Source organism: Sphaerodactylus townsendi, linkage group LG02 (assembly GCF_021028975.2).
Source record: "Sphaerodactylus townsendi isolate TG3544 linkage group LG02, MPM_Stown_v2.3, whole genome shotgun sequence".
NCBI lineage: Eukaryota > Metazoa > Chordata > Lepidosauria > Squamata > Sphaerodactylidae > Sphaerodactylus > Sphaerodactylus townsendi.
Genome location: NC_059426.1, coordinates 67930798 through 68074976, shown reverse-complemented (window position 1 = coordinate 68074976; position 144179 = coordinate 67930798). Strand labels below are relative to the sequence as shown.

Below are 144179 nucleotides of genomic sequence, written 5' to 3'. Positions count from 1 at the left end.
AATCCATCTCATGTTGAGACTTCCTCTTTTCTTTCTGCCTTTGATTTTTCATAGCATTATTGTCTTTTTCAGTGATTCTTGTGTTTTCATAACGTGACAAAAGTATGATAGTCTCAGTTTAGCTCTGTCATCTTTTACATTTGTTTCTATTCTATCTTTAGTAATTTTCCTCATGGACTTTTCATTTCTTTTGGCTACAGGAATAGTCTTTATGCACTCTTCCTTGATAATAAGTCTGGTTTCAACCCACAGTTCTTCAGGTTCACATTCACTTGAATCAGCAATGTAATTCACAGGGGGGAGGCGAATGGAGTCTTGGAAGCAGAGCAAAGGTGCACCAATGCAGGAGGCCACTTTGCAGGCATAAGGGGCAGACTGCTGGCAGCCTGGGGGCATTCCTGGGGGTGAGGTCAACTTTAGTTGGTTACCCCAAGGCTCTGGCTCGGGAACAAACCCTACACTGCTCAGCAACTTATGCCATGTTTTACCTCTGAGACTGATGCTCACCATTTTATTAAACGTATTAACATTCAACATCCTTGTGTAAAACTATCAGGCGATATTAGTAATCAAACTGTGACTTTTTAAGATCTTCAAATATACGCAGCTGAGAATAATTAATATATTATTTTGATGACCAGTCTATTATCTCGTTAATTACACTTTGTGGGTGGTTTGCGCAGCAGAAAGAGGATCCTCTCATGCAAGCAAATGTATTGTCCTTCTCCGTATCAGAAACTAAAGTAGCATTTTTGTTAGCAAATACTGATGAAGCTTATGAAACTGTGTATAGCTGGCTTTCTGTTTGTTTGTCTATATATAATATATGTAAGGCTGATGTGTGCCAGTTGACTATATAGTTTGTGACTGATACCATATTTTTGCTCATATAAGCACCATAGACTGTTTGTTGTGTTGTCCATTCTTTTTGAAAGCACAGTTTGCTGATGAAAACAATTTTGACACTACAGAATATATTCATGCTGAGGCAAGTATAAGTACTCACGTACATGGACTTTTGGTAATGTAATAGATATTTAGTCTCAACACAGGCTTTTGTTATTAATCCTAGCCCAAACCTGCCAACAATATTTGTTTTGTTTTCAACTTTTGTGTTCCAGTCACCTATGAATACCAGCACACTTTCTTTAGGTGAGTGATCAGTTTCTTCCTGGACACTTTCCCAATAGCTTTCAATTTCTTCCTCATCGGCATTTATAAGGCAAATTATTTCTTTTTTGTTCAAAGAGCAGAGGGTGGTGGCCTGCGTGGTGTGTGTCACTCATTTCACAACAACTCCGTGAGACAGACAAGGTTGCACTTCATGCAACAGCTTATGTACATTCAGCTGTAGAACACGGCATGTTAAACTTCCTGTCCAAGTTTAAACCTGAATTGCACTCCAAGCCCCACAAAGGCACAGCGATTTGGATGTGCCCTCCCCTTATAGCACCAGCCGAACGACGATTTCTGGGGCCAGTCCTGGCCTGTCCATCCCTCCCCCCCCCACCTCCCCCCCTTTAACACTGACCCAAGACAAGCCCTCCCTTGCGCTGGACTTTCCGTCTGAAATCCAAAGCGGGATTTTGACGAAGACGCCTCTTTGAAACAGGATTGGTCGAGGCAGGGAGGAGGGCGGGGTCGGGCGGGTGACGGTCCACTGAGGGGGCGGAGCCGCACGGGGTGACACGTCGGACGGCGCCGGAGGCTGCACTTCAAGAGGAGTCGGAGTGACGACTTTCTCCTCCCCCCTTCCGCGAGAGCCAGACCGAGCCCCCCTCCCCCCGGGGTTGGACGCCAGGACCGGATCAGGAGGCTCCGCAACTACTCTTGAATCGGGCCAAGCACGCCCCTTCCGTTGCCTGGCAGCCGCCGCCCCTCCCCCTTTCCCGGCCCCGAAGCCGGTTCCAGGTTCGCTCCTTTCCCCCGCACCGGTGGGGCTGCCTTGATAGCATCCCCCCTATCTGCTGTCCTCTCCTCCTCCGGTGGCCTCTGTCCTCCTCGAGTAGGGTCCTCGCAGAGGCTCCAGGGTCCCCGGCTTCCTTTCCCGGAATCCCCCACAGGTGTTCCCTCCCTCCCTCCTTCCCCGTATCTTGCAATCCTGCTTCGGTGGCCTTCTGCTGCCTGCCTTGCTTTCGTTCCTTCCCCGTTTGCACGGTGGTGCCTTTTCTCTTGTTAACACAAAAGGTCCCCGTTTGCGCCCGGCTTCCCCCCTCCCTCGCCCGCCAGAGCTCACCGGTGCCATGCGCTTCTCCTTGGTCGTGTCGCTTCTGCGCCCTGTGGGGCCTGTAGTTGTTGGGGTGTCTCTTGGTTTCACACTCAGCCTCCTCAGTGTGACCTGGGTAGAGGAGCCATGTGGGCCCAGCCAGGGTAGCCTACGCGATGGGGGCATGGAGCAACAGCAGCAAGGCGGCCAGGGCAATGCTGCCCGCAAGCCTAATTCTGTGCCTGGGGGTGTGGGCGTGGAGTCTGAACAGAATTGGGAGCCCCGCGTCCTGCCCTACAAGCCTCCAAACCCAGGCAAGGCGGCCAAGAAAACTATCAGGTAACTGGGAGAAAGCCTGGAGTGGGTGAATAGATACAGGTGGGGAGGGGGCATAGGGTAGGGGTAATAGTAAGCCCTGAAATATGTCTTTCGATTCCTTTATAGTGCCCCAGTGTAATTTATGCCACCTTGAGCTGCTTTGATACACTGCTTAATGTATTCAGGTGCCCAGAACTGTGGAAGCCAGCTTTGATTGTCTTGTTATGCTGCTGTTGTTCAGTGACTGAATGTATGACATCACATTGTGTATTTATAAGTCCATATAAGGGCCACATGCAGAAATAATCCCTTCAGCCTTCTGAATGAGATTAGTGCTGTGTGCTATTTTTATTGTGCTCACTCTCACAGCAGCCCTGTGAGGTAGTTGACTAGAAAACTAAGAGTGTTTGGCAGTTACTTAGCCAAGAAGACCATCCAGTGAATCCCTGGTATAGGATGGACTTGGGAGTTTTGTGCCTCCTAGATATTAAGTCAAACATCTCCCTGCCTGTGCATGATCAACAATTCTGTCAGTGTAGCCTTAGCATAGAAGTACACAAATTCTTTGGCTGTAGATTTTCCAGTGATTGCTTTATTCATTCATTTATCTACTTCATTTATACCTAGCCTTTGTCGCCAGTGAGGACCCTAAGCAACGTATATTGTTTGTCTGTCCTCCATTTTATCCTCACCACGACCCTGTGAAGTAGGTTAGGCTGAGAGTGCATGACTGACCCAAAGTGATCCAGCAAACTTTCGTGGTATAGTAAGAATTTGAACCTGGGTCTCCCAGATCCTATTTGGTTACTTCGACCTGTACACCACCCTGGAGGCTGTGGTTTTAAGAGAATTCTGAATCCCTTTTAAAGGCTGATGATACCTTTTTTGTAGAGTAGGAATGCATCTAGTTATACCCAGGTAGCTTTGGCTGAAAAAAAAGCTTTTTGGTGCTAAAATGCAGATGAGTTGTTCCCTGACAAAGGGCAAGTGAACATTATGGAATCTCCAAATCCCCTTCCCTTTGCCCCATTTATTTCTCCTTGTATGAACTCCCTCCGAAAAGCTCAGGGCTTTTGCTGTACAACTGGTTTTCTTTTCAAGGAGGAGGGCTGGATTTGCAGATGTGATAGTGGCTGTTAGTACCATTCACCAAGGATGTCTGTGATAGTTCCCTTGGAGTGGTCTGAGTGGATAACTTGTCTACTAGGGCTGACTCACACAGCTTCTTCTTTGCCTCTTCAGAGTTTTTCCAGACCATTTTTAAATAATGATTATATCGTCATGGAATGGCAGTGGGGTTGAGGTGTCTGGAGAATACCTCTGTCACAGGTGTTCAGTATGGGTTTTTCCCATTTGTAAAAAGTTTCTTTCCCTCCACCTAGCACTCTTAATTCAGGCGGCGAGTGCTTTGTGGAGTGTTTTATGTTTAAGATAGGTAACATTTCTTTGAGGGCTGGGTATTCAAGTATACAGGACTGCTCATATAATTTGTTAAAAAGGAAGAAATCTTTTCTCTGTGCTCAACTATTTCTTGCCAACCCTTGCAATTTTTTAATATTTGGAAACTTTTTTCCAAAACTAGAATGGGTATCTTCTCCTGTATCAAAAACAATTTTCTTCACTGCAACAATGCCACCCTCTTCTGCTATGTCTAGCTCCCCTGTCAGCATGGCCAATTGGCCATGCTGGCAGGGGCTGATGGGAATTGTAGTTCCTGAACATCTGGAGAGCCGCAGGTTCCCTACCCCTGGTCTAGCTTATTCCTTGTCATAGTCCGCTTCCAAAAATATCCTGTAAAGATTAAAATACATTTGAAGTACACTTTTGCTTTTCAGTCTGTTGCCTTTTTGCCAGCCCAGGGACTTACATTGTGTGTTCCCCTTTGCTGCTTAGCCAAAAAGGCTAAGAAAATCAGTCTACAATAATAACACTTTCAAATCACAACAAATTTTAAAAACCCACCAATAAAGTGGATGTGCACGTATCAGCATCAGGAAAACTAGCATTTTCAATGTTATAAACAGATTTAGTTAAACAAATGATAGTCAAATTAAAATTTTCTAAGCAGCGAGAAAACGTTTGGAAAGAGTGTTATAATTAGGCCGAGGGCACAAATTATGAACAGCCAGTGGAGAAGGAGAAACTCCTACCATCCTGAGAACAAAAGAATTTGCCTAGCGGTTGGTACGGATATGTGGATGTGGTCAGGTACTTGGCAAATCAAAATGGGATGGTGGGGCATCACACCATCACTGGAGGCCACTCACCTCATCTCAGAAATCAGGGGCACATGCTTCAGGGCCAGATCTTAACTGATATGCAGAACTTTTGAATATGTTACTCTGGGGCTGTTGTATGGGTTTTATAAGTAGTATGCTGTAGACTGAGCCCAGAAGCAAATTGGCAGCCATTGTAAATCCTTCAAAATTGGTATGATATATTTCATGGATGTTACTCTAATGAGCACCCTTGCCATTTCACTTTAACTAAAGCTTCAGAACGATCTTTGAAGGCAGCCCCATGTACATTGCTCTGAAATCATCTAGTTTGAGCGTAAGTGATAAGTACATGTTACTGAGTTATCTTCTCCAGGAAGGGCTGCAGCTGGCAAATAAACATTGGCCAGACGCATACCTCTATCTTTAAACTTGGATCTGAAAGCACAATCCGACTGTAAACCCACTCTTTCAGCAGAAGTCCCATCTACAATAGTGCATTCCATTTCTGGTGAAATAGGAATGAATGCATGGTGGTGGAGTCATCTGCGTTCTTTACCATACCCTTGCATCCCGATTTATCTTGCCCTCACAATGCTTCATTGAAAGATGTGCGGAAAGGATGGATGTGTTTGAAAGGCTTTGGCTTGTTGAGTGGGTAGCTCTTCCCACCATACATGTAAGTATGTTCTAAAAGGGGCTAACAACGTCCTTTCCAGAAACATGCATAAGACAGTTGAACTGCTGAAAAGTAGATCCGTGGCTCTTTTTGCAAGTGCATCTGCAGCTGGGAGGGGTAGACAGATCTGCAAATCCATAATGCAAGAGAATCCTGGTGGTGCAGAACATTTGCATTGGTATATATCTATTCAGTCTGAACCAGCAATAATAGTCGCTGTGCAAACTGGGAACTGGCCTTTGAGGCAAATTGAGAATGATTGTTCAGACATTTGGCATAGTGATTAATCACGCCAAGTCCTACAAACCATGAGAGGTCTCTGCTGGTTTCTGGTTGTCCAAAATGCAGGCAGGGAATTAGTGACTAAATGTGTTTGGCACTAGTGAAATGGGGAATTACTATACAGCTTCGTATGTCTTCTGCGAGGTACAAACATTCCTATGTTTCCAGTTCAGCACCAAAATATACAACCAGCAGCAGAGAGAGTTGGAACCTGATTGCACTCTGGCCACAATCTAAACTAACTTCTATAAGCTTTCTAATTTGCCACTCACTTGGGTGAGTACTTGTTGCCCCAGCTGACCAGTTCAGCAGCAGGTAATGTGGGCTGTGTTACTTCTTGGAAGGAAAAGCCAGACCATATATACAGTCAGTAATGGTCCATACTAAACACCCGTGAATGTAGGGAATGAGGAAAGTGAGTTGGAACGTGCGCATACTAGATTGATTTATCTTTGCTGTGGAAGGCAGCACAAAGAACTGTATGCATGGATTGATGTGGTGTGGCAAGATGGCTTTCTTCTCTAGGCTTTAAGGTCTAAGGCTGGTGTGTTCCCACACATCTTCACACTGTTGATTTCCCTGTATACACATACACATTCCTACCTCCCAGGCCAAGGAGGATGTGATAGCAGTGACATGAAGTGTGAAACAGAAGGAAGAGAGGCTGGCCCCTGTCCTTCAGTAATCGTTTGAGAATGACTGAAATCCAGGCAGAGGACTTTTTGAGCATGTGTGTTTAATAAAAAGGTTCTGATCTCTAAGAAAGATGTACTATGTTGTTTTCTCTAAAGGGTACATTTGGATTTGGTGAATTTTATCTCTAGGCACAGCTTGTTCACATCACTGGACAGTCTACAGCTTATCTGCACTTACATTTTGAGATCGTTCTAAAATCATTCTGCTTGGTCAGTGATTAACCATGTTCAGGAACATCCATTATGTCGCTTTCCATGTCCTTAATTTAACAGTGTAATTTACAAATCAGAATGTGGAAAGTACTCTAGGGAAGGGATTCCCCGCCCCCCACTCCTGTGCTTACTGTAGAAAACTGGTCAGGAAACTTTTTGGCTCCAAAGGCCAAGGCGAACACAGAGCCTTCACAGGGGAAGGGAACAGAGTGTCTGGATGAGCTGTGTCCTCCTCAGAGATACGAATGAACCTATGAGAGAGAGGCCCAGCTTAGGAGACTTACTTCTCTCATTTGCACACGTTCCTTTTACCAGCTGCCCAAGTCACTGCTGCCTTTCATTAAGAATGCTCAGTTAGTTTGACTGCTTATGGAGGCATCTGTTTGTCTGCCCATCCCAGAGTCCTGGGATTGCTAGTGTGTAACCCTGCCCTCTGGCATTCTGAAAGTTATCTTGGCCTTGCATTTATCACTAGTTGTGTCTCTTTCTGAGGAATTGTCCTGCCTCCTACAAGGCTTTGCTTTATCAAGCCCTTATCTTTTCCAACTTTGTTCCACACTGTATACTTAGTGTTTACGCCCCACCCCATTTCTTATCTTCCTAGCAATGTTGCTATTCAGAGGGCTCTAGTCTTGTGTCTGTTCCTCCAGTTCTTCCCAGTTCTTATATGAAGGAAAGGCCAACTTAATGTTCCCTTTATCTTATGATCCTATCTTCAGGCTTCATTATTTTTAGCCTGTGCCCAGCAGTCAACATCTGCCAGCTGGCTGAAAACCAAAGTTAGGAAGTTGGGGCCCAGGGATGAGGGACTGAATGAGCGGTGTTGTCCCACGGAGGGAGTGAGGGAGTGGGATGGGCAGGAAGTAGAGGGGCTGAATGAGCCTAGTGTGTGAGTGAGGTTAGAGATGGGGGGTGGGAGGAGTGGTTTCCTACTGTATTTGAATAATTAAAACCTGAAACTAATTGCAAGTGACAGACCAGCTGCCTCCCCATTCCCACTGTAATATCACTGTGAGCTACATAAATCTCCTTTCCCTAATGTGGGCGGTGCAGCTCCTATCCTACCCCTCTGACTTCGACTATTTTAATACCCAATTTTAGGGAGATATAATTATGTTTGCACTTGCATCAGCACCTATTGGGTGTTCTGTTCTGCTTAGACTCTGAAATTATGGTCTCCACTCCTCTCATGAGAGGCACATGATTGCTACTCTCTGTTTACTCATTGAGAGATTATGATTACCTCTTTAGGGGGCTTGTAGTATTAGAGGATTCATAGCTGGCGTGAAAGGATTCAGTCCAGGGCAGGTCTGCTTATCTTCTGTGGCTGCCTTCTGATATCTGTCAGTTTTTTAAAGCTGAGTTTTAGCGTAACTATAACATGTAACATTTTGGACTAAATCTTTTAAAATACAAAATGAACCTCCGACTGACAAGCCATTCTGCCTATCTTGGCGATTGTATTGGGCCATTATAGCGGAATGGACATCATAGGTGATAATCGTGGCCTTCATGAGAATTGCTGTTGGAGCTTGGGAATATGTTCAGATCATCTATGTCTGCAGTGGTGTTTTCAGTACTTGGGGTTGGGTTTGGAATACCGGTAATTGCACCATCTTTACTCATTTGTTTCACAAGTCTAGACATTTCCCCTCATGCTTCAGTTATTTCCCCATATAACGTCTCTCTACACATGATTCTTCTTAGTATTTTGGTATGATGTTCCCTCTGGCTACTAGGTGGATCTACTGGCTAGCCTTGCCTACAGCTACATATGAAATTCTGGAATCCTTTCATAACTAAGCAGTTTCTTGGTAACTGCCAGATTTTTCTGTTGTTGATGAGGGTTGAAGGCTTTTATTTTGATCATAATTATTAGTTAAGAAACGGGTATCAACCAATTTGTAGCCATGACTTGTGATTGCTTTTGGTGGTATTTCCCCTGCCCGATTTGGCTATACACAGGATTCACAAATGAGTTCTTCCAATAAGGGAGAAATTGCACCCACTTTTATTTATCAACTCACTTTAAACTCTTCCGCCTTTGAAACTTCCAGGAGCTTAAATATAAGGGGTATTTTAATGGGTTTTATTTTCCCCTCTCACTTGGCTCCATTTATATACGTATTTCTTCTGAGAGAGGACAGCCTTTTAATCGTGCCTTGGCACACAACTATAATTCATAATTGCAAATGTGGCAATGTATTTCCTGTACCACTTTAATGTGATGCTCACTGAAATGAGTGTGGGCTGAGCATTTTGTAAATGCCCAGCATGCCAGAGCACTTCTAGCATATTTGAAGAACATATATAAGGCAGCTAGTATTTAGGCAGTATGGTAAGTGGTAGTAGTATACCTTCAGGGTAGCATGAGGGGGAAAAACGAGATCCTTGTCCACAAGAGCCTACAGTCTGAAATACAACAATGAGAAGAGACAGCGCAGGGAAGAGAGAAACAGGATGCAGTAAAGGTGAGCATGTACCTGTTCAGAACTTAGTTGTGGCTCAGTTCTTTCTTTCACACATCCACACAACTGCTTTCCTATGGTTGTGAATTATCATAACTGGCTGGATCTATCTTATCCAGCTATCATTCCCATTTGACTAGGTAGGTGGTGATTAATACATACTACAGGAAGGTAGTCCCTGTGCCAGCATCAGGTCTGTGTGAGCAGGTCCCAAGGTTCTCTGTCAGCAGCGGTGCTTATTCGTCAGAGATTTAGAAGAGTTTTGGGGACTAGCATTCAAATGTAAGGTAAATGTATTATATTTTCTCTATTTGAAGGGTATATACTTGGTGAAGGAGAAAGGATTTTCTTTCCACTGATTAGTTGTTTCACCTTTCTCTCTCTCTCTGTCTGCTCTTTCCATTCCTGAAGGACTCGCTATATCAGCACAGAACTTGGCATGCGCCAGCGCCTCTTTGTTGGTGTGTTGACCTCAAAGAATACATTGCACTCTCTGGCTGTGGCAGTGAATCGCACGCTGGGTCACCGGTTGGAGCGTCTAGTCTACTTCACAGGCACCCGGGGGCGCAAGGTACCACATGGCATGATGGTAGTGACGCATGGTGATGAGAGGCCCATCTGGAACATGTACCAAACAGTCAAGTATGTGCTGGACCATTACGTGGCTGACTTCGACTGGGTTTTCCTCGTGCAGGACGACACCTACACGGAGTCACATCGTATCAACCTCTTGGTCTCTCATCTCAGCATTGACACTCTTCTCTACATGGGCCGGCCTGAGGAGTTCATTGGTGGGGACACTCAAGGACGGTACTGCTATGGGGGCTTTGGCTACCTGCTCTCCCGGGCCCTTCTTCTGCGCTTGCAGCCTCATTTGGAAAGCTGCCGAAATGACATCCTGAGTGCTCGTCCTGATGAGTGGCTGGGGCGCTGCATCATTGACTACACAGGAGTTGACTGTGTGGCAGAGCATGAGGTGAGGCTCCCTTACTCCTCTCCTGATGAAGACTTCTTCACTTGTGGTTTTTCCTTCATGGAGATAACCTCTGGATAAGCAGGAAGATAAGTGGGGGGAAGTGTGCACCTGCGTACAGCTTCATATGGAAACTGTGTTTGTTTTGCAGTGACTAAATTTATTCCATGTAGGGGAAAGTGTCATGTGTTGTCACAAGCAGCTTTACTGACTGCATGGAAATCACTCTGTCCTGTTTGAGATCTTACCACAACTGCTGACAACCTTGATTTTTCCAGAGCCCAAGTGGCTGTGGGTCACTTCACTCAGTCTTCTGGGTCACTTCACTCAGTCTTATGAGTGATGGGGGTGATAGTGCTACTTTTCCAAAGTCTATCAGCTGGTTTCAGCAACGTTCATTATTTATATTTTGGTGTCTTTGAAGCATGGTAGACTTTTTAAAACATGTTTGAACAAAAAATTTGGTGGGCAGTGGTTTGAATCTTATGATGGCATCTCCCTTCTCCTTCCCTCAGCCAATGTAAAGGCTATGGTTTTTGCTTCCTGTGTTGCTAGCACTTCTGCATGCATGAGGGCTCCTTGAAAAGTTTTATCCGGCACCATATGGAAGTGCTAGCAGCAGAGGAAGTGAGCACCACATTGCAAGAAGGCCTCCATACCAACTGGAGAGAAGTGTGAGGAGAAAAATGTCATAGGAGCCGTGTGACAACAAGAGGGCATCTGGTATACAGCATCCCCCCCTCCCAGAGGCATAGCTAGGGAAAATGGAGCCTGGTGCAAAATCTGAATTGGGGGGGGGGGATGTTTGTGTTTTTTGTATTTTTTAGTGTTTTTTCAGTTTTTGGCCTGCAAGGGGCACAGTGTTTAGGTTAGGAGCACCAAAATTTCAGGGTATCTTTAGGAGACTCTCCCGATGATACCACCCAGGTTTGGTAAAGTTTGGTTCAGGGGGTACAAAGTTACGGACCCTCAAAGGTGTAGCCCCCATCTCTTATTAGTTCCCAATGGAAACAATGGGTGATGGGGGCACCCCCTTTGGAAGTCCATAACTTTGGACCCCTGAACCAAACCTCACCAAACCTGGGTGGTATCATCAGGAGAGTCTCTTAAACGTATCCTGAAGAAATTCTCTTTAGTGCTAAGTGCAACTAAACTAAGCCTGCGCCCTGGCAGGAACCATAAACTGAAAAAACACAAAAACGCAAACCTGAATTTTTGTGCGCCCCCAGGCACACACCCGGTGCAACGCGCACCCCTGGCCCCCTTGTAGCTTCGTCTCTGCCCCCTCCTTCTCACTCTCCTTGACAAATCTGTAACAACTACCCAGGCAAGGCAAGGGAGTTCTGCTTAATACATGATTCAATGTGACAATGTTTTAACAGTGAATGGTTTGGAGAAGGGGCAGAGCAATTTGGGAAGATGGTATGTTAGGAGCCCTAATTTCATCTAGGCTTTTTATTTACTTAACATATTGAGTCAAAACTATCTCCTAGGTAGAATACTTTCAGCAGACAAGGATCTCAACCAAACAGCCACAACAACAGGGTAAGCATCACAATAAGCAACACAACCCTCCTGAAACTTACTTTGATTGAACCATTAAAGGCACAGTTTTGATCCTTCTGCAAAGAGAGGAGAGACTGTTCCTGCCAGCCCCCATGTAGAAGAAACTGCAGAGGTCTCATAAGACCATGCAAAACACTATGTTGCAAAATGAATTCTTGATATTCAGGCTCTCCAGATTTAAACGGAGCCTCCATTCAGACTTTTAATCTTAGTAGGCTTTATTTTAATGATAATTAGAGGATACCAAATAGTCCATCAGTGTACGTGCCAGCATGAATGGCCTCGATTGGCCTGATTCCCTGTCTTCATTCCCCTCCCAGGGCCATCGTTACCAGTATTTTGAACTCGGAAAGAACACAGATCCTGAGAAGGAGAGTGACCCACAGTTCGATTCTGCATTCACAGTACACCCTGTGTTGGACCCTGTGCAGATATACCGGCTACACAGACATTTTGCACATGTGGAGCTGGAACGCACTTACCAGGAAATACAGCAACTTCAGGTAAGGCATCATGCAGAATGAATGTGATCCAAACGTGTCACTGATTGAGCTGAGGGGATTATTCTAATACTCCTAATACATCCCAGGCTATGTTAAGGACCAAACAGAACAAAACACTTTGAACTCTGCAAGGAAAATTCCCAGTATATTTTTTAAAATGCAGTTAAATCCTCCTGTCTCTCATGGTCCTGATCAGAATTGGACTCCCAAATGTTTGATATTTGCATTTAAAAACAGCAGCAACACTGGGAACTCTGATCTTCCTACTACTAGAACCCATCACCCATTGTGACTTGCAGGGAAATTGAAGCACTTCTTGTCCACAGTCTGCCCTTCTAAATTACAAAGCCACAGAGTCCGTGTAGTGGTTAGACTGGGACAAGAGAGACTTGGGTTTAAATCCACACTCAGCCACAAGATTTATACCAGCCAGTATTTGGGCCTCTGTGTCTCCTCCCAGAGTTAGGTGACCTTTTTAACCCAAGTGCCTCCCAAAATGAAACATCAGGTTGTTGGTGTTGCACCAAACAAAAGTAATTGTGGGGAAAGTGGAGAGTTGTACTTGGACAAACTCACTGGGAGCAAGTTGAGCTGCACTAGTGCTGCCATTTAAGGGCTCACCTCCAACCCAAATGGCTGCTGTACAGGTCTGGGAGATGACAACTGGTCTCAGCCTTGCTCCTTGCCTTCTCCCATGCTGCCAACACTTTGGTGCCTTAGTTGCTTGGGTAGAGAACCACCCTGAGTGTTTGGCTTTACCCTCTTCAGCATGCAAGGCAGGGAATGACCTACACCTGACTTCACTTTATTTCTCAGAATAGCTAGAATAACATGTGAGAACCAGGAGCCATAGATTCAGTCCCTGAGCAACTTGGGGGAAGAGCAGGATGAAAATGTAATACGTAACTGAGTATCCACCCAGTTTCCCTCCCTCAGCATTCCATGCTCATTAAGTGGAAAAAGGGAGGGAGGACTTTGATTACGGTAGGCTGTGTCTGGAGGTCAGTTGACACACTTGGCAACAAATGCTAGACGGGGAGCTCTGGCTGCTGTTTTGCTACTGCAGGTTGGCTAGAGAGGGGTGTGTGTGATGCTGTATTTGAAAGAGAAAACTGGTCAGAAGCGGGTGAGGGTGCTGCTTAAGCTTTCCACTACTCACTGCTCCTCTCTTGGCATTCCCCCACTTCTCAACTGCAATTCTAGCCACATGTTTGTTTTAGGAGGAGTTATGGTTGGAGAACAGTTCACAACCTCATCCCAACCCCTCACAGATCACCACTTCTTCCTGGTCAGCACTGAAAGTGCTCATTTAGGGCATCGCTAACTACCATTTTTACTGGTAAAAGAGCATATTAGTGAAACAAAATATCCAGACAGACAGGCAGGGTATCTGTGCTCTGATCTCCCTCACTTGTCTTTTTTTTTTTATTAGAGCTGTACAAGCCCTTATTCAATTTGGAGCTGTATAAAGAATGGAGAAAGTACTTAACTCTTTTAGTCTCCAGTTTTGCTAATCAAAACCAATGTCCCCTTCCTCCCTTACTGTTGTTAGTCCTTAATAAAAAAAATGGTGAGCATACTCACTGTGCTTTTGAGGGGCTAAATGACCCCCGCCCCCTGCACAGCCATCATTCATACTGGAGGCTTGCAAAATCACATATATGTTTTTAAGGTGTCTGGAGAGCTATGATCTACTTTGACTCCACAATTTTTTTTTATTTTGATGAACTGTTTTCCTGTTACAGAGGACTTCCATTGGTGCCTTGTTCTTAATTTCAGTGACTATCCTGAGAATGATAACAAAAGTCCTATGTTGGAAACTAAACTATGGCCAATTACGCACTTTCCACTCTCTCTGCGGCAAGCAAATCTTTATAGCACGATTTTAATTTTGCCTCGCTTACAGAGCAGGACACATTTGCCAGTAGACACAGCTTTGCCCTGCACTTCTTCCCTCCGCCCACAGCCAGCCCTCCTAGTCTTACTTCCCCCTCACTCCCTTGCGCTGCTTTGCTCACTTGCCCTATTGCCAACTCTTTCCGCCTTCCTGTCCTGCTGTATCATTTCTGTTGCCTGTGGCCTCCCCACTCCAGCATATCTTTAGATGTCTAGATTTTTTAAAAATTAAAGAACCGTATTGATAGATCAATAAATCGATACTAATACTGTGGTGTTTTGTGTTGTTGCCAGGCTGTATGGCCGTGTTCTAGTAGCATTTTCTTCTGATGTTTTGCCTGCATCTGTGGCTGGCATCTTCAGAGGTCCTGATGGTAGTAAAGCAAGTGGAGTGTGTGCGTGCGTGCATGGAATGTCCAGGGTGGGAGAAAGAACCATTTGCCTGTTAATAAGTGTAAAGGGTGCAATTAGCAAGCTTGATTTGCATGCGTTTGGGTGGGATTCATCCATTTAGCATGTGAGTAACCATAAAGATAGCATAATCAATTAGTGCCCAGACACGAATCAAAGAACATGAAAGACACTGCAGACTAATTCAGCCAGAAAAATCAGCAATAGCAGAACACCTGATAAAACAAGCTGAGCACAGAATATTGTTTGAAGACACAGAAATTCTGGACCACTGTGACAACCACTGTGTCCGACTACACAGAGAACCCATTGAAATCCACAAGCACATGGACAATTTCAACAGAAAGGAAGAAACTGTGAAAATGAACAAAATTTGGCTACCAGTACTGAAAAACACTAGAATCAAGACAGTGATTAATGAACACTACCGAGACAAAGGCAGTAAGCAGTCAAAGGGCTAGTGAACACCACCCAGAACACCACCCACCACTCTAGGCAGTAAGCAATCAAAGGGATCAAAAGGTCAGGCTACTGCAATGCAGATGCCCTCTTCAGCCTCGTAGTTTTATACATAAGCCATCAGTGATTCCAGACCACACTGGGAAAAGCCCGTCAGTCTTGACACTTGGGTTTACAGCACATCAAGAGATGGACGATTGTGAACCTGGGGAGCTTAACAAACGGCAGTTCATGTTGTCCTTTTGCAGTTTGCACGCTGCCTTTACTCGCTTCCCGACATAAAAGGCAATTAGTGTTCTGGCAATGTGTACACATGCTGTATTCAAGACTTTTCTTTAATAGTTTGCCTTTTTAATATCAATATATCAGTCTATCAATAGATACATATATCGATCTATTGATAAGATCAAACATAAAAACTAAAGCACGCATGTGCAATAGAGAAACCGCAAAACATTGCCCCTCCCCCGTACGCAAGCAAAAAGCCAGCTGATGGGTAATGCCTGCCCTGCTGCGGACTCTGAACATGCCCCGAAATGAAGACTCCCCAGCCAGTTCTCTTTGAAGTTGTGGAAGCCTCACTGTGCATAATGGGCTAGTGTTTGCATGTATGTGCAGTAAACCAAAAAGGGGCATTCAGCAGCACAGGGTTGCTTTTACTGGAAGGCCAGCAGAGCCTGGGCAATAATCTCCCTCTTGATTGCATAGCTTCAATATTGGCTACCAAAATTGATCCTGGCTCGTAGCCTGCAACTCTGCATGCAATGCAGTGAAAATTGTGCACCATTGTGGTTGTTTTCTCTTTACTGTAATATTCAACTTTTGGTTTATGGAAGAGCTACAGAATATAAAAATACAACAGAATGTCTTTGAAAACCAGTAAAATGCTGAACTTTATTATGTACAGGCATTCAATAGCAGTGTTAAATTCCATGGATTAGCATTACACATTTAATTTTCTTTTCTTTGTGCTGCTGTAAACTAATATTGGAGTCTAGTGCTTTGGGTTATAATAAGTTTTTAAATGAGTTATACAGTGCCCCTGCTGGTTGGCACTGGGGGTGCTTTATATAAAAATGACATAGAATGACATATGTAATGGAAGTGAAAATCCATTTGAAACTAATTAAAAATGAAAATCAATATTAAAATAGTATTTAAGAAATGGGAAGAAGAGAAAAACATTGGGTGTACCCAGTACTTCTGCAAAAGTATGAGTTTATGGAAGTGGCTTTCTGTTTCTTTTCTACAGCAGCTCCCCCTGTGCTCCCCAGGAGTCTGCTCAGGATCAGGAGACCCTCTGTTTACCAGCATGCCATGTGGCACTAAGGGGTGCATTAAATAGAGTGAATCAGCTGGAATTTCCCTGCCTCCCTTCACTGGCAGAGCTAGTGAGAGAGAATGATTCTTGCTGATTTCCATACATGTTGCATTTGTCCCCTCTCCTGCAGGATTGCATTCTGTTCTAGCAGCTTCCTAGGGAGAAAGTGCTAAAATATTTTCCATTAGTTTGGTCTATGTACAAAGTCATTGGATGCAGATTGTACACTTTGGGAAACTTGAAGCTGACACCCCCCCAAAGCTGGAGCCTGGGGAACTGGCAAAGTCTTCCAGTTTAAATTAGAGAAAGAGCTAGCACACAGTGATTGGAGGAGAACTCTGTGGAGACTTTGAAGAGTAATGAGTTTGCTCAAGGAAAGAGATACTTGCTGAAATGCTCTGTGGCTCACAAGAATAAGGTGTGATCTGAACATAAACGCTAGGGGAAAATTGATTCAAGTAACTGCTGTTCAGCTATGCTAACTTTATGTAATCCATTGTTCTCTGCTATAAATTAATGGAATTGTTTTTTAATAACGGCTGTACTGTATATTCATCTGAGCTATGAAGACATTTTAAAAGATTAGAAACCTTTTTCTCTGGGCTGGAGGAAAGATCTTTTTAAAGATCATAAAGTGTGCAATTGTATGAGGTGACATTTGTGCTAAAGCCTTAATTTTCCAAGCAAATTTACTGAGAAAAGGTCAACTCCAGATTAACCACTGCACCTCACTTATTCATGTGGTCTGGTTGCTGTTGAATACTAGCAGGCCATCAGTCCTGGGTGCGTCACGCAAGCTGTGTGTCAGCAAGCCATCCTGTCGTTGTCAGACCTGGCATTGATGAGTTCAAAGGCTAAAACGGCCCTGCAAAGAGCCCTGTCCCCTTTGCCTTTTTCTGGGAGAAACCAAGGCTCAGAGACTAGCAATACTGTTGTGCTTGTCTAGCAACCTCTATAACTACCACTAAAAGTGCATTTATTTCTTAAAGCTATAGGTGCTGCTTCTAATGTTGGGGGGATTAGCCCCAATGTATGTATTTTTGTATTTCAGATTTTTCTGTAAATCTAAGGCTTTCTCAAGTTTCCAGAAGGATCTGTCTTGTCTATTCATGGCTCCAGTCTCTGGATTTAAGTATCTTTAGATTTGGCTATGTTGAGAATTCAGGAGGAAGACGAGGAGGAGGAGGATGCAAGTGCATATCTAATTGAATTTTTGTTTCTTATATTGCACGCATGATACTTGCACCTTTAGAACTGTCTTTCTGAATCTTAGATGTGCAAAGCAGCTGCAGGAGAGGGTCTGAAATGACCTGGAAATGAGACACATGAATTTGGTCTTGGTTGCAGGGGAAGCTGCAGGTCCATCTTGTGTGGCTGGCACTTAGTTTTTCTTACTTAGGAACTGGAGGCATTATTCAGTAGATGACTGAAAGGATCCTTTGTGCTGAGTTAAGTTTTATGATCAAGCCAAAAGATAAAAGCGCATTTCCTGTAACTTTTGAGGGAATAAATACTCTTGTTTTGTTGTCTGGCCTGTGACTTTCCAAGGAACAGGTAATTCCTGACTAATCTGGAGTAGTTCCTCTTCATATACAACAAACCCAGGTTGATGGCAATATATTTGGTACTGCTGCAGTAATCAGTCTATAGTGTGCTACAAGGCACTCACTTTGTTCTTGCTGTTATAGCTACCTATCTGGCATTTAATTTCTTTTCATATAACTGTCTGCTATATGAAACATGGAATCTAATTTGTTCTTGAGGGTATTGGCTGTCAGAATTTGACATATGAATAGAGTACTCGGGGAGTAATGATTGCGTAGCCTACCTGGAGCTAAGAAGTTCTTGATGGGATTTGATGAAAGAGGGCTATTTCATTTTCATGGCTGGACCCTTCTCTCCTAAAAGGGTTGGCCATAGGCTTTGCCGCATAAAAATGGCACAATCTTCTGCTAGCTCTGAGGGACTAGGGTTGTAGGCAAATGGCCATGTGCAGTGATGCATATTTTGGATATTATTGTCACAAATCTGGTTAATTTCACTGATCATACAGACACCTGACCTGTTGCTTATTGTAGGTTCAGCCTTTTGGGAGGGGGTCAAGTTCTCTGCCACTGACAGAACACCCTTCCTTATCTTGCAGTTCACCACTTCAACACACTGAAAGGCTGTATCATATACAACTTACTGTTTTGAAAATAACATCTGCACAATCAACAGAGAGACATGCTTAATTTATTTATTGCTCATGGAAGTACCTTTCTAAGAATTTAGAATATTTTTGAGGATAATGTTGTCATTTTAGACATACAGGGCTAAACATTGAGACTAGGAACGAAAGCATAAAAATTCTGAGCGTGTTGGATCCAGCAAGGGATCCTGTGTTAAAAAATAAACAGCTTGGAAAATAAACAGCTGTGGCTTGGCAGTAACTTTGGGAGTTCGAGGTACCTGGACAGGGTAAAGACTGGACAGCAGCCTCAAGAAGCACTTTCTAGGCTTCACGTTTCTGCCATGATTTGGTAAAGCCACTCTGCGAAATTGTAAACTTCTAGTTAGCCAAATAATCTCTGTAAATGCTGGTTGGTTCATTTCAAACATCTGCGCACAATTTCAGATGAATATATGGCTCCCCTCTTAGTATGAGAATGTCTGCTTTGTGGTGTAAATTGATGCACGGGTACAAGATCCTAGGATCATGCTTTGTGGTCATGCTGCCACCAGATGGTGAGACAGTGTAACCCCACCTATGCTGCTGCCCTCTGACTTTCCTGTCCGTCCTTCTGCTGATATGCTGTAGTTGGGCTGGGTAGAAGTTCCTGCCATGCCTTTATAGGAGTTTGCAGCTTGTACTGGTTGATAGCTTGGAGTGATATGCTCCTATTGCGTAGTTTGGTACTTCCTGCTGGACAGTGAGCTTTCCGTAGTCTCAAGCACGTTTACTTTGGAGTAGTTTTGATAGTAGAGATGCTAGTGCAATAAATCTTAGTGCCAGTCATGGATGTAATGGCCTTAGTCTATTTAGAAACTATTGTCAGGATGCCAGTTTTAACTTAGGCACCCATGAACATTTAAGCATGCATTCATATCGATATCCTAAATTGAGGTGCATGAGCATGTGTGCAGATCTTGAGGGGGGGGCACAAGAGGGTGTGTCATATGGGGGATGCATTTTGGCCGGCTGTTTCCCCCCTACCCTCAGCAGGCCAGGAAGGCGGGTTAAGCACCCTGGGAGGTGGACAGGGCAGAATGGGGGTGTGGGCAGCTCCTTCAAGGCTCACGGGTGGGGTGTTGCTGGCTGGGTTCTATCCATTGGGCCCAGCGTGGGGGAGCCAAGCAGACCTGCCTGTTGTGGGAGCTGGGGGGAGTGCTGACGCCCCGCCTCTGCTCTTCCAGGCATATGGGCCCTCCAGCTCTCCTTTCGCTGCAGAGGGTGTCTGGTTGTTTCTTTGTTCTGTGCAGGGCTGTTTGCCCCATCCAGTGGAAAGAAAGGTCCAGCCTTGCATCCAAGGGCGTGGTGCCAGGCATTGCAATTGGCAAGAGACTCACGCCCCATGAAGCCTGCCGCCTGCATTGGTTACACGCAGCCAAAACTGGCATCCCTCCTTCTATGCATTCAGCTTCTGCACTGTTGCTTGCTGTGTCAGCTGAAGCCTTGTAGGAGCCCTGTTTGGCCAGACAGGCTCCTGGGGGAAGGTATGCGGGTGGAAGAATCGACTCAGTGGGCCGAGCATCACCAGGATATGAGCCACACATGAGGGAAGGGGGCCATGGGGTGGGGTGAAGGACTCTAGGCTTAAGACGCTGGGGCTAGCACTTTCTCCCTCCCGTGTCTCCTCACCCTGCAGATTTGTTACCAGGTGTTCTGAGAAGGGTTCAAAACGGCAGTTCTCTTGGTTAATGAGATGGACTGGGCATAGTGCCAGAATGTTGGCATTTTCTTCCGTCAGCATTTCTTCCTGTTGCAAATCAGTGGTGCATTTTGCAGAGGTTTTGAACACGCGGCGCCATTCTCTATGGCGTATTGATCGAGGCATAGTGGGACTTCTGTGAGAAAGAAGGGAACTAGCCAAGGGCGCTGGAGGCAGAAATGCAGAGGGGAGCAGGCAATGAGGCTCAGATCAGCTGAACTTAGATTAGATTCAAGTGAAGCGCACAGAGGCAGGAATATCGAAAGTGAAGAGGCAGCGACATTGGGAGCAGATTGCTCTAGGGAGGGCTCACTCATGAGCGGAGGAGGAGGAGGAGGAGGTTGGTCAGCCGCCCTTGCAGCAGAGTCAGCGGGGGAGTTTGAATGAGGCAAGGAAGCTTAAGTGAAACAGGAAGAGGATTGCAGGCGTCCCGGTTTAGTGGGATAGAGAAAATTCCGGGGAGTTGAAATTGTAGGTGAAGGATCGAAAGGAGGGAGATCCATGGCAGAGAAAACCATGGACCCGCAGGCTGATGGTGACATAACATTGCCTCCATCGTCAGTAGCAGCTTATACATCGAGTGCGCATGAGGCTCTCTGTGCAGAGTGCGCCCGATGTTTTCCCAGTCCTTAAGATTCAATGTCCCCCTCTCTGCGGGGTACCATGGACATTGCCTATCAGTATCTCCCCAACCAATTCGCGCCTGCGAGATCCCTTTTCTTTACTGAGACTCTGGCGCCATTGGTCCAGCGTTTTCAGTTCGCCAACGTGCTTGTCATAAGCCATGCTTTGCAAGCTCCCATACTTACCGGTGGTTCGTCAGGACGAGAGCAAGTGTCCTAGAACGCTGAGTCCGAGGATTCACCGATCCAGCCGGACGGATCTGCAAATGAGGGACGTGGGTTTGAGATCGCGCCCGATCCAGCCGGACTGGTCGGTATCCTCGAGGTCTTTCCCAGTGCTACAGTGAATGGGCGGAGGTTGGAGATTCCCCGGTTTCGGCACCAGCTTGAAGTCATGCCCGCAGGGTTACGCAGGGAAGAGGCGTAGACGCGGTAATATCATCCGGGTGGAGAGAGCCAGCAGCAGGAAGCTGCTGAGATTCCGTGAACCTGGCAACTCTCCCGTGTGCTCGGCCCTGGCACCTTTTATTAGGGTTTACAATAGGGGCGGCAATGGGGGCGTACCGGGAGGCTGGAGAGCGGGAGAGTATCATATGATACATGACATCATGGAGTTGCCTACGTGCGGGAGGAAGCGTCCGTGTCTGGGTCTAATCCACACCTGGGGGCAAGAGCCCCTTTGTCCCTTTGTCTGGGACACCTGGTGACCGTGAGTCAGGCATCTCATGACCTGTGACTCACGGGGGAACGGGGGGTGGGGGAGCGTGTGCGCCCAGAAGGCCGCAGCTGGCACCGGCATTCCAAGCGCTCTATCTGCGGTTCTGCTGGGTCCACGGGCCCATCCCTACAGTGGGGAGGACATAATTTCACTGCTTGCCCTTAGCACTATTTACTGTAGATACGCCTTTGTGTGTATGCATGTGCATGGCTGCTGGAAAACTTAAGGAGCTGGATTAAAGATGTAAAATTTTCAAAAAATTTGAGCCCGTGAAAAAAAAAATTCGCTGGGGGGAAAATGTAAAAATATAAGTGCCTCAGAATATCAGAGGCACAGGGACAAACTGATGCGGGATTTTGTAGTAAACAGATGGATGTGTGTTTGGATAGAAGTGGTCTCATATGGTTATATTAAGGCTAATAGCATGTTTGGATTGTGAGTTAAACTTTATAACACTGAAAAATTCAGTGGGGTATTATGCACGTAATATATTCATTGTGGAAAATTGTTCACATTTAAATAGTAAGAATATACTTGAAAATGTTGTATGTGGTGACAGTATATGCAAAAATTATAATTCTCTCATGCTGTTGATTGTCTTACATTGAAAATCTTTGTACCACACATTTTGAGTGAGTAAAACATTGTCTTAAAAAGCATTTAATTCATTCCAAATGAAATATTTCATATGGGTTTTTTATTTCTCCCCAAAATTCCCATTTTTTTTGTTGAAGGGGGACAAGGAAACCCTGGGGTTTCATGTCTACAGACTAATTAGGAACTGGTGTAGTTTAGTTGGACAGAGGACCAACCTCAGACATCTGCATTGAAGAGCTGCCGTTGTTGTGGAGTGTGCATGCATCTAATAGAGGGTGGGATCCTTACCTCTAATGGTGTATCTTCCATATTTGTAAAATTTCGGGCAGGTCAACATATAAGGCAGGTCAGCACTGGGGTTTTCTCTACTTTTCACTGAAATCATGGTTTGCTCAAATGCTGGCTTCATTTCCTTCTTTGTTGCTTTGGAGAGTGCCACCAGAGACCATCTGCATTCAAACATGCGAGCCTCAGTGAAAACTTATTGTAAACTGATTTCAGATCGCTGTTTGTCAGGTCCTAACTAAACATAATTAGTGGAATAACATACGTTCCAACAGCCTTAATTAAACCCCTTTTGGGGCAATATCTGAACTAAGCCTGTTTGTAGGAATTTCTCTTTACCATGAAGGCAATGCACAGCCTCACTGTCTCTTTACTTTGTCTATTTGCATCCTTCTGAGTTCTGCTAAAAAGTTTGGCCAAACCTACTTTTGACTTTGTTATGCTTTCTATCATTACAGCTGGAGATCCGAAATACCAGCAGTCTGTCTGCAGACGGTGAGCTGAGTGCCATATGGCCCATTGGCATCGCACCCCCTTTCCAACCAAAGACTCGTTTTGAGGTGTTGCGCTGGGATTACTTTACTGAAGAGGCAGCCTTTGCCTGTGTGGATGGGGCTCCAAAGTGTGAGCTCCGAGGGGCAGATGCAGCGGACGTGGCAGATGTGGTTGCCGCAGCTGTAGAAGAGCTGAACCACCGATACCAGCCCGTGCTCCACGTACACAAGCAACAGTTGCTGAATGGGTACCGTCGCTTTGACCCTACACGAGGCATGGAGTACACGCTGGACCTGCAGCTGGAGATGGTGACTCAAAAGGGGTACAGCCGTTCACTGGCCAAGAGGGTGCATCTGCTGCGCCCACTCAGTGAGGTTGAGATCATTCCTATGCCCTACGTCACTGAGGCTAGCCGAGTAAATGTCATCCTTCCACTGACTGCCCCAGAGCGGGACTATGCGGCACGTTTTCTAGAGGTCTATGCGGCAGCAGCTTTTGAGAATGCTGAGAATGCTGTGCTCACTTTCCTTTTCATCTACGACCCCTTTGAGGCTCAACAGGTGTCTCAGAATGATGTCTTTGGGGCAGTGAAAGCACGAATTGCAGAATACGAGCGACGGTATACTCAAGTGAAGATCCCCTGGATCAGCGTCAAGACAGATGCACCTTCCCAAATCAAGGTTATGGACATCATCTCCAAGAAGCACCCTGTGGACACGCTCTTCTTTGTGGCTGGTGTGAGCACGGAGGTTACCACTGAATTCCTCAACCGCTGCCGCATGAACACCATCAACAGCTGGCAGGTCTTCTTTCCCATCCACTTTCAGGGCTACAATCCCACCATTGTTTTTCACCGCCAACCCTCGTCTCTTTCTAGCTTGGATCTGGTGCGTGATGCTGGCCACTTTGACCGTGATGCTTTCAACGAAGCTTGCTTCTACAACGCAGACTACATGGCAGCCCGCACACGCATGGCATCCGATGCGCAGGACAACGAGGATATCTTGGAGACCATGGACATCTATGATCTATTTGTCAAATATTCTAACCTGCATGTCTTCCGTGCGGTAGAACCTGCCCTCCTTCAGCAGTACAGGCCACACAGTTGCAACCCTCGACTGAGCGAGGAGCAATATCACCGTTGTGTGCAGAGCAGTTTGGAGGGCCTGGGCTCCCGTGCCCAGCTGGCCATGGTGCTGTTTGAGCAAGAGCAAGGCAATAGCACGTGAGCACTGGGACTGAGGCCAAGGCCAGCCTGCTTCAGCCTCCCCCTGCATTTGCTTTCTGTAGTAGCAGAGGGGATCTGAAAATGACTCTTCAGGCTCGGATCACGGGTGTAGTTCTGACTGGCCTAATGGGCTGCATTGTGGACAGTAGATGTAAATGGGAATCAGTGCGTTGGTTCTAGTCCCATTTTCTGTCTTGCTCTGTTCCCTTAGCCTGGACCCAGGTCCTTCCTCCCCCATTGCAGCAGGATTAGCAACTGCAAGCCCCAAATAAGGACAGGCAGGACCTGCCCTGAGACTTGCTTCTTTGAACTGCTCATTGCTGCACGTCCTGCCTTTGGGGTTCCTGGGCTCTTGGAGGGGCCTTCTGGGTGAGCAGCAGGAAGGGTTGGTGGGGGGCGGGGAGAGTAAAGGGGGATCTTGGGAGCTGGACTGTGGGACAGGGAAAGGGAATGAGAGAATTCCTTGCCTGTGAGGAGCTTTGCTCATTCCTCTGGCTGCAGTTTTGGTGCTAACTTAATGAACACTCCAGATATGAGTGGGATGGGATGACAGAGGGTTTCCTGTTGTTCTTGGTTTCCTCTGAGGCACTCCCTTTGGAAACCATGACCCTGGCTGCTTTGGCCTCAGATTAGTATTAGTAAGGGATAAGAGGACGGCACAGAACAGACAAGAGCTTTCTGTAGGAGAGTCAAACTGCCCCCGTTTCCAGGCTGGACCTGGCATTATGGGAAAAATCGTATTTCTGATGCTGCCTCCCATGAATGCTGCCTGCAGGGCTGAAGTTCTGTGTGGTCTCCTAGAAGTCTTCAGCAGAATGTATTGTATTGTTCAGCCTGGTGCTGTGACCATGGAGCAGGCAAAGCCCAGAATTGTGTGTGTGTGTGTGTGTGTGTGTGTAGGGGGTAAATATGGAGCATGGCTCTCCAGTGGGTTTATATTTAACATGGGATTGGGCGACTAAATTTTGTTTTACACTTTAATAAACAGAAGTGAAGCACAATGTGTTTGGCTTTGATTTCTCTATGTACAGACATGACGTGGGGAAAGTAGTAGGAGCTACTATCAGAAATTGGGGAAAGCTGGTATGGTATCCTAAGAGTGAACAGCTGTAGAAACCTGTCGAATAAACCTCTTAGTTATACAACCATATGCTAGGAAATGTTAGAACAAATCTTGGATCTGTAATGGATTACAAACTGAAATACTAGCTATGCAACTTTGATGTTAACAAATATTCACACACTGTTTTAATTCCAAATGAAGGAAGAGTCAGTCGTAGAAATTTAGTAGTACATCTGCTGTACAGGAAGTTGATGGTGGCAGCTTGGTGGCAGTGGTGATCATTACAAACAGGGGTCGGCAACCTTTACCACCCAAAGAGCCATTTGGACCTGTTTTCCACGGCCCTGAAGATCTACCGAGCCATAGAGCGGAGCCGGGAAACCCCTTCTGTCTGATGGAGCAGGCAGCCGCCTGCTCTGTGGGGCAGAGGGGGGTGGCAGCTGCAGGGATGGCAGAGGGGGGATGGCGGCTGCTCTGGAGGGACACACCCACGCTACCCTCCAACCTCCAGGGGTCAGTTCAGCAAGAGAGTTGGTGTGCTGAAGATCTTGAAAAGATAGTCAGAGAGCTAAGGACTTGGATCGCATGGAAAATTTGTGGTAACAGAAGAGGGTGTTGCTCTGATTCTTTCCTTCCACTGCAGACCACCAACTTTCCCTCACGCTGTTCCTGTTTGAACAACAGCATTCCCAGTCATGAGTGAGTGAAGGCAAGATCAGTGGTACTGTGTCCCTAGTCTGCATTTATTGGCCTTGTACAAGTATGTCCTGTGCTTTACCGGGCTATAGTAACCACTCCTTATTGTTCACCTGGGAACTTGTGGCCTGCTGCTTTTCAAAAGCGGAAGGCAGGGAACTGTGTGAGAAGATCATATTGTTTTACAAAGTAGCTAGACGTTAATAGTTCCCATATATGCTTTCCCAGCCTAAATGAATATGATCCTATTCTGGTTTTAGCAAATTGAACCTCATGAGAAAGGGATCAGCGTATGTTTTAATATAATTTTCAGTTTTTGTATATTGGATTCTTCTCCTCTCTCCCACCCACCCACACTGTGATCTGTGCTATGGGATTTTAATGGCTGAGGCACTGATTATTTTTCAAGACATACCAAGTTCTTGTGCACACGCATTAACAAGTCTGTCCGAGCGTCACGTATTGTGGTGTATACATCTGCTTTCAGTGATTTCATCAAGCACTATTATTCCAGCGTTGCTAATCAAGTATTCATACTTACTGAGCAATGAACAAGAGAAGAGTTGCGCCTGAAATCAAGGCAGTCATGCTGGCTTTGCCATGTGACCCTCCTTTTTTAAAGAAAAGCCAAAAAGCCCGTTTTCCCCTCTGCAACTCTGCCCACATCCTTTCAGTTACTAATGTAAACTTCTCTGCCTGGTCTTCTGGGAAAGCCAGCTGTGGGCCTGTGCAAGCAAGAAATCTAATTACCTATCAATCAAGAATTTTCCTGTACCTGTTTGAATTTTGACAGGGAATATTCCTTGGTTGAGTGGTACAAATTCTGAAAATGTCATACCAGTTGGATGGAAAACAAGATGCAAAAATAAATGAAAATCTGAAAACAAAAAACACAAGAGCACGCACGAACCTGTTCTTGGGTGTGTTCTAGGATCCACACTCAAGGCAAAACTGCATATTTTATGAAGACTTAAGTTCTCTGCTTTTCCTAGAAGAAATGCTTCGGTTGGAAGAAGATTTGAAGTAGGTAAACTGGGATGGGGTGGGAATGCTTATCCTTTCCCCTACTGCTTCTCCAGCGTGGTGTAGTGGTTAAGAGCAGGTGCACTGTAATCTTGAGAACCGGGTTTGATTCCCCGCTCTGCCACTTGAGCTGTGGAGGCTTATCTGGTGAACCAGATTAGCCTGTGCTCTCCAACACATGCCAGCTGGGTGACCTTGGGCTAGTCACAGTTCTTCTGAGCTCTCTCAGCCCCACCTACCTCACAGGGTGTTTGTTGTGACGGGGGAAGGGAAAGGAATTTGTAAGCCCCTTTGAATCTCCTTAGAGGAGAGAAAGGGGAGATATAAATCCAACTCCTTCCATTCCAAGTTTCGCTCTGAAGTACTTTCCTGCACTTTGCCAGAAGTACACATTCAATCATTCCTGTGAGCTATGGGAGGGGTACTCCTTGAAGAGAAACTGAATGAAGTGAAGAATTGATTAATCTAACTCAGAAAAATTATTTCCTACATGCTATTTACCACTAATCATTTTTTCCTGCCCTAGGCCCTGTAATAGATAAAGGAAGCATGAGGGTTTGTATAGCTCGTGCAGAACAGGGTGAGGGAGAAATTGTACTAGTTTGGAAATGTGATGGAGAACATTTAAAGGAAAGGATCAAAAGTAGCGGTGGAAAGACTTAAGTAGAGAGAGAATGGTATGATAGCTGTTCTAGATGAAAAGAAAGAGTAGTAAGATGTTCTAAAACAAGTGATATGGTACAAAAGTCTAGCAAGATGAAAGTTACAGTGGTCCAACTGAATTCAGAAATGGTTTAATAGTGGATACCAGAAGGAAAAGGTAGATGCTAGAGATGTTGAGAAGGAATGGGGTGTGGGGCAGGAGACAACAGTGTGAGAGGAGGCAGCTTTGGGTGGAAAATTGTATGCTTAGCCTTTGTCATAGAGATGTTAGTGGGTAGAATATTCAGGACCAAATAGATTAGAGTTACGGAAGGTTGACGGCTAAAAAGGGTATTTCACTTAGCTTATAACTGAAGACATAAAATACTCCTGCTTCACAGATGGGTAACTGCAACTAACCTTTTGTCAATGTAGCAAGAATGGAAAATGGGCAGGGACAGACTTTTGTACATAAGTACCTTGCTCTTTGGCCAAAGCAAGAATATCTACCCTTTTACTCCACTCTGTGGTTTATGGTAAATGGAAACTTGTACTCAATACTGTGGGCATTCAGAAAGATTTTCTCAAGGGGAATGTTTTCTGAACAGGGTTTTGTCATATGATCTCTGCAGCCAATATAAACAGTGTGTTCTCCTCATAGGCAACATCAGCAGTTTTCAAGAAGCGAACTGCTGTATGGATCAATATATCATGCCAGGACTCTCTTTCAAGGTAGTGTGGAGACTTCCTGAGCAGTTCACCCAAGTTATCATTGGTCTTTTCCACATGAGTTGTTTACAATGTACCTTGCTGCCGAATGCTACATTTTTCCTTTTAATTCCATACTTTTTTCCTCCATTAGATTTCATAAATGTTTTCCCTTCATTTTTCCTTCATTGTTTTCCCAAGCAGTTTTCCCATGATTTTTAGTCTGTTTCTGAGCCAGTTTCTCTTGAGCATGCAATCATGTTGAAATAGTCTTCATTTCACCACCCTACTAAAACCTGTCCCCGTGTAGTCACCCAACCCCCCTTCACTCATTTTCTCCCCCTTATCTTCCATTGTTGAAATGAATTTTAAAATATTTTTTCTCTTTGTCATATCACATTAGCAATGTAACATCAGGGCGCAGACACAATCCAAGTCAATTGTATCAGCTTTTCAATTTCATTTTGAATTAGAGATGTAACAATAAGGTGGTGATATGTTTTTCTCAGGTAGGCATGAGTGAAATTGACAAGAGAAGTTGCTTTTGCAGGAGGAAACTAACAAGGGATTGCTGCGATTGTGTGTTACTGCAGATCAAATTTGGCTGGAAAATGTGTGTGTTTGTGTGGTGGGATGGGTTATGCGTTTCTGTTCATTCAGGTAATGGCACCTGCTCCAGGAGTTCGTTGGGACTATCCATTTGGGATAGTAGTCCTCAGCAGTAGAAATGGAGGCCAAGACATTTTTAATTGCTGCTTCTAAATGTAATTGCACAATAACACTAGATAGCCTGCACAAAAGAAAAAAAAAGGATGACAGCCCACCCCGGTTAGGAATAATATGTTTTCAGCAGTAGCATGTGGAATAAATGCAAAGAGAGAAGGGGAGAAAAAACCCAGATGATGGTGGGGGGAGGGAAGGCGTGTGGAATTATTTCACAGAAAATGTTTCTTAAAACATAACATTTGACTACTGGGAAGGTCTGTGACAACTTATGTATGTGAAAAAGGCAATTCTCTGGGTAAACATGCATAGGAATCTGTTTCTTCCAGATCCTATTTAAATATTACCTCTTTGGGTAACACTACAACTTCTCTTACTATTTAAGCCTCTCATATCATGCACTCTTGCTTTGTGCAAAAGTCCTACTCATGGGCCTTTCCACTGCACAATGACTGCTATTGTTAAGCAGCTTTTGACATCCACTTTTAATGTTCTGCAACTTCTAGGACTGAGGCAAGGTGGCAGACAAGTGACTGAGTGGCGTGAAGGGCTCGGCCTCAGCTGTGAACAAGCCAGCTCAGCCCTGCAGCAGACAGAAGGCCCACATATGCACTGCAAAGCATCTCCCTTCGTGTCTTATCTTTTTAAGTTGCAGATTAACACAAACCTGTACAGTGTGTTTGTACACTTACATTTCTAGCATATATAAGGTCTATAATAATAAAGAAACCAACTTGGCTAGAACTTTGTTGTCCCCCAAGGATCCGTTTTGGGACCAGTGCTCTTTAACCTATTCATAAATGACCTGGAAGTAGGGGTGGGTAGCGTGGTGGCCAAGTTTGCAGATGATACCAAATTATGTAGGGTGGTGAGAACCACAAAGGATTGCGAAGAGCTCCAAGCGGACCTTGATAAATTAGGTGAGTGGGCTCAAAAATGGCAAATGCAGTTCAATGTAGCAAAATGTAAAGTGATGCACATAGGGGCAAAAAATCCAAACTTCACATACACGCTACTCACTGACCAGGGAAAGGGATTTTAGGGCGCTCTTAGTTGATAGTCCCAAGGGAATGTCAACTCAATGCATGGCAGCTGTAAAAAAAGGCAAACTCTATGCTGGGGATCATTAGAAAAAAGGAACTGATAATAAAACTGCAAAGATTGTCATGCCCTTTATATAAAGAAAACAGTGGTGCTGCCAACCGCACCGACTTGGAGTACTGTGTCCAGTTCTGGTGCGCCCCATCTCAAAAAAAAAAGGATATTGAGGAGATAGAAAAAGTGCAGAGAGAAGGGGCAACAAGGATGATTGAGGGACTGGAGCACCTTCCCTATGAGGAGAGGCTACAGCGTTTGGGACTCTTTAGTTTGGAGAGGAGGCAGCTGAGGGGGGATATGATTGAAGTCTACAAAATTATGCATGGGGTAGAAAATGTTGACAGAGAGAAATTTTTCTCTCTCACAATACTAGAACCAGGGGGCATTCATTGAAAAGGCTGGGGGGAAGAATTAGGACTAATAAAAGGAAACACTTCTTCACACAACGTGTGATTGGTGTTTGGAATATGCTGCCACAGGAGGTGGTGATGGCCACTAACCTGGATAGCTTTAAAAGGGGCTTGGACAGCTTTATGGAGGAGAAGTCGATTTATGGCTACCAATCTTGATCCTCCTTGATCTGAGATTGCAAATGCCTTAACAGACCAGGTGATGGGGAGCAACAGCCGCAGAAGTCCATTGCGTTCACATCCTACATGTGAGCTCCCAAAGGCACCTGGTGGGCCACTGCGAGTAGCAGAGAGCTGGACTAGATGGACTTTGGTCTGATCCAGCTGGCTTGTTCTTATGTTCTTATGTTTGTTTGGGTTTGCAACTGACCAATTAGATTACATGATGCGTTATGGGTCCTCATCACTCACTACATGAATGTCATGCATCTAGTCTTTCAATCTAAAACTCTTCCTGTCTTTCACTGGAGGTTCATATCTCCTGCCTTGTCTTCCAATATACTTTCCTTGCTTTGTTTAACACAGGTTTATCTGCTGCCAGCCAGTGGTGTACCACCTGTGGGGACATGTGGGGTCACATGTCCCCAGGTAGAGGCCATTTAATCAAGTGGGGGCAGAATATTGCCCCCCTCCCACAGCCACACAACTGTGGTGGCTGCAGGGCTGTTGCTGGGCCACCTTTGCCTGGGTAACCCTCCTCTTTGACCCAAAAGGGGGGGAGGGTATGTGCAGAGTGCTGGGGTACCTGGTGCGGTAGGTGGGCAGTGTGCCCATGAATGGCAGCTAGGGGTCAGGGCAGGCTCGGGGTGCCTGCAGTCAAGATGGAAGCGTGCCAGCGGGCTCCAAGGGGGTGGCCCTGCACTCAACATCAGGCAGCAGCTGGTGAATTGCTCAGCGGGCTGCTGAAGCCGGTGCTGCGAACTGCCCAGCGGGCAATGCCGCTGCATGCTCACCAGCCCACCCAGTGAGGAACCCCACCCAGTGCCCACTGGCTATGGCTGTGTCTCCAGCCAGTACCAGGGAGAGGGTGGGTGCAGAGAGTGGGAGGAGGGATTCTGGAAAGGGGGACTCAGCATACCCCTCTTAGCCACCTGGGGTCCGCAGCCGGGCGAAGCGGGCCTGAGAAAGAGCCAGGGTGGAGGCAGCGGAGACCAACAGTGGAAGGGCTTGGCAGGCACATTGTGTGCATAGACACTCCCCCTGCCCCCATGCAACCCCCCATTCTTTAGTCATGGGGGAGAGGTCGGCTCCCCATGAGGTATGTGTGGAAAACTCAGGTTTTGCCCTGGGCTATATTTTCCCTAGATACACCTCTGCTGCCAGCCAATAATTTATCCTCCCTCTTTGCCTTAGACCAGGCTGCTTGTATATACTGTTCTCTGACTTCCCAGGTTGCTTCCTTTAAATTGCTCCTTGAGACCCACATCGTCAATGCAGTCTTTCTTGAACTGCCTTAGACTTACCATATTTGTTTCTTGTTGCTGATTTGCAGTTCCTGCCAATGATTCAGAATGTATCTGCTGCACTCCACTTTCTCCCCCATAGTTCCATTAATAGTCTAGTTGTCAGATCTCAGCTGTTTCTTGGTGTCACTGCCTGCATCACTGAGCTTCTTCCATTCTTGCCTAAAGTTTTTCCCTGAAATGGTATTCCTTCCTTGCTGTTCCCATCACACTGTCTCAATTCTGCACAAGCCCATCTGCTCTCAAGCTTTCTTCTCTCTGTTTTCTTGTACCTTCTGATGTGTTCTGTGCTAGGAATAACATTCTTCCTTCTCCAGTCCCTCTTCTTTAAATCCCTCCTCAAAAACAGCTTTATTAGCAAAGTCTTTTTTAAACTCTCAACCATCCACTGTTAACTAGGCTGCCCCATAAGTAATTTCTGTTCGGTTCTCCATAAAACAAAACAAAAAGAAAAGCAGAACAAAACAAATTGTTTCCTCAATTCTGGGCACTTGCTGCAGGTGTACCTTGTGAAGGTGTCAGGATCCAGTTCGCCTGATGGAGTCTGACTGTCCCCTTCTTGTACAGGCTCTAACTATGTCTTATCAGGATTTCCTTTTTATTGGCTTTTGCACAGAGTTCCTTCACTATTACCCACCTGCTTTATTTCTCAGCCAATAAAGTGCAGCGTTAATAATTCAGATTGTTGGTTGGACTAGCACAGGGGTAGGGAACCTGCGGCTCTCCAGATGTTCAGGAACTACAATTCCCATCAGCCCCTACCAGCATGGCCAATTGGCCATGCTGACAGAGGCTGATGGGAATTGTAGTTCCTGAACATCTGGAGAGCCGCAGGTTCCCTACCCCTGGACTAGCAGGTGCAGAGTGGGGAGCGTCGCATATGCGTCTCTGTGAGTCAGACCTAATTACAACTGAAGACAACATTGATATGGAAGCAGCCTTAGGACAGTGGATTTTGCAGAGCTGAAAGGGGTGCAAAAGAGTCATTGTTGCCTGGTGTATACAGATATCTTCAATCCTGCTGTGGCCTCTGGGGACAGATGGATTTTGAAAAAATAGATACGTGAAAGGAAAATCAGACTGGGAATTTTCACATCAAGGCTTGGCTCTTCCTCTCTCCCCAACCTGTCGTTTTCCCCATAAGATTTCCCAGAATGATTTTCCTTTCACATATCTGAAGTCATCAGCTCTGACTCATGAAAGCTCATGTTGAAACAGATGTGGTTAGAGGCTTTAAGGTTCCACTGGATTTCTGTTTTATTTTCCATTATGTTCTGGCAGGGCTGAGAAAATTGTTCTGTCTGCATTTCTGTGGACACCGTGGTAGTCCTGGTACACTGCCCCCAAGCAAAGAAAAGGTAAAACCACACAGAAACTAAAATGCTTTTTTATCTGAAAGACAAATCTTATATATTCCTAACGGAGAAAGGAAGGAGTTCAGAACAAACATATTCTGGAGGAAATACAGTAAATGGGAACATTGTATTTTCCTTACATTTGTTTTGAAAACTGTTTTTAACAACCAATTCTATTGGCAGATTAAAGGCACTGTTATGGAGTCAGTTATGGCTCCAGAGACTGCCAGTATGAATAAGAGACACACAGAAGACAAATTTATATTGCTTGTTGTGGGTTTTCCGGGCTGTCTGGCCATGATCTGGTGGATCTTGTTCCTAACATTTCGCCTGCATTTGTGGCTGGCATCTTCAGAGGTGTATCACAGATAGAAGTCTGTGTCCAGACTTATCTCTGTGATACACCTCTGAAGATGCCAGCCACAGATGCAGGCGAAATGTTAGGAACAAGATCCACCAGACCACGGCCACACAGCCCAGAAGACCCACAACAACCAGTTGAATCCAACTGTGAAAGCCTTCAACAATACACAAATTTATATATTTTTCCAAAAATCCTTTTTAAAAATCATGTAGCCAAATGGTGGCAGTATATAAAGATGTCTTTTTGCTGTGGGATGGTGATGTTTGGATTCCATAACTAGATTGATCTATAAGATTAAAACATTAAATTTGTATTACTTATAATGGAGGATCTGTTTCTTGGGTGTGATGGTGAGCAAGAGGAATGGTAAGCTCTACATGGGTCTATATAAACTATCTGCAGATAAAAATTATCTCCTGAAATATGACAGCAACTATCAGAAACACGTTGAAGAACAATTTGCCTTACAGTCAGATGATCAGACTCAGGAGAAACTGTGCCAGACTGGATGATTTTCCAAAAAGAGGCATCAATTGTAATTGACAATTCATCAGCCAGTGAATATCCATAAATGAGTTTTGTAGTTAGCCTATTCCAACGCTTTTTCATCCAACAGAACAAATTTGCTATTTAGTTAGAAAAAAGTTCACCTTATGGGACTTCCTTGCAGTCTGACTTTAAACCATGTCACTGTCAGTCTTAATAAAAGCATATTTGGGAACCAGAACGGTTTGGAAGGCATTCCTTGGTGTGACAAAAGACTAGTTCACTCTTAAGAGAACATTTATTTTGAGAGATCCATTGGCACAAGGTAACATCTCTCCTTCTGCCGGTACACAGATTTTAACAGGAACTAGTCTTCCCCGGGGGGGATTTTCCTTGTGGGAATACCGTGTTTTGTAAGTACTTTTTCAGAAAGAATTTTTAAACAAACCCTATAGAAAATAAAAGCATGTACTCCAAAACTTCACTTCATGCAGCTCCAGTTGAGTAATTTATGTCATCCTGTGTCCTTGTCATAATTTGTACATTGGGAAACCACTGAGGAATCTAAAAACACAGATTGCAAAACATTAAAAAGTAACATCTGGCTTAGGTAGACCCCTAGTTAATTGCTTTGTAGAGCATAATCATCATCACATGGGCCTGAGGTTTTGCACCTTTCAGAGACTAGTTTGTCCAAATAATATATTGTGATTCCAAAGTGAAGCCGAGTGGATTTTGTGAGCAAAGGTCACATGAGGACCTGGCTCTTTTGCAGTTAGCATAGATAAGAGACTGGTTGCATTCTGTTTTCTTTTTCTCTGTGAAATCAACAGCTTGGAATAAGCACTGGAGATAAACATATTTAGAAGTCAGTTGTATTTTATATTTTGCAAATCTATTAGTGGATGTATTATAACATGATACTTTATGCCTGGGGCAAATGGTCTCAGCTATGTGTTTTATTGAACAAAGTTCTATAGTGCTTTGCTAAGGTGTATATGTTTTATTGTCTGAAATTTTATATTTATAGTCCCCAGGATTCTTCCATTTATGCTGCGTTATCACTCAACGACCAATCATTTATTTTTCTTTTAAATGTGTTTTTAATATCTTGCATTTTGATTATTTTAATATGGTTTTATTAATTCTCCTTTATATATCATGTTTCTGATCCCCTGGGGAACCTGTGTACGAAACACATAGGGGATTTTTTTAGTATCCTGATAATAAATTTTCACTTTCCAACAGCACCACTGTAGTTTGTTCTTGCCTTTGTTGATCTTGTAAATTGTTGGCTGTGTATGTGTGCAGTCAAGTCATTTTGGATTCATGGAAACCCTTGGAATCAATGACCTCCAAACATCTTATTGTCCTAATGTTAATAGCCTTTCTCAGGTCTTGCTAACTGAGGGCTGCAGCTTCCTTTATAGAGTCAATTCATGTCATATTGGATCTTCCTCTTTTCCTGCTACTTCCAACCCTTCCTACCATTACTATCTTTTCCAGCAACTTTTATTTTCTCCTAATTTGTTAAAATACAAAATTACTACCGTTTTTGCTGAATAAATTGATTTTAGCACTATTATTAATAGCTTTGTAGGCAATGCTAATCACATCTGTCTTCCTTGATCAATTCATTCTGAAAACAGAAGAGAACCCACTTCCAGAATCCTTCAACTTTTTGAAAGAGTATTAGGGCTTTATATAGCTTTCTGACAAACATGCATAGGCTGAGGAAAGTGTTTTGGTTTCTTGGTGATTATAGCATATCTCTTTTCTACAAACCCCATATTTGTTCCTATGCTTGTGACCCAGGGTGTTCTGGGATACATGGTTTAAGTCTAGTGCAAGGCCTGGGGGCTTATGAGGCTGGTGATCCTGCTACGGGCTCACCAGATGAGGCATCCCCCTCCCCACACAGTGCCAACCACCTTTCCTAAGGCTCACCAGTTGAGGTAGCCACTCCTCCAGTGCCAATCTGGGCTGATGAACCTGCTATGGGTTTGCCAGCTGAAGCAGCCACCTCTTCCCGCCCCTGTACTAATCTAGGCTGGCGAGCCTGCTGTGAGGTCGCCAGCTGAGGCAGTCATGCCCCGCACAGGGGCCAACCACGTCCCCTAGTGGTGTTCTGGTTGGGTGAGCCCACTTGAGCCCATCAGCCAAGGTAGCCACCCTCCCAGCTGAGACGGCCACCCCATCCCAAATGCAGACTCTTCAGCTGAAGCATCTGTCATCCCCCGCTCAGTGATGGTTCATGTTGGAAGTGAAGGACTTTACACTGTCTCCTGCCTCAGTGACAGAGGTGGACTTATCAGTGAGTCAGATAGCTAGGGTGGGTCAAGACACTGGGCGCCTTTCCTCTACTGTTCTGACACCATCCCTTTGATGTGCAGATTGATACCATCTGGGAACGTCCTTCCTTCCTGCTTCTCCTCCACTCTCCACCATTCTTGCACATGCTCTCCTTCGGGCACCATGTATGCAGAGAGATGCAGCAGCATTCCTCACCACCCAGCTAGATAGATTAGAACAGAGAACCTCAGGGGCATATCTACAGAAAATGGAGCCTGGGATAAGCTCTCCAATTGCATCCCCCTCCATCTGACACCTGTCTTTCACATAACTCTACCGTAATATCAGCTGCACCTTCTTTGCACCTTAGAACTGCACCTTTCAGATTAAATGCATCATAATAACATCTGCCTGGGCAATGTCCTAATCAGTATAAAACCATTAACCAAAAGACCCTACTTCTTAAAAGCTCATTTTAAAAACATATTACAAAATTAAAATCTTTTTTACATTAAAAAGCACAGTCTGGCAAACTACAAAGTATAAAACAGGAACGGAAGCCTTTTTTGCAAAAGGAGCTGATAATTTATAATTTATATCCCCTGCAGGGATAGGGCGGGATATTAATTTGATAAATAAATAATAGATTAATGAATGTGGAGATACACACATTCCCCCCCCCCCCCTTTAAGGGTGAGTGCATCATGACCTGATCGAAGGTAGGGGCGTCCATTCACCCAGTCAAGGAAGCCTTCACTGTCTCCAGGACCAACCCCCACCCTCCATCCCCGCTCCCAGCATATTCAAACAACCAGGAGGAGGTCTCCAAACTGGTACAGATGCAAGATATTTTATCTGTAAAGTGCTGAACAAATTGGTCACACCAGGCCACCAATAGATTGCCAACTCCAGCAAGGGAAACTCCTGGAGATTTGGAAGTGGAATATAGAGAGATGGTGGAGTTTGGAAGAGGGTGGATCAAGTATTACAACAGCCATTTCCTCCAGGGGAATTAATCTCCACAGTCTTGAAACACTTCCCCACCCCCACCCCACAAGGCTGGTGACTTTAAAGTTCTTTTCCTCCCACACACCTGATCTCAGTAAGTTCCTGACCACCCAGAAGAGGTAGGAACCTTGTCAGTGGGGAGAAATGGGGGGCTAGGGGGGAAGATAAAGACACTGTGGATGGGAGGATGGAAAGGGGCTGGGGAGAAAGGTAGGAACACTGCTGATGGGAGGGAGGGGCTGTGGAGGGAAAGGAAGGGAATGCACGGGACTGCGAGGCTGCCTGGAGACGCCCTGATGCTGGGGGTGGAGGAAGAAGGAAGGGTGGAAGGAAAGGAGGGAAAGGAAGGCAGGGAATGCTTATGGGCTGAGAGACTGGCAGGCCGAGCCTCAACCTGACAGCCTTGGTGGATGCTGATGGGTGGGTGAGTGGCAGAAGCAGCAGGGGGACAGCAGGCACCAGTGAGTGGCAGCTGGGGAACAGAATGAGAGTGCCTGACTTGCCTGCCTGCTTTTCTCACTCAACTGCCAGCCTATCCTGCTGCCCACTTTCTCACTCCTAGCACTTTCCTTTCCTGACCTGCAGGGGAACCTGCGGACCGTGGCCCATCTGCCCACCTTTTTCGCTCGATCGTCGGCCTGCCTGGCCCGTTAGCCTTTCTTGACTGGGGGTGGGGAGGAGAGGGCAGTGGCCAGCTCCTGGGGAGGATGGGTGTGTGTGTGTGTGGGGGGGGCAATTTTCTGCCCCCATGTGACTAAATGGTCGCCACCCAGGGACATTTGACCCCATATGTCCCCCTGGGCGGTACGCCCCTGTAGAATCTGTCTCTCCACTTTTCTATCCAGAATGGTGTTCGCTAATAAAGACTCGTCTTATTAATTAAAAACTATGAATTGACTCCAAGATTCTTTTGTTGTTGGCAGACACACACACACACACACAAGTTTCTCTGTGTTTTGCCTTAGTGCGCTCTGTTTGTAATGTAAAGGTATCTCTCACCAGAGAGAATAACCAGCAGTCTGGGCTGGTGACCTGCTGCAGGCTCACCAGCTGAGGTGCACGCGCGCACACACACAAATACGCAGGGCCAGCCTCCTCCCCCAGTGCTGATCTGAACTGCTGAGGCTGCTGTGGGCTCACCAGCTGAGGCAGCCACCCTACCCCACCCCCACCCCCAGTGCTCAACACCTGCCCCAGTGCCTTTCTGTGCTGGTGAGCCCACTGCAGACTCAGCAGCTGAGGTAGCCACCAGAATTTGTGCCTGAAATGTTGAAGAGTTACAAGAGTAGTTATGAATGACTTTACTCCCTGACATTTGTCATTGGCTCTGCCTCTGTGGCAGCCATTTTGTAGCTGGCTCTGCTTCCTGAAGCAGCCATTTTGTAGTTTTGGCCACCCCGCGTGCTTGCAGGTTCAAAAAGGTTGGAGACTTATGCTCTACAGCACAGGTGTCAAACTCGCGGCCCTCCAGATGTTATAGACTACAGTTCCCATCATCCCCTGCCAGCATCATGTTGGCAGGGGATTATGGGAACTGTAGTCCATAACATCTGGAGGGCCACGAGTTTGACACCTGTGCTCTACAGAGTCTGTTATTCCTGGGATTTATTGGGGTGATACAGGGCTTTCCAGAGAGTGAAGTGTGAACAGTAAGCCATAACTTTGCAAAATGTACCAACAAGGGAATTCAGCACAGATTTTACTGTCTCTCTTCTGTTAGGTTTGTCAGGCCATACATGTTAACCAGTGATAGCTTTGGCGGCAGGGCCATGGGGAGGGGGATACCAGAGTTGCAGTAACCATTATGTAAATTCTGGAAAACTAGAAGTGGTGATGTGACACTTTAGGAATTGTTGAATCCTCTACAGTAAAACTGCCAAGTGCAATGCATCCTTAAAAGAAAAATGTTGCTGGTGAGAGGTCTCCCACCACAGCAGACAACTATTTATCGTACACTCACAGCAAAGAGCAAAACTGAAGGTGCATTTGTATGTGGTTTAATGGTAAAAACTAGAATGGTGTAGTGGTTAGATTGTGGAGTCCCAGGTTCAAAACCCCCACTCTGCCATGGATGCTCACTTGGTTATCTTGGGCTAGTCCAGGGGTAGGGAACCTGCGGCTCTCCAGATGTTCAGGAACTACAATTCCCATCAGCCCCTACCAGCATGGCCAATTGGCCATGCTGACAGAGGCTGATGGGAATTGTAGTTCCTAAACATCTGGAGAGCCGCAGGTTCCCTACCCCTGGGCTAGTCACATACTCTCAGCTTAACCTATTTAGCAGGGTTGTTGTGAGGATACAATTGAGAAAGGGAGAAGATGTCAGGTCCCTTAGAAGAGAAAAGTGGTATATAAATGAAGTAAATAAAGGCTTCTTGCGGAAAGGCTTTCTGGTTTAGCACAAAAATGGCTAAGGCAGGCCAGGGAGGTTTACTTGCAGATAACCAGTGACATTTACATTGTTTGTTTAACTGCTCTGTTGTTTTGTCAGGTCTTTGCTTTGATTAATTTATACTCCACCTTTCTCCCCAGAGTGATTCAAAATGGTTTACATCATTCTCCTCTGTTTTGTTTTTGTGGTTGTGATTACAGAATTGTGTTTGGACATTGCTATCCAAACAACAAATTAGATTGATTTTTCCCCCTTAAATGCAGCTGCTGGCATATACATGTGTGGGTGTGAAGGAAGGGGGATGCTTCACTGTTTCCCTAAAGCCATTTACAAAATCTTACCCCTAGTCAGGTTTACTTCCTTATTCATAAGACAAATAACATGGGGTCTCTCTATTTTTTCCCCATTTGATGGGTGATTTTGATTGGGACAATGGCTCATGGGAAAGGGTGAAGCTTATGTACACATCTGTTTCTACTTCAGATATATCTCCTGGCCCCTCATGGTTGCAATTTCAAATAAAATAAGAGTAAGAACTAGGGAATTAATGGAAGTGGAATTGACTGTTGGTTTGGCTGCCGAATAATGCATTTCACTTTTTGTGGTTCGAATTACTTCAGCCTGAAATGGTTTCTGAATGCTGCCTCTTTATGGTATGAAAGTTGGCTATAAAGGCAAGTTAGAAAAAAATTAATTATAAATAAATAAACAAACAAACAAACAAATAAATAAATAAATAAATAAATGATAATCCCCCCCACCTTAAACCCATTTGGGAAAGGTGAGCTATAGAACAAAGTATGTTAATAAATTAATTAATCTAGTTTGGCACAGAGTTCCTGAATACAATAAAGAAATTGCAAACTTGGTTAAAAATAGTGAAAGCAAAATCTTTCCTTTGCACAATTTCAGTTCTTTAATTTGTAATCTTTTGTAATGCAAGGCTAGATAACCAGAACCTGTGTGCAGGGGCTGGGACAAGTATTAAGGAGCTGGAAAGAAGTAGGATTTGGGGATCGCTTAAAAGAGATTTTGTGATCACAGAACTTTCAAAAGCATGTCCTGATTGTATTCCTCCTCTCTTGAAATCCTCCTTCAAGACCCCACAACTTATATCCAGTCCACCAGCATACTGGATATAGATGGAAGAAACAGCCATTCCTTATCACAGAAGAGACAGCACTGTTGCAGAAGACTACACCACAACTCTCCTCCCAACCTGGTTTTAAAAGGAGCTCTGTCCATTTCTCTTGGGCTATCCAGAAGCATAGTAGTAAAACTGGTAAATGTTCATTGAAGACAACTCAATGCTATAATCAACTTTCAGATCCCCACTCTGCCATGGAAGTCACTCTCTTGACAATTAATGGGGGGGGGGGGGTTACAAAATGGTGGGAACATGAGGGGAAGTTGGGTGGTTTTTATTGGTGCCGTTGACAGTAGCACAGTCACGTTCCACAACAGCCCCACTAACTGGGGCATGGAGAAGTGCAGAAACTACAGCACCAATTCTGCTTAGCAACAACACACAGAGTGGCATGCTATGGAGGCACCCTATCTGTGGCTTGATACGACCAATGCTTCCAGAAGGACACCCCTTATAATCATGCACCTAAATAAAGTGCTATTCTGCCCCCTCCCCTTTCTGTTTATTATTATTATTGTAGATTTCACAGCTGCCAGATCTTTAGCTGGTTGTTGGCCTTCATTACAATTCGAGCCTCACCCAGAGGCCTAGGAAGTTGTAATGTTTCTGCGTAGTATTCGTGTGGATCCCAGCAGGGCTGCCTTCTGAATTTGACAGATGTTGTTGTTGTTGTTGTTGTAGATTTCACAGCTGCCAGATCTTTAGCTGGTTGTTGGCCTTCATTACAATTCGAGCCTCACCCAGAGGCCTAGGAAGTTGTACTGTTTCCAAGCATGAATAGCTTAGATGCGGATCCCAGCAGGGCTTTGCCTTCTGAATTGGACCAATGTTAATGTTGTCAATTCGAAGATGTTTCAAGAAGTGCTGCCCTAGTGTTTTTGGGATGGATGCTTCATGCGTGCCGATTACCACTAGATTTCGTGACTTCACCGGTTGAGCTGAGCTGATTATTATTGTTGTTGTTGTTCCAAAATACCACGACGCAGCCAGGTATAACTGTTGGTGTTGGTCTACGTCACCTGATCGAGACAGCCAGGGGCCTAGGATGTTGTGACGATGGGTTGGCGAAGGATGTTTGCGGCTTTTTGAAGTTGATAGATGTTGATTTTGTCGATGTTGAAAATTTGTTTCAAGTGCTTCCCCAGGTCTTTTGGGACAGCACCCGAAGTCGCGCTGATGACCACTCGGCACCACCTGCGCGTTAGTTTGTACCTAAAGGCACTGGATGTCTACGATCTTTAGATCCGGGTGATTTCCTACGATCTTTTCATATTGTTTTTCGTTGCTTACCCTACGCCAACGTTGCGGTGATCGATGATATCAATGATCCACACCTTTTCTGGTTCGACAATGAGAATATCAGGTGAGTTGTGCTGCAGGACTTTGTCTGTATACGAAAAGTCCCACAGTATCTCGGCTTGCTGATTTTTGAGGACTTTTTCAGTTTGATGTTTCCACCAGTTGTTAGAGGTGGGCAAGTCATAATTTTTGCAAATGTTCCAGTAAACCATTTTGGCCACACTGTTGTGGCGGAGTTTGTAGTCAGTCTGCACAATCTTTTTGCAGGAGCTGAGTACTTGGTCCACAGTTTCATCCGCTTCTTGGCAGAGTCTGCATTTGGGATCATTTGAAGTTTTGCCGATTTTCGCTTTGATTGCATTTGTTCTTATCGCCTGTTCTTGAGCAGCGAGAATAAGGCTTTCCGTCTCTTTCTTTAGCGTCCCTGATGTTAACTATCCCCATGTTTTGGTGTCATCCACTTTTCCTTATTATTTTTATTATTATTGTTGTTGTTGTTTGTTTGTTTGTTTTGTCTGCTAGACTGTAAGATGTTCTGGAAAGTAGATGCCTGTTTTATTCTTTATATGGTTCATAGCATAATTTCTAGCACAAACTGAAAAGAAACATCCCAAACGCTCCTCCAGAGTATCATTGTGCTGATTTGTAGGAAAAGGAAATGACTGAGGGGGTGGCATGGGCCAAGATTGCTTGTCACATGTTTTAAATTTCATTTCAGTTTGATTCTTTATTGTCATGGGACTAATGTTTGTGCATTTCCAAATGTTTGTCTTCTATTGAGATTATGGGCTGCAGCTTTAAAGATATTTCTAAAATTGAACAGTTATGCCTCTATGCACACAAATAACTTTGATGTGACATGCTGGCAAAGAGGGTGGGGTGGGATAATTAAGTAAGCCACATTCATGGTAAATCAGCAGACTGTAGAGAATAGAGACATTTGCAGAAAATTATCCTAAAATAGCTAGAAAAGGGGGAAATGAATAAATGATATCTGTTCAGCTTAATTGCGTATAGTATTTGCTTCAGTATTTGCAGCTGACAGCAAAGGTCTGCCTCCATGCCGTGTCCTTGGCTATGGTACAGTGTTCTGCCAAACCACTGAAACTAATAGGGTGTAGAAAAGTTTTACTTTGTATAAAAAATGTTTGGGGAGAATCCTTCTCAAACCTCACCATCATAGTCTGCTTGAGATTCTGGAGAGCTACTCCTAGTCAGAGTTGACAGTGCTGAGCCAAATGGGCCGGAGCTCTGAGGCAGAGTAAGGTGGCTGCATAGGCTTTTCTTAAAAGTCTGCCTGACCTGGAGTTTCAAGTATTGTATGATTAAAGAGTTCTGCTAGACCATTTTGAGGAGGCGAGTATATCACTAATCCTGCATGTTTTGTGCCTTCTTAGTAATTTTGGAATTCACTAGCACTGCATCCAGTCCCATTATCTGAAAATTAATTTTCTGGTGCTCTTCCATGCATGTTTTTAACAGCTGCTATATAGGCTTTGAACTTATTCAGTACTTGATCTTTTGAGCTGAGAAAATACACATGGGCAAATCTGCTTGCTGTATCAATAAAAGTCAACAAGTATTTGTTTCTACCAACAGAAGGCACCAGAGGTCCAATTTGGTCTGAGTGTACTTTTGTTTTCACTTCCTTTTCTCCTGCTCTTTGTTGCCGTGAATAATGAGGAGCAGTGCATTTGGCCTTAATGCATATTTCACAGTGTTCAGTACTTTTGCTGCATTCAATTAGTTTTAAATCACAGTCTTTTATGAGCTTTCTCAATGGGTCACTATCCACTCACCATAAGCCGCGGGGTCACCTCTGTAAAAGCCACGGGGGTCCTGGACGCTCCCCACATCTCTGGCGCTCACTGCGCGGCTGCCAGGGATTTACCTCTCTCCCGCCTCCTGGCCGCGCGGCAAATTAGCTCCGCTAAAAACAGCAACTTTTTAAAAAACCCCGCGGGTGCCGCGGGGTTGTGGGGAACCTCGGCTGTTTGCGCGCGGCTGATTCGCTGTGACGCGCAGCTCACGGCCAATCAGGGAACAGGGGAGCGCCATCTTGATTAAGTGGAAGTGTCCCCGCCTAAAAGGGCGCCAGTAGTGATGACGACCGACGCAGTTTCGACACCCATTGCACTTTACATGAAATTCGAGACGTGTACACAACAAGATCGCCTCAACATTGCTTTTCTTTACTTGCTCGGAGCTCCACGGAAGTTGTCGCGGGTTTGCAGCGCCCATCTCAAGCATTACACAAGTCGGGTTCTAACGGAGTGCATTTTTCTTTCGCTTTATCTGCCCGGAAATATTTGCTTTCATTTGCGGGATCTCGGCGACGAAGGTAGTGCACGCCTTTCTGATGATCGCCGCGTTATGCGCGACGCACGCATCGCACGCAACCAAAATCCCTGTAACCAAAGCTGTTGCCAGCCAATCGAGACGTGAGACCCGCCCTCGGATGGCCGTGACGCACAAATTCTCCAGCCAATCGGAACGCTCTATTCCCCCTATTTCCATGGAACTTCTGCTCTTTGCTGCCCGCACAATTTTCCTGTGGGGAACAAATGTCTCCGTGGTCAGAAGCCGCGGAGGTTTTTCACTGCGGGGTCGCTGCGGCGTTGCGATTTGAAGAGGTAAGTGGATAGTGGCCCAATGAGTCCATACTTCTGTGGACTAGCATTACACAGGAGCCATAAGCACAACTGGAGTGAGAGCAGTGTATGCTCCTATCAGTACAGTCAGTGATGAAGCGCAGCAGGTGATTGGGCCAGTTGCTTATCTCAGCCTAATCTGCCTATCTGGATTGCTGTACTAATAGGCAAACTGATCAGTGGGACCATGTTTGGTGCCTTGCAATCCTTGGAGAATGAGCAGGATAAATATATAATAGCTTTTCCACCTCCTGTACTAAAAAACTTGCTCAGAAAGTGTTCTAGAATCTGTCCCAGAATGCTCTGCAACACATACACAGTTAGATTCATGAGCCTTGCATGGCATAGAAACGGATGTAGAAAGCATTCCACAGAAGCTGGTAAGTTTGAAATGCTCTGATGAATGGACCTGAATGGAGGCTAACTGAGAGGGAGGATTTGGGGAAATAATTTAAAGTGATTCTTAGCAGACATCTCTTAATCCTCAAGCTTGAAAGGGAAACCAAGGGGTGAGACCTGAGATAAAATGAACATTGAGGACCCATGTCTTGCCCCTCACAGGGACAACAGCAAAGTGGGGAAAGGGTTAAACTTCTATTATGTCTCCTTCTTCCTTCACTCAAATTTGCAGCCTCCCAAGGCAGCTTTGAACAAAACCCAGAGAAGTTTCTACAAAATCATTGAGCCACAATGGTGTTGTGGTTACAATTTTGGAACATGTCTGGGGAGATTGAGGTTTAAATTCTCTCTCAGCCTTGAAGTCCACTGGGCCTTGGGCCAATTGCTGTCAGCCTAACATACCTCACTGTTGTGAAGATAAAAGGGAGGAAGGATGCACTTTGTACTTCCTGAAGGATGGACAGAATAAAAATGTAGTAAATAAAACTAGGGGAGTGATACATGCAACTGCATGCCATGTCAAGTTTTGGCCTTGACTGTAGCTTCACTGAGGTAGTAAAGACTGTGCTTTCTCTCTCTCTCTCTCTCTCTCTCTCTCTCTCCTCCCCCCCCCCCCCGCCCGCCCGCCCGCCCGCCCGGCCCTGCCCATGCTACCGGCTTATTGAGAAGACTTGCATGTACTGGTGATAATATTTAGGTTTTTCCCCCTGGTGGAAGCCTTTTCAGGTTGGGAAAATGGCACCCCTGTGAACTGTGTGATCCTAATCCAAATTAAGCCCCCACACACCTGGCAGCTGAATTGCCAGTGAACATCTGAATGACAGTCTTGATGGCAGCTGCCTGTTATGGCAGACCTGAAAGACCAACGTTTTAATTCTAACAATTTTTTGCAGAGCTAAGTATCAGATGCATGAGGTAGGTTCTCACTTGGAGTTTGTGTATGTTTAGTAAATGCTGTGAACAGCAGGGCCAAAGGTCCCCCCTCTTCAGTGACCAAACACTGTGCTATTCTGTTCAGATTTTCTTGTTGTCTTCTACTGTTGATGTATTCAAAAACTGGATTTGGATAGGAGAAAGAGCGAGGCACCATTCTGCTATGGGACTTTATAGCACAGTGTTAAACAGTTTGATTCATGCTATCATAGGTGAGGACCAGGGCATATCTGCACTTTAAAGTTAAATAGGTGTAACAATGCTTCCCTCTTCCCAGGCAATCCTAGAAATCACATTTTTGTGAGGGGTGGCTGCGGGAGTAATGGTATGTTCAGCATTTCATCAAATCAAAAGTCCCAGAGTTATTTGGGGAAATATGTTTTAAAACCTTCATATGTTTATATTTAGATGTGCCCTCAGAATCCATTTGTTATGGATTATAGAGCAGTGCAACCAGAATTAAGATGCTAAAGAAAAAACTGCCTGATTATTAAGCCTGAAGGATGTACTCCTTGATCTGAAAGCCTTCCTCTTTAACCCTAGATGTCTAGGTACTGCTCTTGCAGTGCAATCCAAAGCAAAACTGCATCTTTCTAAGCCCATTCGCTTTCATGGACTTACAAGGGTGTTACTCTGTTTACAACTGCACGATGGGTTACTCAGTAGTGACAGAAAATGCCTCTGCATGCTGATTATTGCTATGCTTACTATAGAGCTGAAACAGGTTCTGGACCTCCTTGAAAGTGACCTGTCACAACAGAGTTCCTTCCTTTTTACGGCCAGTGAGTGAAATGTATTAGATAGATTGATAGATTTAGAAGTCTGATGTTGTAAACACTTGGTCAATGTTACCTGATGCTGGAGCAGATAGTTTTGACAACTGAATGGATGGCGGCACCATTTGGTGGGGGGAGAGATCCGGTGGTGCCTACTAGCCATCGAAGTGTCTATATGTAAGTGGTGAAGACGTGAAAATCCTGAAACACCACAGGAGCGAGTTCCAGACATTAGTGGGTGGAATCATCAGTAACAAACAGACGTAGCTGGAATTCTAATTTGTGCCTCTTTATTGGGAGAAACTTGTACATTTGTAAAACAGCGACTTGCGCTCAGTACAGTTGTGAGGATAATAGGTAATTCCGGGGATAATCCCTGACTGGGTCCCAGACAGAGTCCCATGCAGCCTGTAGGGCTGAACCCCCCTGGAGCCACACACATCTCCAGCAGGTAGGCAGGCAGACTGTATTAACTTCTTAATCTCACTACAGCAGCCAAATGCCTCTATGCTTGTGGCTTTCTGATTGGTAAATACATGAGTTTGGTGTTGTAACTGAAGGATGGGGCAAAGGGGGGTATTTGCAGCATATTTCTGAGTGCCACATTCCTTCCTGAAATGCACCTCCAGGAGAACAAGCATAATTCGATAGATGTGGTCCAGGATTTCAGCACTCCCATTATACAACAAAGATTCTTGCATTTTTGATGGCAATACCAGGGGTTCTCTGGCATACTCCATTACCCCACAAACACAGCACAAAGGTGGTGTGGTTAACATTTCTACTGCACATTTACTCAAGAATCTATCACAAAACTAGACAATACCCCCATGGCTCATTTAGGAGGACTAATCCCCCTTCCCTTGGGAATTCATCCAGGACTCAACATCCTGTCCATGTGGATGGTCTGATGTCCTCTCACTGAGGTGTTAAATTAATGGGACAATTCTACCATTGAGCACTTTAACCTGGGGTCCTGGCCCTATGGGATTAGGTAGAGCTACTGAAATTCTGTGGTACCCTTGGGAACTTTGAAGTGTCCTGCTCCTTTCTCCCGGAGGTGGGGTGGTTGTGGCTTGGACCCTGAATCCCAATGAATGCTGCTGGAGGTGAAGGATGAATAGACTATGCTATTGTGTGTGGGGAGAGGGAAGCTGTACTTCTGGGGAAAAGGTGACCCAGGGAAACATGGTCTTTGTTGCTTCCAGCAACCCGTTGCTGGGTTGTCTCTGCACTTGGGCTGGGAGAAAACCTGAGATTTGATGCCGATGTCAGTGCCCAGCCCTAGCAGCAGTTCTTGGTGACACCAGCAGGGGGCAGCTGCAGCAATGAAGAACTTGATATCTGGCTAAAAACTGCAGGCCCAAAACAGTTATATACAAATATACAGTTGTGAGGGAGGGATGACAGGTGGCCAGCCTTGGGAAGATCGGAAAGGGCTACTACTAATGCAGTGAAAGGGTACAACTCTTTCTAAGGGCAAGGTCTAGGGTTTTGAACCCAATTATGGGCATAGTAGATGCCTGTAAGAACAGCAACAAGTGGACTACAGAGTGTATGGCACTGCCCAACAGCAGGTGAAGGACACAGAGCTTACGTTCTGCTCTGATTCCTCTGTGCACGTGTGTATAATACAGAGATGGTTACAATGCATGTGCCGAAGAGATGGCACAGAAGAAGGAATTTTAAATGTTGAATAGGACGCTACAAAGTGAGAGAGAACAATTTGTGGCAGTAGCAGACTCTGCCATGTACGGTTGTGAGCAACAGGTTGGTTGGTGCTGCCATCTCAGCATGGGTTCTGGGTTCAATTTCCATCTTTCCTTTCTTCTTCTTGCTCCCGACTGTGCTCCGTGTTCCCCTTGGCCATCCTCCCACTTTGAAGCTGAGAAAAGGCAATTCCTCAGTCAGTGGAGTAGTTTGGAGCCCATTCCATCTCCTTGATCTTGGCAGCTGATGCTCTCTGTGTGCTTCAGTAGGGGGTGCTGAGCCCTAGGGAGCAGGGCTAGCTGGACTGGGTAATGGGTAGGGCGCAGCAGCGGGGGAGGAGACAGGAGGAAGGGGATTAAAGCATCGGAGGCCTTTGGAAGCCTTGGGAGGTGGGAGGAGGTGGCTTGGCTTGGCCTTGGCAGACCTGTTAGCACAAGGTGGAATCCTCTGTGACTGAAACGGCTCCAGAAGCACCGGGGTCATCTGGGGCAGCCGTGCACAAGCTGGCCTAGCAAGCGAAGTCCTCGAAGACCCCTTGTGGCGAGTAGTGGTGGCGATGGTGATGGTTGGGCAGGAGTCCAGTGGGATAAGTGCCCTCGGAGTGGCGACCCAGTGTCTCACAAGGACTCTGCAAAAGAAGGCACAGTCAGCAACACCCACAACCATCCCCTTCCACCATCAGCTCAGAGCCTCAGGGCCAGCCTTACCATTTGCATAGCCCAAGGCAAAAAGACTTCAGTCCCCAGTTGTTTCCTTGGCTGGCAGTGGGAAAACGGGGGTTCCAGGGTAGTGCTGAGTGTGAGATTATGCTCAAATATCCTAAAGAGACAAGAAAGCCCCACTCTAGAGCATCTACTCTAGGAAGCCATTGTGCAGTGTGCTGCACAGCATCATCTTAGGATCTATCCGGATATTACAGGAGACACAGAGCTGCAGCTAAGCTAGGTCCTTTCTGTCCAGTGTCTAATACATTGCAGTGCATCATGTGTCATCCTTATTCTTCTGATCTAGCCAGCCATTAGTGAATGTGAGCTGGTGGCAGGGCAATGAATAATATGATGTTATTCAACCAGGTGTTGCAGGGAAGAACGGGGAGAGAGGCAGGGAAGGGACTTGGCTCTCTTACAACTTCTACCTGGACTGCTAAGTCATGCTTCTTTTCTCAAGTAGCTGGGACTAGTGCTGGTCATATTGTGACACAAGGCAGCATATTTTACCATTCCTACATCCAATTTTGTTCTTTGAAGTAGGGATGCCAGCTCTGGGTTGGAACATAACTGGATATTTTTTGGGGAGGGAGGGGGAGGAGCCCAGGGAGAGTGGGGTTTAGGGAGGGGAGGAAGGGCAAGGTTCCAACTTCTGTGCTTCTGTTGTTGTGCCTTCCAAGGCACCTGATTACCTCTGTGCAAAAGAGGAGGCTGGACTAGATAAGCCATTGGCCTCTGATCCAGCAGGGCTGTTCTTATGCTCAGCATTCTCTCGTTCTACTGAGCCTGGCCCACCTTCAATCTGCTGCCACCTCCCTCTTTCAAATCAACATTTTCCTTGAAAACCTGAAAGGGGGAGGGGGAAACACCTGATGCCACCCAGTAGGAATGTGATGGCACCTCACACTTATCCAGGCCAAATGGCACCAAAACTCTGAAAATAATCAACAGTAAGGATGTAATCATGTTAGGGACATGTGATGCTTTGTATCATCTAGCACAGGAAATGAATAAAGCAATGACAGTTCTACAGTGCACAACCACCCCATAGCACGTTTCATATCCTCAAACGCCAGCAGTCCCTATGATACCAGAAATCTTGCTTTACAGTGAACATTATTTAAAAAGCAAATTATGAGGGAGATGAGACCAGACAGATGGTTGAATGGGCAAATAAGGGTAGTGAGAACAATTCATATTGATTGTTATAATTTCAGTGTTAATAAAAGGGGCCTGTGCTACCAATTTAGGACTCAGTCTCAGCTGAAAAAAATTAAGATACTGTTGGGGCTCACTGTAAATTAATTGTTTATATGTCTTGAGACTCCATTATGGCTAGCAGAAATACACAGTCAATTCCTCAAGGGTAAATGAGATTCCCCCTAGGTGGTCTGTTTCCATTTGCCCCTAAGAGTCAGACAAAACAAGTTAGCTAAACCTATTCTTCCTGCACACAGACCCTGTCTCCCTGAGTCCAATCTCATCAGCAAACTACACTCCTTTAGCCAGAAAAGTCTGTGATGATCAAGATGAGCTTTTCCTATCAGCATTAGCAGGAAGAAATAGCTAAGCAAACATCCATAGCAGGCGGGGTTCCAAGCCAAGAGACTTTATGATCCTTACCATTATAGTGCATTAGCAGTTATCATGTGGTGATCTCAGAGCCTGTGTACAGATGATAACATTTCAAAGAATCTAAGGCTGCCTATGGAAAGAACACTGCTGATACTACACTCGCTCATTCTCATATACATCCCTAATGGCTAGCCATTTTCTTAAGTGAAAATGCATGCACGTACCCGTATCTATTTTGCGCAAGACCTGCTGTTCAAATCCCTGCTAAATCCTGACGCATGCTGGATGACTTTGGGCCTCAAGCGAACTTATCTCACAACACTGTTCTAAGGATAAGAGCTGGAAGAGAAAAGTTCTAGCAACTATAACGTCCCAAGTGAAAAATGTCAAGAATCTACGTCTGACTTCCATGTTTTCAAAGAGCCCTTCCCCACCACCACTTTTTTCAAGACCCCAGCAGAGTTGTTCATTTTGGAGCTGGTTTTGTACCCAGCACTATCCAGTCCCTCAAATCTGCAACGCTGCAGAACCTTCAGATGAATGCAGACCAACTGTGAGCATTGGCTTGAACCCAAGATATCCCCTGGCTGCTGCAGAGGCTTTGCCCACTGTGCGGATTGCTTCCTCTGCCAGGCAAGCAAGAATAATGTTCTTTATGAAGCTCTTCTGCGAACAAAAGTGCTAGTTACAGAGGATGCAAGTACTGCAGAAGCAGAGGGCAGCCTACCTGGCAGTCGGAGAGAAGCGTGAGGGATATCAGGTTATAGTGCCCAAAGCTGGGAACTTTTTCTCCTTCACTTTTTACTTACTGCATAAGCAGCCTGTTGGGAACTCACATAGTCTTGCTCTTTTGTGATAGTTTGCTTGTTCCCAGAAAAGAAAAAAACTTTTATAACTGTGGCTCCCTGTTGACAGCTAGTGTGGCTCTGATGGTTTAAGTGTTGGGTTAGGACGGGAGACTCAGGTTTGAGCCCTAATCTGCTGTGGAAGCTCACTGGATCACTCTCTCTCTCTCAGCCTAATTTATTTCACAAGGCAATTGTTAGGAAGATAGAATTGAGAAGAGGAGAATGACATTGTAAATTAGTTTTAGTCCCCATTGGGCGGAACAAGCAAGGTATAAATATCTAAATATATATCTAAAATAAACAGTTTACCACATTCACAGTAAGTGCATTGAGCTGGGAGGTTTATCCGCTGATACATAAAAGATTTTATCTGCTCTTTTATTTAAAAGTTTTATGTGAAAGTTTTATTTGCTGCTATATAAAAGTATTCCACGGTGTATTTTGATGTTATTTATGGTTATGCTATTGTATTTGTTTTAGTGCTGTAAATCATGTCACTGTTTTATGTTGCTATTGTATATTTTATATTGATGTATTTTATAACTTTTTAAAAGAATGACTTACTTTGATTTACGTTAACTGCCTTGGACACCTTTTTGGAAAAGCAAAGTACTAATGTCTTGTATGAGTAAATAATAAATGGACAATGGCTGTAAGCCATCTGATGCACAAACAACCTGTCTTCTTCATACCCCCTGTGATAATTTTCTGAATGGTATGTGTGTGAGAGAGTACTTATTAAGACATCCTTCTTTTGGGAGGTGAGGAGCCTTTGACAATGCTAGCTCTCCTAAGAAGTATGATCTGTTATCGTTTTGCTCACAGTATGTTCTTCTGGCCAGAAGGTGGTGCTGTGGCCACACAGTTTGTTGGCCCTACCAGAACTCTCTGCACTAGATGTTTTATCACAAATCCTTGTTGATTTGCGGCATCTGTTTTATGCAACTAACTAGGAGGGTCCACTGAGTACCACATTTTGTGCTGTAACATGAAGATGCACACTGCCTTGATGCTGTGCATTCTGCTGCAAAATAATCATTTTGGTGAACATCCTGCAAATCCAGGGCCAGGACTACCTTGTCTATCCTTTTTATTCCCACTGCTGAATCAAAGAAGAGGTTTTTCCCTCCAGGGGTTTCCCCTATGATTAAATGCTGAATGAATGGCCAAATTCTGCCATAACAGTTTTCATTATGTGAAATGGAAGAAAAGCAAAGTGAAACAAAGATGAGGCGTAACAGCCATTCTCATTATTTGGTTGGCTTAGGATTCATGATGTTGGCTAAGTGTTGATCAGGACTGGTCCAGTTGGCCCAGTCCTGGCTGCCCTTAACTGGCTGCAGTTCTCCAGGATCTGAAGAAATTTCCCAGCCCTTCTATCTGACATTTCAAGTTAAGATGCCTGGGTCAAGACCTTCTTTGTACAAAGTGTGAATCATGCCATTCTTTTCATCTATGCAGTTGGACAAATTCAGGACGAGAAAGCAAATACAAAAAAGCCAGATGAATGCACAACTGCACACAATGCTGGAAGGGCTGTTAGGGGTTTTTTGTTCATCTATTTTAAACACAGTGGAAATAATTACACAAGCAAGAAATCCTAGCCAGATATTCTTTAGGGACAGGCCAGGTGCTCCAGAATAACCAAAGCAGAAATAAACTGTCTTAAAGAGCTACAACTAAATTTGTGTTGTCTCTCCACTTAGCAGCCTTTTCTGCATGCACAGCTTATCACAGATTTACCCAGTGATCAAATGTTGCGTATTGGAAAGGTTTTCTGTGAAACCATTCTGCACGCCTCCATTTACCCCTTGTCTCTTCAGCTGAATTTATTCCACATACTATTGCTGAAAATGTATTATTCCTAATGGTGGTGGGATGTGATGCAAAAGGACAACCCCCTTTTTTCTTTTGAGCAGGCACACTAGAGTTACTGCACAGTTACAAGGAAGCAGCAATTTAAAAATGTATTAGCCTCTCTTTCTACCATTGAAAATTACCCACACAAAATGGAAGCCAAAACAAAACTACTGGAGCAGATGTTATTACCTGAAGAAACAGGAACATGTAGCCCCAACCCAAATTTTTCACCCAAATTAGAGCTGCAATAACTCACAGTCATTATTGCTGCAGCCTGTTTCCACCTGCAAAACCAACTTCCCTGGATAATTTCACTGGCTCATAACTGCGAATGCAAAGTGTATCTTTGCCCTAATGTTACATTGCTGATGTGCATGGTGAAGAGAAAAATTCCTTTAGAAAACGGAAAACGGGGGGGAGGGGGATGGCTGAAGGGGAGGTTGGGTGACTACACAAGTATGTGAATAAGGGCCAAGTGTTTGGTGTGGCAGATAAATAAAAACTGTTTCAACATGATTGCACACTCTAGGGAAGCTGCCTTAGAAACGAATAAAAAATTTTGTGGTAAAAGTGCTTGGGAAAACAGTGAAGGAAAAATGTTTCCAGAACCAAATGGAGGAAAAAATGTGCAGAATTAAAAGAAAAAAAACACCCATAGCATTTGGCAGCAAGATACATTGTAAACAACTTGTGCAGAAAAGGCAAGCCACAAGGGGTGAGCCAATATTTTCCCTAATGACTTGTCTGCAGGGTGGATACGCCTTCTGCCAGGAATACTATTGGGGTGCTGGCTACAAGCCTACCCTGAGGAGAACCAGTCTTGATGCTCACGTTGATTTTAATAAATCAGGATATGTCCAAAATCAGAATAAGAACAAATAGCTTCTTCCAAGAGTTCAGGTCTACATTTAACCCTGCAAAAACACAGCTGCTCACCAAGAATTCCAGATATTGCTCCCTAGCCACAGTCACAGCCACAACCTTAGCTTGAGCTGAGCAGAGTGGAGGAATATTTTACCCACAGGCCCTGCAACAGCAGGAGGAATCTCCCCTCTCAGCCAACCTAATGAGAACAGAGCCCACACTTGTCTAGGAAGTTCTCTGGCTGTGGCTTTATTTACAGCCCTAGCAGCAGCCAGGTTGAAATGCAAGGATTTCTAGCTTTTATTGACTTAAATGTTGGCAGCAGCAGGAAATTAAAGTAAACTCAGCCTGCTAATTAGTTATCCCTTGTCTGATGGCTCCAACAGCAGCCAAAAATCGGCACTTTTGAAGGGCCTTTTAATTCACTGCTTTGCGGCTTGTATTTTATCTTTATGTAACATCAGGGTTCCTTGGATATTGAATGAATCAGCAGAACTGCTGATGCTTGGACCAGGCTGCAGCCATATGGTATATGCTATTCATTCCTCCTCTCATGCAGACATGCAACCTTTTTGGTTACATGAGATTAGAGGCAAAAATACAGTTCCCTCTGAATCACAGACACATTCATACTCCTACAACTACATTCAAGCCAGCTTCAGCATTTGGGCAAGACAGTCGGACTGAACCCACTCAATGTGGAAGAGGTGAGATGTGCCAAATGAGTTATTTTTTTCATGCCAGGTGAGAATGGCAAAATGGTTGGGGTGGTTAGACCCCTTGCCAGAGCAGGGGACTGGCAAATGCCCTTTCTGACCACCCTAGACCTAGCCTTCACTGCTCGTATATCATCCTCTCCCTCTGCCACATGGAAGTGACCAGATAATCATACCTTTACTTTTTACAAATGATTTGCACAAGGACATCATGATCCATGTGAAAGTGAGGACAAACAACACACACCTATGGATTCACCAAGTACTCTGATGTTTAAAACACATAGCCTACAAATATTCATGGGCTGCTTTTCATAAGGTATTTGTACTCAAGTTTGGATGCCCAACCTTAGTGCAGAATATATAGCAAGAAGTGGCCCTCTAACAACATGCCTGTTAAAATGCACATTAGAATTTCCTTCTGCCGATTTATACACACTACAAGGACAACTTAACTCCATTGTGATGTCTGCTTCTTGTGGGAATGATGGGTTCTGTTATGTGTTTCTGCAGCCTGCTGAGGGGGAATCCGCACCTGAAAACAAGGTGAACCCAGGCCCAGAAGCTTTGGGCACCTACGAATCTCAGTTGTGCGGAAATGGCTAAGATGTCCAGTCCAGGCAAGAAACATACAGAGAACCAAAGAAGAAATGAGGTCAGGTGCAGCCTAAAGAGCAGGTAGTAGCAACTGGGAAGCAAAGAACATGAGGTAGAAAACACAGACCTGGAAGAATACGTAATTAGGCTGGGTTAGGAGGAACCAATGGCTGGCTAAGGAGATGGAGCCTGAAAGAGCAACACTGTCCCATCCTCAGGTGATTCACACAAACGGCACCATCCCATAACCCAAGAGCCCAAATCCCAATTAATCCTGCCCAAGTCTCAGATTGCAAGGGCCATCTTACTTACTTCAGTAGATACTAAACTTACTTCAGTAGATACTAATTACTCATCAGTTCTCCACTCCAGCAGCAGTAGCTCTCTCTGGGCTTAGCGTCTGCATCTGAGGAAAGGCTGTTCAACTCACTCCAACTTCTCAGGCTCTGTCTGTGTCAGTTTTCTCTTCTGAAGGTTGTGTGCCCTTGAATCTGTACCTGAATCTCAACCTCTGAGTCATCCATTCTTGTCTAAACAAAGGGTGACCTGGATCTTCCATCTGTTTCCACTGTCCTTGATGACATGCTGTCTTGCAATGAATTGATGGAGGGGCAGTGCTTCCAAGTTGGTACAAAGAACAGTGCATCTGTGTGGGTCTCAGGATTCCAGCAGTGATACAGCAGACACAATTTAGTTCCACACTGATCTTCTTTCCATAGGCTGGAGAGTACCAGGCAGGGATACAACATTCAGCAGAACCAGCAAAAGTAGCTCAGAGCATTTGCGCATTTGTGTAGCTTTGCATTTCTGCCAACATCTGAGGCACAACACTATGTTGCTGATTTTTTTTTCTCCATGGTTTTGGAACAGGCAATTTGAGTGGGGAAAATGACCTAATGTGACTTCCAAGTATATAGGTAAGCACTGACCTTTCAATGTATGAGTGATTTAATTTCCAGCAGCCGTCATCATTTCACAAGAAAAATGGCACAAATTGGAGATCTTGTACTGGTGATATTAAGAAAGTCCTTATTATACCCACTAAGCTTTGTAAGAACATCCTCTCCTACTCAAAGAATTTGAGTGCTTTTTTCTTGGCTAGCAGAACAAAGGTTATCAGGACAGACAGATCTATAGAGGCAGAAAGAAACTATAAAAAAACCATTGGTGCCTAAATCAGCAGACAGACCCCGATTCTCTATCTCTGCCACCTATTTCTTTGCCTATTCATCTCAATGAAACACTGCCAATATCTAGTAATGAGGCTATTAGCCAAACAATCTGGGAAATCTCAGATGTTTTTTGCTCTTTTAAGGAGGTGTCTTCTTGGGCTTAACAGTAGCACTACGCTGCATACAGTTCACAAAAACAACTATAACTTGCTCACCTCTTTACAATCTCTCTTCTGTATATTGTCTAAGGGGCAATATGAACATATCTTGAATACAGAAAGGATACTCAGGCACAATCCTGGAAAGCAGCTTTCAGTCAGTGTAGACAGTACTAACCCTGGTAGACTCAGTGTAAGGCAGCTTCTGGTGCTTGTCTATGTGTGAGAGCCATTCCACAATTAGATCCCCCCCCCCTTTTTTTTCTTTAAGAATTGGTTTATAGTCAGTGGGTCCACAAATGTCCATGGCTATTCTTCTAGGCTCTCCCCTCCCCCCGCCCAGTTGAAAATTTTAGGGATAATGTGACTCAGTCGAGTTTGCTGTGATTTCCTTACTCACGAGTAGCAACAGTCCCTCTGGTACTCTCCTTGTGTCTTTATGAGGTGGAGAGAAGAAATAGCACATTATGACCACACTAGGGATTGTGGCTCCAAAGGTGGTTCTCCCTTCCTTATAACTCTTCTTCCTCTAGAACTCTGGGAGAACAGACACAGGGTTCTTCCTCCTGGCCCACTAAAGCTGCCAGGAAGGCCGGGGGGGGGGGGGGGGGAGAGAAGAGAACTAGAGATGTGGTACAGTGGCAGTCACACTTCTTCCAGTGAAGGGGAAGAGAGGGAAGAGGATGAATTCTTCTTGGATGAGGAAGAAGTTCTCCTAGATGAGTAAGCAACCAGATTTTTTTTAATCTGAGGATTTTCACCCAAATGCAGAGGACATGGCAATCTGGCCCAAGGAGCTTCTCTACACCCTTCTCCCCATTCCAACTTTTCCCAAGCTGCTGCACAAGATAAGGGAACAGATAACTGAGATGATTGTCATTGCCCTGTACTGGCCATGCTGTTCATGGTTTTCTGGTTAAGGGAGATGGCAGTAGCCCCTCCGTTGAAACTTCTGCTAAAGTAAGACATGCTACAAGAGAGTCCGGTGGTTTATCCTCAACTGTATTAGTGCCACTTGACCGCTTGGAGGTAGACTGGCTCAAATTTCTGAACTTGGAATATCCCTTACAAGTAGTTGACACTCTGATGGCGTCCAGATGTTGGTCCACAATGTGCATTTATAATGCTACCTGGAAGACTTTTGTTCAGTAGTTCCAGAGAAAAGGAATTATGGTACTGAAACCCAAACTATCATCGGTTCTCTCCTTCTTGCAAGATGGCCACAACCTCAGGTCTTTGAGGTCCCACTCTGAGAAGACAGCTGTGTTATCCACGATACTACCTCACTTCAAGGGCATGCTGCTTTGTCAACATCCACATGTGGTCAGATTTCTGAAAGAAGTCATACAGGCGGAAGTCCGCAAAACCACCTTTTCCCCACATGGAGTCTGCATGCTGTTGTCTAAACTGTTGTTTGCACTTCCAAGCCACCATTTGAGCCAATCTAGCAGATTCCACTGAAGTGTCTCTGCCTCAGAACCATGTTCCTAATAATTGTCACTTCAGCATGTTGGGTTTTTGAACTGGGTTCTCTATCAATTAAACAGGATTTTTGTATCTTTCATAGGGATAAAGTAGCCAAGGTAGCCTCTAGTTTTCACATCAGCCAAGAAATCTGCTTGCCATCCTTTTTTCCCCGAATCCTTCTCACCCAGGGAGAGACTATGGCACATGACTATGATGTGAAAAGGGTGGTCAAGGTGTTTTTTAGAAGTACACATGACATCAGGAAGTTGGATTGTTTCTTCATATCTATCAGTCCTTCGAATTTGGGACACTGATTGTATAAAGCAGCTCTCAAATTCAACACTAAAAGCATGTATTATAGAAGCATACAAGGCACAGAAACATCAACCACTGCTGGGCATAACAGCTCATTCTGTCAGATTTCCTGCAACCAATGCAGCCCTAATCAAACATGCCTCTGTAGAAGAAATATGCAGGGCTGCTACGTGGTCATCCCTATACTCATTTGTTAGGCACTATACACTAAAACTATTAGTTCTGCTGATGCGGCCTTCAGGAAGAGAGTGCTTTAATATATTGTAGAGATCGAGACGGACAGTATTGGTTGACAGTACTGCTCTGGGAGGCCCCAGACAAGATGTCCTCCTGCCTTAGTGGATGAATGGACCAGGAGTCATGGTCTTGAATTATTTATCTAGTATTCTGTTTTCTGACTTCCTCTTTCTTTGTCTTCTATACCTGAAATAAGTTGAATTGCAGTTGTTTCTGGTTACTGATTATACAAGTTAGTGGATTTTACTGCTGTTCAAGTTACCCAACTGGAAATGACTGACTCCCACCAATGAAACAGGAAGTGGAAGAATTTCATTTCCTGCCTGCCTGTACAAAGGGATAGGAATCATTCAGACAAGATGTCCTCCTGTCTCCAGCAGAGACAGGAGACCTTTTCACAATGAGTATCCAATGGTCTATTTTCCACAAGGAATAAAAGAGGCAAATGAAGACTAAATATTCACATAATCTGTTCGGCTCAATTTCAGGTTTCCAACTAGAGATTCATTTGGACAGTGTTCTAGACTCCTCAGTTCTGCAGACAGCAGAGGTGCCTTCAGCTGCTTCAAACTACTGCACAGGGATCTTCTAAATGAGTCAGTCCATTCAGTTCTACTTTCAAATTTCTTAGTCCTGGATCTTGTTTTCTTTTTCCTCTTAGCAGCAGCCTGTTGGCCATGTGCTGCAGATAACCTAAGTGCCCAAACCTTTTTTTTGTGGGTGGAATACAACCACTAGCTTCTGTCTAGGGTTAAAATAAATAATTCTGCATACTTATTTGACTCTAATAAAGCAACAACTTTAGCTTCTATTGAAATCTTATGTATTTCTCCTGCATACTTTTCAACTGTTAAATAGCCCTATCAGCAGCTTCTTTGCTTCAAGTGAGATATTATCAAAACCTTATGAGACATCCAGCCTCTAGGCAGTTGCATTTAATAGGTGGGAATCAGCCTGCAGTATTATTTCAAGCTGTCCAAGTAGCAGAGCCTTTCATGCTATCCTCCTTCTCTTCTGGTATCATGGGTGTTAAGGCAGCACTCTGAATGCCGATGCTGGTTAGCTGTCTGATTTCATGTTCTTCAACCCAGGGCAATAGAGTATGTCCAGTCCACTATTATTGGCTATGTTTACTCACTCAGCCATATCTGGTTATCTTCTCTTTTTGTACCAATTTGTTTCATTTATAGTCCACAGAACTATAGTCCACAGAAGTGGGTGAATTTCTGTGCCCAGTTATTTCTGATAAATATCCATTTGGAACTTTGATATATTTTTGGTCTCGTCATCCAGGCTGTGAATGCACCCTCTTCACTTTGGGGGGAGGGAAAGAGGTAAGATCCTCAAAAGCTGAAGGACTTCTCTGTAAGTCTCTGGTCAGCAAAGAGTTTTGTTGAGAAAATCTTGCTGAGAAGGAAGTGATGAATCAAGACGTCAGCCCCAGTTTCCTGAAGTGGACTCCTGCCAACTCCCATGAATACTGCTCATCCACGCTTCTCCAATTATTCTGCTGCTGGTAATGCAGGAGCCAGAGAACGCCTCTGGAGATGCAAGATTTGGCCCAGAGCTTCCAGTTGCTCATCCATGATAAGAAAAACTTTGCTAAATGCATTTTCAATTGGAATCTCTCTCTGGATGTACAGCTCTCTCTGTAGTCAGCGCCAGCACTGACTCCTGTTTCTTGAAGTCAGCTCTGATTTATCTTCTCCAACTCTCCAACTGTTTGGACACCAGACTTCTCCATTTCATCGTGTAGCTCAGATTCTTAGGAAGCAATCAATAACCCATATCCTGGTCGCTACCCTCAGTTTCCCATGCCAGTTGGATCCTGCCTGAGAAAACCAGCTAGGGGCTGTCACTTGTTTCAGCACATTAAAGCCTAATTTAAACGTGCAGGAACCTATGCAACATGGCACAAGCCCAGCATCTCATTTAAACAGGGCCACTAAGCATGCTATCCTACTACACAGGCCAGCTCAGTGCCTGCCCAGGCCACAAATCCCTAGCATGTTAGCACTGCACATGTTGAGGCTTTGAACAAGATACTGGGCATGTGCACGGTTAGATGCCAGCAGAAGGTTTAAGCCAGGTCTAAATCTGTTGCACAAGAGAAATGGACAGTGATCAGGTGCACAGGCTGAACTAGGCCTTTTTTTGTCAGTCTACAGGCACAGGTTGTTCCTTTTTAATGTAATGATTATACAGCAAGTAGTGCTGTGACATTTTGCTGTAATTAGCAGCAATTATCATCAGCATTATATTACACCTCACACAATGTGCTCAGTTACCAGGGGCTAAGGCACAGCTGTGAAAGACATATTGACTATAACAACACACATCTCCCATGAACTGGACAGTCAGACCCAAAGCATATAATGTCTAATGGTTTGTGAAGACCACAAACCATTTTCTAATATCATTGGGTGTTTTGAAGAGTCATCAAAGTAGCCTCGTGGTTTTCCTCTCTTTCTCAGTCTCTCTCTCTCTCCCTCTTACCCAGCTGACAGGCTTTAGGGTTGGGAAAGCAACTGGACTTTACCTCACTCATTTCCATTGGTCTTTCCAATCTAGACTTGTAGAATCATGTTTACCTGCTCCTTGATCTCTTCCAGTCCCAAGGTGGCAATGCTGCCTGATGGCTTCTTCAGAGGTGGCTTGGGGCGTCTTAGGCCATGGGCTACTTTGTCACGGATCACCTGGCGCAGCAAAAAACAGGGAGAAATGACAGCTGAATGTCTGTACTTTGCAGCCTATAGGATACATATGTAAGCATTTAGCACATATACACATCTGATTCCAACTATGAGTAAAGGGTAGCCTTTACTCTCTTTGTTTTGTGTCACTGTGCTAGACAGCATGCAGACCCTCCAGGAAAACAGCTTCTCTGGAGTTATAAAGCCCTGGAGCAAGCAGTCTGGAGTAGCTGAAGCCTTACATGGTTTATGGTTTATTAGATTTGTATACCGCCCTCCCCCGGAGGGCTCAGGGCGGTGGACAACAGCTGCAAAAATGATAATATCAATAACATAACATCAAAAATAGCATAACATCAAAAACAGCAGACATAACATCAATTGACACAAATAATCAACATAGAATTATAACATCATCTTTACAATGAATGTATAACTTTCTACACTTAGGATTATAACAACCAACATCAACATTATAACATCACTTAGAATTATAATAACAAACATCAACATCATAACATCATATAACAGTATCAATAATCATAACATAACATATTAAATTGTATAAAGCAATAATACTCAATAACAACAAAGCATCATTAGCAGCATAATAACAATAATAGGGTAGGTGGTGACTTTCTTTTCGATAACATACAAGGAAGTGCCTGTATCCAAGGCCCTTGTGAGGATCAAAGAATGACAGGCTAAGGTTGGAGCTGAATGATGCCACATCCTGGACCAGATGCTATTGGCTTATCTACTAGTTGTAGATAAGGTCCTTGTTCTGCAAGGAAGGGGTATTACAAACCTAGAAGGAGGCACTGCCTCTGCTGAGAGGAAGTTGTCACAGTCTTGTGCAGAAAGGCATAAATGACCGCAAAAATAGAGTGTCTGTGTGGAACCTGACTCTACTTTCCTACTATAGCTCCCAGGCATAGCTTGATGCCCCTTGTCAGACTTCACCTCTGGGGGTTAGAGTCTAGGGTGGGTGTGTCCTCCAATCTCTCCTTCTTATTCCCAGTTTCTCAGCCAATAGGCCTCCCTCCAGAGTTTCCTCCCTCATCATCCCTGCCTGACCTGAGGCTTCAAAACAACCTCTTGCTGGCTGGTGATGCTCACAGGAAGTCACTATCCCCTGCCTGTCTCCAGGTGCTTCCTGAGGCTTCTGCCCCTGGCCTACTCCAGCTCCCTTGGCCCATGATGGCTGTGTTACCCATGCCAGTTGTCCCTGGGTAAGCTGGTGAGGCTTCCTCCCTAGGCTGCTCCTGGCAGGTAAGACTGCCTGGGCTTGCCCTGCCTGCCTTCCACAGCTTTGCTGCCACCACACCCCTCCAGTTCTGCTCTGCTGGGCAATATGGGCATGGGGGAAGGTTTTCTCTGCCCTCCCAACATCACTCCAGAAACCAGGTCTGGCCCTGATGCTAATGTTGTGGGTGATGCCTTGATGTCTGTGACCTCTTGGCCAGGTTCCAAAGCTGCAGGAAAGTGCAGGGAGGGCTTTGCCAACTCAAGACTCTGCTCCACCACAAGTCTGAGCAAGTTACACAACAATCTCTTTCCTGCCTGCCTTACCATCGCCCTCACCTCATAGATGTAGTCAAGGATTTCCAAGATAGTGAGGACGCTGGCTCCAATGAACAGGCCCATCTGACCTCCAATGTCCCCTAACAGAAAACAAGACAGTTATGATGGGGAAGAGCACAATGAAAGCAAGTCAGCTGCTCTGAAGAACTCCATGGTGGGGAGGGTGACAGAGTCCCTGCAAGGCAATAGCTGCTTTGTTGCTTATCAGAGAAAGGGTTGTAAGGGAGAGGTGGAGGCAGAACCAGAGTAGTAAAAGGGTTGATATCACTTTTTTCTCTTTTCTTTCTCATGAGTCTCTGCTCCAGGAGCAGTCACAGTGGGGATAGGAGGGGCATCTCTTGCTGAGACTCTCAATTCAACACTTGTAATAAACCAGTGATCTTGAATCAGAGTTGGAGCAGAGAACAGATCCTTGGAGTCAAACTACAAATGTCAGTGTTCATGGGCCCATTCCATGGCTGAGACCATTTTAGATAAATGTGGTGGCCCCAGGAGCTCTTGTTTGTTTACTGAAAACATTTTTATGCTGCCTTTTTACCTGGTCCCCCAGGAAACACAAAAAAATTAAAACATTTGAACAAGTAAAACATTTAAAATAATTGAATGAAAACACATACACAAGCATCAGCAGAACCAAGGAGGAGGGCCAATAACTGTTTTTTGCAGTATGCCAAATGAAACAAAAAAAGTCTTCACCCGTGTTGGAGGACATTGATAGAAGAAGACAGATGAATCTCGCTGGGGAGGAAGTTTCAAAGTTTTGGTGCCACAACTGAAAAAGTCCTTTCTTAGGATACCACTGTTCTAACCTCAGATAGTATGGGCATCTGAAGCAGCCCTTCCAAAGTTGACAGGAGTGAATGGGTAATTTCATATGGAAGAAAGTGGTCCTTAATGTATGTTGGTACCCAGACCACAGAGGGCTTTAAAGATCAATACCAACACCTTGAATTGAGCCTGGAAACAAACGGGAAACCAATCTAGATGGAACAAGAGTGGAGTGATATGATTCCTGTGAACCAGTCCAGTCAAAACTCAAGTCACAGCATTCTGTATCAACTGTAACAGTCTTCAAGGAAAGCCCTACATAGAGCACAATGCAGCAATCTAATCTAGATGCTACCACCTCAATTGATTGCCTCATTTACCTTTTTAAGTGATGACATGGGCTGTTTCTGCCTCTGAAATGGTATCGGGGGTCAGGGGAGAAGGGAACAAGAGCTTCTGAGGCCACCGTACTGCATGCCCATGCCACATTGGGACACAGCCATTTTGAAAGAACTACAGATGCTTCTAAAATGGGATTGGTGGCTATCGGATGGACCCACAGCTGCCATGACTTGTAGTTTGGCTCTTGGCACCACTGTGATGACTTGCCAGAAAGGGGAGATTCTGGGCTGCTGCTTCCTGTGCTGCAGATACCACCAGCACTGGAAGGCAAAATGCAGGACTGAAGCTGCTGGTTTAAGAACTGTCAGTTACAGAAGGGGCCAAGACGTCCCCTCAGAACCTACAAAGCCTTCACCTGGCAGGACTTTTCAGATGTAGCAACGTATCACCTGGCCAAGTCCCAGACTGTCTTCCCATTGAAATGCTTGTTCTGTACCTGCAGCTGCTGCTCTAATACAAGGATGGTGGCAGGCAGATTGCTGGCATTCACTTACCCAGAAGTCCTGCCAGGTTGTACGCCTTCTTCTGTTCAATGGCCTCATAGTTCAGTGCCTCAAAGAAGATGTCAAGCACCAGGAAGTTCTCCCTGAGGACAGTTGGAGTGGTAGGGAGAGGAGGAGTCACACAGGCTGGCCTTTGCCATCAGAATTCTCTCCTAGCCCCATTTATTATGGCCTGGAGCCCCCCCCCCCCCCCCCACCCATGACAGGAGAATCCCCCTACTGCCCTCAGTGACAGACTAGACTGGAGACCTAATCAACAATGAAATACTCACCGAATGTAGGTCTCATTGCGGTTGTACTTGCGAGCAAGGTACCGGGCTGAGCCCTTGTTGGGGATGCGCACCATGGAAATCTCCTTGCCATAGCGCGTCAAGTTGCAAGGTGTAGGGCAGACACAGCGTTCCTGGGAGTCCTCAACAATTGTATCTGTGAGTGGATTGGCATGTATTAGGCATAATAGGGTAAATTGCCAAAGCATACTGCAACCCACCCATCGATAAGATGGCAAAGGAAGCCACAGTTATATCCTGGCTCATGGGTTGCATTGTCTAAAAAGCCACTATTGGGATGATGCGCCTGTACAAGTTGTCTGGGAAAGAGAAACTTGTGGAGTTCTCTGTGTCCATCCTCAAAACATAACTTTCCTCCATTCTCCAAGGGGACAGCTACTGGTCTCCTTTGTACTAGCCAATTTGACTCTCAGAGCTGGTACTGCTATCCCATCATTGGCGCCCAAAGGATCATCAATTCAGCTGATCCCCAAGTTCCAGGTGTTCTCCATGAGTTTTATCAGCTGCCCAGCTCTTTCCCCAGTTGGGCTGCTCAGTATCTGGGGAGTACCTACCAAGTGTGTGATCAGCACATTCAATGTAGACATTGGGTGAACAGATGGACTCGTTACCTGGAAAAGGAAGACCTGGTTAGTAAGATGCCTAGATGTGTCCCCTTCACCCCAAATTCCAGTACTACTGTCATCATTGGGTTGTGTGAAAGGGTGAAAAGCAACAAGCAGGTAACAAAGAAGCCATATAGCACTGGGAAGGGGCAGAGGAGTGCATTGGAGTCAGAGCTGGATCTGAGGTGCATGTAACAAAAACATTTGCTCCTCTGGATGTGAGGGATGAGCTATGAGGAGTGGAGATCGTAGCGTGTAGCTCAAGCAGATGGTTGATTCTTCTCTGGGTTGGAGACACTGAAAGGGGCACACCAGCTCTTGGTTTAGGTGAGATGGCCTAAAGGGGAGTGACAGCCAATCCTGTAAGTTGTGAGTGGTTAGTATCAAGCTAGAATGGAAGAGCTCTGAGGTCCATTTCCCACCTTGCATGAATCTTGCTGTGAGACCTTAGGCCAGTCATACTAATTTCCCTCAAAGGCGTGTTGCAAGGATATGATGGAGGAAGGCAGAACTACATACATTGCACTGAGCACATTGGAGGAAGGATGAGATATGATTGCCCAAATGCCTGACTGTGGTTACCAGTTGGGCAAAATCATGAACCATGAGGAAAATGAAGTAAAATGATTATGGACTCAGAAAATGGTCCACTTCAGATGGATCAGGTGGATTGCTTTTTTTTTACTTGCTACCCCCTAAATGCTTATATGTTTATATTTTATCATTGTATATTTGGTTTGCTTCTTTTGGCTTTATTGTTCACCGCTCAGAGCCCTTCGGGGTTGGGTGGTATAGGAGAATGAATGAATGAATGAATGAATGAATGAATGAATGAATGAATGAGTCATTGGAAGAGATTATGCGTGGGACAGAGATGACATAGCAATGTCACCCTTTTTTGTGGCCCTGCTCCTGTGCCATTAATAGCAAGAGGACACACAGACATTTAGCAGGTGAGGCTTTTCCCAGCACAGATACAAGGGTCAGGAAAGGTTTCTGCATATCAGATTGCTGTTAGAAGAACTGGGACAGAATGCAAGGATGGACACCCCAAGAATATGATGCAGAATGAGCATGCCAAGCAACAAGGGAGCCCACAGGGCTGAGGTATAGAAGGCACAGAAACCTTACCTTGGCTTAGAAGCCTCACCTGGCATATGCACCATACGGCACTGGCAGTTCCGCACCACAGCTTCTTTCTCGCACTGCAGCCTACAAGCAGCAATGCTGTAGGTCTCATAGCCAGGCAGAACCTGTTCTCCCTTCACACTGGCCCGACAGCTCCCCCATGGCTGCGGCAGATATGTTAACTGCAGGAGATGAAGGGGAGGGAAGCTAAGTGCCAAGAGAAAATGGAGCCCTGGTCTACTGAGAACCAGGGAGGGCCTGGTCTGGCTCCACTGAAACCAATTGCCGCTCTGGCTTCACTGAAACCAATTTTCCAGTTCAGCTCTTCAGCACTCCATCCCAATGCCCTACCAACTGTGCCATAAATATACCCGGGGATACTTGGTCCTTGCCCCATCAGCACAGATGTTCAGTCCCGTGCCTGAGGCAGGATTAGTAAATTCCATATTAAGGTTGGGAATATAGATACATTTGATTTTATAGACCTGCTTGAGATGTCATGGTCAAGGATACACATTTTCTGCTCTCACCAAGCAAAACAGAATTTTACAATCAAAGTTTTTATTCCAGTCTTGAAACAGGTAGTGCTTTGTATATAACAACAAGCTGTTCAAGACTAGCATGACAGACAGTGTGTGTAGTGGTTAGAGCATTGGATTAGGACTGCTCTCCAGCCTAACCTGCCTCATAAAGGAGTTGTAATTATAAAACATGGAGGGAGAGAACCATCTTTGCTGTTCTAAGGTCCTTGGAGGAAAAGTGGGATACAAACATGATAGACAGAGCTAGATGCTTATTTGAAAGCAGGTCCCACTGAGTTCAGTGACACATACTCCCAGGTACACAGTGATACCCCCAGGTATACTGCCAAGCACTTCCAGGTACACTGGATTGCAGCATTGAAGCATAAACCAAATATGATCCTAGCTGCTATAGATAAGCCACTATTCTCCCAGACTTCATGCCTCCTTCCTCACCCTGTGTGCCTACATTGCAAGGATGTTGTAAAGATTATTGAGACAATGCATGCAGTGTGCTGAAACACACTGCATACATTCTAAATGCGATCACTAACAAGATCTCTCTCTGTGTGTCTGTATCTGAGATCAGCATATAATGAAAAGCTGATACTTGAGGTGAACAATCTCCTTCCAACAGATGCTGCCAGAATGCAAAGAAGTAAACCTTCAAATGACAAAATGTTGACTTAACACTTTTTTGCAGTGCAAATGTCTTTCATTGTAACGCTGAGGAATGAGTCTTTTGATGAATAATCGGAGTTGCCACAAGGCTGCAGAGAAGCCAGATTATTCTGCATATGCCAATTCATTGGTATGTATGAAACGTTTAAAACTGGCTATTACTTAGCATTGAAGCTGAGCTAAATTTAAAAGAAAACTAGGTGGCATTGGTACAGTTTAATTTTAACATGGCTGTGGAGGGAGTGGAGGCAGATATAATTCACTGTAATTAATGGAATGCCTGATTTGGGAACATTTCTCCTTAAAAGGCTGCATCTGCCTTGGAGTTTTGTGGGTCCCCTTTTGAAATAGCTTTTAACAGTTCACTCTGATTACAGGAATTGAATTTTGGCATATCAAGAGCTCTCTCTGACCGCAGCACCTGTGGAGGCGCAGTCATTAAGGCACCAACTCCTCCTCCACGGCCCCTAATATTAACTCTGGGCAGTATGGTGCAGTAGTTAGAGTGTTAGGTGAGCATCTGTGAGAGTCTAGTTCAGGGGTCTGCAACCTGCAGCTCTCCAGGTGTTCATGAATTACAATTCCCATCAGCCCCTGCCAATTGGCCATGCTGGCAGGGGCTGATGGAAATTGTAGTTCATGAACATCTGGAGAGCTGCAGGTTGCAGACCCCTGGTCTAGTTCAAACCCCCTTGAAGCTGTGGGCAATTGCTCTTCCTCACTGTGGGCAATTGCTCTTCCTCACAGGGTTGCTGTAAGGTTAGGAGGACAGAACCATGTGCCATGCCAAAGTTCCTTGAAAGAAGAGGGGGTGGTAAAAGGATTATGAGATTTTTCCATTTAGGATACTAGTATGTGTGGCACAGAAATGGCACCACAGGAAACTGATCCAAAATTGGGATGGGGGCATTGCCTGTGATGATAGTAGAAGCCTGATGGACCCAGCAGCGGGGCGGGGAGGACATCCCTGCAGGAGAGTTGCCTTCCCCACAAATCAGTTGCTGGGCACAATAGAAGAGTTAGATTTATATCCCCCTTTCTCTCCTGCAAGGAGACTCACACACACACACACACACAAGCCTTTATTGGCATACATGCAAGGAGACTCAAAGGGGCTTTACAAACTCCTTTCCTTTCCCCCCTCACAACAAACACCCTGTGAGGTAGGTGGGGCTGAGAGAGCTCAAAAGAACTGTGACTTTGAGCTGGTGTGTGTTGGAGCTGATGTATGTTGGAGTGTTGGAGTGCGCAGGCTCCCCAGATAAGCCTCCACAGCTCAAGTGGCAGAGCAAGAAATCAAACCCAGTTCCTCCAGATAAGACTGCACCTGCTCATAACCACTATGCCACTGCTGCTCCAATAGCAGGGGTAGGGATTTTGCCAGCCAGAGGCTTTGACGGGGACGGGGGTGTGAGGCTGGCAGAGTCTCTGGCTAGCCGCGTGCGTGGGTAAGACAAGGAAGGGGCTAAGAGAGGAACAGGGCTCAGAAAAGGGAGAGCAGTGCTGGGCTTGGCCCACAGATGAAAAGGGAAATGTCAAGGGGGAAAGGGGCAGATATGGCAGCAAGCTGGATGAGAAAGGCACAGAGCTGGGAGGAAAGGGCTACCAAGAGGAGGAGCTGTGACCATGGGAAAGATAAGACAGCCAGACCTAGTCAGGCCTTGTGGAATCAGTCCCTGGCAGAGGCACAGCTCAGCCCCCTAAGATTTTAAGGGGGAGGAGTGGATAGGTGAAGGGAACTGAACTGTCCATGTTGGGCGACCTTTCTGGATAGCGCAATAAAGAGAGCCTTAATAAGTACCACTGAGACTACATGAGACTCTGCCTCCCATGAAAGATACTTATGACATCCCACTGCCTGCTAGCAAGGCCACACTAAGCTCCAAAATTCTGTCAGTTTTATGTCATTTTAACTCTTGCGATTTACCCCCAAAGGATTCTGGCAACTGCAGTTTGGGAGGTAATGGGAGTTCAGGGCTAAGAGATCCTAGTATTTCTTGAACTACAGTTCCCATAGCTCCCTGGGAAAGGGAATGCTAATTAAACCAGTTTAAATCTGCAGGGTAAATGATTTGTTAGAAAAGAAAAATTAATAAAATCCCAGAAGGTTTGCTAACACTTCAGCTTTTCATTCAAACGGCATTAAATTGAAACACAGTAGAGTAGACTGAATAACATCACAAATATTACATTGCTGTTTCTTCAGCAATTGGACACTGATTCGCTGAACTCCCCTGTAAACAACTGGTTTGATAAAAATGCCCGTTCTAATCCACAGTATTATCCTCTAACAGAAGTCCACTGTAGCAGTGTACTCCACAACTGTGGGCTGGAACAAGGGAAGGAGAGGTACCTTCAACCTACTAAAACACTACCTGTCAACGCTGAGAGCCGTTCTTCCTCTCACCAGGTGGTCAGATAGTTAAAACAGATCAGTGAAGAATTCTATGCTTTTCTGTTCCAATAAAATTCAAGGCTGCATCCAGGGTGGTTCCTTTGTAGGATGCTGTCCTAACTTTATTAAAACAGCCATAAAGATCTTACCTTCAACAGCTCCTAGGAGGACTCTGGGGAAAGAACTGTTCATTGAAGGGAATAATGCTTTATCTTTGCCTCTTTCAGCATGGCTCATTGCTTATATCCACTACTTTGCAACTATGTGAGGCACATCTCCCTGCAGCCTTCACCATCCTCAAAAGGCACAGTCTCCATCCGGCCTGCTTTTCCTGCAGGTGGAGCCTCTGCCACCCTGCCCAGTGCCTCTTACCCGCTGCTCCTGGCAGGACACAAAGGTCTGGAAACCAGGGGAGACTCCAAACCCCAACTGGTGGATGTAGGGCGGCTCATCCTGGCTGTGGATCTGTACCCGAATGCCAGCTTCAAATGACGTCTCATCTACAAGAGGAAGAAACGGGAGCCACAATGATGCCTCTGCCAGGGCTTGGTGGAATAAATTTACCTATGAATATGATATCCATGCCGTTCTTTACATCCGTGTGTCCCCATCTTTCACAGGTACTGTAGGAGCTGACACTTTTTGCCTTCTCAAGAGATCAGTTTGTTGCCAAATATTAAACACACTCAAGAAACACACAAGTTCAGTTATGCAACCATTTTTGAAATTTTCATAGGGTCAGGACTACCTGTCTGAGCGCACAAAAACACCTGATTCTTGGTGTCTGATGTGATTTAGAAAAGGGAGGAGGAGGAGGAGGAGTTGGAGTTATATCCTCCCTTTCTCTCCTGTAGGAGACTCAAAGGGGCTTAAAACTCCTTTCCCTTCCCCCCTCACAACAAATACCCTGTGAGGTAGGTGGGGCTGTGAGAGCTCAGAAGACCTGTGACTAGCCCAAGGTCACCCAGCTGGCCGGCGTGTGTTGGAGTGCACAGGCTAATCTGAATTCCCCAGAGAAGCCTCCACAGCTCAAGCGGCAGAGTGGGGAATCGAATCCGGTTCGTTGAGATTAGAATGCACCTGCTCTTAACCACTACGCCACTGCTGCTAATTAAGCAAGCTAATAAACTGAGTAACAAGCCTGTGATCATACATTCATTTTTAATATTTGAAATATGGTGATAATTGAACCTGTATGGCTAATGGATCCTTTTCTTAGGTAATTTTTCTCTCCCATTCAACTCTAACTCTGAATAGGGAGATGAACTCTAGCCACTGCACGTCCTTGAGTGACCCGTTACTCATCTGCATCCTGCCACTGACATAACTAGCCACCCAGCTGAGCACTAATAGGCATTGGTGCTGTCAGTGATGCCTGTGATATCATTCAGGAAGAATCTGGAACCAGAGGAGAGAGGACCAGGGCAGGCAAAGAGGAGGGAAGCTTAGTGAGTGGGGATGCAGACTGCCACAACGCCTGTGGAGTGTCCTCTCTTCTGTCTCCACTCAGCACCATTGCTGCTCTTACTAGTCTCCCTCCAGATGGGCAGATATTCTTCCTGCTGGATGTCCAACATGATCTCCAGCCCGTTGCCCATTCCACTCTGGCGCGTCACCCGTGGTTTGTTTCGGTCAGCGTTGAACGTGTAGCACTTCCCATAGCGTGTGTAGACCTGCAGAAAAACAGGAGATTGATTGTAGGGGGCTGTCAGGATTCATCAAGCATAACAAATAGCATGAAAGTCAGGCTGACACCAATTTCATGAGGTCAAGCAATGGACACGCATGGTCTCCTGAACCTTTGGGGATAAATCAGAATTATTTTCAAGTCTGTTGTCTTTGCGGAGTCCAGAAATGCACCTCGATCACCTTCGTTTGGGACCCTAAACAGAACTTACAGTTTATGTCAGAACGAGCAAGCAATTTATGAAGGTGGATTACAACAGTGGTTCCCAACCTTTTTCCGCTTGTGTACCACTTGTGTACCCCTTAGCAAAATGTTTGTAATTGATACAGGTCCATTCTGCACAGCACAAAAAGGATGTCTGTGGAATGTCTTAAAAAGAGGCACCCCCCCCCCCCCCCCACACACACACACATACTATCTGTTCACTCCACACATCCAAAATACGACATCTGGGGGATGTCTCCAAAAGATGCCGCTTCGGGGTGCTTTCCAGACAGCAGAGGTGTCAAAGGCAGGGAAAGGCTGTTTCCCGCTCAACTGTTTTGCTCTCTGTTCAGTTTCACCCTCAGCTTGCAGCCCGACATTTTGTGTGCAGCTGAAGGGATTCGCCCCACCACCATTTGCTGAAGGCAGCCCCAGAACATTTGCTCTGCAGTCTCCAATTCTGGGTGCTTTTTCTGCCCCAAAAGTACATAGTTGTGTACTCCAGCTGGTCCTGTCAATTCCAGCAATATATAGTTTTCCTTAAAAAAATATTAGAGGAGCTCTCTTCGTAGCTACACAGACACACATATGAGAATCTTAGCTGCTCGGAAGACGGGTGTGCCACCCATCAAAAAGCAACTGATTGGCCTGCCCTCTGTGGACCAACTTAGTTTTTCTGTACAGTAATAAAAAAACTTGAAAAAGAAAAAAAACATTGAAAACAGCAATACAAAACCCAGCTGGAAACCACTTCAACCTCCCAGAATGCTCAATAACAGACTTTAAACAGACTAACATGAACTACTACTGCTAGTTCTCTGGAATGCTACCGGTACTTAATAGAATTCAGCATTCAGCCTGCACAGTTTCCTAAATCAAGAGGGAGCAGAGCCAAATAAATGAGGGTGGCAAAACTGAACGGAGGGCTAAATCCACATTACACGCAAACATGAGTACCTGACCTCCCCACTCTATTTTTAAAAGGAGAGAGAGGGGAAAGAGAGAGAGAGAGAGAGAGGAAAGGGAGTCAAAAAGAGATGGAGAGGAAGCAGAGAGAAACCAAGGGGGAGAGATTCTGCCAGCACCCCCACACCCCACAGTCTCTCATGTGGCAGCTGAGTAAGACTCCCCCCATGGCCTGAGCTGAGAGGCCCAACCTTGGCACCCAGCCCTGCGGGAAGCTGTCGAGTGGGGGCGGTTGTTGATGGGTGCATCTGGGCTGCGGAGGAGGCTGGCCAACATTGTTGCTGGGCCTCTGTGAGCAATGATAGGCCGAGCTTCCCTGTGGATTCCTTTAATGTGCTTTTCAGGAGTGCACCAAGTAGCATGTATGCAGTCACCCACTGATGAATGAAGAGGCCCCAAAATGGCACCCCGCCTCCCCGCAGCCCAGGGATACCCATTGCCCCCCCCACACCTGACAGTGTCCCAGGGCTCTGAAAATCCTCTTCTTCATGTCCCCCTCTGAAATAAGCAGTCACACTATCTTACACAGGATCTTCGTCAGGCACAGTGTGCTCCCCCTCCCCCCCACTCGCTAGTCTTGCAGACTGCTTTGACACCCACCATTGAAAATTATGCCTCACTTCATCTCGGGGGTGGCATCTGACTGATCCTTCCCTCCTGCACTGATCAAAAAAGGTGGGGCCTGGGAGTTTCCTTGTGCAGTTTAAGGAACGTTGGCAAGGGCCTTTTGCAGGGCGCACATGAGCACCTTTTTCCTCCATTGGGTAATTTTTTGTGTACCCCCAAACGCTCTGTTGCGTATCCCAGGTTGGGAACCACTGCTCTATAGGATTACTGGAGAGAAGCAAATTTATTTTATTTTATGGAGGCTTAGCCTATTTTTTTTATTTTCATTCTCAAATGTCAGTTTCTTACCAGTACAGTAAGAGCCAGGATTGGGACTGTGTCATGAGCTGCCCAGTTCTGGCATGATTCTGCCATGTCTCCTGGGCCACGTGTGGGATCCTCTCACCAATGACTGATTCCTCCCTGGGACTGTTATGTTTTTCGTCTTTAAGTTTCGCTTTCCAGGTAAGGCCTAATCTGCTTATTAGTCACCTGCTGGATTTTGCACTTAAAGGGCTAGGGAGTACAGGTTGCTTTGACTTAGTGAAGGCCTAATGTCTCCTTCCCGTGAGATAGGAACAGTGGTGGGATTCAGCAGGTTCGCACCACTTTGGCAGAACCAGTTGTTAAAATGGTGCTTGTAAACAAACAGTTGTCAAATTATTTGAATCCCACCACTGGATAGGAGGGGTACTGTTCCCCCTTTGGGAACTGATGCTGAGGGCGTGTTGTTGTGTGATGTGGAGAGCATGGAGAGGTGGCATGGAGACGGTATTATGTATGTTCCTTTGGCACTTGATCTTTAGTTCTGCCAATAGAAGTCTAAATGCCTTTCCTGATGCTGTTTCCAATAAAAGAAATAATCTGAACACAAAGTCTTGTTATTGAACAGTCCAGGGGTATAACAGATTGCCACAGAATCCAAATCTATTGCAACTGTGAGTTTTTCCTGGGTCAAAGGAATCTCCATCCTCCAAAGGAATCTCCAGTACCTCTGAAAATTCTCTGCTTCTCACCCCCCACTTCCAAAAAAGAAAAAAGAAATAAGCAAAGCCACATTAATGTTTCCAGCTCAAGGTTCTTAATGCCTTCCTTCCCTTCCTTCCCTTCTGTGTTTTCTTTTGCTATTTTTTTTGCTACAAAGTGAAGTCCAACCAACCAAGGTTTCCCATCCATGATGATAAACACTCATAAACAACCATTCCAAAAGTATGATTTTAGAGAAGCAGTGTTTTTATGGCTTCTTTTCATTTTTTGGCTTGTATAACATGGCTGGTAAGGAAATTATTTTTGGGAAGGCTCAGCAATAAAGTGCAGAAGCACCATATCCATGTAGAGATTCAGTCTCTGTCATGTCCAGTTAAAGGATATCAGGAAGCAGGTGATAGGAAATACTTCTGGGGCTTGAGAACCCTGCACGGCCACTACCAGTCAGAGTAACAATTCTGAGCTAGATGAACCAGTAGTTTGGTCGTTTCCACATGGCAAAATTATACCTGTGTACCACCGGGGTTTTTTTTATTATTTTAATCTATTTTATCCCAGGGTGTCTGTTCACATGGCTGCCCGTTTTTTGAAGGAATCCAGTGAAGACCAGGAGGAAATACTTCTGTATTTACATTACAAGCATATCTGAAAATACCCGATATCCCGCATTCTGATTGTTTTTGAGTGGCAGCTGCAAGCATATCTGAGCATGCCCAGTGTCCTGAGTTCTGATTGTTTTTGAGTGGCAACTAGAATGAACATCAGGCAGGGAGATCAGGCGGCTGGGCAGGAAAAATACACTGGTCCTACTCCCGTGGTGTCAGCCTGTGATTTTTTTAAAGGACCGCCAATTTGATGGTTTTTTAATACCCTGGGAGGAGAAAGGTATCGTGGGGCAAACCCGCTTTAGGACCGGGAACTGTGCAAACATCTCAGCTGCACAGGGATACTTTTCTTGCTCAACCCAGAATATTTTGACCGTGCAGAAACAACCTATGACACAATGTTATACATTCAGGTATACTGGACATAACAAAGGCAAGATTAAAAAAACCCAATGGATCTGGATGAGGGGTATCTGGCATTGTTTCTAGGGAGAATGGAAGCCCTGAATAGCCACTGAAACCTCTTAGGGTGTCATAGTCACTTTGGGTCAGCCATTAAGTTCATGGGACTCTTAACAGAGCAACTAACACTTTCATACCAATAGCATCTAGATGTCACTGGTGCTATTTTCTGTTACACCAGTTGGGAAAACAGTCATGACATGATCAAGAATTGGTAGCAATAGTCTGCATGATAAATCAAGAGATTTTCTCTGCCAGTAGAAGGAATATTTTCCTTCCTCGAGATAGGAGACAATTGGAGCCAGACATCTAGACAGTTAAGGTCCAAGATGCACAGGAACCACCATTGCCTTCCAGGGGACAGTCTGTACCTGAATCCTTAGGGCACATAATAAGATTGCACTCTTCTATTCTGGAATAAATATTCATTGGATCATATCACTCAATTCAATTTGCTAATGCAAATGAAAATCACAGCATTCCCTAACAGACATGCATTTAAAAAAACAAACTCTCCTCTTTATAGCTCATCTTTTCTACTGCATATATAAAGGGAGATGAACGTATTTTAGGAGTTAACCAAGTGATTTTACATTATCCTGGCTATGCATCCTGGCTGCCCTTCACCTCTCCTCCCCAGGACAGAGTAGAGAATCGAAGCCACTCACAGGGGTGAAATCCTGGGGCCCGCAAGGCTTGCCCTGGAAGTGACACTCCAGCAGCATGTCCTCTAGCTGATGGCCCATGCGGTGGAAGAAGCTTTCCATTGTGTGTGGTGAGAGGCGTGGTGGCAGGAACCGCGAGTAGTTGGTGAGGTAAGTAAGCCATGGGCGTTGCTCTTCTGGCAGCTCCTCCAGGAGGGTGGGCAGCAGAGAATGGTTCTCATAGGTCAGCCCCAGCCAGTGGCCTACTGAATACAGATCAGGCCTCGTGAGCTGCAGGAAGCGTGCCGGGTTGTAGTTGCAGAAGGTGACTGCAGGGAAGTGCAGCCGGGGAGCCGACAGCATGTGCGCCCTGGTGTGGACAGGCTTGGAGCGCAGGTATTGTACCCGGTTGGTTGACCATGTGAACAGCAACCCCAGTGATACCAAGATGGCCCCGCTCCAGAGGAGACGCTGTGTCCATGACTGCTGCCGTGAGCCCATGTAGTGCAGCCCGTGAAGCTTGGTCAGGCGCAGGAAGTGGGTGGTCACTTGGGTCAGAGTGGCATCCTCTTTGGGCACAGGAGGAGACCCCTCTGGGCAGCAGGACAGTGTCATCTTCAGCACCTGGGAACTGTCGGGTTCAACAGATGCTGCTGGGAAATGTGGATCCTTGAAGTCAGCTTTGCCTGGGGGCTTCTCTGAAGGGAAGCCAAGATCCTTGTCTGCAATGTTTTGCTTTCTGCAGAGAACCCACAGTTCCCTGCACAGTGTGCCAATTGTGTCAAAAGCTCCTGGCTGCTCTGTGATTAGAGAGGGGAGGGGCAGATCCCAACATCAGCACCCTCCCCTTGCCCTTAATTCCTCAATCATCCTTACCAATCTCAGAAGGGAGGAAGCTGAAGGTACTAGCAGACAGTCCTTCATCCCCATGAGTGGAGGGAGGTGCTGCATGCATCATCCTGAAACGCTTTGCACCTTTAATTAGGGACATCATATTTGGGTCATTATTTGGGTCCTGCACTCAAAAAAAACACCTGCCAATCAGGACCTTTCTAAGATGCATACCCAAGAACCTGTGCCCTATGCATTAATAGAGTGAACCGCCATGACGGCTGTGTCTAAATTGCTAGGTCTGAGTACTAAATCTCTATCTTCGTGGCTCCAATGGATACTGTGCCTGCCTGTCAAAATCAAATCTCCTATAACCCTGTCAAATAGAATGTAACCTTAATTAATCCCTTCAATACCTCTCTTTCCACATTCTCTGATGCAGGGCCCAGAAAATCCCTCCCCCCTCCCCTGCCATGTTATTCACCAGAATCACAGCCAACAGCACCCTTTAACCAATGGCACCGTCAACATGCAGGACTGGGGCATTTGCAGTGCTCAAAGGGGACTACTGTCAGTTTAATGCGGATATCATGGCAGCACTGAAGCTTTGTTTGCAAGCATTATATGCAGTGGCAGCCTCTCTATTGGGTCTCCTCTCCAACATCAGGCAGAGCAGACTACTGGATTCTCAGTAGCTTCTTTAGGAATGTCAAGAGCCAGAAATGATTTCGCTCTGTTCAGTTGAGCACATCAAGCAGTGTGTGGTAAAGCACACATGTATTCAACAGTGTGTGCTCCCCATGCTATTATGGTGAGTAGAACAGAGCACTACTGCGCTCTGAGAGTCCCATCTGTACAGTCTGGGATTGTATATAACACACTAGGATGGACTACTGCATGCTAGGATGGAATGCTGCACATTGAGGCTAGGATGGATTCCTGTCCTCATAGGTACCATGTTATTATGAGCTGGGGTAGAACACTGAATTCTGGGAATGCCACCTCAATTGTTTGTCTGGAAATACCATCTCAGTTGTTTGGGATACAATTAACCATAGTGGCAGAATGGAACTTCCATGTTTCAAGATGTACTGCGCCTCAGATTACCAGAGATTGGACAGAGCAATGACAGTTGTTGAATTTCAGCATTGCTGACTTTCTGGTCTAGGGTGAAGCAGTGAACCTTAGCCTTGTCATTCTTGTGGACGGCACCATTCAGGAAGGCCCAAGGAATGTAATTGTGTTTTCATCCCATATGATCTTGGTCTTAAAGGTGAGGCCTTGAGCATTTTGCTCATTATCTTATTCAGACAACAAACTCCTGTCCCTCTTTTTTTGCCAGCTGAAATAAACTGGCATCACATATTAGCGAATGTTGTAGTATTCTATGGACATGGTCATCCTGGCGAGAAACATGCAAACCTGAGGTTATTGTGCCACATCCATGCATTATGCATTCTCTGCCACTCTACTATGTCAACCAAGCACAGTCTGCATCCTACACCTTTCTCATCATTCCTTCCTTTCCCTCCCATGGCACTCTGACCCATTCATCCCTGGGGAGTTTCAGGGCCACCTTGCTCTTTTGTTTTCATTTTAGCTAGCTGGTCACAGAATCCCCAGAGCAACCCTGTCAACTGGAAGCACTCTCTAAGCACTTAGTAGCTTGGACAGCTTTTGTACCTGGTGGGGATGAAGGCTGCTGGGGGATGGAGCTCCACTTTGCAGTCAGCGTGGCCCACAGAAGATGACTTTTAGTGTGGGCTGTTGCTTCTGTCCTCTCAACTGCTCATCCATCTACCTTCCATTGCTACTAGTTAAGAGCTTGCTCAACAATCTGCCATTCACAGCAGAAGAATTTGGTGAATGCAGATCTGCACCCACCCCTTTGTTACAGTGCAGTGGCAGAAAGGCATCAAAGATGGAAGAGGTTATTGCATATTGCTGGCATGCCTGGGTCTTTGCTCAAGTGTCCTGAGGAGAAATTCTGACCTTTGAAAATAGACCATGAATTATTGTGGTGCCATGGAGGAACAATGTCAGAAGTTGCCAATTGGCCATGCTGGCAGGGGCTGATGGGAATTGTAGTCCATGAACATCTGGAGAGCTGCAGGTTGCAGATCCCTGGATTAAAGGGTCCAGAGACAAAGGACTGGTACTACCATCTGTGGTCTCCCCAGCCATATCAGAGCCAGCACATCTCTGTCTTTTGAGAGGCATCCAAATGATGGTGCACCCAAGAATCCTTTCTACACCCCCCCTTGTTGGCCATGCTCTTTCCTGCCAAACAATGAAGAGGCTTCCTTGGTCAAGTAGCTGGAGAGCACCCAAAAGATGGGACTTGACCTGGTCTACCTGATACCGCTGCTTGTTGAGATACCTCCCCCATCATTCTTACACATGTACTTCAGCTAGTTGCCTCATACTGTGCACACCAAGATGTCTGTTGTTTTCTAGATTCTTGGACAGAGAAAATGTGTACATGCCCGTATGTGTGTGGGGGGAGGGGGAGGGGGCAGGGTAGCCCAAGATTGTTACAATTTCTTCCCTATTACAATTCACTATGCTTTGCTCCTACCTATAATTCCTGGATCTCTGATGTCTGATGAGCCAGAGAACTGAGTCAGCATTTTTGATAATGACTCAGCTTCTTATTAGACCCTGAGAAACACTGGAAGCCTTGCAGTGCTGACTGCGGTAAAGCCAGGATACGCTGGCCTCTCCTCTAGCCATAGCATCTACTTCCCTACCATTGTCACAGTTCCTTCTTTATCAAAGTAAGGCCTGTGGTTCTGACCATCTGGGGCTCGCCCAGTGGTCTCCATATTGGCAGAGCCAAGCTTTAAATGACAACCTACTCTGGAGTCCCCTGCGTCAGTGCAGGAGACCATGAAATGCACTTTCTTTTTCACACAAGGAGAGAGACGAGGCCCACTAAGGGAATGAAAATGGGACACCCTTAATCCAAAGCTTGCTGCATGGGTATTTCATATGTCCACAGGAATGATGGGAGGCTATCACTCCATGAAGCAGGGTGATGCATGATAATATTTTGTGAAAGGTAGTGAAGAGGATCATGAAGGCAGAGATGCCAACCACCAGGCGGAACCTGGGGACCCCCCATAATTACAGCTCCAGACTACAGAGATCAGTTCTCCCGGAGAAAATGGTTGTTTTGGAAGGGGGACTCTCTGGCATTGCGTCCCACTAAAGTCCCTGTCCTCCCCAGGCTTCATCCCCAAATCTCTATCAGTTTCCCAACCTGGATCTGACAACCACCCCCCAATGGCCAGGTGGGGCCTCGCAACCCTGGATGAAAGGAAGTGGGCCTAACATCTATCCTCGAGTATCAGCGAATCTCAGCCCACAACATTCCCCTTGTCAGGTTTTGTTCAACACCTGCTGCCCTCTTCCTCCCTCCTCCAAGGCCTTCCTGTCTGTTTTGGTTGTTCCTGTCATTCCCGGAGGCTCTCAAGTGGCTGCCTGCCAGCGTGCCCCCTGTCTCGTTTGCAAGTTGCCTAACGAGCCCTTCCTGATTACACACTCCACTCATTACCACCCTAATTCTGCATCACAATTAATTGTGGTAATTAATAAATATTGATTACAGCCAACAATTGGAACTGATCTCCCTCAGTAATTAAGCACTGCAGATGCACCAGCCCCCTTTCTGCCTCTAACCTTCCTTTCCCCTTCAGGCTGTGGGAGACGGCGCTTCTCTCCCCCCCACCCCATCGCCCGAAATCCTAAGGGTTGTGAGGTGCCGGCCATGAAGAAGACCTTAGAGCGATGCCAGTGAGGTGCTAGCTATGACGGAGATCTTGTTCACCCACTAACAAGAAGTGTATGACAGTGACAGATAGGCCAGAGGCCTGTTTTGAAAAATTGTCCTGGAGCTGACAGGCTGCCAACTTTTCCTCCTCACAGAGATCCTGTGCCTGTGACAGCTGTGCTGTAAGCAGAGATCAGGACTCTTCAGCAGCTGAACTTCTTGCCAGGCAGCTCTTAAAGACAAAGGACTTTCATCAGAAACAAAACTTGCCAACCCTGCTTTCAACACTAAGTTAGAGTTGCCAACTGCTTGGAGAAAAGAAACCCCTGTCCCCTTTAATAGAAACTTAATGAGATGTTCTTTAGCAGTTGATGTTATTTACCTCCATGTCAGGAAAGGCTTCAGTTGCCCATTTCCACACATTAAGCTTCTCTTAAAGCAGTGGTTCCAACCTGGGGCATCTGAGGGTTTGGGGAAAAGTAACAGAGGGGAAAAAATGCATGCACCCTGCAAGAGGCAACCCTCTTCCAAGGTACCCTAAGCTGTGCCAAGAATCTCCCAGGGTCCAACTTTTTTTATCAGTGCAGGAGGGTGGGATCAATCAGATGCTGCCCCTGAGAGGAATTGGCAGGAAGTGATGCATGGCTTCAGCCTTGTGTGTTGAAGTAGTCTGCAGGACTAGCAAGCTGGGGCAGCACGCTGTGGAGGTGCCTGAACAAGTATGAGGTAGGATGGCTTTGCAAATTTCATTTGGGGGGCACGGGGCAGAAACTTTCCGGAGGCTTCGGAGGCTGCCGGGCAGGGGTGGGGGTAATCGGTGGTCCCAGGCAGTTGAGAAGGCTGGGTGCCATTGTCCGGCCTCTCCATTCAACAACAGGTGAGCGGCATTTGTGCTCCTTTGGTGCTGCCTGAAAAGTTCACTAAAGGAACCTACAGAGAAGCTCAGCCTGCAGCAGTGGCGTAGGAGGTTAAGAGCTCGTGTATCTAATCTGGAGGAACTGGGTTTGATTCCCAGCTCTGCCGCCTGAGCTGTGGAGGCTTATCTGGGGAATTCAGATTAGCCTGTGCACTCCCACACACGCCAGCTGGGTGACCTTGGGCTAGTCACAGCTTCTCGGAGCTCTCTCAGCCCCACCTACCTTACAGGGTGTTTGTTGTGAGGGGGGAAGGGCAAGGAGATTGTAAGCCCCTTTGAATCTCCTGCAGGAGAGAAAGGGGGGATATAAATCCAAACTCCTCCTCCTCCTCCTCTTCTTCTAAATGGCCTATCTATGGTACCCAGCCACGTGGGAGGAGGCAACGGTGGGGTGGGGCAGGAGTTAAATCTGTCTCTCTGTTTCTTTCTTCCTTTCTGCTTCATCTTCCTCTGTCTCCCATGTCTGCATGTAATGTGGATTTAGCCCTCAGTTCAGTTTTGCTACCCATATTTCTTTGGCTATGCTCTTTCTTGACTTGGGAAACCGTGTAGGCTGAAAAGCTGAGTTCTATTGATTTCTGGACCTAACGTAAACTACTGGCCGAAGTGACTGCTCACCACTCGAGATGTTGTTAACAGTGGCCGAATTCCTATGCCGCCAGCGCTGCTCTCAGTAGCCGTGTAATTTCTGGCTAGTAGCGCCTGGAAGCTTCCCCATCGTCATTTCTGGCGCTTGCGCCTCGAGAAAGCACTACATCAAAAGGCGCCGTTTGGAAAAGCGCCAGGAATGACGCACGCTGAGGGGGCACGACAGCGGCAGCGTCGGGGCGGCTGCGTTGTCGCCGCCCCTGTAGTGGGGAGTGCCGGGGGACCCCACGCTACTTGCCTACAGTAGCACGGGGCAGAAGGTAAGAGGGAAAACGCCCAGTGTCAGGTTAGGGTTTGGAGACTGAGATTCAAATCCTTACTTCCCCATGGAAGCTTTCTGGGGACCCTGTACTATATTCAGGATAAAAATGACAAGAGATTTGTGAATTCATTTGCCATTTCCTGGACTGTCTTTGTTCTAGAATGCTCTGCTTGGGTCCTGGTGCCTACCGAGTTCTGTCCCCAAGGCACTCAGACCCAAGCGGAGCATTTTAGAACAAGGACAGTCCAGGAAATGGCAAATGAATTCACAAATCTCCTGTCATCTTTATCCAGAAGAGGATATAGCAGTGATGGCGAACCTTTTTGAGACCGAGTGCCCAAATTGCAACCTAAACCCCACTTATTTATCGCAAAGTGCCAACCCGGCAATTTAACCTGAATGCTCAGGTTTTAGTTTAGAAAAAAACGGTTGGCTTCCTCCGCCCCACCCACTCAAGCAAGGGCCAGCCTGCTCTAGCCTCCAGCAAGTCCCACCTCTGTGCCTCTCTAGCATCTCTGCCTCCTCTGCCTCCTCTGCGTCCCCCCTAGGGCAACAGCCACCTGGAGCACAGGCACCAGGCCCGCCAGCCAAGTCCTCCCTGCTCACCATGGTGCACGCATGTCATGCTCAGTGGCCCAGGCCAGCCTAGACGTGTCTGTGTGGGGGGTGATTTTCTACCCCCACATGACAAACTGTGTGCGCGTGCCCACAGAGAGGGCTCCAAGTGCCACATCTGGCACCTGTGCCATAGGTTCGCCATGACTGGGATATAGTCACATCCTCAGCCTCACCTACCTCACAGTATTGTTGTGAAGATAAAATTGAGAGGAGGAAGACAGTTTAAGCTGCTTTGGGTCCCCATTGAGGAAGAGCAAGTCATGGTATAATAAGCCAATAAATGATCCAGGTAGCCTGTTCCATTAGCTTTTAGCTGGCCAGCAGGGGCTGATGGGAATTGTAGTCCATGAACATATGAAGCGCCAGAATTGGACACCCCTGATTTAGCATATTCATGACCATCTTAAAACATCAACTCAACTGAGCCAATAGGAAGCAGAGGTTTCACTACTGCCATAATGTTCTCTGCACATAATGTTGCTGGCTTGTAGGCTGTATAAAACTGCACTTTAACACAGGGAAAATGAGAGAGGGAAATTCCCTGCGTCTGTAGTTTGCATTTTCACAGAAACAATTTATGTTCCAGAGAACCAACAGTAGTAGTAATTTGTGTTAGTCTGTTTAAAGACTGTGACTGAGTGTGCTGGAAGGTTGAAGTGGTTCCCCACTGGTTTTTGCATTTCTGTTTTCAATGTTTGGTTTGTGCCTATTTATTCTCTTCCATAGCAACAATTAAGACTGGCCAGTGTAAATGGCAGGAAGTCATTGCAAACAGAACAAATTTATTTCAAATTGCTTTTAATGCTGTGAGAATTAAGTATGCAATGGCTTGCTTATTTATGAAAACACGACTAGTATGTCAAAGCTCTGATATCGAAGACATTTTCCCTTGTCTTAGTACTCTTCGATAGGACCCATGCTATCATTTCTATTTCTCTTTTTGACAAGACACTTAATTTTCTGTTGCCATTTATAAATATGGAGCTGGTGGAAAGGGATTTCTTTTCGTATACCTCTATAAAAACATACTGTAGTAATCTGAATGCAGCTCCAGATTTAAGACTGTATCTTACATCAGCTGAACCTGACTTCAAAAAAACTAAGCGCCTCTAAACAAGCTCCAGGATCACACTGAACATTTGTTGTGTGTTTTATAAATATCAAAACATATTAAAGTTTTCAATTATTAACAAATTAAATGTAAAAAAATGTGATCAATTCATGCACAATGTAGTTTAATGCAGTTCCAGATTTAATATTGCATCTTGTATCAGTTGAACCTGATTTTAAAAAATGAATTGCTCAAAACAAGTTTCAGGGGGGCATTGAACATTTATTGTGTTTTTTAATAAATATCAAAACATATCGATTTAAATTGTTAATAAACTAAATGTAAAACAGTTAATGTAAATGCAATGAAGTTTCTATGTTAACCAGGGGCATACTGGCCACGGGGACATGTGGTGTCACATGTCCCTGGGCACAGTCCATTTGGTCACGTGGGGGGTGCAAAATCACCCCCATGCTCCTCTCCTTCCCCCCCACTGCACCCCCCCAAACTGCCCATTCGTGTGCCGCCTGCTCACTGGCTGTCTTCCTGGCCTCCCTCAGGCTGCGCTGGGGCTCCCCTCAGGCTGCTGTAAGGCACTGCGGGGAGGGGCTTTGGCAGGCGGGTGGCGGTGACCTGCAGGGTGGAGTAAGGTGGCGTTGGGGCTCCTCCTGGAGGCCACACGACTTCTGTCTGCTCGCTCCTCAGTGCTGGGGCCAGCAGAGCCCTGGCAGGGCAGCTTGGGGGGGGGGGAGGAGGCGTGACTGCTGGCAAAGATACCCCGACTGCCGGCCCCCACTCCATGGGGGTGGGGGCTTGAACAAGGCAGGCGCAGCCTCCGATGAAGGTGGGGAAGCCTGACAGTAGCCAGCACTGGGCCAGGAGCCTGCCAAGGGGTGCCCCTTGACTGGCTTGTGTCAGGTCTTCTGGCCCAATGCTGGTTGCTGCCACCTGCTGGACCTCCACCTCGATTGGAGGCTGTACCTGCCTCAGTTGAGGGCCTCCCTTGAGGCAGGCGTAGCCCCTGATCAAGGTGGGGGGATGACAGCAGCTGGCGCCGGGAAGAGAGCCTGCCGAGGGGTGCCTCTCGATGGGCCTGTAGCAGGCTCCTGGCCCGGCGCCGGCTGCTGCCACCTGCCGGCCCTCCCACAGATAGGCCATTTATTGCTGGTATGCCTTTGAGGTTAACTAAGTATTAATTTGAGCTCATTTTATCTTTTGAGCTTTGAGTGTAAGTATATATGCAAAGTTTGTTCATCTTATTCCATTGCTTTTAATGCCATTATTGGGTCATTTATTTGAAGTTACAACATACACATTTTAAATAACAGCAACTGTATTAATTGCAAATATTTCCCTAATATAAGGGTACAATTTTGGGAAAATGGGTTGCGAAGCTTGATTGGAAAAGGTTTGGGAACCACTGTCTTAAAGGGACAGGATTTTTTTCTTCAGGCTTGCTGGCAACCCTAAATAGTGCCAAATAAGGACACCAATATTTGCGATAGCAGAACACTTGTCAAAGATGGGGGCCTCTTCAGGCATACTTTTTTAGAAGTAAGCTGAATATGCTTTAAAAATAAAACAGAAGAGAAGTTCTGTGGCACCTTAAAGAGTAATACGTGGAAATTCCGCACAACGCAATTAAGACATCTGGGGGACATCTTAAAAAGAGGCGACAATTTCACTCTGCAAACCCAAAATAAGATGTCCTGGCGACGTCTTTTAAAAAGCCGCCTTTCATTTGTTTTCCAGACAGTACAGGTGTCAGAGGAGGGAAGAGGCTTTTCCCTGCCTGACCGGTAAGCTCTCTGGTCAGTTTCATCCTCTACTTGCACCAGATATTTTGTGTGCTGCTGAAGGGATTCTCCCTGCCTCCATATGCAGAAGTTTGGCCCAGGATGTTTGCTCTGCAGGCTCTGATCTCGGGCACCTTTTCAGCCCGAAAAGTACATCATTGTATCTTTATCTATAGCTGTCCGTGTAAATTTTCTTGGTTTCTGGCTTTGGCATTTCACCACCCATTTCATCCCCAATCAGTATTGCATTTCTGCATTTTTACCAACTCACTAAAAAAGATTACCAGTAAAGTGAATGCAGTTTGGGCTGAAAAGGGATGGAGGTCTTGAAGCAGCAATGGATGGGTTCCAGAGTTAGGAAGCAGATAGGTTTCACTATTGATAATAAGTTGAAAAACACTGATACCTGGCTGGCTATCAGAAAAAAATGATCAAGGCATCTAGGCAACACTCAGTACATTGTGCAAATTAATTGCTATTTTTTATAGGGCAAAGGAGAGACAGGAAGTAAACCAAGAGGAACACTGCAAGATTTCTGTCCAAACCAATGATGGGGAGGTTTGTACCTCTTCAACATGTGTAATGAATCCCAAAAAATGGACCTACCTTATTTGCATTTTTTAAAGTTTATGATGCAATAGAGTAGTCACATTTAAGAACCCCACCGGGGGGGGGGGGGGGGCTGAATCCATTAGTGAAAGCGGCATGGCCTTCATTTGGTGGAAAGGCCCTCCCCCAGGCACTTACCCCAGCAGAGCAGTGAAACCGCTGGTGTGTAGCTGCTGCTGGCTTCCCTGGGTACTGGGATGCAGCATGGGATGCTGCACCAGTGTCCCAGTGCCCCTGCCAGAGTGGGGAAGATCTAGGGGCATAGCCAACATTAGTCAGCTTCTACCCGTCCATTCGACAGTTTATGCTGGTGGTGAGGAATCCAGAATGATGCAACCCTTTTGGGTTGTGCAAGTTCATTCAGCCCCAGAGTCCTCTCCGTGGTGGGGAGGCTGTTTTGTTTTGGGGACTTCCCTGTGCCAGCAGAAAGCCTCTCAGGGAGTGGGTGCAGTTGCATAGCTCTGCTGCCTGCCTCGCTGCTTGGATGGGGCTGCCCGTCTGTTCAAGGAAGGAAGCCTTGCAATGCTAAATGTCTCCCTTACTTGGTACGGAATTCCATTTCTGTTTTTTTTCTTTTAATCTTTGCCAAGAGTGACCTTCTATATCTTGTTGAGACAGTCCATCCATTTACTGTAATGGCTGAATAATCAGCTTCAGAGATTTTCTTGATCATTCCTAGAAAGAGAATCTCCACTTCACTATCCGTAGGGCTCAGGGGCCAATTTTATGTGTTAAGAGTTCTAACCCTGTTGGATGTGGCAGTTTGGTAGGACAGCAGTTTTTTAAGACCCTGCCACTGAAAATAGCTAACTTGTACCGAACACCTTGAGAATGAATGGCTGTGCCTAGTTTCATTGTCTCTTGTGCTAGGTTTTGAAGTCTTCAAAAACAGAAAAAGGCTTGGGTTCCAAAAAGACGTCTCTGTCTGCATGGCCCACAGCGGCACCTGCGATAGCTCTCTGCTGGGAAAGACTCTTGTCAATTTGTCTCCATAATGCAACTTGGAACACGATGTGGGGGGAAGTAGCAGCTTTTGAGCAGGATTCCCAGACTTCAAAAACGCTACCACTTATTCCAAAGTAAAGAAAGCTTATTGCCTTGGCAAATCCTGTCAGGGACGACTAATGTTCAAGAGGCAGCCAGCTCGCATGTTTGTTTTTATACTGCTTTAATCATAGGCCTGTTTATAAATTACTTACATAGAATACAACTGCTGATTTGACTGCATTGTCTAATGTGTCCGACATCGTCTTAAAATGCTTTCAATCACACCACCATAATCATCATCCCTCGAAGGTGTTCTGTGCAGCTTAATGATGGCTTGGCCTCAATTCATTTTAACTCCGGTTAAGAATCCTTCCTGTTTTAACAGTAAGCTGACAGTGGCTTTACTGAACTGAATTGACATCTCTTTGCTTATTCCAGCTATCTTCAAGTAATCTGACAAAACTCAGGTTGTGCATCTAGTCCTCTTGAAACTAGGCTTGAATTTAAAGAACTTTCTGAGATGAACATCTGGATGTAGGACTTAGAAGCACAGACTTTCACAGGAGGAAGCTAGGAAGTTGAACAGCATACAAGGAAAGATTATAGCGTGCTGCCTCCTTGCAAGACTAGTGGTAGTAGAGGCATCTCGATGCCTTTATAAAACTTATGATTTATTTTCAGACCAGGCTCTTCTGACGCTGTCAAAAGTAGTCTTTCCTCAGAGTGCCAATGCCACAGCCAATCAGCAGGTGGCAGCACCTACAAGGAGATGGAACTGTCCCACTTGCATCTAGTTCAAGAGCTTAACAGATCCCCCACTTGCCTCTACCCCACTTCCAGTGTTTACCTTGCAGACTGAGTGCATTCACACATGCTGGGAAATTATGGGGTTGCACCTTTATTCTATATGCTGTGCACATGTTCAGTTTTTCACATCTGTGTCATGATGTGCACAGGTACAAGTAATATCAGAACAGCCATTTCAAACATGGTGGCTACACCACATAGATTCAGTGTACTGTCATCAAATGGCCCTCATTTAGAGTAGCTAGCCTAAGCAGAAATGCTGGCAATCTCAGTGACAGACTTGAGCCCACTCACTAGTCTCCAACAAATCTCTTTCCAGTGGCACAACAAAGTGGCTGTGAAGTTCAGCCTCTGTGAGCCCAGAGAGGGAAGAAAAGAGAATGGGATGATGATGATGCCTTTGGGCTTGCAACAGCGATACCTGTCCAACCTCTGTGCCAAATTCCTCGGAGTGAAAGGGGAATGAGAGGAAGAGTGTATATGTGCAGACTGAGACCTCCTTCAGGGGTAGAGTGGTCTATCAAGTAGAATAAATAATAATAATTTTAAAAAATTGCCAGATGCAAATGGTTTAGGAGCTGTGTCATATTTCAGTTCTTTTCTGTTCCTTGAGATTGGAGGGCTTATCTGTGCATTTCAAAAGTGGAACAAGCATGACATGTCTTTCTGGGAAGGTCAGACAGTGGCATAGAGCATGCGCCTAGTGCAGAGCAGTGTACGTGGACATGTCAGGAGCACTTGCTGTGTTTATGTCTGAGATAAACTATCGAAACATGTATGTTCTCCTTCTAAATAGAAATCCCTGGAGGGAGGAATTTCTGGGCAAAAGTGGAAATTGTTTTCTCTCTTCTGTGGGACAACTATATGTCTCACGCGTGAGCACAGTCACTGTCTCCTTTATGGGCAGACCATTATCTGTGATAGCCAAGTAATTAACAAGTGGATATTTTCTCATCTCTTCACATGAAGCTGCTTTATACCGAATATAAGCAGAGGCATACTGGGGGGAAGTGGAGCTTGGGGACAAAACGGCCTGGGGAAGGCCTGGGGAGAGTAGAAGCCTGCCTGCATGGACCCCGGGAGGGTGAAGTAGAGGCGTATCTAGGGAAAATGGAGTCCGGGGCATAATCTGAGTTTTCTGCCGCCCTTCCCACCAGTTCCATTTTTCCTAGATACAGTGGAGGGGGGAGAGAAATCAAACTGTCTGTCGACCTCACAGAGGAGTGCCCGGATCTACCACTTGGGCAGGCAGCAAGGGGCCCAGGTCTACTGATTGGGAAGGCTGGAAGGGGTTGAGTTGGTGTGCTGGAACAGGCTCTGGCTCCAGAGGGTCAGCGCCCTCCCTCAATCTGTGGCACCCACCTTAAAGGGAGAATCTGGGGTCCCTTGTTTAAACACTGTTGAAAGTGATGCTGTTTGGGGGTGGATTCTGCCCCCCCCCCCAAAAAAAACAGCATCACTTTCAGTGTTGTTATACTGGGGACCCCAGATTCACCCTTTAAGTTGTATTTGAAAGGAGAATCTGGGTCCCTAGTTTAAACAACATTGAAAGTGATGCTGGAATCCACCCCCAAATAGCATCACTTTCAATGGTGTTTAAATTAGGGACCCCAGATTCTCCTTTTAAATCCACCTTAAAGGGAGAATCAGAGGTCCTCAGTTTAAACAACATTGAAAGTGATCACTTTCAGTGTTTAAACTGGGGACCTTGGATTCTTCCTCTAAATCCATGCCAAAGGGGGGATTTAAAAGGAGAATCTGAGAAAATCTGGGGGTTGCCTGCTGTCAGGGGTGCAATTGTTAAGTTAGCAGCACCAAAATCTCAGGGTATCTTTAACAGACTCTCCTGATGATACCCCCCAGGTTTGGTGAAGTTTGGTTCAGGGGGTCCAAAGTTATGGACCCTCAAAGGTGTAGCCCTTATATCCTATTAGATCCCATAGAAAACAATGGGGGATGGGGCACCCCTTTTGGAGTCCATAACTTTGGATCCCCTGAACCAAACCTCACCAAACCTGGGTGGTATCATTAGGAGAGTCTACTGAAACATCCCTGAAATTTCGGTGCTACTAGCCTAAAAACTGTGCCCCCTGCAGGCCAAAAACTGAAAAAACACTAAATACAAAAAACCCACAAACGAACCTGAATTTTTTGCACCCCCCACGTGGCCAAATGGGGGGCACCCAGGGACATTTGACTCCCTATGTCTCCATGGCAGATACGTCCCTGAATATAAGACCCTTGGACCATCAAAATCAGTATTGCCTACTCAAACTGGTGGCAGCTCTCTGTGATCTTTCACATCATCAACTACCTGATCACTTTAACTGGAGATTCTGCAGATTGTACCTGGGACCTTCTACATGCCATGCAGCTGCTCTACCACTGAGCAACTTTGCCATGGGAAAAGCTGCTCTCACTGAACTTCTCCCTGTGATGCTGCTCTTTAAGTTGCAGAGCCTCTGCCCATTAAAAAATCTGGAAACAAATAATTAAGTACCTGTGTATTTTGGTGGTGAGGGATACCTGTATGTCAGGGAGGGGACAGCCTTGTGTGAAGAACAGCTGTGTGCGTCTATGCAGGGTGGGAGTGGGGGGCAAAGGGGCAGCTCTGTAAGCTCCTGTGGGGTGATGGATGTGTGAGGAGATAATGGTGTGTGGGTCTCTGAGGGTGAGGAGTAGCCGCATGTGTGGCTGCGGCTGGGCCAGTCCCTGTGAACGTGTTCCTTGCTGAGATTTATTGCGCCATCCCCGATACCATCGGCCCCTTCACACAAGGGCAGCTTTATATTAGTTTTTCTCAGCACCGAGGACAGTGGTTCCTGGCTCTGCTGAGCGAGAGGAAATGTCATTTTGCTGGGAGCTTCTGCCTAATAGGTTGATTTAACCCTGCCTGTGTGCGGTGTCTGTGGAAGCCGTGCCTACCCAAACAAGGCCTGTTTGGCTGCACAGAAGTTACCTGGCAGAAGTAGTGGGGGGGGTGGGGGCTGAATTGCAGATGTATGCATGGGACAATCAGCAGGGCTTGTGACTTCTTCATTACCCAGACACACACTCTCTCACACACATCCCCCACCCCTCTGGAACAGTTCAACCCTCCCTTTACCTTTTTGTACTGGTACAATGCTTAGATCTGGTCTGAAGGCCTTGAAAATCTGTGACTATCACCTTCTCTCCAGATCTTCCCTGTCCTTTGGCTGTATGGCTCTTGCCTTGATGTCAAAATAGTCTGATGTTCAAATAGTTTCTTTGGAATTCTCTTTCTACAGACTCGTTTTTGCTCTTATACGGAAATGTTCTTATGGCAATGAAAAGACGTATACAGAGGCATATTTCCTGCCCTCAGTTCACAGGGAGTTCTTTCCTTGAACACACAGGGGCTGGAAAATCTTTTTTAAAAAAGAAAGTCACCAAAATCAGAGGGAAACTGTTAGTTTAATTACATGGAACCACTTTAAACAAGATCAACAGTAGATTCAGGAAGCCAGTCCCAGAAGGGGGAGGAAAGAGATCCTTCAGAAGGAACCAGTCAGCCTCATAGTGATCCATTAGCCACGGCTGACAACCCAAGGAAAAAGTGATACTCTGTGGATATCATTATGACACTGATCAAACCAGTTTGGACTCATTTGTAAGGCTGGCTCTTTCCCTTAGCTTGTGGAATTAAGATGATCAGATTGAGGACCTAGCCTAAACCATGTTCTTGAAGAAGAGGAAGATTATTTTATTCTGAGGGAAACATGGCTTAGAAATAAATAGTTCTGCTGAGCAGCTGCAGCAACAGTGGCACCAACAAACCCAGGGAGGTGAGTGTACCGCCTGGTGTGTGTGAGGCAGGCAGGCAGGCAGGCAGGCCAGGGCGGGAAGCAAACAGTCAGCAAAGCCTGGGCCAGGTGAAGGAGAGGGAGGGCGCACACCGCTGCATCTTGTGTTGCCACTCAGTTGTGAGCAGCTTGGATGCTGACGGAGATTGATGGGTGGTGGTGGTGAACTTGAGAGGAGGACAGGAGTGGGGGCACAGGGTCGGGGGCAGGGCTTCTCTCCTTTAGCATCTTCATTAACGACCCAGGGAGGAGAGCAGGCAGCAGTAATGAAATCTGCTTGGCATTAAATCAGGGGGTGTGGATGGTCCAGGGCAGGGCAGGTGTCAAAAAGCGTGGTGCACGGGGAGCTGCAGCCTCAAGATTTATGGTCACGGAATATGGCCAAGGGAGATTTATGTTAGACAAGGGCAGCCCATAGATCTAAGGAAGCTGGCAGGTGAGCAGCAGTGGGCTCAGGGAGAAATGGGGAGACAAGAGAAAGACCATGGGGCCAGAACTGGGCATGGTTGCAGGTGGTGGAGCCAAGGGGACCTACTCATTAAGGACAAGCCTTCTCTAATCAGGCTGTGGAGGGAAGTGAGCAGCTTATCCGTGGGCACCTGGGACTGGAGAGCCCTAGAGGAGCCAAGACAAGTGTGAGAGCAACAATAGGAATGACAGCAGCTGTGTGAAAGAGAGGGCAGGGCCTGAGAAACCAAATGTGACAGGAAACTGGGTCAAGGGAAACCAGATGTGGGAAGAATGGCCAGAGGGCACTATGAAGGAAAGGCCCTGAAATGCTAGCGAGAACAATAAGGTTTGGCTTTTGAGGTAGATATTAGGGCTGTCAACCTCCAGCTGGGACTTTGAGATCTCCCAGAATTACAACTGATCTCTAGCTGTCAGGGATCTTTTCCCTGGTAAAAACTGATGTGTTGAGGGTGGGTTCTAAGCCATGATATGCTGCTGAGGGCCCTCCCCACCCCAAACCCTTCCCCAGGCTCCGCCCCCTAGAATTCCCCTTACTTGGAGTTAGCAATACTACCAGTTCTTCAGTGCCCACTCTTAAGTCATGTGATGAAATTACAAGCCCAGACCTCCTTCCCTGACTTCTTGGCCATTGTAACTACCTCCTCTGAACCATTATAGTCTCCGCCTTTAGCGAAAGTATAGTGCATGTGCCAACATAAGGAGCTCTGAAATCTTGACAAGTTCCTGGTGATTTGGAGGTGGTGCTTGGGAGCTGGAGTCTGTGGAGGATACGAGTGATATAATGCCACAGAGTCCAAAGGTACCTGGGAAACAGAGCTCTGGAACTGGAGATCAATTGTGATTCTGGGAGAATTCCAGACCACACCGAGGCATGTCATATCAGCCCCAGGTGGGACCTGAAGGTCTCCCAGAAGTCCCCTCTGTAGGATAGGGCAGCTGCAGAGATCAGACTCTATGACATCACATCCTCACAGAGCTCTTTCCCCCTAAATCCCTGGACAGGGCCCCTAAATGTTCAGGAATTTCCAAAACTGGCTTTGTAAGGTGTATTTTTTTTTCAGAAGGACCCCATTTTACTTTCTAAATTTTACCAGATTTGATTTATCTGTTTTGCTTAAGCAAAAACGAGTAGTCCAAAGTTACCTCATCCTTGGAATGAATCTGGGAAAAGTCCATAGCTATCTTCAGCAAATGATCTAGCTTGTAAAGAGGGCCCACCACTATCTGACTGGTAGACTTTAATGGGAAAGACGAGGCCTAGACCTGGCATCTCCCAGATACATCCAGCCTCTGAGCTTTTGCAAACAGATGACTCAACAGACCAGGTAATCGGGAGCAACAGCCGCAGAAGGCCATTGCGTTCACATCCTACATGTGAGCTCCCCAAGGCACCTGGTGGGCCACTGCGAGTAGCAGAAAGCTGGACTAGATGGACTTTGGTCTGATCCAGCTGGCTTCTTATGTTCTTATGTTCTCTAGTGATGCCACTTTCCAGGTGGGGCCTGGCCATCCCCTGGAATTCCAGCTCATTTTCAGACTCCCTGGGAGAAAATGGCTGCTTTGGAGGGTGGACACTTTGGCTTTGTACCCCACTGAGGTTCCCTGTCCTCCCAAAGCTCAATCCCCAAATCTTCAGGCATTTCCTAACCTGAACCTGGCAATCTTACCCTTCGATCCCCTATTGGTGGCTGGGGGTATCTAGCAACTCTAGTGACCTTCACAGCCAGAAGATGTAGGAAGTCTTCCCTGAATAGATTATTCTGCCCCCACTCATAGCTAAATCTAATATTACTCCTGGGGTTTTTCTTTCTGCCCCGTTCCCTCAAGTTTATCTGTTTCCTCTCTGGTTCATGGCTTCATCTCTTGTCTTTTTGTGACCCTTACACTTGTTCCTTTCCTCCCTCCCCATTCAAACTCTAGAGAGCCTGGGATTCCCGCCTGCGGTGCGCCAGGGAGACCCCATTAGCAGGGTAATTTCCTGACGAGATTCCTCATTTCCCTGCTCTTTGAAGCTGTCGCTGCCGCTGCCACCTCCTCTACACTCTGACCTTGACAGAAATAGCTCTGCTTTTACGATGCCACCAGCCTTCATCAAACTTGCCTCCAGCACACCAGCTTCTCCCTAAACCTCCCAACCCCACCCCCATTTGGGGGTCCACAGAGGATGGGAAAGAATGGGGTTCCAGTGGGAAAATGGAGACTATCTTTGTGACTTATACTAGAAGAGGGAGGGAGGGAGGGAGGGGGGTTTTCTTGTTGCTTTGGAATCAAGAAAATCCAATTTGGCAATGAAAATCACAACATTAAATGCAACACAGAGGTTTGAATAAAGATGGGAAAGTAGACTCAGTCCAGCTTCAGTCCACTGCAGCCTCCTGCCCTAGCAGGATCGGGGTGGAGTGGGGCAGGAGAGAAGCGGAGTAATCCCTGGTAGTCCAAGACTCAAACAATTATTGACTCTTCACAGCCTCAGAGGGCAGTTTGGGCTTTAGCTGTGCAGCCCTCTGCTCTCCATTTTAGACAGAATCCCTGTCCCTTCAAGCTCCCTAGATTAAATGTGACACAGAGGCTCCTTCGTACTCTTAGTCATCTCCCCCCTCCATTAGACTGGTTGATGGTATGAATACTGCAGCATGCCTTCCTCCATTATGACTCCAGGGCTCCCACCTGCTCAGCCTAAATACTAATTAATGGGTCATTTAAAAGTTGCACACACTTTTTAAAATGAAATGGCTACATTAATTTTATTGCTAAGATTACCTTTGTAAATTACAAGCAATGAGTGAATTATGGAGACCAGTTTGCACTGCATAATGATACAATAATTAAATGAAAAACATCATCCTACATTGGTGGATGAAAGTTCCTTTCTTTTTTTTCATAATAAAACTGACAGATTATTAAAATATCTACGAAGATAATTGTGTTTCATTTAAGTAAACGGAAATAACACCAACAAATACTGTTGCAATATACAGGGCCTGAACAGTGGACACAAAATGAACAGATATATTTAGGCCTGCTTCTTATTGAGGAAGTGCAACTCTCCACTTTCAGTGTGTATGTGTGACAAGATGGAATGCTCACAGACATACACTTAAGAGAATGTATGTTAAGCAGTGAACAGTATTTTAGGCATACTCTTCCTGTGGGACACCTGCCAACCCCGCCTGTGAGAGGTCCCTTTGTTATGCATCAATTACTTCCACCTTCAACTTAGATCCCCCCAAATCAGCCCCTGTCAAATGTGATGATGCCAACTTAAACCTGCCATTTCTTGGGGTATGGTGGGCATTCACCTCTGCTAATTCTTTCATTTTGTTGTTCTTGACTGCATAAACACAAATGAGCACGGTTGGAGAAGAGATGGTGATACCAAGGCTTCAAAGGACTTGCTAGTTTCCTGGACTGCACAGTGGATCATCAGGGACAGTGGGAAGCTGGAGCTATGGAAATCATAGCATGGGAGAATGCAAGGACATAGGTAAGAGGGTGTTCTTTCTTGGGTTCAACACCCCCCCATTGCATGTCCGAAGCTCCGCCCTCCATTGGTGGGTTTTTTTGTATTTTTTGTTTTTGGCCTACAGGGGGCGCAGTTTTTAGGCTAGAAGCACCAAACTTTCACAGATTGTTTGGGATACTCTCCTGCTGATACTGCCCAGGTTTGGTGAGGTTTGGTTCAGGGGGTCCAAAGTTATGGACTTCCAAAGGGGGTGACCCCATCCCCATTGTTTCCAATGGGAGCTAATAGAAGATGGGGGCTAACTTTGGACCTCTTGAACCAAACCTCACCAAACTTGGGTGCTATCATCATCAGAAGAGCCTCTTACTGATACCACCCAGGTTTTGCGAAGTTTGGTCCTTGGGGTCCAAAGCTATGGACTCCCAAAGGGGGTGCCCCATCCCCCATTGTTTCCAATGGGATCTAATAGAACCATGGTGGCGAACCTTTGGCACTCCAGATGTTATGGACTACAATTCCCATCAGCCCCTTCCAGCATGGCCAATTGGCCATGCTGGCAGGGGCTGATGGGAATTGTAGTCCATAACATCTGGAGTGCCAAAGGTTCGCCACCACTGTAATAGAAGATGGGGCCTATATCTTTGAGGGTCCATAACTTTGGACCCCCTGAACCAAACTTCACCTAGCCTGGGAGGTATCATCAGGAGAGTCTCCTAAAGATACCCTGAAAGTTTGGTGCTGCTAGCTTAACAATTGCACCCCTGACAGCAGGCACCCCTAACATTTCCCCAGATTCTCCTTTTAAATCCACCCCCTTCAGCATGGATTTAAAGGGAGAATGTGAGGTCCCCAGTTTAAACATTGAAAGTGATGCTATTTCAGGGTGGGGGATAATCCACCCTAAAACGGCATCACTGTCAATGTAGTTTTAACTGGGGACCCCAGATTCTCCTTTTAAGGTGGATTTAAAAGGAGAATTTGGGCTCTCTAGTTTAAACACCATTGAAAGTGATGCTGTTTGGGGGTGGATTCCAGCATCACAGCGGCCGCCGGGGGAGGGGGGGCACAAAACTCAGATTTTGCACTGGGCTCCATTTTTCCTAGCTATGCCTCTGCCCAGAGGGGAGGGCAGAAGGGGAGTCTGCTGGGGAGGGGAGTCTGCTGTCCCTGGTCTTGGAGAGCTGCTTTTATAAGCACTGGGGCCAGCACCACCCCCCGAACCCCCCCTAAAAAATCTATACCTATGTCCCTGGGAGAATGGCAGCTGCAAAATGAACCTGTGTTGGAGGAAACATTCTCAGTAATAAAAAAAAGCCAGGAACAGAAATAACCAATATACGCAGCTGCCATTGTCTCCCATAAGGTGGACCACTTGGGGCTGGTTCAAGAGTTTGTGGTGGCCTAAGCAGCCCTTTGGTGCTTCTTGTCACACAAGCATGTACAGAGCCACCATGACCCAGACACACACTGTTATGACCTGGACATTTGCAGGGCAATCCCTTTGCTGTGACCCAGGTATGGATGGAGTTGGACAGGTAATAAGCTGCTGCCACTAGCTGAGCATGGTGAAGGCAGTGGCCATCTGCTGTTTTTCCCTCCCTCTGTTTGGGATGGAGCCATGGTATGGGAGAGACAGGTTGGGAAAGTATGGTCCTGATCTTCAGAACTACCGATGATGATACATCTGGATACCAGCACTGGAGCCAGTGACATTGCCTGCCACTTGCCACAGCTTTGGCCAGGAGCTGCCCTGAGCATCTTTTGGTGTTGCTTGATCACCCAATCATGCAAGTCTGCCTAGTGACTGAGCTGACTCTGGGACTAATGGGTCATTTAGTCCAGTAGTTCCCATATTGAGTAGCATAGCTTGCTAAGTCTCAGGGCAAAAGTTATTCCCTGCTCTGTTTGCTGCAATTCTGGCCGATTATACATGGAGAGGTTCCTACGACTTCAAAGAGAATTGGCTGGTAAGTCTTTATTTCAGGACAAGCTCAGTATTATTACCCACCATCCTGTTTGAAGCATGGCAGGTATTACCCATTAGCTGGCTTTTTGCTTGCGTATGTGTGTGTGTGTGGGGGGGGGGATGTTTTGCAAGTTCTCTATCACTCATGCGTGCTTTAATTTTTAATATCTTTTATTTTTATCTTGAATCTGATCAATAGATCAATATATCGATCTATTGATAGTTCGATATAGTGACATTAAAAAGGCAATCTATTAAAGTCTTGAACACAGCATCTGTACAGTTTGCCTGAACACTGATTGTCTTTTATGGCAGGAAGTGAGGGGGGAGTAATGGCGGCATGCAAACTGCAAGGGGATATAACATGAACTGCAGGAAGACAAGAACTGGGAAGTTGGCAACATGGAAGAGGGCAAGGGGGAAGCGTGCAAAGCAGCATGAGGGAGTGGGGGGGGGGTAAGACTAGGTGGGCTGGCCGTGGGCAGAAAGAAGAAGTCTGGGGCAAAGCTGTGCCCACTGGCAAATCTGTCCTGCTCTGGCAAGAAAGCAAAATTAAAATCATGCTATAAGCCAAACTGGATTTGCTTGCTGTGGAGAGAATGGAAAGAGAAAGCAGGGCTGGAGGAAATACGTTCATACAAAACAATCTTGCTGTGGCAGACATTTGCCTCTACCACACAGCAAACACCTTGTGCATAATCAACCTCTGTTTTAACAGCTAGTCGCAGGACTGAACAGAGTACCAGCCATATATGAAATATGTTTTGTACCATGGAGCTATGGCTCTTCCACGGAAGAAGGGTACCAATTTGGCTTTTGGGAGGAGAGCTAGTAGGGTGTAATGATAAGACTGTATGAGTGTGCATTTGTTGGAAGCAGTATGGGAATAAGAAGTACCAGTTGACCAAGAACTCCCTCAACCACACCAAAATAATCCTCCTTGATGTCACCCCAAGGGATATATTGCCAAATCGTATAAGCTTGGCACTAATGTCGCTGAGCAGATCTGAGCCCTCTGCAACTGGTGAGTAATTATGAACAATCTTTAACATTTGCTTGTATTTTCCCCATTGACTCAAAGCATTATAACATTTTATAGTGGGGTATATGTCAGCAGGATGTTGGATGCAGTGCCACCCATACTCATCACCACACACAAAGGTCTGCAGCATTTGTGAGGAGTCCAGATGTCTGAGGCTCCTCATGGTTGGATCGTCCATGCGTGAGGCACAGATACTGGCCAGCAGCAAGGGTTGGCAGTGACAGCCAGAGTTAATTCATACATACATACATACATACATACATACATACATACATACATACATACATACATACATACATACATACATACATACATACATACATACATATGCTGAATATATATATATATCTTACAACGACTTCTCTCCCCAGTGGAGACATTACAACATCTTCTTCCCTTCCTCTATTTTATCCCACCATAACAACCCTGCAAGATAGGTTAAGCTAGGAGTATGTGACTAGCCCAAATGCACCCAAAGAGCAGAGTGGGGATTCAAACCTGGTTCCCGCGGATCCTAATCTGATATTCATGCTTCATGCTTGGGTTTTCTTCTCCATCCCCAGGCTATTTAATATAGTGCATGCTATAGCAAAGAAAGAAATGTGCTTTTGAGACAATATTTCAATTGCCAAACTACCAGTTTTCCCTCGCTCCCTGCCCACCTTACCCTCCAAGTCACCTTCCACCCACTGCAGCAACCCAAACTCAATAGCCAAATTGGCTGGCAACATTTCTCAGATTGTGGCAGCTGGGAAGGCGACATTACCTCCAGTTCCTATGGAGCCGACAACAGTGAAAACACATGGGTCAGGCAGCACCTGGCTATCACAGTGCAAAAAAAGCGGGGAGGGGTCTCTTGGCCCTAGGAACGTGTGTTCTCCTGTCAGTGGCCGCTGCACAGAGATTGAGGGCTATACAGGAAGTGCACGCAGCATCCATGAAAGCAGCTGTGGAAATTGGAAGCAGGGCCTGCTAAGTGAGAGTGCTGAGCCAGAGTCACACAAGTGCCCGTTGCCAAGGGAGACGGCCCAGGGAGCCAGGGACACTAGCAGGAGCTGCAACTTCTGTAAGTGGCAAAGTCAGAATAGGGGCACGGCCTGGACAGCAAAGGCTGTTGCCCAGCAGAGAAGGGGCTCTCAGCTCCCAGACCTTTTTCCGAGAGCCACAGACACACCTTCCTCTGTCACAGAACTCATCAACTGCCACACCCAGCCACATGGATCTCCCAGTGGCCAATACCCAGAGGTGGGATCCAACCAGTTCTCACCACTTCTCTAAAGTGGTTACTAATTTTTTCTGAGTGCCGAGAAGGGGTTACTAAAGCAACCTCCCTGCCCAATAGGAACTGGAAGTGCGTGTGTGCGGCGGCACCACTGTTTGAATCCCACCACCATCGGAACCTGTTATTAAAATTTTTGGATCCCACCACCGCCAATGCCTTTCCTGAACCCCCCCCCCCCCTTCAGTCTGCATACTCACATTCTCTACCTGTTTGCTCTGCCAAGGAAATACAGCTCAGATACCAGCATTCCATCACTTTTGCTTGGGATATTAGATCCGTTTGGATTCAGCAATTTCAATTCATTTCAAGCCTGATTTTGCAGCAATTTTCTGAACCAGTGGGATAGGATTTTGTTTCTGATACTTTCTCCCTCTCTCTCCTTCACCTTCCCCCTCTTACCTCGTTTCCTTCTTGTCCTAAGCCCCATCTCAGATACCTTAACATTTGTGTTGCCCCTGCATACTGCATGCATCTTACACTGGTGAAGCAAAATGCTTTCATCCTCTGGTTCCCTGCTGCTTTCAATCAGCTTGCAGACTAAACAGCCTATTTCAGACTCTCTATTGGCATTTGCCCAGCTCCTGTTCTGGCACTGAATCTCTAGGGCCCCTATCCCCTCTGTCCTTTACCAGCAGAAGCTACATCAGGAAACCATTGCGTTCCCCTCATTCTGCCTTCTGACCTGTAAGGTTTCCTGTGCATACTATCTTACTAGTCTGCCCAGCACGTAGGGTTTCACCTCCCCAGCTGTTTCCTGTGAAGTGCTGGAGTGGGTGAGGTGGCTAGGAGAAGCTTTAGCCTACATGTGTTGCATCACAGTTCATTTAACATTATTTTTGTAAGCTGTGGCTGTGATCTTTTGCAAATACCCTCTTTCTTTAGTAATTCCAAGAGACCATCCTGTACACTTTGTTCTGTTTTCCAGTCCTTTTCCTCAGAGTCAGCGTCACTGCCCACCAAGATGCAGTGCCATCAGTAGCCATTCTGGGCAGTTCTATGTGGCTAGTCTAGGAAGGCTTGTTCATAATAATACCAAATATTTCTATAGTATCCCCCCCCCCCCAAGAACTTTATATGTTATGTATATTATCAATCTATGCAACAACACTGTAAGATAAGCTAGTATCACTTTCTCTGTATTGCTGATTTTGGAAACAAAGGCTGAGAGAGTGGCTTGTCTAAGGCCACCCACTGAATCTGTGGCAGAAAGGAGGTTTGAACAAGTGACTTCTTCATTCACACCTCATTCTCGCAGCCACTATATTAATTGCTTCCACAGTATTATCCCCCTTCTCTCCTCTATTCTCAGCCTTTCTGTACTGCACCACTCTATTTCCTTCCACATTTCCTGCATTAAGAGCTTCCGTAACTACAGGAATTTCTGGTTTGTGATTCTCAGTGGGGAGTCTTCTGGCAGAATGATGACAGGTGTGCAGCAGGTTTCTAGTTCAGAGGTTTCCCAGTGAACGGGCGAGGAGAGCAGCAGACAATTTATCTGTATACAAGGGCACAAAAAAATTATTTGTACACAAGGGTCCAGCGAGGCTAGCATCCTGTAACCCACAGTAGCCTAGCATAGGGGTGTTGAACTCATTTGTTACAAGGGTCAGATATAACATAAATGGGACTTGGTCAAGCTAAGCCTGGGGGAGGGGTCGCTGCCTTGGCTGGTGAGTCCCAGCAGGCTTGCTAGCCCAGATTAGAACAGGGTGGTGGTGGTGGCTGCTGCAGGAACCAGCCTAGAATCATACTGGGGGAGGTGGTTGCCACTAAGGGGGAGGGTGGCTGTCTCACCAGACAATCCCATATTATGGGGTGGGGGGAGGGCTTCCTAACGGGCAAGCCCACAGCAGGCTCGCTAGCCCAGATCAGCATGGGGGAGCGGGGGCTGCCTCAGATGACGAGCTTGCAGCAGGATTGCCAGTCTAGATTAGCAGTGGGGGCTGGGCCTGGATAGGTGATCTTACAGGAGAGTGAGGTGACTGGCCTGGCCTGGTGAGCTCACAGTGGGCTCGCCAGCCCAAACTGGGAGCAGCGGAGGATTGCCTCAGCTGGTTCCCTGGCCCTCTCAAGGAGCAGGATGCCTGTTTGACACCTGGGACACTTGTTTGACACCCCTGGCCTAATAGATCCCTGAGGATTAGTTCACTTGCTGTCAGCAATTAATACTGGAACAAAGGCTTATGTTTTACATTAACAGATGGAACTGGAATCAATAGGTTTATGGGTCAATGGAGAGGGGTTTTTTAAATATAAGGGACCCATTGGTGGGGGGTTTAGGAACCACATTTTAAATGCCTGGCTGTGCTCCTACAAGGCAGTTAGGATATGTGTATAGCCTCTTTCCAAGTGATGACTATTAGCCACTGGTAATTCTCCTCCTGGCGTTGCCCTAATAACATTTGATTCTCAACAATGAGCCTTTAAACCTTGCATGTCCCTGGGCTTTTGGAGGCTCTGTGTCAAGGAAACAGCCTTCCTAATGATGCTGAGGCTTACAAGCATAAAAGAACTTGTTACGGGATTACACAACAGGGAAACACACTGCCCTTCAGTAGACTGCTTTTGCACAAACTTCTGCTTTCGGTCTGAGTGGCCTAGGGCAGTAACTTGCTGAAGATTGCCTGGGCTTGGTCATTGCTGAGATTGGAGATATCCTGAGAATCTATATGCCACCATAAGTTCTAGGATGGGTATGTGCAGGTGTAAAGTGCCATCAAGTCACAGCTGACGTATGGCAACCTTGTAGGGTTTTCAAGACAGGAAAGTTACAGAGGTGGTTTGCTACTGCCTTCCTCTGCAGAGCAACCCTGGAATCCCCCCCCCCGGTTTCAATTATTTATTTATTTATTTATTTATTCATTCATTCATTCAACATTATGTTACATAATATATTACATATGTTTGAAAACATGAATATAACAATTATATGGTTTAAACAAATCCATACAGTAAAAGACTTCCAACTTTGCTTACAGATAACCTAATTTTAACTATGATTCTCTTACTGTAAATCTTCTACTCCTCAGAAAATAATAATTTAAACAAAAATAAATAGATTTTCATATGTTCAAAATATTTTAGTTAAATCTTCCTTGTTAAATCTTATACCTCAAAGCTATATTTTCATTTTAAGCTTTTGTTCAATATACTTGGTCCAGAATATCCACTACGTTTTAAAATTTGTAATCCATTTATTCTCAATATAACTGGTTAGTTTTGCAGATTTAACTGATTCTATCACTTTATATTGCCATTCATACATAGTAGGAATTTCTTCAGACTTCCACTTCTTATCCCATTCAATTCTCACTGCAATTGATAGATATCTAAATAATGTTCTCACTTTTCTGCCTACTGATCTATCCAAAATACCTAATAAATATGCTTCTGGATTAAATTTGATTTTTCTCTTCAAAATTTTAGAAATTTCCTCAGCAATTCCATTTAAAAATTGTTTTGCCTTCGTACAGTTCCACCACTGGTGGTAGAAGGTACCTATTTCTCTACATTTCCAACCAAGATTCTGGTTATTATTGCTCATTTCAACAATAATACTGGAGCTCAGTACCAATGATAATGCATTTTGTATATATTTTCTTTTAAGTAATAACTCGCTGAGAATTTCACACCATTTTCCCAAACATATTGCCAGTCCTTGAGCTGAGTATTGTGACCTACATTCTTTGCCTAAGCTACCATGAATTCCGTAATAACCTCCCTCAGTCTCTAAAACCGAGCATTCTCTGCACACTCTGCACATCTGCATTCTCAGATGTTCTTTATCTATTCCTATATAATTTGCTAATGTCATGACAATGAACCTCCAACCAATGGGCACACAGAAACCATGATGCCACTCAAAAACCAAGCCAGTCCAGCAGGGCAGAGAGGTGCTTTGGCACTCATTGCTCTATTGGGCCCGCCACCAGCCTCCTAGTTCCCCCCATGCTCCCCTCACCCCCCCCCCAAAAAAACCTGACCCAGTGGCAGTGCCATGTTGTCCACTGCTCCACCTGGCCCACCACCAGCCTCCTGATTCCCCCACTCCCAATTCCCACCACACCATACAATCCTGCTCCCCCCCTCCCCCCAGCCTTCCACACTTATACAACTCCACTTTTGTACACAAGGAAGACTGGGACCACAGAATCATCAACTGGTAGGTGGTAAGTGCCCTGACAAGGGTGGGGGGAAAGGGAAGGTAAAGCACCAGTAGAGCCCATTGTGGAGAAGAATGCTTGCTCCCCCTGCAATGGGCTTTCCTGCTAGTTGTCCAATAACTGGGTGTCAGTGATGTAAATTGTTCTCAAATCCAAATTCTTTTTTGCCTTTAACAAATCTATCCCTTAAGAGCCACCAGTCTTTCAGTTCACTTTCTTTTTCCAATTTTTCTAGTGATTTCAATTTATATTCTTTTTTATTTCCCTCTGTAAATTCATCTAGAAGTTTCCCATATGTAAGCCAATTTCTTTCCATACCTGACTGACATTTGAACAGTGCTTCATGCGGAGATAACCACAGTGGAATTCTATCCATAATTTTCTTTCTATATTTGTTCCATACTCTGTTTAACGCAAATCTAATTACATGGTATCCAAATTGTGTATTTATATATATTTTTACCATACCAGATATAGGCATGCCATCCAAAGGTCATTCCATCTGTATCCAGATTTAAAAGTCTCCAATTCTGCAATAAAATCCAGTCCTTTAGTCAGGTCAATGTCTCGGCTTCAAAATATATTCTTAAATGGGGTAATTGTAGACCATCCCTTTTCTTAGCATCACAAAGTGTTTTCATTTTTACCCTGGCTTTTCTTGCTTGCCATATAAAGTCTGCCAGCTCTCTCTTGGACTTCCTTGATAGTCTCCCATCCAAATACTTACCAAAGCCAACCCTGCTTAGCTTCCAAGATCTGACAAGATCAGGCTAGTCTGGGTCATCTGGGTTAGGACAAGGTGGGCTACAACTGTAATTAATTCAGTAGGGGCTCATTTCCCTCCACTTTTTGCAATTCCATGCTTGCAGAGAATTTTTTCCCACAGATTCGTGGCTCAGCCTCTGTTTAGTGGATACAGGTTGGATAGAATGCCCTTTGGCTGGCCTGCACATATTTCCCCCCCCCCTCCCCCCACAGATGAGACCCTGGAGGCTGGAACCTGTGACATTCTTTCACACAATTTTAGCTTGACATTTCTTTTAGGTAATTTTAGCTCTTCTTATCAGTTTTTGCATTAGGATCACTGCTTAGTTTTTGACGATGGCCTGAGGCAATTGTCTCTTACTCCCAAGAAATGTGCACCTCGTTGATGAAACATTAATTAAACCTCCCTCCCGACCCTGCTGAGTCTCATGCAATTAATTTAATTTAATTTAAAAGCTACATTTATTGGCAAAAGACAGTGTACGTCTGTTTAGGTAGCACAGCCTTAAGGTAGAATGGTTTAATTTGAGCCCAGGTCTGCCCTAGACAGTGAACACCATGACTGTGAAGCACGTATGCTAAGTCACAAATAATAATGCCTCTAAACCTGGGCAGAGTATTTGCTCCTCAACTGACCAACCACAGCTTAAATCACTGTTGCAAAACTAGGACTGTTCAGAGCATCAGCACCTCTCCTTTTTAGGTATTACCTTTTTGTCCCTTAGATATCTGCTGAGGAATGGGGAAAGGACATTTTTGAGATTCGCACTTGGGGTCAGAATCCCTTTTATTCACCATTCAGCATTGTCTGCACAGCATGAGGCCACCTTTGCTCTCTCTTTCTTCTCCTGGGCTAGTTCTCCTTGACATTTTTTGCTTGAGAGGTTCACAACCCGGTTCTCCACTTCTGATCTCTCTGGCTCAGAAATGGCAAATGTTCTCTGTTCATGGGAAAGCACATTTCTTCTAGCCATGGTGTGCTAGGTGGACCCTGGTGACCCACACGGCACACTGTTAAGTGGTGAAATATGAATAGGGGCAGAAATCTGCTTCCCACTTTACGTGGTTGTCACTTTGTTGCAGCCATGCTGGAGTTCCCTTGCAGAGGACCTCTTTTTACCTGTCCTGTTTTTACATTTATGGCAAGAAATGTGTACAGTTCAGCTGCTCCCTAAGTATGAAGCTATTTTAACTGAAACCTCAGGAGAAGAGAAGGGAGATGTGCAGGATAGTTCAGATAGAACCAATCTTTGTTTTCTGCTCTTCTGTTTTTTTAAGGCAAAATGCAGCTAAGGTCGTTTAACTTGGTCGGTTGGAACAGGCTGTATTTGTTCTTTTTTTGTTCTTGCTCTGCACTTTGTGATGCTGATTTGAATTCATACTTGTTTTACTGATTATTAAATTTTATTTTGATATTATATTGTTTTCTCTTTCGTGTTGATGTGTTTGGGGCTGAGTAGGGATGGGTGGAGGAAGGGGAAAGTGAGGATGGGGTATGAGTCTGAAATTGTGTGCATCGAGGAATGCTGCTGTAAATGTCGTTGTGCGTGCACAATGACAATAAAATGCTTATGCTTTCACTGAATGTAGAGTGTTTTGGAAGGTGCCCCACTCCCATGAAAGATGGATTATAAATACTTTAAATGTACAAAACCCTAAGAGTAGCTTGGAATAACTTGAGCCAGAGGTCTGGAGGAAGGCAAGTAAAAACTTGATTGGATCTGTTTGGGGAGCAGAAGGACTTGCTGGAGTTTGGGGCTCCTAATTGTTGCATTACACTTGGCACAGGGTCTGTCCCATGTATGGGATGCTGCTTTCCTCATCCCTCACATTAGAACACAAGAGCCTGGTTCTTGCTGCAAAAATATACTTGTCATCTCAACAGCTCCAGACCAGGATTTCAGAATCCACCACTGGCTCTTCTTTTGAGGAAATTGCTCCCCACAATTGACTGCTAGTAAGTGAATCAGAAAGCAAAATGGGACTCGTACAGTGATCTTGGCCAGGCTGGGAGGGGGAAGGGGTATTGTTTTTCTTGGACTATTTTTGCAACAGCAGGAAATGTGTCTCTGACAGCAAGAACTGACTGGACTTAATGTGGAGGTAGCAGTATAGCACTGAGTCACCACGCAGAAGCTCCCTTACTCAATAATTGTATCCTATTCCTATCCCACCTCACAGAGACTTCAGGAGAAAATTCAGATGAGTTAATAATCACATACTGGAGGGAATGTGCAGAAGCACAAGTCGTCCACAAACACTTCCCTCACCAAGATCAGACGTAGCATCTGAGACTGGCTTATTGCAGGAGGCTTCTGTTCTCAATCAGAGAAGAGCAATGCCCTCCTTAGCGGAGGAGAATGATTTCCTCACAGAGGGGGACAGGAATTTATTGGGACTTTCAACAAAGCCTTTGACAAATGTCTCTCCCTGGCTGTGTCTGTGAAGAGAATGGAGCCATCTAGAGATGAGAGGCAAAGTCTTCTCATGGATCAGAAAAGGGCACCGAGGCAGAAAAGTGAGGAGGGATAAACACAGGGATAAATGGTTCATTTTCAGCCTGGCAGAAGAATGCCAGTGAAGCCTCACGCTAGGTCCGCACCACTCCATTATTGGAAAGAGAAGAGAAGCAGTTGGAAAAATGGGAGGGGACCGGGGGGGGGGAACAGGAATGTTTACAAGAGAAATAACATGTTCCAGATGTGAAGATTCTTGACTGAGGTGATGGGAAGGCAAGCACAAGCTCAGAGAAAGGAGAACACAGTAGCAAGATCTGTTTTAGCCATCAGCCCTTAGAAAAAAGGGATCTGGACATCCCTGTGGATAGGGCAGTTGATCCTACTTTTTAGGGATCAGAGGGGAAATAAGTAGGGCTCAAGAAGGAAGCACATGGGGTGAGACAGTTTCACAGGAAGGAATCTTGCATGCAGTCAGAAGAGGAAAAGGGGCTGTGGGGGAGGGTTTCTGGGATTCACCACTGGACACAGTTCCGTCCCAGAACTGAAACCAACCTCCTTCCAATGAACAAAATCAGCTGGGGTTTTCTGAACTTGGCATTGAAATGACACAGCCAATCACCTCTCTTATTTCATCACCTTTAGGCCTTACTGGTGACATCTCTCCACACCTAACTGTGTACCTGCCAACTGAAGACACACATCCTGCCTCTGAAGAGGTGGGCTCTTGTTCATCACAGTTTATAGTGCAGCGAGTCTGTTAGTCTTTCAGGTGTCAATATTCTTGCTGTAACAATTTAACCCCTCTGAATTGTAGCCTTCCTGTCACAACAAGCCTGTGCTGGCAATATCCGAGGGGACTGGAAAGGATGGGGGAAGCTCCTGGGAATGAAAGAATCATTGAAAGACTCTGCTTTCGCCTTGGGCCCCACAGATGGACACCTGCGCTTCACAGGTTGCTCCAGTTACTGCTTAGATATGGTGCTGCTGCTGGAGTCCTGAAGGCAACGACTGGTGGGGGAAAGGAAAAGGAAGAGCACTCCTTTGGGAGGGGGTCCCGTCCCGCCAAAGGAAGCCACAGGCTCTTTTCTCCATGGAGGAGGGTGTTGACTCCCCCAGCCTCCAGGGCTCTCGCTGGCAAAGCGTCCGCCCCCTCCGCTCCTGCTCCGGGGCTAAAATTGGCCCTCAAAGGGTTAACAAGCAATTTCTTCTCTTGACAGCTCTGAAAATGTTCGCTATCAAGCGGGAGAATGAGAGGGGAGCGCGTCGCGGAGATAAAACGCCAGCCGCGCTGGCACCGCCTGCTTAATCCCAGCATTTAATCTGCCGGGGCAGAGCTGGCTGCCTTATCGCGCCGTCCTTCTGCTGCCTCCATCTCATTACCGCTCCCAGGACCGTGCCGGCCGCGCGCGCGAGCAAGTGCAGAAAACTCGCTTCGGCTAAGCCCTGCCTGGGGCAGCGGACGCCTGCCAGGCCCGAGCGGCGCCCTCGGCACGCTTATCGCTGGCACAGGCGCGCGGGACACACTCCCCCGGCCAGGCAGGCCCGCCGCCGCCGCCTCCCCGCCCCCGAGGATGGCGCGCGAGAGAGGGGGCGGAGGGGGGGAAGAGTTTCCCAGCTCTTGGTCTGGATTGGAAAAGCACCGCGATTGCTGGCGAGTGCAGAGACCCAGCCAGGGGCGCACGTTTTGCAAGGCACACAACCACTTCCAAGAGTGGGATGTCGGTTGTGAGGATTTATTTCTATTAGGGAGATGGACGCTTTCAAGTCCATCCTTTGCACAACGCGAAGGGCTAGTAGAAACTTCTTTAAAAAACAACCACCCCGAATTCTGATACTCGTTTCTGTTTGAGCAACGAACACTTAAGAAACCCGGGAATGTGCCCCACCACCACATGCTCTCAACCTGTGAAGGAGCTGTGCGCAATTGCCCGCCACCTCTACCCCGTGCGCCACAACAGTTTTAGAAGGCAAGCGCAGTAGCAGTTATGTGGTGAAATGGTTGGAGCCAAGCATGTGCCAAAAATGATCAAACAATTTCACAGCTGGGGAGGGACACACACACCACCACCACTTCAATACACATTTTATCTGCTTAAAAGCGACTGCGTGGCTAGGGAGATTTACACCCCAACCCACCCATCAGTGGCACACAGCGCTTTTATGCTCACATTTTTACCTTATTTCCCTTGGTAACAATATATCATTATCACCAGAGCTGTGCATACAAAAAAAATCTGCCAAAGTAACCCAACCTCTTCATCAGGAAATGCTGAATTCTATAACCTAAGGAAATTAAGCCAGTATGCCTAAGTATGCCTTTTCAGCTTCCTTGCAACTGATTAACACAGTTTTGCTTCCTAACCCCAGGAAATCCTGCTTCAACCACCTCTCCTGCCTTTCTGAAATATGACAGGACATTGTCTATATACTGCCAAGACAGTCTTCATTATCTTGAAAGGACAGAAAACTGAAATAAACAGAACACTGGATTCTATCCCTGATAGCAGTCCAGTGGATGATGATTAAATCGGGGGCTGCACAGACCTGTCACAAAATTAAAAAAGGATTCACATATGACACAGGCTGCATTCAGGCCGTTCCACACACTTTTTGCAATACTGACCCGATTAGAACCCAGGATAGGTATATACTTTGATTTGTGAGACACTGAGATTCCTTTAATGAGATCAGCCTCATGCACTCAGAGTCCTGTTCCCCACCAGCATTTTGCCATCACACACACAACACCCCTCATTCCATTGTTTTACCCTTTGTTTGCAATTCAGCCAGAGTGAGATCCCAAGTCAGTAACCTATAACAGCCTCATTCCTTATGCATTCGGAGCTACGGCTCTCTGGGGAGTTGCTGCGGAGGTGGGGCTTGGCTTTGCCTTTTGTGTGTCTTTGTGGTTTTTCTAAACTAATTTTTCAGCTTTTCCATCCCCCCTGCTAATAGCCTGGCTGTATCACAGCGAGCGTTCAGGTTTAAAGGAGAAGGTAGACCCAGACAAAAAGCCTCCGCTCCTATCTCACTTCTGGGCGCTGGTAGAGAATCCATCTCCTCCCCAGCCAGGGTGTTATCTGCAAAATCCTTCACGGTGACATTGTGCAGATGCAAGACTTGTGTTCCTGGGTGCGTGGAGCAGGGCCTATCTCTCCAGGAGAGGATGTGCTTCTGCTGATAAGATTTATTGTCACACAAGCTCCTGGATGATGGTGCCAGAATTTCCATGCCTGCCTAACCGCAGAGGTAGTCCTCGCAGTCAGCTCAGCAGGCAATGTTAGTGCTGTGAGTTTCCTGCAGGGACTCTGAAGTATATCCAAGGAAATCTTGGAAGTCAAAGCAGCCCAGTTGTGCAAAAAAGCTATGAAAATGCTTGGGGAACATGTAAAAATCTACATGTGAGGTGACCAACTTTCCATGACTATTTATTGCATTTCAACTTGATGTGTACATAATGCTAACGTGTACAGGAAGCACACATGCTAGGAACCTGGCATGCATGCCTTTGAAAACATGTTGGTCTTCCATAACGTGTGAAGTAGTCTCAAGACATCTCAGAATGAACATGTTTGGGGGATGGTGACATAGTGCCATGGTAAAAACATACATTTTGAGCATGGAAGTTTCCAAACTTGATTGCTGATATCACTGGTTAAAAGATCTCAGGAAGCAAGACTGTGAAAGGCCTTGCGTGATGAGACCTTAGAGGTACGCCAGATACACTAGTGGTCTAGATCCATATATGGTAACTTCATATTTTCAAGCATCTTAAAGAGGTAAAAGTGGGCCAGCTGAGGGGCAAATAGCAGGCCCCAGTGTTGGGCCCTAGCAAGAAGAGGGACTAACATGCAGTGTAAACTGCCCAGGGAAAGAAGGAATCTGCATTCTGGAAGGTGGAACCACGGTCAGAGCTCCCACACTCTTTTAATTTTGTTTGTATCCTTAATTTCAGAATAAAGCAGCATAACAATGTTTCAAATAAATAAAAGTCACCAGGGCAGGGGAAGGGGACGGGACACATTTGGATCAAGGCTATAGTCTAGGGGCAATCTTTTCCACTACTCCATTTTCTCAATGTAAGTCCTGCCCTTAACTGTTACTAATTCTAGCAGGAGGGAACAAAAGAACAGGCAACCTGTCTTTCTTCCCCTGCCAATTAGTTAGTGAGCACTAATTTCTGCAGATCCACACACTCCTCTAAGCCACACAAAGGGCAGGTTCACATGATAGGGTCTATACTAGCCATTTTGGGGTTCCCTATTCTGTCTTTCAGCCAGACATGAGTTGCATGTTCCCCTCAAATCTTGTATGTGAAGTACTAGATTTGGATCAGGATTGTAGTGGCACCTCCCCTGGTGCCATTTTCATGACTACCAGAAGTGGGAGGATTCTAGGAATGGGGGGAACAGCACCATCAGATTGCTTTGGGCTGGGAAAATGGCACAGGGTGAAATTGATGCCACTCCATCATGGTTACAATCCCAATAGGGCACTGTGTGAGTGGGAATCCAGAGGAGCCTGCAACTTGCGTCTGACAGACTGGAGAACCCACATAAAAGCCTGTGTAGACTGTAAAGTGCAAAGCAGCCGTCTCTCTACAAACATGGCTCTCAAATAAATTAGTCTTTCCTGTTTTTTATTTATAGTCAGTGGTGCTTTTCATTGTATCCTTCCTCTCTAATGTTTTGATTCCAATCATGGCTTATTTGTGGCATTTACACAGAATCAGCTGCTGTATTCCAGAATAAATAACATAAAATCAATTACCACCTCTTGGTTCCGCATAAATCATTACCATGGTCTAGAATGCCCAGTTTGCCTATGAAGGGTGAGGGAAACCCATCGTGGCTTCTTACCATAGAATGGTCAAATGATGCTGAGAGACAAATAATCCTGGGCTCGTGATCTTTAGGTGGTTTTGTGTGTCCCCCCCCCCCCCCCCCACTAGATCAACTAAGACTGGAGGAGCAGGGAAAGAGGATGGCAGCTCAAGAGAAGCAGAAGAAGTTGAGGGGGGGGGATACATGAATGTGGGGAGGAGGAAGTTTAGGAGAGGGTGATTGGGGAGGGGGGGCTTTAAGAGTACAGCTTTACCAGAATTATTTCCTTTCCCTCCCTCTGCCTGTGCCTCTGTGATTCGATTCAGAGGTTTGTCGCTTCTGCCAAGGAGAATTTGACACCAACACATTAGAGATGAGAGAAAAACAAACAGGGCGAGACCTTCCCGTTCCTCTGCCTCTCATTCTCCCACCCGCCCCAGCGGAAGAGAAGGGTGGCGGCGGAGGGAGGGCACAGCCTGGCAGCCTCATCAGGAGCAGCAAGTGAAGTAGGGTGAACTACAAGCCTGGCTTGTTAATAATGGAACCCTTTTAAGGGAGATTATGCCAACTCCACGGCTTTGATCTTTGATTGCCAATTTGCATCTTTAAAGAGTTGGGACTGCTCCAGCCCTGGGCCTGGCCCTTTGTGGTTCTCTCTTGGCGGATGGGTTTGTTCTTGATGCCTGAGCAGGCAGCTAAGGGCTGATTACCCCCTCCCCTTTTCAGCGGTGCTTAAATCAATGGAACAGACATGATAGGACCCAGCATGCCAAGGCCGCAGCGCATCTCCCCCGAAGAACCTTCAGCCTAGCCAGGGGAAGCTGCGGGGCAGTGGCATCACAAACGGACCCAGCACCAGCGGGTACATTCAGATGTTGCTTGCAGCACAGTGATGTGAATTACAAGGCAACCAAGAGAGCACTGAAATCTGTGGAAAATAGCTAGTGCCACGTACTGATTGTGGCTTACGACCCCACCACTCATCCTGCCCCTCGAATGTTTTGCAGTGGTATTGTGAGCAATCGGGACGTGTGGTGATGAAATAAAAATGTTATTTTTGTGGCAGATTCAATGCTCCTTGCTCAGCCAGTAACTTCTACTTCTCAGCATGCTGAAAACGTTTTGCAAATCAATCAAGAAGGCACAAGGTGGAGGTGTTGCTAGGGCAAGAAGGCCTGTATGGAGCCTGCAGGGACTGTTGCAGATGGAATTCACTAGGCAGGTGTGGATTTTCCAGGATCCTCTGTGCCACTCCCTCCTCCCAAATTATAGAAAGGGTCCCTGGTCCTAAATCAGTCATGTTAAAAAGGGTGACCGATTTTCATGCTGTGTTCCTATGTGCAATGAAACAGAGCTTCTCAGGTAGGATCCTCCATGACCAGCGTGCAGCTCACCTCTGGCTAGACGAAGACCTACTTTTGTCATTAGGTTCCTGCCAAGTTCTTGATGGCTTTTTCACACCAACAGAAGTGCCTTCTACTGAGCACTCTGCAATGTCTTAACTAGAGCATATCTGAAATGCTTATATATAGGGAATTATTTGCATATTTATTCTAAATGCCCTTGCTCCCATCTTTAAGGATAGGTAGGTACGGGCAATGATATAAGGGCAAAGGAGGGCAAAAGCCACCTAAAGCTCTTTTCGTCCCACCTCATGCAGTATGACACACCAGTGTGTGCATGCAAGCCAGAATTGGCTTATACACAGCCAACTTTGTGATTCTTTTGCCTCCCTCTCCAACTATTTTTTCTACTTCTGGCACATATCCAGTACCTCTACTTCTATCCTCTACTTCTACTTCTATCCCTCTTTTAGACAAGGCTTATTATATGGGGCTCCCAGTGGCCTTCTATCCAGGGGGAGATCAGGTCTGCCCTCCTCGCAGCTTCAAATAATGCTACAAATCCTATGGTTCCCTAACAGAACAGTACAAAACAACAAGTAAATCCCTACCCCACACAGACCCTCCCAGACATTAAAAAAAATGCCTGCCCGTTCTAGGGACCTCTCTCAGATGTGCAGATATAAAGGGACTTCCCCACTGTCATGTCACAAAGTGCTCCCCTACTTCACATTCTGAAACTCCTCCTCTCATATTCCTGTAGAGGGAATGGCAGCAAGGGTGGTGATCATATGAATTATATTCCTCTATGGCTACATACAGTTGTTGCCATTTGAAGGGGAGTTAGTAGGAATAGCAGGGGAGATCTGTGCATTCCGCCATGAGGGGGTTAACACATGATGTCTCACAACAAATAGGAGCCACAATTATGCTGAAACTGCTAGTATATCAGCATAGAAAGCAAGCAAGGAAAGCAGAGGAATCCGACACAGTCTGAGAAGATCGGCCACACAGAGATTCCCATCAGCAAACTTTGCTCTGAAATAATCTCCCTTGGATAATATTTGCCAAGCATCGCAGATGGAGTGCCAAGAATTTATTTGATTGCCACCAGTGACATAACAATTGACTGTGTGGAAGGCAAGGGAAAGGAAGGCTGGGGACCACAGGCAAAATGCACTTCTCCCCTCCCTACTGCAAAAGATACATGCCCAGCACGGGCAACCATCCAAACTCCCCTTGCCCTACATATTGGCTTTAAAAGCATACAACAAGATTGGGAACATCCGCTGCCAGTAGTCAAGTGACAAGAAACAGAAGCAGCTCAAACTCCCACCTTCTAGAAACAAATGGCCAGGCACAGAAAGTGCTGTGAGGCGGGATTTTGTCTGCAGGACCCAGTGGATCAGGATTTGCTGGTCAGATTCATCGCATTGAAGGCCGTTCACCCAGTATTGCAAAGATGCCTGCCAGAGAAGCAGAGAGGTGGAGGAAAGCCACAGAAGAAGAGAGTAAAGTATTAACTGAAAACAAAACATGGGCACTTGCAGAACTACCCCCTGGAAAGAAGGCAGTGGGATGCAAGTGGGTCTTCAAGACCAACTATGATGCAGAAGGGGAAGGGGAAAGATACAAGGCAAGACTGGTCGCAAAAGACTACTCTCAAAAATCTGGAGAAGACCACAATGAACCCTTTTCACCAGTGGTCAGACACATCTTTGTAAGACTGCTCTTGAGCACTGCAGCTGCAAGAAAGATGCCAATTGAGCACTTAGATGTAAAGACTGTTTTTCTACAGGGGAAAATAAAGAAAGTCTACATGGAACAACCACCAGGATTCGAACAATGCAAGGGGAAGCATCTCATGTGCAGAAGAGCATTTATGGATTCAAACAGGCAGCCCAGTGTTGGAACCCAAAACCTCATCAGATGCTTACCAAAGAAGGCAAAGCAGAACCTTGGCTGTATTCAAAGTACAGAGACATCAGATGGACTTACATTCTGACTTAAGTGGATGATCTGACCTTATACTATGAAAGTGAAAAGGACTGTGATAGAATAGCTCAGCATTTGAACCAAGCATATGGATGTGAATTATCTCATCAGAAACCTATGTGAAGACAGGCTTGTTGACTTGCAGTGCTGTCCTACAGAAGAAATGGTTACAGATGCATTCACCAAGCCCTTGTCTGGAGAGAAATTTGAAAGTCAATGCAAGATTAATCTCATGGACTTTGCACACTAGACCTTGAGAAGGGGTGGTGGATGTAGCAATGTTTAATGTGCAAAGGAACTGAGAAGAAGACCCAGCAGGGGGCGGGCAAGTGGCCAGCAGAGAGAGCTGTAAAGTTAGTGACCCCTCCGTCCTTTCGTGTCTTCTCTTGTCTGTCCTTAGACTGATACTCTCAGGTCTAATATCCTGCTTCTTCTTGGAAGCTAATTGTAGAGACTTAGCTAGCAAGGTAGCAACATTCCCTCTTTTCTATTCATATGTAGTTCCTAATAAACATTTACCTTTCCCCCTTTTAATTAGTGTGCAATAAACTCTAACATATGCAGCATGAGACCCTGCTGAGGTCCTTCCCCTCAACAAATACTACTCTCCCCAGGTGCCCCCCCCTTCTCCTGGAATTTACCAGTCCAGAATTGCCAATTCTACCTCTTAACAAGCAAAATCCCTGCAGTAAAATATTTCTCCTTCCCACTCCCTCTGATAAAGTGTTGCAAAGCCAGTAGTATGCCCAGCGTTACCTGGAGATGTTTGGGAATATTTCAAAGTCAGCCTTACTAAAATTGCTTAAGACACTGGTGTTGGATCCAAGTAATGTCAGCAGGAGAAATGCATTTCCCTTTCCAAGCAGACCCTTCTGACCCCTGGGTTCTTCTGGCTGGGGAACCTGCATGAACCAAGAGTCATATGGATGGGGGAGTTGCAGTGGGAAGCACCAATGAACACACAGCAGTCACAGTTGCTGCCATTTATGCACAGCTGCCCTAAGACTTCTTGACTCTGAGATACCAGCTGCAAGTTAATTCTTCACTGTCCATTTCAAGGTTATATATTCCACCTACATGTGTCACTCCAGGCATTTCTTCAAGATGCACTCTCTGCCTGACAAGGAGTCATTCTTCTATCCTCTGAGGATGAGGCCACACGCACAGTGTCACCTTTCATATCAGCAGGCTTCACTATGACTAACACAAGTGTGTGCTTATATTACCAATGGCAGTTATGCGGAGTGTTTATTCTCATGTGCTCCTTTTCACAGATTACTGTATTCGTAAAATTTGAATGTTCAGGTTCTTTTCTCTTTGGCAAATGTGTATTTGCTGTATTTGTGCAAGGATGAACTTCAGGGGACCATCTGCACCGTCCTGGGATGGCTTTGAGCCACATCCTTTCCTTCCACTCTGCCACGGTGGCACATACCCACCTCTGTGAGCACAGGCACAGGAACGACTTGAGAAGCATGTACACGGTATACAGTAAGACACTGCTTTGGAAGAAGCAGCTGGGCATGTTATCAGGCCGGAGTTAATTAAGGCCATGTCAAGCGATAGGAGAACAGGATGTTGGAGTAGGAGCCAGGCAAGCAGTGGGGGTGTGGGGGGGGGGGGGTGGGGGGAGGAAGAGGCAGCAATTCTGAAATGAGCTCTCCTAGGGAAGGATCGTTGTATGGCTCAGCACCAAGAGATAAAATCAGCGCCAGCAGTGTCGGGGTGATGGAGAGTCTCCCAGGCAGTCGAGTAAGTGCATGGCCTTGCCGCTATCAGGGACAGAGTGGAGCAAGTTGTACATCACTGAGGGGGCCAAAGCTAGGATATGAAACTATCAAATTACGATGGGGGAAAGAAGAGTGAGCAAGCCAAGGCCTTTAAACCAGACTGAGAAGGAAACATTTTCTCCTTAGAAAACAGCAGCACCATGCGCAATTTCATGTTTATTTTCATAAGTGAGTCTTTGTTATGTGATGGTGAAGGAACCCCACGCTGAAGCACGGGGCCACTGCCTCACAGTGCTGGTGTAGGCTCCTCCTCTTCCTTCAACTGACTTAGCTAATCTGCCCTTTTCTATTCCACAGTCAGAGAATTTGCTTCAGAGCACCGTGCTCCCTTTTTCTCCCCCCGCCCACAGCTTTAACAGTACATACTCCACAATACCTTGACATACTAACAAATGTCCAAAGTCCACCACAAAGATTGTCCCAAAATTGCCTGACGCTCACAACAGGTCAGCCACAGCTTCACCTACCTGCCAATCAAATTCCTCTTGTGCAATACACTCATATGTTAATTATTATGCCACTGGAAATGTGGTGGAGGGGCTACTAGAGATCTCGTGCTGGAAGAGTTGGATGCTCTGTCACGTAGGCAAAGAGTGAATATAAACACTGGTGGGGGGGTGTTAGGGGAGAAGACATCCAGAATGAACTGCAGGACACAGTGAGAAAAAGACAAAACTAGGGATAGCTCACTCTGTCAGAGGCTCACAATAGTCTCTGCCTCCGTGGAGCACACAGAAGCTGATTCAATTTTTTGCCACAGTTGATCTACATGGCCTTGAAAATAGTAAATTATATCTTTTTAAATGTCAAAAGAAAATATACACAGCAGTGTACACAGAGATACATGGCTTAGGTACATGTGCAGACATGCAGCAGCAGTGTATAACCCCAAAGCGAGATCTGAATGTATTCTGTACATCTATAAAGGTGCTGCACAAGTGTAGGGTTGTCTATGTAGGATGGGATCCAAATAGCCGCTAGTTTCATTTTAAGGCGGAAGTAAAGCTCCTGCCTTTATGACTGTGGAGATGAGTTTAAAACTGCCTGACCAGTTCAAAGTGAAATTTTCAAGATCCAGCAGTCATAATCTTTCAGCGGTATGTTAAACTACTGGTCCTTCCCCACAGCCGAGCAAAACAGCAGTTTAAAAAAAATGTTGAATATTGACTGGCTAAATTTGAATTCACTCATTTTGCAGAGTATCGTTTTTGGACACAGAATTAAGACACTTTCAACAAAAAAGTTCTTCCTCACCCGGGTGACGTGTCCTGTCTCCTCACTCCTGCCCCCCCCGCAATCTCCACAGGGCTCTCGTGGCATGTGGCAATGCAAGATCTGCTCCCGCACCGCAGGCAGAGCTGCCTGCTTAGCCACCTTCCTGGACGAGTAGCTAAGGCCAGAGACGGAGCACTTCTAGAGCAACCCCCCCGCCCCCCATCCTCATCCTCCCCGTCCTCATTCTCCAAGGGCAGTGGAACCTCTGCAGAGTCCAATCAGCATTTTGCTGGAGAGACAGAAAATACAAAAGAGTCTTTGCAAATAATTAGTGAGTGTAATTGTAGCTGATCTTTGATTAATGAAGAGGAATTCTCTCCACCTTAGGAGTCCCGGACGCTGTGTGCAAGAGCGGGGAGGGGGAGGGGGGGAGTTAGAGGCCGCCTTAATTGTTCTGTTCAGAGATTATTTATCACCCTTGCGCTGCCTACACAACAGAGCTGGCTATTAGTAGCTCCCAGGCTGTGGACGGAGAGAAGTGGGGAAGGAGGGAGGGGAGGAGAGCAGGAAGTCAGGGGCCACAGCGGGGCACCTCCACAGCAAAGCTGCTGTCATAGCAGGGACCCTTCTCTTGCTGGGGCTACTTGGACATCATCTGTGGCCGACAGGATGGAGAGGGGATAATTAATAGATGCATCAATCAGGCCTCCATTTGCATCAGTGTGCTGTAATTCTCCCCCTGCTGTGGGTCCCAAGGGCACTGGCAGCAGCTGCAATGGGCTGGCTTCTCTCTGAGCACGGGTCACAAGCGCCACGAAGCATGTGGCAGAACCCATCTTCCATGTGCTCCTCTCTAACCAACCTCTCAATGGATGAGGAAGAAATGTTGATCCAGTCTTCCTCCCATATCTGGATCTGGCTGCAGAAAGTTTCTATGTAACTCCTAGTTCTACTTCCTGAGGGCAAGTAGGATTAGCTGAACCACTCTGACCAAGGAAAGTCCAGACCACAGTACGTTATATTTTCTGTAACTGCATGCAAGGATGATGCAGCTGTTAAATATATGTCTGTGCTTCATGCTAAAGGAAGACTCTAGAAACCCTCACTGTTATGTCTACATGGAATTAACTGGAATTTTTAGAAAGAGCCCAAGTTTCTAGTCTCTGTGGTTGCACTGAGAAAGTTTTTGATAAGGAAACAGATAACATCTTGGCAGGTATTCAAATGCCAAGGGGCACAAGGGTTTTATCCCTCTATCTAACTAGCACAACTGTACTGTCACACTATTTCCTACAAGCCCCACCTCTGCTCCCCACTCATCCTGCTATCCATCCCTTTCCCCTAATTTGACAGTCTTTCCAAATAAAAGCTGAACTAAACTTCAAGCTCTGCAATGTTTCCAAAAACAAACTAAAGAGAAAAAACGAAATACAATTCAAAAAATCTATCTAGCTTATTTTATTCATTTTGGTCCATAGGATATGAGCTTCACTTCGAGTTCCTTAGTGAATACCAGAGTCTTGCCTTGAAAAGCATGCTTTCACACCCATATTGCCACCACACACCAGGGAAGGGACATGATGTGTACAGAGTCCACTATACCTTGCGTTCCCTATGTGGAAAGAAACAGGTGTTGTATATGAGGGCCATGTAACTAATCATCTCAGGTGAACACACAGAACTACATCATGGCACAAGGCAAAGGGGTTACTATGTAGCCCTCAGACACCCACACTCAAATTTAGTTAAAAGAACTAGTCTCCAGGGATGAAGAAATTTTGTTCCTTTGTGGCACCAGAATTCACTAATCCTAGGGTAGGCACAATCTACGAACAGTACAGAAGACTAAAGGATAAGGAAGGTCCCACCAGTGATGAGAGCAAGGAGAGGAATGGATGAGAAGGTAGGAGATGAAATGTTCTCAGAAGTTCGCCTGACAAGTCTTCAGCCAGAAAGCTTTAAAGAAAATTAAGCAGCAGTGAGATAGGATCAGGACTCCTTTTCACAGATGAGCAACTGATTACAAGATAAGACACAAAGGGTAAATGATCTATGGTCCATTTTCAACCCAGAGAAAGGTAAACAATAGGCCAGGCTGCGAGGGTCTCCTTAGTGTAATGTGTTAAAAAATGACAAAGAAAAGAAGATGGACAGTAAATGGGGGGCAGAGAAAACTGCAGATGATACACATTTACTCAAGACAATTTAAATCTATAGCACAGTATTGGAAGGATTTCCCAAAGGATCCCGTAAAATTGTGAAAAGGGACAATGAAATGGCAGATTAAACTTAATACCAGTAAGTGCAAAGTGAGGCACCTTGGGAAAAGCTATCCTTCTTTTGGGAGAAGAGCTTTGATGGGTTCTACATTCGGCTGCTTCTACTCAGGAAAAGAGATTTAAGGGAGTCCTTGTGGCCAGCTCCCTGCGAACATCAGATCAATGTGCTGCAGCTGTCAAAAGCAGCGGATATGTTAGAAGTAATTATGAAAGGGATAAAAAATGGCAGAAAATAGCTTCAGCACGCTTTTATATAAACCAATGACATGTCCACATATAGAGCAGCATGTACAGATGTGGTAACACTGATGCAACCAAACTGGGGGGAAAAAACCACAGTACTGAAAAGAGTAATTTAAACAATCAGGGGGTGCATCATTCCATACCAGGGAAGATGTAAAAATAATATTAGGACATCAATTTATAAAAGGAGACTAAGACAGAGGATAAAGGAACTACAAGAAAATTACAAGAAGAGACAAAGTAGGGGAGGCAATACCTTGAATTGGAACAACTTCAAACCTCAGGAAGTCTTTGATCATTCCAGCACAATCTGAAAAGGGTAGCTAAGCCCATCACATTTCAAACAATTGGCAACAATAGAGACAAGTCAACAGCAGACAGGCAGGTGGTGGCATCACAAAGAGTCCTGTGCAATTCAGTCCTTTCAGAATCTAGCAGGAATCTGAATGTTAGTACTGAGAGTCATTTTTAAAAATAAAGGCAACCCTTTCCCTTAGTCCCCTTTCTTAGGACAAGGTACAAGAGGTCAATGGAGTGGCTCTACCCAGAGCAGAGTTTGTTCATGCTGTTTAGGTTGTCCTTTGTTCATTTCCTGTGCCTTGTTAATTTTGGATCTCAAGATGCCAGATGATATTTGGTTTTCTACTCATCCCTGGGACACCTAGCACTTTTTAAATGGCAGAATACATTGACACTGACACATCAATATATCTAATCCTCAACATGGCCAAATCTGTAGATGTTTATATCCATACCAGAGCCACGAACAGACAAGACAGATCATTCTAGAAACCTGAAAAATTGCCCTAGTCTTGCAGAAAAATCTGAAATCTACCACTACTACGAATGATAAAAATTTAAAATTAGGGGATAACCTCCCTCAATAAACAGAAGCAGTACATGTTGTTTTAAGAAACAAATGCCCCCAGTGGCCATTGCTAGGCAATCACAACAGTACTGTCAACCTTCAAGCCTTGATTTCTGTCAGTAAAATGGAACAGGAAGGGTCCTTTTTGGCCTTTAAGGGAGGACTCATTAAGGCTAGGCCCAGCAACAACCACAGGTGACTGCTACCATGTGACTTGTATGACTTACCCAGGACTGGCTGCTTGAAACTGTTCAACAGTAGCACCCACCCCTCCAAACTCAGTGTTGAATAGTGGTTAGGTTTCACACTAGGATACAGGTTCAGATCCCAAGTCTTCTGTGGAAGCTCTCTGGGTGACCTTAGGTCAGTCATTAACTTCTAGCCTAACTTACTGTGCAGGGTTGTTGAAGGAAGAAAAAGATACTTTGGTTTCCCATTATGGAGAAATCCAGGGTATAAATTCAGCAAATAAATTATAAATATACCTGAAGTTGGGAGGCAGATAAAAGGGAAGTTGGTTGGTAGGTGGAAAGCAGAGAAGGGAGCAGGAAAAGGCAAAGACATGGGGGTTGCCAATAGGAAGGAAACAGAAAATACTATGGAGTGGGGGACAAAAATGAGGCGCCCCCTTCAAGTCCTTGCAGGTTCTCCACTGTGCAACTGGCCTTGGCCTGAAAGTCAGTACCACACAATTGGACTCTGTTCAGCAGCTGGTTCTGCTCACCTGGACCATATTTTGCCAAGTAGAAATTGCAAGGGAGGGAAAGCTGAAGTAGACAGGAAGAGGGAAAGGAGGACAGGAGGCAGATAAATGTAAATGGGTGGAAAGGAGGCAGGAAAATGGGGGTGGGTTATGGGGGTTTTCAGTGAAGGAAAAGAAGAAATAGTGGGGAAGAGGAAATGAGATGCACCCTGAAATTTTTTGTTGGACCTTCATTTGTATAAGTCTGTTTTTGTACACACAGATAAAAATGGCAGTGATAGCTGTGTCCACAGGGTTTGTATCCCACTATGATCCCTTGGAGTGGCTCATTCTCTCTGGAAGACTCCTGCTGATATTAGTGAGTTCTGGGAGGCTGGTGGATCTTTGAATGCAACAAAGATGGTGAACGTTTTGAGCAGCACTGGGAGCATCCTCCTTGTTTAGCAGTTTTAACCTCCTGTCCCAAATTGTATCTCACTGCTTCTAAGTACTAAGGTGACAGGAACCATAGTTCTCTTTTAGCTTCCATCTGAGAAAGAACTCCATAAATGTATTATCGAAGGCTTTCACGGCCAGGTTCAACTGGTTGTTGTGGGTTTTCCAGGCTGTGTGGTCGTGGTCTGGTAGATTTTGTTCCTAATGTTTCACCTGCATTTTCAGCTGGCATCTTCAGAGGTGTATCACAGAGGGAAGTCTGGACACAGTGTGTAACACACTTCCCTCTGTGATACACCTCTGAAGATGCCAGCCGCAGATGCAGGCGAAACGTTAGGAACAAGATCTACCAGACCACGGCCACACAGCCCAGAAAACCCACCACAACCAACTCCATGAATCTTCACAACTCACACATTATTCCTAACAGGGAGATCCCCTGCCCCTGTGCTGGACTGGCTACTGACTGCTGTGCAAAGAACAGCAAAATGAAGTTAAAATGAAGACTTTAAAAGAAAAAAAACCAGGAATTTCCACACACCTAATTCTAGACATTTCTTTCACATTAAAAAAAATAACACGCAAAACTCATTGCTACAAGTTGTAATAACAGTTAGTAATATTGATGGGTTCAAAATAGATCCAACGCATACATGGAAGATAATTAATATTAATGACTAACGGCAAAGATTTCTCTTTTGAGTGAGCCAAGCACAGAAAATGCAATCATTTGATGGATAAGACAGGAAGACCAGACAGGGGACAGGATCCTTCAATATCTCTCTCTTCCTGTACTTGTCCCTGAAGTATTTGTTAACAGATTGGCCGTAGCTGCAGATAAACACCGAGTCAAAAATACTCGGATCTTAAAAGGACTGCTAATGCAAGCACAGTTCAGTGGCTAAATTATTGGACTGGGAGACCCAGGCTCAAACAGCCTTGATGCCGTGAAGGCTCTTGCATGACCATGGGCCAGTCACTCTTTCTCAGACTTGCTTATATCCACAAGGGTGATTGTGGAAAAAAAAACAGAGGAGGGGAGAATGATGGATGCCACCCTGAGCTCTTTGATGAAGTGTGGGATTAAAAATGCACTAAACCAACAAATAATAGCCTTACAGAAAACCACTGATTTGAAGAGAGGTCTTCCCATTTGACCCTATCAAGGCTCGAACTATTAGAGCTGTTAATATGCTGAAGGAGCCACAACACTTCCTGTGGGGCTAATAGGAGCTTTGGAAGGTACATGATTTCAGCGAAGAAAACACACGGGGGATAAGAGTGAAACACAACACTGACGCTCGACCTTAATATGATAGGCTGGTAATGCACTTTCTGGCCAGGGGTACTGCCTGTGTTTTGGAAGCAGCTCACATGTGTATCTCCCACTGCCCACTGGAGGTCCTGGGTGATATGGATAATATTTCTGTAAACAGGATGAGCATTTTCTCTCCTTCACCCTAATTAGTAAGAGGGATCACATGGATTTGGGGCGTGTGTGAGCATACACACACAAAATGATGTGCATGCTGCTTGTTAGTTCATATGGATTTATTTTTATTTTATTTCCTTCGTTTTTTTATCCTGCCTTTCTCCTCAGTGACGACTTGGACACCTAGAGGACAAAAGCACAGGAAGCTGGTTTATTCGAAATCAGGCCATTAGTCCACTGAGGCCACCAATGTCTCCTCAGACAGGCAGTGGCTCTCCAGAGTCTCACCTACCACCTGGTCCTTTTGACTGGAAATGGTGAGGACTGAACTTGGAACATTCCCCATGCCAAGCAAATGCTCTCCCACTGAGCCTTCCTACATCATTCCCCACTCCTCCATTTTATCCTTACAACAGCCCTTTGGAGTAGATTAGGCTGAAAGTATATACAGTGGAACCTCAGTTTTCATTGCCTTCAGTTTTCATCGGTTTCAGGTTTCATCGATTTTTTCAGTGAAAAATTTGTCTCGGTTTTCATCGATTTGCTGCGGTTTTCATTGATCTGCAGCAAGGTGCAGGGGTTTGTGGAGAAAAATCACCCGGACAAAGCTGTTTCGGGCCAGGTCTGCAACTTGTTTAATGACAATGTCTTGCCCCATTTCAGACAAATCTTAAAGAGGCGTCAGAAACAGACCTCTTTGGACAGCTTTCTGGTGCGACATTGGTCCACTGGCTCTGAAGCTGGTCCTAGTGTTATTGTTTGTTACTGTTTTCAGCATTAAACACAATGTTTATTCACCAAAAATGTGTTTTTGGTATGTTTTTTGGAGTGCCTAGAACGGATTAATTGGATTTACATTGATTCCTATGGAAAAGTTTGCCTCAGTTTTCATTGGTTTTGGTTTTCATCAATTTTTTTTGGACGGATTACCAAAGAAAACTGAGGTTCCACTGTATTTGGTCAAGGTGGCTCAGTAAACTTCCACGGCAGAGTGAGTATTTGAACCTGGGTCTCTCAGATCCCAGTCTCACATTCTGACCAATACACCCTAGCCAGCAAATGTATGATCACAAGTCGGCCTAGTCCCTCTTCTTCCCACCTAATGGGAGCTACTCTGCTTTTGCCTTTGTGCAATTACTCTGCATTTGCACAGGCTCTTTCATGCTGTCATAGAAACAGTTCCCCATTCTAGCAGTGAATAAGAAATCATAAAAGATACTGATAAGGCTGTGTAAGTTAGTGACATTTACATAACTGTCCTGGTTCTTGGATCCAGGGCAGTTATCATCAGCAAAAATGTTTTAAAAAACAGGCATAATAGCCCCAATCAATAAAAACCTGCCCGAATAAAACACCAGAGGCAAACATCAAATTCAGATTTGGGCATCAACAGGAGTTTCTCAGCTGGGGAGCAGCCTCAGAGAATGCCTTTCCTACATGGCCTCCCTATTTATATTTGCTGAACGGAGAGAGCAATAAAATGTTTCTTTCAGCTGATTGTCAATGTCATGATCAGCCAAGGGGACAGAAGCCATTACTCTGGCAATACAATTCAAAGCAGAGTTTCACCCTTCTAAGCCCAATGACTTCAAGGAACTTAGAAGGATGCTACTATGCTTTCGATTGCACTGTGATTCTTGGAATACTTTGTGCTGTTTCTTCAATCAGCGCTGGTGCAATCAAAGAGCATTGCTTCCTTCCCTTGGTGCACACAAGCAGTCCTGATGCTACATGATAGGACATGGTTTTGTTGCTCATCACTCGAGCCGCTATGAAATACGTGCCTGTGCTTTCCTAGGATGCTCGGCTTTGCACATGATTTAACGGTGGGCTACCAAAGTGGCAGAGACAGACAGAGCCCCCCCCCAAAGGCTCACTGTGGAAGGGGGGGGGAGAAGAGGTGGAGACTCTCGCCTGTTTGCTAAGTCTGCTGTGACCTTTTGGCCTTTTATTATCTCAGTGCCGCACGTGTGTTGGGGAGTCTCAAGCATTGTGCGGTTCAGAAAGGGGGAAACACAGTTTTAAACAATTATTGTCTTTTTCCACCTGACTGGCTGCAGACTTGTTAATTTTTCCCCTTTAATACGTGAAAGCGGAGACAGCAGCTGCATGGAAATGAGTCGCCCTCCTATCCCCAGGCCCTGGCTGGCGTTCAGAGTATGCCGGCCTCTAGCGCAATCATGGCTTTCTATAAATAAAGCCCAATATCTCATCAGTGGCAGAACAACCGTGCTTTATAGAGTCGTCTGACATAAAACCGTCCCTCTTTACGGCCCTTAAACCATTTGCGTCATTTAGCGTGGCTCTGTAAACCTTCTGTTCTTCACACTATGCTGTGTGCAGTGCCTAATGGTAGAAATGTTGCCACACGCTCTGTGCCAGAGAGCCTGAGAATCCCCAGTGTGGAAATGTGGTTGCTTCCCACACATTTGCAGCTGAGGACACTGGGCATCACACCCGATTATTGCATCAGGAACCCAAAACTTACAGAGTCAGTCTACAGTTACAGCTGGGAAGATCTGGCACCAATTCAGTACAATACCCACACAGAGGAAGTCTCTCAACACCAACATTCCTCTTCCCTGTTCCCAAAGCCATGCAGACTACCTGCTCCTCTTTTGAATCTGGAGACAGCTTTGCAGCCCTTCCATTCACAATTATATCCACACTGTGGGTGAGAACCTGCCACAGACTGGCACATTTGATTGCCACCATGCAGTGTGCCATTGAGAATTAGCGTGCATGAGGGAAAGGAGGGATGGCTGAAGTCTTTGCCCCAGCAATCAGGTCATACAGAGCCCATTCATATGACTGTTTTTGAAGCGCAATAATCACTCTCAGCTGACTGTGAGCTGGGATACCTGGCACTTAAGCCACATGGAGGTGCTTTCACAATATCACTTCCCAGGTGGAAGCTGAGGGAACAAAAGAAGAAGAAAGAGTGAGTTTTCTACCAGGAAACTAGCCATGTTAATTGGCCTTCAGTCTGCATCCTTGTCTCTAGGAATGTGCACCCACTGCCTCCCAGCGCAATTAGTGGCTTTCTTATTTGGGATGCATTTTATAAAATGGCACCAATCGTTATTATCTCTACTCTTGAATCATGATGAGTTACTGAGTTTTGCATTGAGAGACCACACTAATGAGGTCACAAAATATCATATATAAATCATTCTGCTGTCAAGCACCACAAGCAGCGGGTATTAGGACTATGGTTGACTACAGACTCCTCTCCTGACATATCCAGTGGTGGGATTCAGCAGGTTCGTACCAGGTTGTCAAAATGGTACTTGTAAACAACCAGTTGTTAAATTATTTGAATCCCACCACCAGAACTGGTTGTTAAATCATTTGAATCTCACTACTGGACATATCCCCAAGCCAACATCATCCCAAGCTTGCATGCTTATTCCCAACAACCTGCGCAAGATATCCTGACACAAATGAAGCCCTAGCTAAGGGCTCTTTTCATAGATTTACAGCAGGTGTGTGGGAGCCACCTGATTTGGCATCACCCCATAGAACTATTGTCTTGGATAAAGACTAAGTACTACAAGGGGGGAACCGATCACTGAGTACTTCCCCACACAGTCAGGGTCTCTAGCTAGGTGGTAACTGGGTGGGAAGATTTCCTGAACTGATCCGACCTTCTTGGTGCCAAGACTATAACTATCACAGCATCATTCCGGTTTGTATTTAAATTATTGGGGAGAAAGGTAAACAAACACTACCTCCCAGATTTACCAACACCCCCCCCCAATAGTTCCTAAAAACACTATGTAAGGAGACATGATGGGGGTGGGGTGTATTTTGAGCACTGGCATGAAGTCAGAGAAATGGATCTCCCTCCCTTGCTACCACTGCAACTTATAAAAGGAACCTGAACTAGGATTCCAAAGCACCCAGTTACAGCTTCATTTTAGCCCACCATAGCAAGTGGGTGCTCACAAATCAAACTGTCAGCAGGATGCCCAGTGAACCAACATCCAAACAAAACTCCTTTCCACTTTACCCTTCCAAAAGACATGCAGACACAGGAATGCCGGGAATCCACCCGTTCCTCCATAAGGGCAAGTTCACACATGAACACTTATCACTTAGGGTCTGCAACAAAATGATGACTTGTATGTATGAGCAGTTATTATCACAGAGAACATCCATACGTCTCCATATTCTCAAGCATAAAGAGCCTTCCACGAAGGCCATTCACGTGTTCACCTGCAAGTCACAAGTACACGCATGTGTGAATCAACCCTAAGTTAGTTCATGAGTATGAAGGAATGTTTCAGTTCTTTAGGGGGCAGTCTGACAAATATTTTAAATAAATACAGACATACAAGGGAAAGAGGAGAATTCAGTGCTGAAGGATCCATATGGCTAGGGCCTTCTCCGTCCTACCTCTTCCAAGCTAGGTCAGGTTGATAACTGCACAAAACCTATCCTTGAATCTACTCAGCAGTCCTTGGAGCCAGTCAGCCCCATATGGCACAGGGAGCCCCCTCAGGCATGCTCTGGGCACCTGCCACAGTGACTTGCAGAGCATGAAGGAAGGGGAAGGAAGCATCCAGAGGAGCTGGACCATTTCCAGAGCCACACAGAATTTGTCTTCGCTTGGCTTCCGCCTCTTGGAGATTGCAACTGACCTACCACATTTTCTTTGCTCATTTTTTATTTTCTTTAATTCTCAAAGTTTTGTGAATAGGCTACCACCTCACATTATACGTGGAACAGGACTTCCATTTCACCTAGTGAATTCTGTGTAGGATGAAAGCTCGCCTATAGCTACATCAACAATAATGGGTGCAATGTTCTTTTATTGCCTTCCTTAACTTTTTAAAACTTATTCTTTGGATCAACACAGCAACAACTGCCCATCCAAGAATATTACCTGGCATTTAGTATGTGCTAAGTGACACAGGCAAAGATGCCAGGGGAGTGTCTCTGCATCCTTGAGCAAAGGGCATCCAGCTGCCAAGACAAACAGTGAGGCCATGCACTTTCTCGGTTGTTTGAAAGAGACTTCACCTATTAGGAAACGACTGCCAGCCAGAAAACAGGCTACTCAGAAAGATCATGTGAAGAAGTGAACTGGTGGAGGAGTTCCTCCTCTTGGGAGAATTGGCAGAGTAGGTAGGTAGGGAGGTAGGTGTTATGGTCAGCAGCTGTGATCCTCCAAGCATCTATAAAGGCTGACAGGGTACAGGAGTGCCCTGTGGGATGGTCTCTTGAGATATTTCTGGGTTCTGCTAGCATTGCTATCTGGCTGGAATACTATGTATTTATTTCATTTATACCCCATCCTTCTCCCCACTTAAAAGCAGCTCGCCTCGTCCTCCTCTTCTCCATTTTATTCTGACAATACTCTTGTGACTTAGGTTAGGCTGAGAGTGTGTGATGGCCCAAGATCCCCCAGCAATCTTCCATGGTCTCCCAGATCCTAGTCCAACACTCTAACCACTACACTACAGCAGCTCTCAAATAATTGGCTAGCAGAGAGTGGATTGCCAGCTCTGAGAGATATTGCATTTTTGGTTCTCCCTGTCTTCTAGAAACAGGGTAAAGGAAAGGAAGGTTGGCTACCACCACCACCACCACCCCCAGGTTAGCAAATAAAACAATCCCTCCAAGAGATTCTGAGCAATCATATCTCAACTGGTTATGTTTGGTGGATCTTGTTCCTAACGTTTCACCTGCATCTGTGGCTGGCATCTTCAGAGGCGTATCACAGAGGGAAGTCTGGACACGGTGTGTAACACACTTCCCTCTGTGATACACCTCTGAAGATGCCAGCCACAGATGCAGGCGAAACGTTAGGAACAAGATCCACCAGACCATGGCCACACAGTCCGGAAAACCCATCACAACCAGATGAACCCGGCCGCGAAAGCCTTCAACAATAAATCGTATCTCAGCGGCAGCGGTCAAGTTCCAAAGCAGATTTTGTGACAGAGCAGGATCCTGCGGCAGACTCATATTTCCTTCTCACAGGAAATTTCCTTCTCACCATAAAATTTGATGAAACCTACGCTTCAGCCTCAGAGCCACAGTGAAGAGGACCAAGTCAGAAGGAAAATGCTCAAAAGAGCCCCCTTGGCCCCACTGGATCCGTATGCACAAGATATAAACACCTGCTTATCCTCCTGTGCTGAACGGGAAGCGTGGCTGAAGGAGGCTCCTTGGACCCAGAGCTCACGTGCTCCCTGACAGTATTATAGACAGGCTTATTAAGTGTGTAATATTAAATTAACCCAGATAAGAGCGTAAGAGCTTTTAAAGTCAATTCATTAAATATAATTATGAAGATAGCTTTTTTATGCGTGGCAGCAATCTGATCTCAATCACAGAGACAGCGCCGAGCTCGCAGCCCCCACAGCACCGCTGCTCCCCACTGCGCTTGTTCCTGGGCTGTGCACTGCTCTCAAGCCAGAGAAGCGCTCCTCATGGTTCCTTCAATGAGCGTGAGGTTCATGACCTCAGAGTGCCAGCAACATCTCCTGACCCACCACAGCTCCTCCTGCTTGACCCAGGGTTTCCCTCAGCATCCCCTAGCATCCCCTAGCTAATAGCTCTCTTCTGGCTAACGTAACCACTAGAATTCTGTCCGTGCTATCCCAGAGCTGGGCTTTGTCCTCCAAATCTGGCTGATTTCCCTCAGTTTATATTCAGCTTGGGAAAATCTGAAGGAGCAGAGAAGAAAGATGATAGCCAACGGTATCTTTTATCCATCTTTTCCTCTGCTGTGGGTAAGGACTTGGATTCCTGCCCAACAGGGCACATTCTGGCCTAGCATACATACATCCTGGAAGAAAAATGCCCCAGCGATTTCAGCCAACTGCTTCCCCTCCCTCCCTGAACCCCCCACAAGGAGTTAATGAGGCTTTCGCTCTCCCAAGGCTGCTTGCGTTCCTGCCCCAGTTAATTAACTGCTCCTGGGGAACAATTAATATCTGTCAGGAGACGTGGGGCCCATGCCAGCCATTCTGCCAAGTCTTTGCTCAGTAGAGATTGGGGGAGATTCTGGATAGCCATCAGCTCTGCACAGGGCATGTCTTTGTTGATCCTAAAATTAGGTAGGAGGCATAAACTTTCCCTCTTTTCTAGAGATGTAGCAAACTTCCAGGCTGGTCTTTCAGGATGGTGTAGGTACCAGGATTCTCAATTGTGTTGGGAAACACCTGGAAATTTTGGGGATGGAACATGAGGAGGGCACGGTTTGGGGAGGGGAGAGACTTCAATGGGGTATAATACAATAGAGTCTACCCTTCAAACCAGCAGCTTTCTCCGGGTGATCTAATCCCTGTCCCCTGGAGATCATCAGTTGTACTTCCAGGAGACCGCCAGCTACCACCTGGAGGTTGGCAACCCCACCTGTGGCAACCACCTCCTCCACAGTTCTCATTGGACCAAGAGCTCTGAGCCTGATGTAGCAGGAAACCCATCCACAGCTAGAGTGCCCCTGGCATCTACTGAAATGAATGTAATAACGAAGCCTACAGCAAAAACCAAACAGTGGGAAAACTGATGTGGCTTCATTGCCCACCCCCTGCCCCATCTAACCAGAGGCAATTGTAGAAGGTCCTGGTGCAGTTGAAAGAAAATGATCTGAAGGCGAGATGAAGACAAACAAATCAAGAGCAGTCCTGGTGATGACGCCCATCAAGGTAGAGTCATCTTTCCCTCACAATGACCAGAATGAAGACATAAAACTCCTATGCTGTCACGGGCAAGGTATGCACCATGATCACAGAACACACCCTCCAAGTGACTCTGTATGGAAAGGACCCGTTTCGGCAAGGGATATATGAAATAACTCCGGAGGGACCGGTGACAATAAGAACCAAGCCTCCCACACAGGTATCAAAACCTTCAGGTCGGGTTCTGCATCTGCTTTCTGCATCTTAAGGAATCACAAAAGAAAGAAGGGAAGAGGAAACTAGACTGTGCAGGGCTTGCTGATATTCAGAGCAGAGTAGGGGGATACTTCATTCTTGCCAAGGAAGTATATCTGCAGAGAACCACAACTGAAAGGAAGGGGCGCAAAGGCCTGGAGACTGCATCAGCTCCTGGGACTGGGTTACTTATTCAGATGCTTTGGACACAGATTCCTTCTCGTTGCTGGTTGCTTATTAGTATTTTCCAGCCTGCGGGCAGCTCTGATGGATGGAGAACAGCATCAGCCTCCTCTCACTGCACAGCCAGGGCCAAGAACCCTTCTGCAGCTGCAGCTGTGCTCTGGTCTCTTTCAGAAGCTCTTTGCCTGCCTGCCCCCACATACTACAGTAGTGGGTTTGGGGGCGGATTAGGCCGATTTCCAGATACCAGAAACAGGGGTGGTGACCTCTCCTAGCCTTTATGCACTGCAAAGTGGGGTTAATAGATTGGCCTGGTCTTGGAAACCCCAGAGTTGGCAGAGGAGACCGACCTAGAAAGAGGTAAAACTAGAGTGAGTTGGGGAGGGGCACGGAGCACAAACCAAGTATAGCTTCTATGTCATCGGTGTACAAAGGGACGTGTCACACACACACGTACCTGTCACTAGTTGCTTGTGTGAATGTGTCCATTACGGATCAAATTTTCATATCATCTGGTGTTGATTGAATTCTTTTCAAGAGACAAAGTTCATGTTCCAGAATCATCAAATGTTGAATAATTAAATTATGAACATGAAATATGTGTACTAGTCAGACGTGCCCTGAGAAGAGGTGTAACACACCACTGGAGCTTAGGAATGGGGGGTAGGGGTGGGGACCAAGCAAGGAACACGTTCCTGTCTTTTTTTCATCGTAGTTGCAAGACAACTGAGCAACTTACAAACTGTGGGTTCTAACTGCTCCTGGATTTCTGAGTAACATACAGATCTCAGCATGAACAAAAACAGCAAAGTCTTCTGTGTCATGCTAAAGACTAACCTATTTATTCTGGCTCACTAAGCTTCGGTGGACTGCCTGGAATCCTTTTTATCAGACGCACAGTCATCTACATCACTGCCCTGAAGAAGCAAACTCTGCACTACAACAAATTGGTTAGTTTTCAAGTGACACAGAGGTCTTTGTTCCTCACAACAACTCACACAGAAACCATTCTAGAATTTGTCAGTAGAAGCACAGGGATGAAGAACAGCCCCATAGGAAGGATGGGGCCACAGCGAAGATCTCTGTGCCAGGCACCAGCTCCATTCTGTGCCAAGATGGGTTAGCAGGGAAGCTGCTTCCAAAGCAAGAGAGAAGAGACAGTGTAGCCAGCAGGACAAAGCAGGGCATAGCAAAGACAGTGCTTTAAATGAGCAGAGGGCTGCACATGACTGTAGGGAAAATCTGTGTTGATGTCAGCAGAGGCAGAAAGATGGTAAAGTTAGCATTGTTGGATTTGTCACCAGACTGAAGACAGTGATGGAAAAAGGGACAGAGGAGCCAAGAGGGACAGAAGGCCTTTTGTGCCAAAGCAGATTCCACCACCACCCTTGCATTTGGTCAGATAACAAAATATCTGGGATCTCGGCAACAGGTTCTCCCAAAGCATCGCTCAAAATGCTTACCATCAGCTAAACAAAGACTAAAAGACTATATACTTAAAGACTTGCCCGTGACCATTCAAGATCTGCCTGGGATTCTCCTGCGCTAAGAAACATGCCTCCCCCTCCCCACACTCGCCATCCACTTTGGCAGGGCTGCCTATGGTCTTTCCGCCCCACAGACACATTGTGCGGGTAAAGGAAATGGATTGTGTTGCTGCCTCCAAACAGTGGTGGCCGAGGAGCTGCACCAATGGGCAGGCAGGAGGCGGCAGGTGGAGGGGGAGGCAGCGCACGGAACTCATTTACCCAGAGTAAAAATAGGCTGGAAAATGTGACATTTATTAAGTACGATTGTGGAGGAAAGGTCATCGCCAGCCCCAGCACTGAGACGGGGTACCGCTGATTATACAGCTGGGGAACGAGGCGGCGGCAAAGCCAGGTTGAGCAACAGCAATTGGGGGGGGGGGGCGTTTGAGAGGAATGTGTGTTCCTTTGTGCTTCAAGCCCACAAAGCAGCAGGAAGGGATCCCTGCTGCTCAGAGCCTGGAATGCCTCAGGATCAACATCTGCCTACGTTCCCCGGCCCTAACCCACCTTCACGCTGCAAGCTCCAGTCCTCAAGTTCCAGCCAAAACATTGTTTAAGGGAAGTCCAAACAAAGTGGCTAACGCAGCAAGAGCCATTCCCACTAAATCCCATTTGAAATTCTGGACCACAAAAGCCTCAGTGGAGCCAAGAGCTCTATTTGGTCCCTTCTGTTATACCTGTATACCCCTCCAGCACCCAGATGGCCTGACCCAAAGCGCCTTAAGAAGCCAAAACCACTGCCCCCCCCTTTCCCTTCATGAACAGTGACAGCATGACGCAACTGCAATTTCATCACGAAGGGCTGCCTTCTTGCTGTGCTCCCCAAATACCCCAGGTACTTGTGGCAGCTGCCCCCGACAAACTCTCAAAAAGGGAGACGAGGCCAGCAGCAGAGAATTTATTTTAGGAAAAAGGCTCTTGACATTGATCCCAGTTTTTAGAAATGCCTTGGCCTCCCCTTTAAATGCTGAAAGTGGATCCCCTGCGGAGCAGGTACCAGCTGGGTAATTGTTCTCTTGAGTGTGCATGGTGGTGTGCCTGAACACATTCTCCAAGCGCATCTCCCTCCCACTGATCTGCACACATTTCTGTTGTTCCTTGCTGAGAAGCCCCCTCTCCCACCACTCCGTCCACCCTCCTGCCTAGATAGCCTCTCTGTCAGCTGAACCTTGTAGCCTCGGGGAACCCTTGGGGTACCCTTGCATGCCACAATGGGAGAAAAGACCTTTTATTCATGGACCGGCACTAACGGGCAGAAGACTGCCTTCCCTGCAGAAGAGATTTTCACTGGTCAGAAAATATTGGTGAGTGGCATGGCTGAGGAACAGGTCATGGGGGACGACTCAGAGTTCCCCAAATGTGGATGTTTTGAGAAGCCAGGGACTAAAAGACAGCAAGCTGAGCCACAAACCATCCCAACTACCCTAACACAACGGCAAGAAGCTGCTCCAGCTGAGCACCACAGCACTTCATGCTCCCACCCTTCTTTTGCTCCTTGGACAGAACTCCTCCATGCCCCAGCTGAACGGGCCCCGGGCAAAGGAAAGGGCTGAAGCGCCCACATGCCAGGTCCTGGCTTCCCAGCTGCTGAGGGGGGAGAGCAGGACTGCCAGGGAATCTCCTGTCCAGTGGAGTACAAAGAGGCCATTGATTTTCCTTGCACAATTCAAGCAGTGGGAGGAGGGGTGGGGGGTGTTTCTGCTTCGCACAGTCTGAGAGACCAAGGCACACTATGGAAGTGTTCACAAACTGCTCAGTTCAGTGTTCATTACTAGGGGAATGGTGGGCTATGAGGTACCCTGACAGTAGTCTGTCTTCCAACAACCCCTCCCCCTGCACCCATTCCTGCACGAACACACACACACACATGCTGAAAGAGTAGGGGGTACAAAGCAGACAGGCCATTGCCAGGAGAGAGACTCGCCGCAGCTCAGCAACAGCCCGCCAAGATTTACTGTGCTGGCCGGGCTTTACTGCACAGGAGATGCTTACGCCGGGGAATTTTCCCGGCGGCCCCTTAATTTGCCGTCCCATAAAGAATGTGGATTTGTGACGCTAAATAGAGGGAGATCATTTACCAAGCACCGCTCTTACTTACAGGATCTTTAAAGGGGATTCATCATGCGATGCAACGACGCAAGCGGCAGGCAGCTCAGTGGCGAGAGAACAGCTACAGCAGCTGTGAGCAGCAGCTACAGCAGGGGAACCAGACCCACGCAAGCTCCCACAGCGCCTCTTCCCTATGGCACTGTCCCCTAGTTTCTGACCTCCCCACGCTAATTTCCCTTCATTTCTGCACATGCCTCCAAACTACGGCCCCTTAGCACAGACAGGTGCAGCCAAGTGCTGCTGAAATGGACCAAAAGTGAGTCAAAGGTCCTGTTCTCCTCTCCCACAAGCTGCCCTCCATGGGAGTCATCATGGGGCATCTTCCCTGAAGCCAAATATCAAGGGTGGACTCTTTGGCACTCAGTTGCTGCTAGAGGAATCATTTTCGTCCATTTATGTTCCTCCTCAGCATACACTCCTAGCACAGGCTACACCACGGGCGCAGTTGTCTACATGCCGCAATACCACAAGAACAGAATTTGATACTGGATCAGAAATGAGTATCCTGAGAAGAAAAGCTTTTATTTTTGTAAACCTCCCCCCTCCCCAAGTTTCTAGTCCTTCAGGAGGTAGACAGGGGGAAAAAATCAATCCCTAGAAAATCTCAGGGCAAAGCAACACATTACAGGAGAGATTTGTGAGTGGATTTCTCAATTATTATTTTGTAACAAAGGCAGTGGCGAGAAGCGGCAAATTTTTTTTTAGATGAATGACTTTAACCATTTCTCTCCATATTATTTTCTCTGTCAGATACCCCCTAACCAGGCTGCTATTTGCCCTGTGTGTTTCGCCTGCAAGACAAAACAAAGGTATGATGGAGAAAGTGTTAAACACCCCCCCCCTCTTCTACATCAGCTCTCAAGAAACTGACAGTCTCTTGTGACTGTATTTCAGTCATAAAAAAAGAGGATCTCATTGTTTGATTCTTAGAAGCTTGTGGCTGTTGTGGTGACTTGAACAAGATTCCCAGGGATCAGAAACTGGGGCTTAGTTTGCAAGTTTCCAGAGTCTACAATCTGGAATACAGAATTTGGATTTTAATGTGAACATGTGCATTCACATACACACATATGTTAATGTTGCCTTTAGTTAATGTTGCCTTTCCCTCTGCACACCAGCTTAGCATTTTGACACAGCTCACAAGGAAAGCAAGCAGCAAAGGACTTTAAGCAACCCGTGGCAGCCATAGGGCAGGATTCCCAAAGGGTCACAGGGAAGGGTATGCTCCTCAAATTTCCAGTGGTTGTGGTACACGAGACATCTAGTGGCAAAGCAGAATCTTAGGGCCAGGAGAGAGCATGTGTGTCCACCCTAGCCAGGAAGCCAACTTTTGACCCATTGGGCATATATGTTTGGGTGCAACTAGCCTTACCCTCCAGGCTTCTTCCTATCCTGCAACATCGCCAATTCCTCCCCGCCCCTCCACACAAAGCAATCAGGAGGCAACACAAGCCTCCAGTGTCCGCAGGAGAGAAGCAGCTCATTTCCAGAGTCATTATGGTCTGAAAAGGGTCCCATCAGGTATTCCGCCCGCTCAGCGCATTTACTTCCCCAAACCACAGCAGGGATTTGTGATTTTCAGACTCAATATTAGAGCAAGTGTGGGACTGGCTCATTCCACCCGGCGGGAAACATCCCTGATAGTACAGGCTGATCCACGGCAGGCAGATCCATGCCAGAAAGTGCCACGAGGATAGCAGAGTGGATGCTGTATAACCTGGGCTGGGATTTGGACAGTGCCACAATGAGCACTGAGCGATGAATACATCTTCCCCAGCTTACTGTGGATAAAATGCTGGAACCTCCGTTTGCATTCTGCACCTCTTGTCTGATCTAGGCATCTTATGATTTTCTTGCTCCCAAGGTAAAGGGTCATCTTCTGCTCTTTCCTTTCATATTATGGGGCAATCTACTTTACTTGAATAAGTATGATTGCCCAGTCTCAGAAACTGACAGTACTTTTAATGCCCAGGCAGCTCATTTGCATGCTATCCCTCAAGTCTCACAAGTTGCATGCAGCTGACCTGGTAACCTATCACCCTTGCCCCCAGAGCAGCTCAAGCCCAATTCTCTGCCAGAAAGAAACTCGAGCTGCAAACTCAACCCTGCCATGAACTTGGGAAGCACCCATGCATTCAGTCCTACCACTGCTTTACAAAAAAAGGGAAGACAAACTCAGGTAAAGAGAGGGCACGGACTCACCACAGTAAAGTTCTCCGCAGAGCAATTCTCCCCACTGAAGCTGCAGTTCTTGAGCATGTCATCCAGCTGGTGTCCAGTGCGGTTGACAATGTCTGCCATGTCTGGGTCAGGGTACAGAAGGTCCGAGGCCTTGTGTCCATCACGGTCTTTGGGTGGCAGTCCAGTCATGTTGGCCAGGTGGAAAATATCGGCATCGGTAAGAGCAGAGTGGCGGAAGCGGTTGATGTTACAGATGGTGACAGCTGGGAAGATCATCTTGTGAGTGGCCTCCTCATCCAAGCTGGTGACGTGCGGGTGCTCCAGGTAGAAGAGGGCTGACCGGGCAGCCTGGTACAAGAAAAAAGCCAGCGAGGCCACAAAGGCAAGCGCCCAGAGGGCCTGCCGGACGCCCAGCTGCCCCGAGCGGCAAATGTGGCCAAGGCCGTGCAAGGTGCTGGTGCCCGCGAAGGCAGCCAGGTCCCGGTGGCGTGGCCGGCTGGGCTCTTCTAGCAAGCTCTCCTTGTCCCCTTCCTCTTTCGCCGCCTGCTTCTCATTCTCCTCTGCAAATTTGATTTTGCAGACAATCTCAATCGGCATCTGTGCCGAGGCACCAGGCAGCACGCTACCCCCCCAGTGAGGGGAGGCAGCGGGAGCCTGGGGTGCTCGGCACCGGCCGCTCTCCCCTGGCTGCTGCAGGACGCCCCTGAACCGGCAAGCCCACTGGAGGAGGAGGTGGAGGAGGACGGGGAACCTGGCCCCAGTCTCCCTGGAGATCCCCGCCGGCCGGCCACCGCTTGGCTCTTGTCTCACTAGTGATCTCCTCCTGGTGCTTCCGCTGGCTTATCTGCACGAGCCCAGCTGTCAGAGCTGCCCGCCGCTCCCCGTGCCGCTGTGTGTGCCGCTCCTCCGCACACCCGGTTAAGACCCCACCAGATACAGGCAGCATTTAGGCATCGTGAGCTAATAAAATCCAGGGGATACTTAATAATTCAAGGCATGTCAACATTATTTCATCCTCAAATAAAAAAAAGGGGGGGGAGACAGAGCAAGCAGGAAGAGCTGGGCAGCAGCAGCGGGAGCCTGGCTCTCTAGAGCCACCACTCCGAAGTGATGCTGGAGCCACTTGTTTGAATCGCTCACAAGCCGGCAAAGTCCGCGCCCAGGAAAGGAGACAACCCCGCCTGCTTCTTCTCAGCCGGCGGCTGCTCCGGGCTGGTGAAGCTCTTCGGCAAGGACTCCACCCCCCCACTGGCCTCAAGTAAGACCCTCTGCCGGCGCCCCAGGCCGCTCCCTCCTAATTCCTACCTTCCATCTCCTGGATCTTAAATGCCTCTTTGCCGGGGGGGGGGGGGGGGGAAAGGAAAAAAGTTGAGAGGGAAGAGGCCAGCTAGGCCCGGGATCCGCCGCACGCCTCCGCTGGTGCAGGGGTCCAATGGACAGCGATGCCCGCCCGCCCCCCCTCGTCGCGGGCTCCAGGACTGACTAATTGGAGAAGGAGCGGCCAAAGAGGGGGAGCGGAAACGAGCGGGAGGCGCTCCCTCCTCCTATCGATCCCGCTCCCCACGGAACAAACAAGAGGCAAAAAGTGAAAGGCGTATTGATCGGCAGGAGGGAGCGCAGCTGCCGGGGATTAGGGCAGGAGCAGGCGGGCGGGCCGGGGGCGGGGAGGAACAGGACCGCGGCACTGCCCAGCCCCTGCCTGCCTGCCTGCAGCACCAGCCGCCTTCCCTGCGCCATCGATTCCCTTTACTCCGTTTGCTTAGGAGGCAGTTTAATTGCTTTTGCAAAGGGTCGGTTTCCCTCCTCCCCGCCCTGCCTGACAAGCAGAATTAGGGCCGGGGAAACCCGCAGGCAACGAACGCCGCGCACCGCCCGCCCGGCTCCGGTGGGGAAGCGTCGGAGAGTACCCAGCTGAGGGGGGTGAGGGGGTGAGGCTGCGCCCAGGGTAGGAAATAGGCCTGCCAGCTAGGCGTAACTGGGGGTGCCGGGCAGCAGGGCTCCAGCCTGAAACATGAAAGTTGTGGGAAGTTCCTTCTGATCCAAACCCCGCAACTGGGATTGCCGCGCTCGGCCCCGGAGCCAGCCTCCTCGAGCACATCGGAAGCTGCTTCACACGTCGTCGGCAGGTTGGCCCGCCGTGCCCAGGAACTTTCCAAGGCGTTTCCTTGCCTGACTGTTTGTTTCCGAACTGGACGTGCCGAGGGTCGAACCAGGCAACGTCTGCGTGCAAAACACGCGATCAGCCACCAAGGCGCGTCCTCTCTCCGAGAGAGCCGAGCTTCATCCTCTGCCCCCCCCCCCCCCCCCCCCAATAATGCCCACGGCTTTTGGAGGAGCACGGCGGTCTCCGATGTGCCTGAAACCAGAAGAACATTGTCCGACACACACACACAACCACAGCCCGAAGCGACGTTTCTCCCCGGGGAACGGCTTGGCCGGTCACGGCGACCTTCACTGGGTACAGCCGGTGCCAGCGGCAAATTCGCCCGAGGGAAGCGCTCGCACGCCGCCTTCGATCCCTGCCATCGACCTGCACACGGGATAGACACACAGCCCTGCGGGTCAATACCGAAGGACAGGCGGCCCGTCGTGGGCAGCGGGGGCGTTGATGGATGCCCACATGGGAAGGCCAGCGTGGCTTGACGCCAGCCCAGCAGGGAGAGGGGGCCGCGTTACACGGGGCTGCAGAGGAGAGGGAGGCAGGGGTCGCGACGGCGAGGCGCCCGAGGAGTGGAGGGCCCAAGTCGGTGCCAGCGCTGCAAAGACCGAGCCGTGCTTGGGCCGCTCCCTCTCAGGGCCTCAGCCGCGCGTGGGCTGCCTGCAAGCGACGGGAAGCGGGGACCTCCTCTCGGCTCACCTGCTCACAATCCCCCCGGGGGGTGGTGGGCAGATCAGTGACCCCCGGGCGCTCGCTAACCACCCACCCAAGCAAGGCGGGAAAGAGCGCCTTCCAGCAGGCTCGCCTAGCCCTGCCGGCGCATGTGGCTGCGGAGCAGCGGAAGCAGGCGGATCCGAAGGGCGGGCAGCCCTCCCCGCTCATAACAGCCAGCCTCCCCTCGCTCTCCCCCCCCCCCCGCCAAACAACCCTGAACTTATTGAAACGGCGCACAGTTGATATTATTTGCGAGACCTTCCCGCTCCTCCACCAAACGGAACCTCATCATCACCCCCCGACCTCCCTTTCCGCTTCCCCCGAGGGAGCCAACCCAGGCCCCAGACGGGTCTGCCAACTCTCCCCTGAGTCAGGGGCAGGGCGGGCGCCTTTGCAGGCTGGCGGAGAGAGGCGGCGCCCTTCCGCCCGGCGGCGCTGCTGGCTCCGTCGACCTCCCCGGCTGCGCGGGCGCCGCGCGGGTCCAGCCAAGGCGCCCCTGCGAAACGCTGGAGGGGGCGGCAGCGCGGCAGGCGGCGCGGCAGTTAAGCCTCCCTCCTCGTCCCCGCCGGCACCGCGTTTCTTCCTTCCCCAAACTATGGTCTGTCGTCGCCAGCCTCCGCTTCTCTTCGCGGCGGCTCTTCTTCAGAGCTCACTCTGGGATCGCCAGATGTCGCTCGATTTTGAAGGCAGCCTCGACTCCCGATCATCACAGATCACTATTAAATGACGAACAGCCATTGCAAACCACACAGCACAGGGGAGTCCCTTAAGGGGCGGGGGGGAGGGGGGGAGCTGGATGATCTGGCCTTCTGGCTGACACTCCATTCCACTGCCTGTGCCAGTGTCCATAGGCAGGGATGCCATGGTCTCTTTCTAGGGGTGTTTATCATGTGTGCCAAACAGCTGTAGGACTTCAGAAGAAGTGCAAGGAGGAGGAGGAGGACCAAGGAGGCACTGACTCTCACTTTCTGAGCCCAAGAAAACCAGACCAGCATCTGGACAGAATAGACTTGGGATGATACTCAGATTCTGCTGCTGCTTCACCCTTCCTAACACATCACTTTCTCCATAGTTGTCACCCAAAGAATCCTCAGCTTGCTCTCCTTTCCTTCCTTATGAACCCCCACCTATTCCACACCCACCAATGCAAGCTGGTTGCATGCTGCTAGGTAACCTACAATTTTTATTTATTTAGAGAGATAGCCTACCCAATTTCCAAGCTGAGCAACAAAAGCATTCAATAGATTTAGAATTCATCATACTAAGGCATCATTCAAAGGGTCCCCGTCCCCCACAGACTCAAAGGTCAGTCCAAACTGGAGATCATACACTGCCTCTGAAAACTGGGCAGGCTGAGACGCTAGTGAGCCGCCAGGGTGCAAAACAACACAATTCAGCAGCCCGTTAACCAATGGCAGCAACACAGATTTTCAACCCACAGAATGAACCATAGTGACGACCATGGCAGTGTGCTACTGATTTTTAGAAGTTCAGTTAAATGCATTTGTGTGTGTATACATGTGTCTATTGTATGTGTATTGAACACAGTGCAATGCAGCACATACAGATCAGTGCCATTCACAAGCCTGTGTATGCCCAATACAAATTTA

General features: G+C 46.4%; 2 protein-coding genes across 3 annotated transcripts; one reads left to right on the top strand and one right to left on the bottom strand.

Annotated features, from left to right (window-relative positions):
• The first annotated feature begins 1673 nt into the window (after positions 1–1673).
• CHPF (chondroitin polymerizing factor) lies at positions 1674–25064 on the top strand. The gene is made up of 4 exons (XM_048486877.1): positions 1674–2545; positions 9489–10053; positions 11937–12119; positions 22799–25064. Exons 1-4 carry the CDS (start codon positions 2244–2246, stop codon positions 24062–24064), a joined length of 2316 nt encoding a protein of 771 aa, XP_048342834.1. The 5' UTR covers positions 1674–2243; the 3' UTR covers positions 24065–25064.
• Positions 25065–47259: 22195 nt separating this feature from the next.
• ASIC4 (acid sensing ion channel subunit family member 4) lies at positions 47260–142758 on the bottom strand. Of its 2 annotated transcripts, none has more exons than XM_048484343.1 (10): positions 139719–142758; positions 72316–72460; positions 71160–71287; positions 67213–67372; positions 66012–66068; positions 65440–65593; positions 65159–65250; positions 63495–63574; positions 61809–61913; positions 47260–49329 (listed from the first exon to the last, which is right to left on the bottom strand). In XM_048484343.1, exons 1-10 carry the CDS (start codon positions 140292–140294, stop codon positions 49210–49212), a joined length of 1617 nt encoding a protein of 538 aa, XP_048340300.1. In that variant the 5' UTR covers positions 140295–142758; the 3' UTR covers positions 47260–49209. The 2 variants fall into 2 exon arrangements, with proteins under 2 accessions (XP_048340300.1, XP_048340299.1); XM_048484342.1 differs by lacking the exon at positions 139719–142758 and adding an exon at positions 76973–77563.
• Between the last annotated feature and the right edge of the window lie 1421 nt (positions 142759–144179).

Bases quoted from the DNA above. Each gene is read 5' to 3' on its own strand.
- CHPF (XM_048486877.1), top strand. From the start codon at position 2,244: ATGCGCTTCTCCTTGGTCGTGTCGCTTCTGCGCCCTGTGGGGCCTGTA. The intron at 2,546-9,488 runs GTAACTGGGAGA...CCATTCCTGAAG, and splicing joins GCGGCCAAGAAAACTATCAG to GACTCGCTATATCAGCACAG. The intron at 12,120-22,798 runs GTAAGGCATCAT...CTATCATTACAG, and splicing joins AGGAAATACAGCAACTTCAG to CTGGAGATCCGAAATACCAG.
- ASIC4 (XM_048484342.1), bottom strand. From the start codon at position 77,563: ATGACACTGTCCTGCTGCCCAGAGGGGTCTCCTCCTGTGCCCAAAGAG. The intron at 71,288-72,315 runs GTAAGAGCAGCA...TTCCTCTTGTAG, and splicing joins GCCCATCTGGAGGGAGACTA to ATGAGACGTCATTTGAAGCT. The intron at 67,373-71,159 runs GTAAGAGGCACT...CATCTCCTGCAG, and splicing joins TGTCCTGCCAGGAGCAGCGG to TTAACATATCTGCCGCAGCC.